The sequence below is a fragment of the Apteryx mantelli genome, unplaced genomic scaffold (assembly GCF_036417845.1).
Source record: "Apteryx mantelli isolate bAptMan1 unplaced genomic scaffold, bAptMan1.hap1 HAP1_SCAFFOLD_105, whole genome shotgun sequence".
Classification (NCBI taxonomy): Eukaryota; Metazoa; Chordata; class Aves; order Apterygiformes; family Apterygidae; genus Apteryx; species Apteryx mantelli.
Genome location: NW_027118463.1, coordinates 263150 through 398544, shown reverse-complemented (window position 1 = coordinate 398544; position 135395 = coordinate 263150).

Sequence of the window (135395 nt, the reverse complement as noted above, 5' to 3'; positions counted from 1 at the left end):
AAGGTGCTGCATCTCTTCGCTGCCTCGCACAATGAGCAACCACTGTGCATGTTGGCTGTGTCACAAACAAGGAGACTGCTGAATCTCTTCGCTGCCTCGCCAACAAGCAAACCACTCGATCTGCTCGCCGCCTCGCCACCATGCAAAGCGCCGCGTCTCTTGGCCGCCTCGCAAACTAGACGCTGCATCTGTTCACTGCCTCGCCAAAAAGCAGAGCGCTGCGTGTATTCGCTGAGTGGCAGAAAGCAAAGCACAGCGCCTGTTCGCTGCCTGGCCAACAAGCAAAGCGCTCCATCTCTTCGCTGCCTCGCAAACGAAGGAAGCGCTGCGTGCCTTCGGCGCCTAGCAAAGCAGCGCGTGCCTTCGCTGCCTCGCCGCCTAAGAGAGCGCTGCGTGCCTTCTCGCCCTCGCCGCCTAGCAAAGCGCCGTGTGCCTTCGCCGCCTCCCCAATCGCTTCGTGCCTTCGCCGCCTAGCAAAGCGCCTAGCAAAGCGTCCTCAGCCTTCGCTGCCTAGCAAAGCTGCACGTCCGCTCGCCGCCTAGCAAAGCACTGTGTGCCCTCGCCGCCTCCTAGAGCGCTGCGTGCCTTGGGCGCCTGGCAAAGCGCTGCGTGCCTTGGGCGCCTGGCAAAGCACTGCGTGCCCTCGCCGCCTCGCACAGCGCTGCGTCCTTGGGCGCCTGGCAAAGCGCTGCGTGCCTTCGCCGCCTCGCCGCCTAGCAAGGCGCCCGAGCCCGTCCACCACGATCAGATCGCTGCGTGCCTTCGCTGCCTCGGTGCTTAGCAAAGCGCCACGTGCCTTGGGCGCCTACAAAAGCGCCGTGTGCCTTCGGCGCTACTACGGCGTTTGCTAAGCGGCGAGGCGGCGAAGGGACGCAGCGGTGTGTGAGGCGGCGAAGGCAAGCAGCGCTTTGCTGGGCGGCGAAGGGCCGAAGCGATTGGGGAGGCGGTGAAGGGACACGGCGCTTTGTTGGGCGGCGAGGGCGAAAGGCACGCAGCGCTTTCTGAGGCGGCGAAGGCACGCGCTGCTTTGCTAGGCGCCGAAGGAACACGGCGCTTTGCTAGGCGGCGACGGCACGCGGAGCTTTGCTAGGCGGCGAGGCGGTGAAGGGACACGGCGCTTTGCTAGGCGGCGAGGGCGAGAAGGCACGCAGCGCTTTCTCAGGCGGCGAGGCGGCGAAGGCACGCGCTGCTCTGCCAGGCGGCGAAGGCACGCCGCGCTGTGTGAGGCGGCGAAGGCACGCAGCGCTTTGCTAGGCTGCGATGCGGCGAGGCGCCGAACGCAGGCAGTTCCTTGCTAGGCGCCCAAGGAACACGGCGCTTTGCTTGACGGCGACGGCACGCGCAGCTTTGCTAGGCGCCCAAGGGAGACGACGCTTTGCTAGGCAGCGAGGCGGCGAACGCACAAAGCGATTTGCTCGGCGGTCATTCGCTGCCTCGCACAAGAGCTAACCACTGTGCATGTTGGCTGTCTCACAAACAAGCAGACTGCTGCGTCTCTGCGCTGCCTCGCCAACTAGCAAAGTGCTGCCTCGCTTCGCCTCCACGCCAAAAAGCCATCCGCGATGCCACTGCACCACCTGGTGCACAAGCAAGGTGCTGCATCTCTTCGCTGCCTCGCACAATGAGCAACCACTGTGCATGTTGGCTGTGTCACAAACAAGGAGACTGCTGAATCTCTTCGCTGCCTCGCCAACAAGCAAACCACTCGATCTGCTCGCCGCCTCGCCACCATGCAAAGCGCCGCGTCTCTTGGCCGCCTCGCAAACTAGACGCTGCATCTGTTCACTGCCTCGCCAAAAAGCAGAGCGCTGCGTGTATTCGCTGAGTGGCAGAAAGCAAAGCACAGCGCCTGTTCGCTGCCTGGCCAACAAGCAAAGCGCTCCATCTCTTCGCTGCCTCGCAAACGAAGGAAGCGCTGCGTGCCTTCGGCGCCTAGCAAAGCAGCGCGTGCCTTCGCTGCCTCGCCGCCTAAGAGAGCGCTGCGTGCCTTCTCGCCCTCGCCGCCTAGCAAAGCGCCGTGTGCCTTCGCCGCCTCCCCAATCGCTTCGTGCCTTCGCCGCCTAGCAAAGCGCCTAGCAAAGCGTCCTCAGCCTTCGCTGCCTAGCAAAGCTGCACGTCCGCTCGCCGCCTAGCAAAGCACTGTGTGCCCTCGCCGCCTCCTAGAGCGCTGCGTGCCTTGGGCGCCTGGCAAAGCGCTGCGTGCCTTGGGCGCCTGGCAAAGCACTGCGTGCCCTCGCCGCCTCGCACAGCGCTGCGTCCTTGGGCGCCTGGCAAAGCGCTGCGTGCCTTCGCCGCCTCGCCGCCTAGCAAGGCGCCCGAGCCCGTCCACCACGATCAGATCGCTGCGTGCCTTCGCTGCCTCGGTGCTTAGCAAAGCGCCACGTGCCTTGGGCGCCTACAAAAGCGCCGTGTGCCTTCGGCGCTACTACGGCGTTTGCTAAGCGGCGAGGCGGCGAAGGGACGCAGCGGTGTGTGAGGCGGCGAAGGCAAGCAGCGCTTTGCTGGGCGGCGAAGGGCCGAAGCGATTGGGGAGGCGGTGAAGGGACACGGCGCTTTGTTGGGCGGCGAGGGCGAAAGGCACGCAGCGCTTTCTGAGGCGGCGAAGGCACGCGCTGCTTTGCTAGGCGCCGAAGGAACACGGCGCTTTGCTAGGCGGCGACGGCACGCGGAGCTTTGCTAGGCGGCGAGGCGGTGAAGGGACACGGCGCTTTGCTAGGCGGCGAGGGCGAGAAGGCACGCAGCGCTTTCTCAGGCGGCGAGGCGGCGAAGGCACGCGCTGCTCTGCCAGGCGGCGAAGGCACGCCGCGCTGTGTGAGGCGGCGAAGGCACGCAGCGCTTTGCTAGGCTGCGAAGCGGCGAGGCGCCGAACGCAGGCAGTTCCTTGCTAGGCGCCCAAGGAACACGGCGCTTTGCTTGACGGCGACGGCACGCGCAGCTTTGCTAGGCGCCCAAGGGAGACGACGCTTTGCTAGGCAGCGAGGCGGCGAACGCACAAAGCGATTTGCTCGGCGGTCATTCGCTGCCTCGCACAAGAGCTAACCACTGTGCATGTTGGCTGTCTCACAAACAAGCAGACTGCTGCGTCTCTGCGCTGCCTCGCCAACTAGCAAAGTGCTGCCTCGCTTCGCCTCCACGCCAAAAAGCCATCCGCGATGCCACTGCACCACCTGGTGCACAAGCAAGGTGCTGCATCTCTTCGCTGCCTCGCACAATGAGCAACCACTGTGCATGTTGGCTGTGTCACAAACAAGGAGACTGCTGAATCTCTTCGCTGCCTCGCCAACAAGCAAACCGCTGCATCTCTTCGCTGCCTCACCAACAAGCAAACCACTCGATCTGCTCGCCGCCTCGCCACCATGCAAAGCGCCGCGTCTCTTGGCCGCCTCGCAAACTAGACGCTGCATCTGTTCACTGCCTCGCCAAAAAGCAGAGCGCTGCGTGTATTCGCTGAGTGGCAGAAAGCAAAGCACAGCGCCTGTTCGCTGCCTGGCCAACAAGCAAAGCGCTCCATCTCTTCGCTGCCTCGCAAACGAAGGAAGCGCTGCGTGCCTTCGGCGCCTAGCAAAGCAGCGCGTGCCTTCGCTGCCTCGCCGCCTAAGAAAGCGCTGCGTGCCTTCTCGCCCTCGCCGCCTAGCAAAGCGCCGTGTGCCTTCGCCGCCTCCCCAATCGCTTCGTGCCTTCGCCGCCTAGCAAAGCGCCTAGCAAAGCGTCCTCAGCCTTCGCTGCCTAGCAAAGCTCCACGTCCGCTCGCCGCCTAGCAAAGCACTGTGTGCCCTCGCCGCCTCCTAGAGCGCTGCGTGCCTTGGGCGCCTGGCAAAGCACTGCGTGCCCTCGCCGCCTCGCACAGCGCTGCGTCCTTGGGCGCCTGGCAAAGCGCTGCGTGCCTTCGCCGCCTCGCCGCCTAGCAAGGCGCCCGAGCCCGTCCACCACGATCAGATCGCTGCGTGCCTTCGCTGCCTCGGTGCTTAGCAAAGCGCCACGTGCCTTGGGCGCCTACAAAAGCGCCGTGTGCCTTCGGCGCTACTACGGCGTTTGCTAAGCGGCGAGGCGGCGAAGGGACGCAGCGGTGTGTGAGGCGGCGAAGGCAAGCAGCGCTTTGCTGGGCGGCGAAGGGCCGAAGCGATTGGGGAGGCGGTGAAGGGACACGGCGCTTTGTTGGGCGGCGAGGGCGAAAGGCACGCAGCGCTTTCTGAGGCGGCGAGGCGGCGAAGGCACGCGCTGCTTTGCTAGGCGCCGAAGGAACACGGCGCTTTGCTAGGCGGCGACGGCACGCGGAGCTTTGCTAGGCGGCGAGGCGGTGAAGGGACACGGCGCTTTGCTAGGCGGCGAGGGCGAGAAGGCACGCAGCGCTTTCTCAGGCGGCGAGGCGGCGAAGGCACGCGCTGCTCTGCCAGGCGGCGAAGGCACGCCGCGCTGTGTGAGGCGGCGAAGGCACGCAGCGCTTTGCTAGGCTGCGATGCGGCGAGGCGCCGAACGCAGGCAGTTCCTTGCTAGGCGCCCAAGGAACACGGCGCTTTGCTTGACGGCGACGGCACGCGCAGCTTTGCTAGGCGCCCAAGGGAGACGACGCTTTGCTAGGCAGCGAGGCGGCGAACGCACAAAGCGATTTGCTCGGCGGTCATTCGCTGCCTCGCACAAGAGCTAACCACTGTGCATGTTGGCTGTCTCACAAACAAGCAGACTGCTGCGTCTCTGCGCTGCCTCGCCAACTAGCAAAGTGCTGCCTCGCTTCGCCTCCACGCCAAAAAGCCATCCGCGATGCCACTGCACCACCTGGTGCACAAGCAAGGTGCTGCATCTCTTCGCTGCCTCGCACAATGAGCAACCACTGTGCATGTTGGCTGTGTCACAAACAAGGAGACTGCTGAATCTCTTCGCTGCCTCGCCAACAAGCAAACCGCTGCATCTCTTCGCTGCCTCACCAACAAGCAAACCACTCGATCTGCTCGCCGCCTCGCCACCATGCAAAGCGCCGCGTCTCTTGGCCGCCTCGCAAACTAGACGCTGCATCTGTTCACTGCCTCGCCAAAAAGCAGAGCGCTGCGTGTATTCGCTGAGTGGCAGAAAGCAAAGCACAGCGCCTGTTCGCTGCCTGGCCAACAAGCAAAGCGCTCCATCTCTTCGCTGCCTCGCAAACGAAGGAAGCGCTGCGTGCCTTCGGCGCCTAGCAAAGCAGCGCGTGCCTTCGCTGCCTCGCCGCCTAAGAGAGCGCTGCGTGCCTTCTCGCCCTCGCCGCCTAGCAAAGCGCCGTGTGCCTTCGCCGCCTCCCCAATCGCTTCGTGCCTTCGCCGCCTAGCAAAGCGCCTAGCAAAGCGTCCTCAGCCTTCGCTGCCTAGCAAAGCTCCACGTCCGCTCGCCGCCTAGCAAAGCACTGTGTGCCCTCGCCGCCTCCTAGAGCGCTGCGTGCCTTGGGCGCCTGGCAAAGCACTGCGTGCCCTCGCCGCCTCGCACAGCGCTGCGTCCTTGGGCGCCTGGCAAAGCGCTGCGTGCCTTCGCCGCCTCGCCGCCTAGCAAGGCGCCCGAGCCCGTCCACCACGATCAGATCGCTGCGTGCCTTCGCTGCCTCGGTGCTTAGCAAAGCGCCACGTGCCTTGGGCGCCTACAAAAGCGCCGTGTCCCTTCGGCGCTACTACGGCGTTTGCTAAGCGGCGAGGCGGCGAAGGGACGCAGCGGTGTGTGAGGCGGCGAAGGCAAGCAGCGCTTTGCTGGGCGGCGAAGGGCCGAAGCGATTGGGGAGGCGGTGAAGGGACACGGCGCTTTGTTGGGCGGCGAGGGCGAAAGGCACGCAGCGCTTTCTGAGGCGGCGAGGCGGCGAAGGCACGCGCTGCTTTGCTAGGCGCCGAAGGAACACGGCGCTTTGCTAGGCGGCGACGGCACGCGGAGCTTTGCTAGGCGGCGAGGCGGTGAAGGGACACGGCGCTTTGCTAGGCGGCGACGGCACGCGCAGCTTTGCTAGGCGGCGTGGCGGCGAAGGCACGCGCTGCTTTGCTAGGCGGCGAGGGCGAGAAGGCACGCAGCGCTTTCTCAGGCGGCGAGGCGGCGAAGGCACGCGCTGCTCTGCCAGGCGGCGAAGGCACGCCGCGCTGTGTGAGGCGGCGAAGGCACGCAGCGCTTTGCTAGGCTGCGATGCGGCGAGGCGCCGAACGCAGGCAGTTCCTTGCTAGGCGCCCAAGGAACACGGCGCTTTGCTTGACGGCGACGGCACGCGCAGCTTTGCTAGGCGCCCAAGGGAGACGACGCTTTGCTAGGCAGCGAGGCGGCGAACGCACAAAGCGATTTGCTCGGCGGTCATTCGCTGCCTCGCACAAGAGCTAACCACTGTGCATGTTGGCTGTCTCACAAACAAGCAGACTGCTGCGTCTCTGCGCTGCCTCGCCAACTAGCAAAGTGCTGCCTCGCTTCGCCTCCACGCCAAAAAGCCATCCGCGATGCCACTGCACCACCTGGTGCACAAGCAAGGTGCTGCATCTCTTCGCTGCCTCGCACAATGAGCAACCACTGTGCATGTTGGCTGTGTCACAAACAAGGAGACTGCTGAATCTCTTCGCTGCCTCGCCAACAAGCAAACCGCTGCATCTCTTCGCTGCCTCACCAACAAGCAAACCACTCGATCTGCTCGCCGCCTCGCCAGCATGCAAAGCGCCGCGTCTCTTGGCCGCCTCGCAAACTAGACGCTGCATCTGTTCACTGCCTCGCCAAAAAGCAGAGCGCTGCGTGTATTCGCTGCCTGGCAGAAAGCAAAGCACGGCGCCTGTTCGCTGCCTGGCCAACAAGCAAAGCGCTCCATCTCTTCGCTGCCTCGCAAACGAAGGAAGCGCTGCGTGCCTTCGGCGCCTAGCAAAGCAGCGCGTGCCTTCGCTGCCTCGCCGCCTAGGAAAGCGCTGCGTGCCTTCTCGCCCTCGCCGCCTAGCAAAGCGCCGTGTGCCTTCGCCGCCTCCCCAATCGCTTCGTGCCTTCGCCGCCTAGCAAAGCGCCTAGCAAAGCGTCCTCAGCCTTCGCTGCCTAGCAAAGCTCCACGTCTGCTCGCCGCCTAGCAAAGCACTGTGTGCCCTCGCCGCCTCCTAGAGCGCTGCGTGCCTTGGGCGCCTGGCAAAGCGCTGCGTGCCTTGGGCGCCTGGCAAAGCACTGCGTGCCCTCGCCGCCTCGCACAGCGCTGCGTCCTTGGGCGCCTGGCAAAGCGCTGCGTGCCTTCGCCGCCTCGCCGCCTAGCAAGGCGCCCGAGCCCGTCCACCACGATCAGATCGCTGCGTGCCTTCGCTGCCTCGGTGCTTAGCAAAGCGCCACGTGCCTTGGGCGCCTACAAAAGCGCCGTGTGCCTTCGGCGCTACTACGGCGTTTGCTAAGCGGCGAGGCGGCGAAGGGACGCAGCGGTGTGTGAGGCGGCGAAGGCAAGCAGCGCTTTGCTAGGCGCCGAAGGCACGAAGCGATTGGGGAGGCGGTGAAGGGACACGGCGCTTTGTTGGGCGGCGAGGGCGAAAGGCACGCAGCGCTTTCTTAGGCGGCGAGGCGGCGAAGGCACGCGCTGCTTTGCTAGGCGCCGAAGGAACACGGCGCTTTGCTAGGCGGCGACGGCACGCGGAGCTTTGCTAGGCGGCGAGGCGGCGAAGGCACGCAGCGCTTTCTGAGGCGGCGAGGCGGCGAAGGCACGCGCTGCTCTGCCAGGCGGCGAAGGCACGCCGCGCTGTGTGAGGCGGCGAAGGCACGCAGCGCTTTGCTAGGCTGCGATGCGGCGAGGCGCCGAACGCAGGCAGTTCCTTGCTAGGCGCCCAAGGAACACGGCGCTTTGCTTGACGGCGACGGCACGCGCAGCTTTGCTAGGCGCCCAAGGCAGACGACGCTTTGCTAGGCAGCGAGGCGGCGAACGCACAAAGCGATTTGCTCGGCGGTCATTCGCTGCCTCGCACAAGAGCTAACCACTGTGCATGTTGGCTGTCTCACAAACAAGCAGACTGCTGCGTCTCTGCGCTGCCTCGCCAACTAGCAAAGTGCTGCCTCGCTTCGCCTCCACGCCAAAAAGCCATCCGCGATGCCACTGCACCACCTGGTGCACAAGCAAGGTGCTGCATCTCTTCGCTGCCTCGCACAATGAGCAACCACTGTGCATGTTGGCTGTGTCACAAACAAGGAGACTGCTGAATCTCTTCGCTGCCTCGCCAACAAGCAAACCGCTGCATCTCTTCGCTGCCTCACCAACAAGCAAACCACTCGATCTGCTCGCCGCCTCGCCACCATGCAAAGCGCCGCGTCTCTTGGCCGCCTCGCAAACTAGACGCTGCATCTGTTCACTGCCTCGCCAAAAAGCAGAGCGCTGCGTGTATTCGCTGAGTGGCAGAAAGCAAAGCACAGCGCCTGTTCGCTGCCTGGCCAACAAGCAAAGCGCTCCATCTCTTCGCTGCCTCGCAAACGAAGGAAGCGCTGCGTGCCTTCGGCGCCTAGCAAAGCAGCGCGTGCCTTCGCTGCCTCGCCGCCTAAGAAAGCGCTGCGTGCCTTCTCGCCCTCGCCGCCTAGCAAAGCGCCGTGTGCCTTCGCCGCCTCCCCAATCGCTTCGTGCCTTCGCCGCCTAGCAAAGCGCCTAGCAAAGCGTCCTCAGCCTTCGCTGCCTAGCAAAGCTGCACGTCCGCTCGCCGCCTAGCAAAGCACTGTGTGCCCTCGCCGCCTCCTAGAGCGCTGCGTGCCTTGGGCGCCTGGCAAAGCGCTGCGTGCCTTGGGCGCCTGGCAAAGCACTGCGTGCCCTCGCCGCCTCGCACAGCGCTGCGTCCTTGGGCGCCTGGCAAAGCGCTGCGTGCCTTCGCCGCCTCGCCGCCTAGCAAGGCGCCCGAGCCCGTCCACCACGATCAGATCGCTGCGTGCCTTCGCTGCCTCGGTGCTTAGCAAAGCGCCACGTGCCTTGGGCGCCTACAAAAGCGCCGTGTGCCTTCGGCGCTACTACGGCGTTTGCTAAGCGGCGAGGCGGCGAAGGCAAGCAGCGCTTTGCTGGGCGGCGAAGGCAAGCAGCGCTTTGCTGGGCGGCGAAGGGCCGAAGCGATTGGGGAGGCGGTGAAGGGACACGGCGCTTTGTTGGGCGGCGAGGGCGAAAGGCACGCAGCGCTTTCTGAGGCGGCGAAGGCACGCGCTGCTTTGCTAGGCGCCGAAGGAACACGGCGCTTTGCTAGGCGGCGACGGCACGCGCAGCTTTGCTAGGCGGCGTGGCGGCGAAGGCACGCGCTGCTTTGCTAGGCGGCGAGGGCGAGAAGGCACGCAGCGCTTTCTCAGGCGGCGAGGCGGCGAAGGCACGCGCTGCTCTGCCAGGCGGCGAAGGCACGCCGCGCTGTGTGAGGCGGCGAAGGCACGCAGCGCTTTGCTAGGCTGCGATGCGGCGAGGCGCCGAACGCAGGCAGTTCCTTGCTAGGCGCCCAAGGAACACGGCGCTTTGCTTGACGGCGACGGCACGCGCAGCTTTGCTAGGCGCCCAAGGGAGACGACGCTTTGCTAGGCAGCGAGGCGGCGAACGCACAAAGCGATTTGCTCGGCGGTCATTCGCTGCCTCGCACAATAGCTAACCACTGTGCATGTTGGCTGTCTCACAAACAAGCAGACTGCTGCGTCTCTGCGCTGCCTCGCCAACTAGCAAAGTGCTGCCTCGCTTCGCCTCCACGCCAAAAAGCCATCCGCGATGCCACTGCACCACCTGGTGCACAAGCAAGGTGCTGCATCTCTTCGCTGCCTCGCACAATGAGCAACCACTGTGCATGTTGGCTGTGTCACAAACAAGGAGACTGCTGAATCTCTTCGCTGCCTCGCCAACAAGCAAACCACTCGATCTGCTCGCCGCCTCGCCACCATGCAAAGCGCCGCGTCTCTTGGCCGCCTCGCAAACTAGACGCTGCATCTGTTCACTGCCTCGCCAAAAAGCAGAGCGCTGCGTGTATTCGCTGAGTGGCAGAAAGCAAAGCACAGCGCCTGTTCGCTGCCTGGCCAACAAGCAAAGCGCTCCATCTCTTCGCTGCCTCGCAAACGAAGGAAGCGCTGCGTGCCTTCGGCGCCTAGCAAAGCAGCGCGTGCCTTCGCTGCCTCGCCGCCTAAGAGAGCGCTGCGTGCCTTCTCGCCCTCGCCGCCTAGCAAAGCGCCGTGTGCCTTCGCCGCCTCCCCAATCGCTTCGTGCCTTCGCCGCCTAGCAAAGCGCCTAGCAAAGCGTCCTCAGCCTTCGCTGCCTAGCAAAGCTGCACGTCCGCTCGCCGCCTAGCAAAGCACTGTGTGCCCTCGCCGCCTCCTAGAGCGCTGCGTGCCTTGGGCGCCTGGCAAAGCGCTGCGTGCCTTGGGCGCCTGGCAAAGCACTGCGTGCCCTCGCCGCCTCGCACAGCGCTGCGTCCTTGGGCGCCTGGCAAAGCGCTGCGTGCCTTCGCCGCCTCGCCGCCTAGCAAGGCGCCCGAGCCCGTCCACCACGATCAGATCGCTGCGTGCCTTCGCTGCCTCGGTGCTTAGCAAAGCGCCACGTGCCTTGGGCGCCTACAAAAGCGCCGTGTGCCTTCGGCGCTACTACGGCGTTTGCTAAGCGGCGAGGCGGCGAAGGGACGCAGCGGTGTGTGAGGCGGCGAAGGCAAGCAGCGCTTTGCTGGGCGGCGAAGGGCCGAAGCGATTGGGGAGGCGGTGAAGGGACACGGCGCTTTGTTGGGCGGCGAGGGCGAAAGGCACGCAGCGCTTTCTGAGGCGGCGAAGGCACGCGCTGCTTTGCTAGGCGCCGAAGGAACACGGCGCTTTGCTAGGCGGCGACGGCACGCGCAGCTTTGCTAGGCGGCGAGGCGGTGAAGGGACACGGCGCTTTGCTAGGCGGCGAGGGCGAGAAGGCACGCAGCGCTTTCTCAGGCGGCGAGGCGGCGAAGGCACGCGCTGCTCTGCCAGGCGGCGAAGGCACGCCGCGCTGTGTGAGGCGGCGAAGGCACGCAGCGCTTTGCTAGGCTGCGAAGCGGCGAGGCGCCGAACGCAGGCAGTTCCTTGCTAGGCGCCCAAGGAACACGGCGCTTTGCTTGACGGCGACGGCACGCGCAGCTTTGCTAGGCGCCCAAGGGAGACGACGCTTTGCTAGGCAGCGAGGCGGCGAACGCACAAAGCGATTTGCTCGGCGGTCATTCGCTGCCTCGCACAAGAGCTAACCACTGTGCATGTTGGCTGTCTCACAAACAAGCAGACTGCTGCGTCTCTGCGCTGCCTCGCCAACTAGCAAAGTGCTGCCTCGCTTCGCCTCCACGCCAAAAAGCCATCCGCGATGCCACTGCACCACCTGGTGCACAAGCAAGGTGCTGCATCTCTTCGCTGCCTCGCACAATGAGCAACCACTGTGCATGTTGGCTGTGTCACAAACAAGGAGACTGCTGAATCTCTTCGCTGCCTCGCCAACAAGCAAACCGCTGCATCTCTTCGCTGCCTCACCAACAAGCAAACCACTCGATCTGCTCGCCGCCTCGCCACCATGCAAAGCGCCGCGTCTCTTGGCCGCCTCGCAAACTAGACGCTGCATCTGTTCACTGCCTCGCCAAAAAGCAGAGCGCTGCGTGTATTCGCTGAGTGGCAGAAAGCAAAGCACAGCGCCTGTTCGCTGCCTGGCCAACAAGCAAAGCGCTCCATCTCTTCGCTGCCTCGCAAACGAAGGAAGCGCTGCGTGCCTTCGGCGCCTAGCAAAGCAGCGCGTGCCTTCGCTGCCTCGCCGCCTAAGAAAGCGCTGCGTGCCTTCTCGCCCTCGCCGCCTAGCAAAGCGCCGTGTGCCTTCGCCGCCTCCCCAATCGCTTCGTGCCTTCGCCGCCTAGCAAAGCGCCTAGCAAAGCGTCCTCAGCCTTCGCTGCCTAGCAAAGCTCCACGTCCGCTCGCCGCCTAGCAAAGCACTGTGTGCCCTCGCCGCCTCCTAGAGCGCTGCGTGCCTTGGGCGCCTGGCAAAGCACTGCGTGCCCTCGCCGCCTCGCACAGCGCTGCGTCCTTGGGCGCCTGGCAAAGCGCTGCGTGCCTTCGCCGCCTCGCCGCCTAGCAAGGCGCCCGAGCCCGTCCACCACGATCAGATCGCTGCGTGCCTTCGCTGCCTCGGTGCTTAGCAAAGCGCCACGTGCCTTGGGCGCCTACAAAAGCGCCGTGTGCCTTCGGCGCTACTACGGCGTTTGCTAAGCGGCGAGGCGGCGAAGGGACGCAGCGGTGTGTGAGGCGGCGAAGGCAAGCAGCGCTTTGCTGGGCGGCGAAGGGCCGAAGCGATTGGGGAGGCGGTGAAGGGACACGGCGCTTTGTTGGGCGGCGAGGGCGAAAGGCACGCAGCGCTTTCTGAGGCGGCGAGGCGGCGAAGGCACGCGCTGCTTTGCTAGGCGCCGAAGGAACACGGCGCTTTGCTAGGCGGCGACGGCACGCGGAGCTTTGCTAGGCGGCGAGGCGGTGAAGGGACACGGCGCTTTGCTAGGCGGCGAGGGCGAGAAGGCACGCAGCGCTTTCTCAGGCGGCGAGGCGGCGAAGGCACGCGCTGCTCTGCCAGGCGGCGAAGGCACGCCGCGCTGTGTGAGGCGGCGAAGGCACGCAGCGCTTTGCTAGGCTGCGATGCGGCGAGGCGCCGAACGCAGGCAGTTCCTTGCTAGGCGCCCAAGGAACACGGCGCTTTGCTTGACGGCGACGGCACGCGCAGCTTTGCTAGGCGCCCAAGGGAGACGACGCTTTGCTAGGCAGCGAGGCGGCGAACGCACAAAGCGATTTGCTCGGCGGTCATTCGCTGCCTCGCACAAGAGCTAACCACTGTGCATGTTGGCTGTCTCACAAACAAGCAGACTGCTGCGTCTCTGCGCTGCCTCGCCAACTAGCAAAGTGCTGCCTCGCTTCGCCTCCACGCCAAAAAGCCATCCGCGATGCCACTGCACCACCTGGTGCACAAGCAAGGTGCTGCATCTCTTCGCTGCCTCGCACAATGAGCAACCACTGTGCATGTTGGCTGTGTCACAAACAAGGAGACTGCTGAATCTCTTCGCTGCCTCGCCAACAAGCAAACCGCTGCATCTCTTCGCTGCCTCACCAACAAGCAAACCACTCGATCTGCTCGCCGCCTCGCCACCATGCAAAGCGCCGCGTCTCTTGGCCGCCTCGCAAACTAGACGCTGCATCTGTTCACTGCCTCGCCAAAAAGCAGAGCGCTGCGTGTATTCGCTGAGTGGCAGAAAGCAAAGCACAGCGCCTGTTCGCTGCCTGGCCAACAAGCAAAGCGCTCCATCTCTTCGCTGCCTCGCAAACGAAGGAAGCGCTGCGTGCCTTCGGCGCCTAGCAAAGCAGCGCGTGCCTTCGCTGCCTCGCCGCCTAAGAGAGCGCTGCGTGCCTTCTCGCCCTCGCCGCCTAGCAAAGCGCCGTGTGCCTTCGCCGCCTCCCCAATCGCTTCGTGCCTTCGCCGCCTAGCAAAGCGCCTAGCAAAGCGTCCTCAGCCTTCGCTGCCTAGCAAAGCTCCACGTCTGCTCGCCGCCTAGCAAAGCACTGTGTGCCCTCGCCGCCTCCTAGAGCGCTGCGTGCCTTGGGCGCCTGGCAAAGCACTGCGTGCCCTCGCCGCCTCGCACAGCGCTGCGTCCTTGGGCGCCTGGCAAAGCGCTGCGTGCCTTCGCCGCCTCGCCGCCTAGCAAGGCGCCCGAGCCCGTCCACCACGATCAGATCGCTGCGTGCCTTCGCTGCCTCGGTGCTTAGCAAAGCGCCACGTGCCTTGGGCGCCTACAAAAGCGCCGTGTGCCTTCGGCGCTACTACGGCGTTTGCTAAGCGGCGAGGCGGCGAAGGGACGCAGCGGTGTGTGAGGCGGCGAAGGCAAGCAGCGCTTTGCTAGGCGCCGAAGGCACGAAGCGATTGGGGAGGCGGTGAAGGGACACGGCGCTTTGTTGGGCGGCGAGGGCGAAAGGCACGCAGCGCTTTCTTAGGCGGCGAGGCGGCGAAGGCACGCGCTGCTTTGCTAGGCGCCGAAGGAACACGGCGCTTTGCTAGGCGGCGACGGCACGCGGAGCTTTGCTAGGCGGCGAGGCGGCGAAGGCACGCAGCGCTTTCTCAGGCGGCGAGGCGGCGAAGGCACGCGCTGCTCTGCCAGGCGGCGAAGGCACGCCGCGCTGTGTGAGGCGGCGAAGGCACGCAGCGCTTTGCTAGGCTGCGATGCGGCGAGGCGCCGAACGCAGGCAGTTCCTTGCTAGGCGCCCAAGGAACACGGCGCTTTGCTTGACGGCGACGGCACGCGCAGCTTTGCTAGGCGCCCAAGGGAGACGACGCTTTGCTAGGCAGCGAGGCGGCGAACGCACAAAGCGATTTGCTCGGCGGTCATTCGCTGCCTCGCACAAGAGCTAACCACTGTGCATGTTGGCTGTCTCACAAACAAGCAGACTGCTGCGTCTCTGCGCTGCCTCGCCAACTAGCAAAGTGCTGCCTCGCTTCGCCTCCACGCCAAAAAGCCATCCGCGATGCCACTGCACCACCTGGTGCACAAGCAAGGTGCTGCATCTCTTCGCTGCCTCGCACAATGAGCAACCACTGTGCATGTTGGCTGTGTCACAAACAAGGAGACTGCTGAATCTCTTCGCTGCCTCGCCAACAAGCAAACCGCTGCATCTCTTCGCTGCCTCACCAACAAGCAAACCACTCGATCTGCTCGCCGCCTCGCCACCATGCAAAGCGCCGCGTCTCTTGGCCGCCTCGCAAACTAGACGCTGCATCTGTTCACTGCCTCGCCAAAAAGCAGAGCGCTGCGTGTATTCGCTGAGTGGCAGAAAGCAAAGCACAGCGCCTGTTCGCTGCCTGGCCAACAAGCAAAGCGCTCCATCTCTTCGCTGCCTCGCAAACGAAGGAAGCGCTGCGTGCCTTCGGCGCCTAGCAAAGCAGCGCGTGCCTTCGCTGCCTCGCCGCCTAAGAAAGCGCTGCGTGCCTTCTCGCCCTCGCCGCCTAGCAAAGCGCCGTGTGCCTTCGCCGCCTCCCCAATCGCTTCGTGCCTTCGCCGCCTAGCAAAGCGCCTAGCAAAGCGTCCTCAGCCTTCGCTGCCTAGCAAAGCTCCACGTCCGCTCGCCGCCTAGCAAAGCACTGTGTGCCCTCGCCGCCTCCTAGAGCGCTGCGTGCCTTGGGCGCCTGGCAAAGCACTGCGTGCCCTCGCCGCCTCGCACAGCGCTGCGTCCTTGGGCGCCTGGCAAAGCGCTGCGTGCCTTCGCCGCCTCGCCGCCTAGCAAGGCGCCCGAGCCCGTCCACCACGATCAGATCGCTGCGTGCCTTCGCTGCCTCGGTGCTTAGCAAAGCGCCACGTGCCTTGGGCGCCTACAAAAGCGCCGTGTGCCTTCGGCGCTACTACGGCGTTTGCTAAGCGGCGAGGCGGCGAAGGGACGCAGCGGTGTGTGAGGCGGCGAAGGCAAGCAGCGCTTTGCTGGGCGGCGAAGGGCCGAAGCGATTGGGGAGGCGGTGAAGGGACACGGCGCTTTGTTGGGCGGCGAGGGCGAAAGGCACGCAGCGCTTTCTCAGGCGGCGAGGCGGCGAAGGCACGCGCTGCTTTGCTAGGCGCCGAAGGAACACGGCGCTTTGCTAGGCGGCGACGGCACGCGGAGCTTTGCTAGGCGGCGAGGCGGTGAAGGGACACGGCGCTTTGCTAGGCGGCGAGGGCGAGAAGGCACGCAGCGCTTTCTCAGGCGGCGAGGCGGCGAAGGCACGCGCTGCTCTGCCAGGCGGCGAAGGCACGCCGCGCTGTGTGAGGCGGCGAAGGCACGCAGCGCTTTGCTAGGCTGCGATGCGGCGAGGCGCCGAACGCAGGCAGTTCCTTGCTAGGCGCCCAAGGAACACGGCGCTTTGCTTGACGGCGACGGCACGCGCAGCTTTGCTAGGCGCCCAAGGGAGACGACGCTTTGCTAGGCAGCGAGGCGGCGAACGCACAAAGCGATTTGCTCGGCGGTCATTCGCTGCCTCGCACAAGAGCTAACCACTGTGCATGTTGGCTGTCTCACAAACAAGCAGACTGCTGCGTCTCTGCGCTGCCTCGCCAACTAGCAAAGTGCTGCCTCGCTTCGCCTCCACGCCAAAAAGCCATCCGCGATGCCACTGCACCACCTGGTGCACAAGCAAGGTGCTGCATCTCTTCGCTGCCTCGCACAATGAGCAACCACTGTGCATGTTGGCTGTGTCACAAACAAGGAGACTGCTGAATCTCTTCGCTGCCTCGCCAACAAGCAAACCGCTGCATCTCTTCGCTGCCTCACCAACAAGCAAACCACTCGATCTGCTCGCCGCCTCGCCACCATGCAAAGCGCCGCGTCTCTTGGCCGCCTCGCAAACTAGACGCTGCATCTGTTCACTGCCTCGCCAAAAAGCAGAGCGCTGCGTGTATTCGCTGAGTGGCAGAAAGCAAAGCACAGCGCCTGTTCGCTGCCTGGCCAACAAGCAAAGCGCTCCATCTCTTCGCTGCCTCGCAAACGAAGGAAGCGCTGCGTGCCTTCGGCGCCTAGCAAAGCAGCGCGTGCCTTCGCTGCCTCGCCGCCTAAGAAAGCGCTGCGTGCCTTCTCGCCCTCGCCGCCTAGCAAAGCGCCGTGTGCCTTCGCCGCCTCCCCAATCGCTTCGTGCCTTCGCCGCCTAGCAAAGCGCCTAGCAAAGCGTCCTCAGCCTTCGCTGCCTAGCAAAGCTCCACGTCCGCTCGCCGCCTAGCAAAGCACTGTGTGCCCTCGCCGCCTCCTAGAGCGCTGCGTGCCTTGGGCGCCTGGCAAAGCACTGCGTGCCCTCGCCGCCTCGCACAGCGCTGCGTCCTTGGGCGCCTGGCAAAGCGCTGCGTGCCTTCGCCGCCTCGCCGCCTAGCAAGGCGCCCGAGCCCGTCCACCACGATCAGATCGCTGCGTGCCTTCGCTGCCTCGGTGCTTAGCAAAGCGCCACGTGCCTTGGGCGCCTACAAAAGCGCCGTGTGCCTTCGGCGCTACTACGGCGTTTGCTAAGCGGCGAGGCGGCGAAGGGACGCAGCGGTGTGTGAGGCGGCGAAGGCAAGCAGCGCTTTGCTGGGCGGCGAAGGGCCGAAGCGATTGGGGAGGCGGTGAAGGGACACGGCGCTTTGTTGGGCGGCGAGGGCGAAAGGCACGCAGCGCTTTCTGAGGCGGCGAGGCGGCGAAGGCACGCGCTGCTTTGCTAGGCGCCGAAGGAACACGGCGCTTTGCTAGGCGGCGACGGCACGCGGAGCTTTGCTAGGCGGCGAGGCGGTGAAGGGACACGGCGCTTTGCTAGGCGGCGAGGGCGAGAAGGCACGCAGCGCTTTCTCAGGCGGCGAGGCGGCGAAGGCACGCGCTGCTCTGCCAGGCGGCGAAGGCACGCCGCGCTGTGTGAGGCGGCGAAGGCACGCAGCGCTTTGCTAGGCTGCGATGCGGCGAGGCGCCGAACGCAGGCAGTTCCTTGCTAGGCGCCCAAGGAACACGGCGCTTTGCTTGACGGCGACGGCACGCGCAGCTTTGCTAGGCGCCCAAGGGAGACGACGCTTTGCTAGGCAGCGAGGCGGCGAACGCACAAAGCGATTTGCTCGGCGGTCATTCGCTGCCTCGCACAAGAGCTAACCACTGTGCATGTTGGCTGTCTCACAAACAAGCAGACTGCTGCGTCTCTGCGCTGCCTCGCCAACTAGCAAAGTGCTGCCTCGCTTCGCCTCCACGCCAAAAAGCCATCCGCGATGCCACTGCACCACCTGGTGCACAAGCAAGGTGCTGCATCTCTTCGCTGCCTCGCACAATGAGCAACCACTGTGCATGTTGGCTGTGTCACAAACAAGGAGACTGCTGAATCTCTTCGCTGCCTCGCCAACAAGCAAACCGCTGCATCTCTTCGCTGCCTCACCAACAAGCAAACCACTCGATCTGCTCGCCGCCTCGCCACCATGCAAAGCGCCGCGTCTCTTGGCCGCCTCGCAAACTAGACGCTGCATCTGTTCACTGCCTCGCCAAAAAGCAGAGCGCTGCGTGTATTCGCTGAGTGGCAGAAAGCAAAGCACAGCGCCTGTTCGCTGCCTGGCCAACAAGCAAAGCGCTCCATCTCTTCGCTGCCTCGCAAACGAAGGAAGCGCTGCGTGCCTTCGGCGCCTAGCAAAGCAGCGCGTGCCTTCGCTGCCTCGCCGCCTAAGAAAGCGCTGCGTGCCTTCTCGCCCTCGCCGCCTAGCAAAGCGCCGTGTGCCTTCGCCGCCTCCCCAATCGCTTCGTGCCTTCGCCGCCTAGCAAAGCGCCTAGCAAAGCGTCCTCAGCCTTCGCTGCCTAGCAAAGCTCCACGTCCGCTCGCCGCCTAGCAAAGCACTGTGTGCCCTCGCCGCCTCCTAGAGCGCTGCGTGCCTTGGGCGCCTGGCAAAGCACTGCGTGCCCTCGCCGCCTCGCACAGCGCTGCGTCCTTGGGCGCCTGGCAAAGCGCTGCGTGCCTTCGCCGCCTCGCCGCCTAGCAAGGCGCCCGAGCCCGTCCACCACGATCAGATCGCTGCGTGCCTTCGCTGCCTCGGTGCTTAGCAAAGCGCCACGTGCCTTGGGCGCCTACAAAAGCGCCGTGTGCCTTCGGCGCTACTACGGCGTTTGCTAAGCGGCGAGGCGGCGAAGGGACGCAGCGGTGTGTGAGGCGGCGAAGGCAAGCAGCGCTTTGCTGGGCGGCGAAGGGCCGAAGCGATTGGGGAGGCGGTGAAGGGACACGGCGCTTTGTTGGGCGGCGAGGGCGAAAGGCACGCAGCGCTTTCTGAGGCGGCGAAGGCACGCGCTGCTTTGCTAGGCGCCGAAGGAACACGGCGCTTTGCTAGGCGGCGACGGCACGCGGAGCTTTGCTAGGCGGCGAGGCGGTGAAGGGACACGGCGCTTTGCTAGGCGGCGAGGGCGAGAAGGCACGCAGCGCTTTCTCAGGCGGCGAGGCGGCGAAGGCACGCGCTGCTCTGCCAGGCGGCGAAGGCACGCCGCGCTGTGTGAGGCGGCGAAGGCACGCAGCGCTTTGCTAGGCTGCGATGCGGTGAGGCGCCGAACGCAGGCAATTCCTTGCTAGGCGCCCAAGGAACACGGCGCTTTGCTTGACGGCGACGGCACGCGCAGCTTTGCTAGGCGCCCAAGGGAGACGACGCTTTGCTAGGCAGCGAGGCGGCGAACGCACAAAGCGATTTGCTCGGCGGTCATTCGCTGCCTCGCACAAGAGCTAACCACTGTGCATGTTGGCTGTCTCACAAACAAGCAGACTGCTGCGTCTCTGCGCTGCCTCGCCAACTAGCAAAGTGCTGCCTCGCTTCGCCTCCACGCCAAAAAGCCATCCGCGATGCCACTGCACCACCTGGTGCACAAGCAAGGTGCTGCATCTCTTCGCTGCCTCGCACAATGAGCAACCACTGTGCATGTTGGCTGTGTCACAAACAAGGAGACTGCTGAATCTCTTCGCTGCCTCGCCAACAAGCAAACCGCTGCATCTCTTCGCTGCCTCACCAACAAGCAAACCACTCGATCTGCTCGCCGCCTCGCCACCATGCAAAGCGCCGCGTCTCTTGGCCGCCTCGCAAACTAGACGCTGCATCTGTTCACTGCCTCGCCAAAAAGCAGAGCGCTGCGTGTATTCGCTGAGTGGCAGAAAGCAAAGCACAGCGCCTGTTCGCTGCCTGGCCAACAAGCAAAGCGCTCCATCTCTTCGCTGCCTCGCAAACGAAGGAAGCGCTGCGTGCCTTCGGCGCCTAGCAAAGCAGCGCGTGCCTTCGCTGCCTCGCCGCCTAAGAAAGCGCTGCGTGCCTTCTCGCCCTCGCCGCCTAGCAAAGCGCCGTGTGCCTTCGCCGCCTCCCCAATCGCTTCGTGCCTTCGCCGCCTAGCAAAGCGCCTAGCAAAGCGTCCTCAGCCTTCGCTGCCTAGCAAAGCTGCACGTCCGCTCGCCGCCTAGCAAAGCACTGTGTGCCCTCGCCGCCTCCTAGAGCGCTGCGTGCCTTGGGCGCCTGGCAAAGCACTGCGTGCCCTCGCCGCCTCGCACAGCGCTGCGTCCTTGGGCGCCTGGCAAAGCGCTGCGTGCCTTCGCCGCCTCGCCGCCTAGCAAGGCGCCCGAGCCCGTCCACCACGATCAGATCGCTGCGTGCCTTCGCTGCCTCGGTGCTTAGCAAAGCGCCACGTGCCTTGGGCGCCTACAAAAGCGCCGTGTGCCTTCGGCGCTACTACGGCGTTTGCTAAGCGGCGAGGCGGCGAAGGGACGCAGCGGTGTGTGAGGCGGCGAAGGCAAGCAGCGCTTTGCTGGGCGGCGAAGGGCCGAAGCGATTGGGGAGGCGGTGAAGGGACACGGCGCTTTGTTGGGCGGCGAGGGCGAAAGGCACGCAGCGCTTTCTGAGGCGGCGAAGGCACGCGCTGCTTTGCTAGGCGCCGAAGGAACACGGCGCTTTGCTAGGCGGCGACGGCACGCGGAGCTTTGCTAGGCGGCGAGGCGGTGAAGGGACACGGCGCTTTGCTAGGCGGCGAGGGCGAGAAGGCACGCAGCGCTTTCTCAGGCGGCGAGGCGGCGAAGGCACGCGCTGCTCTGCCAGGCGGCGAAGGCACGCCGCGCTGTGTGAGGCGGCGAAGGCACGCAGCGCTTTGCTAGGCTGCGATGCGGTGAGGCACCGAACGCAGGCAATTCCTTGCTAGGCGCCCAAGGAACACGGCGCTTTGCTTGACGGCGACGGCATGCGCAGCTTTGCTAGGCGCCCAAGGGAGACGACGCTTTGCTAGGCAGCGAGGCGGCGAACGCACAAAGCGATTTGCTCGGCGGTCATTCGCTGCCTCGCACAAGAGCTAACCACTGTGCATGTTGGCTGTCTCACAAACAAGCAGACTGCTGCGTCTCTGCGCTGCCTCGCCAACTAGCAAAGTGCTGCCTCGCTTCGCCTCCACGCCAAAAAGCCATCCGCGATGCCACTGCACCACCTGGTGCACAAGCAAGGTGCTGCATCTCTTCGCTGCCTCGCACAATGAGCAACCACTGTGCATGTTGGCTGTGTCACAAACAAGGAGACTGCTGAATCTCTTCGCTGCCTCGCCAACAAGCAAACCGCTGCATCTCTTCGCTGCCTCACCAACAAGCAAACCACTCGATCTGCTCGCCGCCTCGCCACCATGCAAAGCGCCGCGTCTCTTGGCCGCCTCGCAAACTAGACGCTGCATCTGTTCACTGCCTCGCCAAAAAGCAGAGCGCTGCGTGTATTCGCTGAGTGGCAGAAAGCAAAGCACAGCGCCTGTTCGCTGCCTGGCCAACAAGCAAAGCGCTCCATCTCTTCGCTGCCTCGCAAACGAAGGAAGCGCTGCGTGCCTTCGGCGCCTAGCAAAGCAGCGCGTGCCTTCGCTGCCTCGCCGCCTAAGAAAGCGCTGCGTGCCTTCTCGCCCTCGCCGCCTAGCAAAGCGCCGTGTGCCTTCGCCGCCTCCCCAATCGCTTCGTGCCTTCGCCGCCTAGCAAAGCGCCTAGCAAAGCGTCCTCAGCCTTCGCTGCCTAGCAAAGCTCCACGTCCGCTCGCCGCCTAGCAAAGCACTGTGTGCCCTCGCCGCCTCCTAGAGCGCTGCGTGCCTTGGGCGCCTGGCAAAGCACTGCGTGCCCTCGCCGCCTCGCACAGCGCTGCGTCCTTGGGCGCCTGGCAAAGCGCTGCGTGCCTTCGCCGCCTCGCCGCCTAGCAAGGCGCCCGAGCCCGTCCACCACGATCAGATCGCTGCGTGCCTTCGCTGCCTCGGTGCTTAGCAAAGCGCCACGTGCCTTGGGCGCCTACAAAAGCGCCGTGTCCCTTCGGCGCTACTACGGCGTTTGCTAAGCGGCGAGGCGGCGAAGGGACGCAGCGGTGTGTGAGGCGGCGAAGGCAAGCAGCGCTTTGCTGGGCGGCGAAGGGCCGAAGCGATTGGGGAGGCGGTGAAGGGACACGGCGCTTTGTTGGGCGGCGAGGGCGAAAGGCACGCAGCGCTTTCTGAGGCGGCGAAGGCACGCGCTGCTTTGCTAGGCGCCGAAGGAACACGGCGCTTTGCTAGGCGGCGACGGCACGCGGAGCTTTGCTAGGCGGCGAGGCGGTGAAGGGACACGGCGCTTTGCTAGGCGGCGAGGGCGAGAAGGCACGCAGCGCTTTCTCAGGCGGCGAGGCGGCGAAGGCACGCGCTGCTCTGCCAGGCGGCGAAGGCACGCCGCGCTGTGTGAGGCGGCGAAGGCACGCACGGCTTTGCCAGCCGCCGAAGGCACGCAGCGCTTTGCTAGGCTGCGATGCGGCGAGGCGCCGAACGCAGGCAGTTCCTTGCTAGGCGCCCAAGGAACACGGCGCTTTGCTTGACGGCGACGGCACGCGCAGCTTTGCTAGGCGCCCAAGGCAGACGACGCTTTGCTAGGCAGCGAGGCGGCGAACGCACAAAGCGATTTGCTCGGCGGTCATTCGCTGCCTCGCACAAGAGCTAACCACTGTGCATGTTGGCTGTCTCACAAGCAAGCAGGCTGCTGCGTCTCTGCGCTGCCTCGCCAACTAGCAAAGTGCTGCCTCGCTTCGCCTCCACGCCAAAAAGCCATCCGCGATGCCACTGCACCACCTGGTGCACAAGCAAGGTGCTGCATCTCTTCGCTGCCTCGCACAATGAGCAACCACTGTGCATGTTGGCTGTGTCACAAACAAGGAGACTGCTGAATCTCTTCGCTGCCTCGCCAACAAGCAAACCGCTGCATCTCTTCGCTGCCTCACCAACAAGCAAACCACTCGATCTGCTCGCCGCCTCGCCACCATGCAAAGCGCCGCGTCTCTTGGCCGCCTCGCAAACTAGACGCTGCATCTGTTCACTGCCTCGCCAAAAAGCAGAGCGCTGCGTGTATTCGCTGAGTGGCAGAAAGCAAAGCACAGCGCCTGTTCGCTGCCTGGCCAACAAGCAAAGCGCTCCATCTCTTCGCTGCCTCGCAAACGAAGGAAGCGCTGCGTGCCTTCGGCGCCTAGCAAAGCAGCGCGTGCCTTCGCTGCCTCGCCGCCTAAGAGAGCGCTGCGTGCCTTCTCGCCCTCGCCGCCTAGCAAAGCGCCGTGTGCCTTCGCCGCCTCCCCAATCGCTTCGTGCCTTCGCCGCCTAGCAAAGCGCCTAGCAAAGCGTCCTCAGCCTTCGCTGCCTAGCAAAGCTGCACGTCCGCTCGCCGCCTAGCAAAGCACTGTGTGCCCTCGCCGCCTCCTAGAGCGCTGCGTGCCTTGGGCGCCTGGCAAAGCACTGCGTGCCCTCGCCGCCTCGCACAGCGCTGCGTCCTTGGGCGCCTGGCAAAGCGCTGCGTGCCTTCGCCGCCTCGCCGCCTAGCAAGGCGCCCGAGCCCGTCCACCACGATCAGATCGCTGCGTGCCTTCGCTGCCTCGGTGCTTAGCAAAGCGCCACGTGCCTTGGGCGCCTACAAAAGCGCCGTGTGCCTTCGGCGCTACTACGGCGTTTGCTAAGCGGCGAGGCGGCGAAGGGACGCAGCGGTGTGTGAGGCGGCGAAGGCAAGCAGCGCTTTGCTGGGCGGCGAAGGGCCGAAGCGATTGGGGAGGCGGTGAAGGGACACGGCGCTTTGTTGGGCGGCGAGGGCGAAAGGCACGCAGCGCTTTCTGAGGCGGCGAAGGCACGCGCTGCTTTGCTAGGCGCCGAAGGAACACGGCGCTTTGCTAGGCGGCGACGGCACGCGGAGCTTTGCTAGGCGGCGAGGCGGTGAAGGGACACGGCGCTTTGCTAGGCGGCGAGGGCGAGAAGGCACGCAGCGCTTTCTCAGGCGGCGAGGCGGCGAAGGCACGCGCTGCTCTGCCAGGCGGCGAAGGCACGCCGCGCTGTGTGAGGCGGCGAAGGCACGCAGCGCTTTGCTAGGCTGCGAAGCGGCGAGGCGCCGAACGCAGGCAGTTCCTTGCTAGGCGCCCAAGGAACACGGCGCTTTGCTTGACGGCGACGGCACGCGCAGCTTTGCTAGGCGCCCAAGGGAGACGACGCTTTGCTAGGCAGCGAGGCGGCGAACGCACAAAGCGATTTGCTCGGCGGTCATTCGCTGCCTCGCACAAGAGCTAACCACTGTGCATGTTGGCTGTCTCACAAACAAGCAGACTGCTGCGTCTCTGCGCTGCCTCGCCAACTAGCAAAGTGCTGCCTCGCTTCGCCTCCACGCCAAAAAGCCATCCGCGATGCCACTGCACCACCTGGTGCACAAGCAAGGTGCTGCATCTCTTCGCTGCCTCGCACAATGAGCAACCACTGTGCATGTTGGCTGTGTCACAAACAAGGAGACTGCTGAATCTCTTCGCTGCCTCGCCAACAAGCAAACCGCTGCATCTCTTCGCTGCCTCACCAACAAGCAAACCACTCGATCTGCTCGCCGCCTCGCCACCATGCAAAGCGCCGCGTCTCTTGGCCGCCTCGCAAACTAGACGCTGCATCTGTTCACTGCCTCGCCAAAAAGCAGAGCGCTGCGTGTATTCGCTGAGTGGCAGAAAGCAAAGCACAGCGCCTGTTCGCTGCCTGGCCAACAAGCAAAGCGCTCCATCTCTTCGCTGCCTCGCAAACGAAGGAAGCGCTGCGTGCCTTCGGCGCCTAGCAAAGCAGCGCGTGCCTTCGCTGCCTCGCCGCCTAAGAGAGCGCTGCGTGCCTTCTCGCCCTCGCCGCCTAGCAAAGCGCCGTGTGCCTTCGCCGCCTCCCCAATCGCTTCGTGCCTTCGCCGCCTAGCAAAGCGCCTAGCAAAGCGTCCTCAGCCTTCGCTGCCTAGCAAAGCTGCACGTCCGCTCGCCGCCTAGCAAAGCACTGTGTGCCCTCGCCGCCTCCTAGAGCGCTGCGTGCCTTGGGCGCCTGGCAAAGCACTGCGTGCCCTCGCCGCCTCGCACAGCGCTGCGTCCTTGGGCGCCTGGCAAAGCGCTGCGTGCCTTCGCCGCCTCGCCGCCTAGCAAGGCGCCCGAGCCCGTCCACCACGATCAGATCGCTGCGTGCCTTCGCTGCCTCGGTGCTTAGCAAAGCGCCACGTGCCTTGGGCGCCTACAAAAGCGCCGTGTGCCTTCGGCGCTACTACGGCGTTTGCTAAGCGGCGAGGCGGCGAAGGGACGCAGCGGTGTGTGAGGCGGCGAAGGCAAGCAGCGCTTTGCTGGGCGGCGAAGGGCCGAAGCGATTGGGGAGGCGGTGAAGGGACACGGCGCTTTGTTGGGCGGCGAGGGCGAAAGGCACGCAGCGCTTTCTCAGGCGGCGAAGGCACGCGCTGCTTTGCTAGGCGCCGAAGGAACACGGCGCTTTGCTAGGCGGCGACGGCACGCGGAGCTTTGCTAGGCGGCGAGGCGGTGAAGGGACACGGCGCTTTGCTAGGCGGCGAGGGCGAGAAGGCACGCAGCGCTTTCTCAGGCGGCGAGGCGGCGAAGGCACGCGCTGCTCTGCCAGGCGGCGAAGGCACGCCGCGCTGTGTGAGGCGGCGAAGGCACGCAGCGCTTTGCTAGGCTGCGATGCGGTGAGGCACCGAACGCAGGCAATTCCTTGCTAGGCGCCCAAGGAACACGGCGCTTTGCTTGACGGCGACGGCATGCGCAGCTTTGCTAGGCGCCCAAGGGAGACGACGCTTTGCTAGGCAGCGAGGCGGCGAACGCACAAAGCGATTTGCTCGGCGGTCATTCGCTGCCTCGCACAAGAGCTAACCACTGTGCATGTTGGCTGTCTCACAAACAAGCAGACTGCTGCGTCTCTGCGCTGCCTCGCCAACTAGCAAAGTGCTGCCTCGCTTCGCCTCCACGCCAAAAAGCCATCCGCGATGCCACTGCACCACCTGGTGCACAAGCAAGGTGCTGCATCTCTTCGCTGCCTCGCACAATGAGCAACCACTGTGCATGTTGGCTGTGTCACAAACAAGGAGACTGCTGAATCTCTTCGCTGCCTCGCCAACAAGCAAACCGCTGCATCTCTTCGCTGCCTCACCAACAAGCAAACCACTCGATCTGCTCGCCGCCTCGCCACCATGCAAAGCGCCGCGTCTCTTGGCCGCCTCGCAAACTAGACGCTGCATCTGTTCACTGCCTCGCCAAAAAGCAGAGCGCTGCGTGTATTCGCTGAGTGGCAGAAAGCAAAGCACAGCGCCTGTTCGCTGCCTGGCCAACAAGCAAAGCGCTCCATCTCTTCGCTGCCTCGCAAACGAAGGAAGCGCTGCGTGCCTTCGGCGCCTAGCAAAGCAGCGCGTGCCTTCGCTGCCTCGCCGCCTAAGAGAGCGCTGCGTGCCTTCTCGCCCTCGCCGCCTAGCAAAGCGCCGTGTGCCTTCGCCGCCTCCCCAATCGCTTCGTGCCTTCGCCGCCTAGCAAAGCGCCTAGCAAAGCGTCCTCAGCCTTCGCTGCCTAGCAAAGCTGCACGTCCGCTCGCCGCCTAGCAAAGCACTGTGTGCCCTCGCCGCCTCCTAGAGCGCTGCGTGCCTTGGGCGCCTGGCAAAGCACTGCGTGCCCTCGCCGCCTCGCACAGCGCTGCGTCCTTGGGCGCCTGGCAAAGCGCTGCGTGCCTTCGCCGCCTCGCCGCCTAGCAAGGCGCCCGAGCCCGTCCACCACGATCAGATCGCTGCGTGCCTTCGCTGCCTCGGTGCTTAGCAAAGCGCCACGTGCCTTGGGCGCCTACAAAAGCGCCGTGTGCCTTCGGCGCTACTACGGCGTTTGCTAAGCGGCGAGGCGGCGAAGGGACGCAGCGGTGTGTGAGGCGGCGAAGGCAAGCAGCGCTTTGCTGGGCGGCGAAGGGCCGAAGCGATTGGGGAGGCGGTGAAGGGACACGGCGCTTTGTTGGGCGGCGAGGGCGAAAGGCACGCAGCGCTTTCTGAGGCGGCGAAGGCACGCGCTGCTTTGCTAGGCGCCGAAGGAACACGGCGCTTTGCTAGGCGGCGACGGCACGCGGAGCTTTGCTAGGCGGCGAGGCGGTGAAGGGACACGGCGCTTTGCTAGGCGGCGAGGGCGAGAAGGCACGCAGCGCTTTCTCAGGCGGCGAGGCGGCGAAGGCACGCGCTGCTCTGCCAGGCGGCGAAGGCACGCCGCGCTGTGTGAGGCGGCGAAGGCACGCACGGCTTTGCCAGCCGCCGAAGGCACGCAGCGCTTTGCTAGGCTGCGATGCGGCGAGGCGCCGAACGCAGGCAGTTCCTTGCTAGGCGCACAAGGAACACGGCGCTTTGCTTGACGGCGACGGCACGCGCAGCTTTGCTAGGCGCCCAAGGCAGACGACGCTTTGCTAGGCAGCGAGGCGGCGAACGCACAAAGCGATTTGCTCGGCGGTCATTCGCTGCCTCGCACAAGAGCTAACCACTGTGCATGTTGGCTGTCTCACAAGCAAGCAGACTGCTGCGTCTCTGCGCTGCCTCGCCAACTAGCAAAGTGCTGCCTCGCTTCGCCTCCACGCCAAAAAGCCATCCGCGATGCCACTGCACCACCTGGTGCACAAGCAAGGTGCTGCATCTCTTCGCTGCCTCGCACAATGAGCAACCACTGTGCATGTTGGCTGTGTCACAAACAAGGAGACTGCTGAATCTCTTCGCTGCCTCGCCAACAAGCAAACCGCTGCATCTCTTCGCTGCCTCACCAACAAGCAAACCACTCGATCTGCTCGCCGCCTCGCCACCATGCAAAGCGCCGCGTCTCTTGGCCGCCTCGCAAACTAAACGCTGCATCTGTTCACTGCCTCGCCAAAAAGCAGAGCGCTGCGTGTATTCGCTGAGTGGCAGAAAGCAAAGCACAGCGCCTGTTCGCTGCCTGGCCAACAAGCAAAGCGCTCCATCTCTTCGCTGCCTCGCAAACGAAGGAAGCGCTGCGTGCCTTCGGCGCCTAGCAAAGCAGCGCGTGCCTTCGCTGCCTCGCCGCCTAAGAAAGCGCTGCGTGCCTTCTCGCCCTCGCCGCCTAGCAAAGCGCCGTGTGCCTTCGCCGCCTCCCCAATCGCTTCGTGCCTTCGCCGCCTAGCAAAGCGCCTAGCAAAGCGTCCTCAGCCTTCGCTGCCTAGCAAAGCTGCACGTCCGCTCGCCGCCTAGCAAAGCACTGTGTGCCCTCGCCGCCTCCTAGAGCGCTGCGTGCCTTGGGCGCCTGGCAAAGCACTGCGTGCCCTCGCCGCCTCGCACAGCGCTGCGTCCTTGGGCGCCTGGCAAAGCGCTGCGTGCCTTCGCCGCCTCGCCGCCTAGCAAGGCGCCCGAGCCCGTCCACCACGATCAGATCGCTGCGTGCCTTCGCTGCCTCGGTGCTTAGCAAAGCGCCACGTGCCTTGGGCGCCTACAAAAGCGCCGTGTGCCTTCGGCGCTACTACGGCGTTTGCTAAGCGGCGAGGCGGCGAAGGGACGCAGCGGTGTGTGAGGCGGCGAAGGCAAGCAGCGCTTTGCTGGGCGGCGAAGGGCCGAAGCGATTGGGGAGGCGGTGAAGGGACACGGCGCTTTGTTGGGCGGCGAGGGCGAAAGGCACGCAGCGCTTTCTCAGGCGGCGAAGGCACGCACTGCTTTGCTAGGCGCCGAAGGAACACGGCGCTTTGCTAGGCGGCGACGGCACGCGCAGCTTTGCTAGGCGGCGAGGCGGCGAAGGCACGCGCTGCTTTGCTAGGCGGCGAGGGCGAGAAGGCACGCAGCGCTTTCTCAGGCGGCGAGGCGGCGAAGGCACGCGCTGCTCTGCCAGGCGGCGAAGGCACGCCGCGCTGTGTGAGGCGGCGAAGGCACGCACGGCTTTGCCAGCCGCCGAAGGCACGCAGCGCTTTGCTAGGCTGCGATGCGGCGAGGCGCCGAACGCAGGCAGTTCCTTGCTAGGCGCACAAGGAACACGGCGCTTTGCTTGACGGCGACGGCACGCGCAGCTTTGCTAGGCGCCCAAGGCAGACGACGCTTTGCTAGGCAGCGAGGCGGCGAACGCACAAAGCGATTTGCTCGGCGGTCATTCGCTGCCTCGCACAAGAGCTAACCACTGGGCATGTTGGCTGTCTCACAAACAAGCAGACTGCTGCGTCTCTGCGCTGCCTCGCCAACTAGCAAAGTGCTGCCTCGCTTCGCCTCCACGCCAAAAAGCCATCCGCGATGCCACTGCACCACCTGGTGCACAAGCAAGGTGCTGCATCTCTTCGCTGCCTCGCACAATGAGCAACCACTGTGCATGTTGGCTGTGTCACAAACAAGGAGACTGCTGAATCTCTTCGCTGCCTCGCCAACAAGCAAACCGCTGCATCTCTTCGCTGCCTCACCAACAAGCAAAGCACTCGATCTGCTCGCCGCCTCGCCACCATGCAAAGCGCCGCGTCTCTTGGCCGCCTCGCAAACTAGACGCTGCATCTGTTCACTGCCTCGCCAAAAAGCAGAGCGCTGCGTGTATTCGCTGCCTGGCAGAAAGCAAAGCACGGCGCCTGTTCGCTGCCTGGCCAACAAGCAAAGCGCTCCATCTCTTCGCTGCCTCGCAAACGAAGGAAGCGCTGCGTGCCTTCGGCGCCTAGCAAAGCAGCGCGTGCCTTCGCTGCCTCGCCGCCTAAGAAAGCGCTGCGTGCCTTCTCGCCCTCGCCGCCTAGCAAAGCGCCGTGTGCCTTCGCCGCCTCCCCAATCGCTTCGTGCCTTCGCCGCCTAGCAAAGCGCCTAGCAAAGCGTCCTCAGCCTTCGCTGCCTAGCAAAGCTGCACGTCCGCTCGCCGCCTAGCAAAGCACTGTGTGCCCTCGCCGCCTCCTAGAGCGCTGCGTGCCTTGGGCGCCTGGCAAAGCGCTGCGTGCCTTGGGCGCCTGGCAAAGCACTGCGTGCCCTCGCCGCCTCGCACAGCGCTGCGTCCTTGGGCGCCTGGCAAAGCGCTGCGTGCCTTCGCCGCCTCGCCGCCTAACAAGGCGCCCGAGCCCGTCGACCACGATCAAATGGCTGCGTGCCTTCGCTGCCTCGCTGCTTAGCAAGGCGCCACGTGCCTTGGGCGCCTACAAAAGCGCCGTGTGCCTTCGGCGCTACTACGGCGTTTGCTAAGCGGCGAGGCGGCGAAGGGACGCAGCGGTGTGTGAGGCGGCGAAGGCAAGCAGCGCTTTGCTGGGCGGCGAAGGGCCGAAGAGATTGGGGAGGCGGTGAAGGGTCACGGCGCTTTGTTGGGCGGCGAGGGCGAAAGGCACGCAGCGCTTTCTTAGGCGGCGAGGCGGCGAAGGCACGCGCTGCTTTGCTAGGCGCCGAAGGAACACGGCGCTTTGCTAGGCGGCGACGGCACGCGGAGCTTTGCTAGGCGGCGAGGCGGTGAAGGGACACGGCGCTTTGCTAGGCGGCGAGGGCGAAAGGCACGCAGCGCTTTCTCAGGCGGCGAAGGCACGCGCTGCTTTGCTAGGCGCCGAAGGAACACGGCGCTTTGCTAGGCGGCGACGGCACGCGCAGCTTTGCTAGGCGGCGAGGCGGCGAAGGCACGCGCTGCTTTGCTAGGCGGCGAGGGCGAGAAGGCACGCAGCGCTTTCTCAGGCGGCGAGGCGGCGAAGGCACGCGCTGCTCTGCCAGGCGGCGAAGGCACGCCGCGCTGTGTGAGGCGGCGAAGGCACGCACGGCTTTGCCAGCCGCCGAAGGCACGCAGCGCTTTGCTAGGCTGCGATGCGGCGAGGCGCCGAACGCAGGCAGTTCCTTGCTAGGCGCCCAAGGAACACGGCGCTTTGCTTGACGGCGACGGCACGCGCAGCTTTGCTAGGCGCCCAAGGGAGACGACGCTTTGCTAGGCAGCGAGGCGGCGAACGCACAAAGCGATTTGCTCGGCGGTCATTCGCTGCCTCGCACAAGAGCTAACCACTGTGCATGTTGGCTGTCTCACAAACAAGCAGACTGCTGCGTCTCTGCGCTGCCTCGCCAACTAGCAAAGTGCTGCCTCGCTTCGCCTCCACGCCAAAAAGCCATCCGCGATGCCACTGCACCACCTGGTGCACAAGCAAGGTGCTGCATCTCTTCGCTGCCTCGCACAATGAGCAACCACTGTGCATGTTGGCTGTGTCACAAACAAGGAGACTGCTGAATCTCTTCGCTGCCTCGCCAACAAGCAAACCGCTGCATCTCTTCGCTGCCTCACCAACAAGCAAAGCACTCGATCTGCTCGCCGCCTCGCCACCATGCAAAGCGCCGCGTCTCTTGGCCGCCTCGCAAACTAGACGCTGCATCTGTTCACTGCCTCGCCAAAAAGCAGAGCGCTGCGTGTATTCGCTGAGTGGCAGAAAGCAAAGCACAGCGCCTGTTCGCTGCCTGGCCAACAAGCAAAGCGCTCCATCTCTTCGCTGCCTCGCAAACGAAGGAAGCGCTGCGTGCCTTCGGCGCCTAGCAAAGCAGCGCGTGCCTTCGCTGCCTCGCCGCCTAAGAAAGCGCTGCGTGCCTTCTCGCCCTCGCCGCCTAGCAAAGCGCCGTGTGCCTTCGCCGCCTCCCCAATCGCTTCGTGCCTTCGCCGCCTAGCAAAGCGCCTAGCAAAGCGTCCTCAGCCTTCGCTGCCTAGCAAAGCTGCACGTCCGCTCGCCGCCTAGCAAAGCACTGTGTGCCCTCGCCGCCTCCTAGAGCGCTGCGTGCCTTGGGCGCCTGGCAAAGCGCTGCGTGCCTTGGGCGCCTGGCAAAGCACTGCGTGCCCTCGCCGCCTCGCACAGCGCTGCGTCCTTGGGCGCCTGGCAAAGCGCTGCGTGCCTTCGCCGCCTCGCCGCCTAGCAAGGCGCCCGAGCCCGTCCACCACGATCAGATCGCTGCGTGCCTTCGCTGCCTCGGTGCTTAGCAAAGCGCCACGTGCCTTGGGCGCCTACAAAAGCGCCGTGTGCCTTCGGCGCTACTACGGCGTTTGCTAAGCGGCGAGGCGGCGAAGGGACGCAGCGGTGTGTGAGGCGGCGAAGGCAAGCAGCGCTTTGCTGGGCGGCGAAGGGCCGAAGCGATTGGGGAGGCGGTGAAGGGACACGGCGCTTTGTTGGGCGGCGAGGGCGAAAGGCACGCAGCGCTTTCTCAGGCGGCGAGGCGGCGAAGGCACGCGCTGCTTTGCTAGGCGCCGAAGGAACACGGCGCTTTGCTAGGCGGCGACGGCACGCGCAGCTTTGCTAGGCGGCGAGGCGGCGAAGGCACGCGCTGCTTTGCTAGGCGGCGAGGGCGAGAAGGCACGCAGCGCTTTCTGAGGCGGCGAGGCGGCGAAGGCACGCGCTGCTCTGCCAGGCGGCGAAGGCACGCCGCGCTGTGTGAGGCGGCGAAGGCACGCAGCGCTTTGCTAGGCTGCGATGCGGCGAGGCGCCGAACGCAGGCAGTTCCTTGCTAGGCGCCCAAGGAACACGGCGCTTTGCTTGACGGCGACGGCACGCGCAGCTTTGCTAGGCGCCCAAGGGAGACGACGCTTTGCTAGGCAGCGAGGCGGCGAACGCACAAAGCGATTTGCTCGGCGGTCATTCGCTGCCTCGCACAAGAGCTAACCACTGTGCATGTTGGCTGTCTCACAAACAAGCAGACTGCTGCGTCTCTGCGCTGCCTCGCCAACTAGCAAAGTGCTGCCTCGCTTCGCCTCCACGCCAAAAAGCCATCCGCGATGCCACTGCACCACCTGGTGCACAAGCAAGGTGCTGCATCTCTTCGCTGCCTCGCACAATGAGCAACCACTGTGCATGTTGGCTGTGTCACAAACAAGGAGACTGCTGAATCTCTTCGCTGCCTCGCCAACAAGCAAACCGCTGCATCTCTTCGCTGCCTCACCAACAAGCAAACCACTCGATCTGCTCGCCGCCTCGCCACCATGCAAAGCGCCGCGTCTCTTGGCCGCCTCGCAAACTAGACGCTGCATCTGTTCACTGCCTCGCCAAAAAGCAGAGCGCTGCGTGTATTCGCTGAGTGGCAGAAAGCAAAGCACAGCGCCTGTTCGCTGCCTGGCCAACAAGCAAAGCGCTCCATCTCTTCGCTGCCTCGCAAACGAAGGAAGCGCTGCGTGCCTTCGGCGCCTAGCAAAGCAGCGCGTGCCTTCGCTGCCTCGCCGCCTAAGAAAGCGCTGCGTGCCTTCTCGCCCTCGCCGCCTAGCAAAGCGCCGTGTGCCTTCGCCGCCTCCCCAATCGCTTCGTGCCTTCGCCGCCTAGCAAAGCGCCTAGCAAAGCGTCCTCAGCCTTCGCTGCCTAGCAAAGCTGCACGTCCGCTCGCCGCCTAGCAAAGCACTGTGTGCCCTCGCCGCCTCCTAGAGCGCTGCGTGCCTTGGGCGCCTGGCAAAGCGCTGCGTGCCTTGGGCGCCTGGCAAAGCACTGCGTGCCCTCGCCGCCTCGCACAGCGCTGCGTCCTTGGGCGCCTGGCAAAGCGCTGCGTGCCTTCGCCGCCTCGCCGCCTAGCAAGGCGCCCGAGCCCGTCCACCACGATCAGATCGCTGCGTGCCTTCGCTGCCTCGGTGCTTAGCAAAGCGCCACGTGCCTTGGGCGCCTACAAAAGCGCCGTGTGCCTTCGGCGCTACTACGGCGTTTGCTAAGCGGCGAGGCGGCGAAGGGACGCAGCGGTGTGTGAGGCGGCGAAGGCAAGCAGCGCTTTGCTGGGCGGCGAAGGGCCGAAGCGATTGGGGAGGCGGTGAAGGGACACGGCGCTTTGTTGGGCGGCGAGGGCGAAAGGCACGCAGCGCTTTCTCAGGCGGCGAGGCGGCGAAGGCACGCGCTGCTTTGCTAGGCGCCGAAGGAACACGGCGCTTTGCTAGGCGGCGACGGCACGCGGAGCTTTGCTAGGCGGCGAGGCGGTGAAGGGACACGGCGCTTTGCTAGGCGGCGAGGGCGAAAGGCACGCAGCGCTTTCTCAGGCGGCGAAGGCACGCGCTGCTTTGCTAGGCGCCGAAGGAACACGGCGCTTTGCTAGGCGGCGACGGCACGCGGAGCTTTGCTAGGCGGCGAGGCGCCGAAGGAACACGGCGCTTTGCTAGGCGGCGAGGGCGAGAAGGCACGCAGCGCTTTCTCAGGCGGCGAGGCGGCGAAGGCACGCGCTGCTCTGCCAGGCGGCGAAGGCACGCCGCGCTGTGTGAGGCGGCGAAGGCACGCACGGCTTTGCCAGCCGCCGAAGGCACGCAGCGCTTTGCTAGGCTGCGATGCGGCGAGGCGCCGAACGCAGGCAGTTCCTTGCTAGGCGCCCAAGGAACACGGCGCTTTGCTTGACGGCGACGGCACGCGCAGCTTTGCTAGGCGCCCAAGGGAGACGACGCTTTGCTAGGCAGCGAGGCGGCGAACGCACAAAGCGATTTGCTCGGCGGTCATTCGCTGCCTCGCACAAGAGCTAACCACTGTGCATGTTGGCTGTCTCACAAACAAGCAGACTGCTGCGTCTCTGCGCTGCCTCGCCAACTAGCAAAGTGCTGCCTCGCTTCGCCTCCACGCCAAAAAGCCATCCGCGATGCCACTGCACCACCTGGTGCACAAGCAAGGTGCTGCATCTCTTCGCTGCCTCGCACAAGGAGCAACCACTGTGCATGTTGGCTGTGTCACAAACAAGGAGACTGCTGAATCTCTTCGCTGCCTCGCCAACAAGCAAACCGCTGCATCTCTTCGCTGCCTCACCAACAAGCAAAGCACTCGATCTGCTCGCCGCCTCGCCACCATGCAAAGCGCCGCGTCTCTTGGCCGCCTCGCAAACTAGACGCTGCATCTGTTCACTGCCTCGCCAAAAAGCAGAGCGCTGCGTGTATTCGCTGAGTGGCAGAAAGCAAAGCACAGCGCCTGTTCGCTGCCTGGCCAACAAGCAAAGCGCTCCATCTCTTCGCTGCCTCGCAAACGAAGGAAGCGCTGCGTGCCTTCGGCGCCTAGCAAAGCAGCGCGTGCCTTCGCTGCCTCGCCGCCTAAGAAAGCGCTGCGTGCCTTCTCGCCCTCGCCGCCTAGCAAAGCGCCGTGTGCCTTCGCCGCCTCCCCAATCGCTTCGTGCCTTCGCCGCCTAGCAAAGCGCCTAGCAAAGCGTCCTCAGCCTTCGCTGCCTAGCAAAGCTGCACGTCCGCTCGCCGCCTAGCAAAGCACTGTGTGCCCTCGCCGCCTCCTAGAGCGCTGCGTGCCTTGGGCGCCTGGCAAAGCGCTGCGTGCCTTGGGCGCCTGGCAAAGCACTGCGTGCCCTCGCCGCCTCGCACAGCGCTGCGTCCTTGGGCGCCTGGCAAAGCGCTGCGTGCCTTCGCCGCCTCGCCGCCTAGCAAGGCGCCCGAGCCCGTCCACCACGATCAGATCGCTGCGTGCCTTCGCTGCCTCGGTGCTTAGCAAAGCGCCACGTGCCTTGGGCGCCTACAAAAGCGCCGTGTGCCTTCGGCGCTACTACGGCGTTTGCTAAGCGGCGAGGCGGCGAAGGGACGCAGCGGTGTGTGAGGCGGCGAAGGCAAGCAGCGCTTTGCTGGGCGGCGAAGGGCCGAAGCGATTGGGGAGGCGGTGAAGGGACACGGCGCTTTGTTGGGCGGCGAGGGCGAAAGGCACGCAGCGCTTTCTCAGGCGGCGAAGGCACGCGCTGCTTTGCTAGGCGCCGAAGGAACACGGCGCTTTGCTAGGCGGCGACGGCACGCGGAGCTTTGCTAGGCGGCGAGGCGGTGAAGGGACACGGCGCTTTGCTAGGCGGCGAGGGCGAAAGGCACGCAGCGCTTTCTCAGGCGGCGAAGGCACGCGCTGCTTTGCTAGGCGCCGAAGGAACACGGCGCTTTGCTAGGCGGCGACGGCACGCGGAGCTTTGCTAGGCGGCGAGGCGCCGAAGGAACACGGCGCTTTGCTAGGCGGCGAGGGCGAGAAGGCACGCAGCGCTTTCTCAGGCGGCGAGGCGGCGAAGGCACGCGCTGCTCTGCCAGGCGGCGAAGGCACGCCGCGCTGTGTGAGGCGGCGAAGGCACGCACGGCTTTGCCAGCCGCCGAAGGCACGCAGCGCTTTGCTAGGCTGCGATGCGGCGAGGCGCCGAACGCAGGCAGTTCCTTGCTAGGCGCCCAAGGAACACGGCGCTTTGCTTGACGGCGACGGCACGCGCAGCTTTGCTAGGCGCCCAAGGGAGACGACGCTTTGCTAGGCAGCGAGGCGGCGAACGCACAAAGCGATTTGCTCGGCGGTCATTCGCTGCCTCGCACAAGAGCTAACCACTGTGCATGTTGGCTGTCTCACAAACAAGCAGACTGCTGCGTCTCTGCGCTGCCTCGCCAACTAGCAAAGTGCTGCCTCGCTTCGCCTCCACGCCAAAAAGCCATCCGCGATGCCACTGCACCACCTGGTGCACAAGCAAGGTGCTGCATCTCTTCGCTGCCTCGCACAAGGAGCAACCACTGTGCATGTTGGCTGTGTCACAAACAAGGAGACTGCTGAATCTCTTCGCTGCCTCGCCAACAAGCAAACCGCTGCATCTCTTCGCTGCCTCACCAACAAGCAAAGCACTCGATCTGCTCGCCGCCTCGCCACCATGCAAAGCGCCGCGTCTCTTGGCCGCCTCGCAAACTAGACGCTGCATCTGTTCACTGCCTCGCCAAAAAGCAGAGCGCTGCGTGTATTCGCTGAGTGGCAGAAAGCAAAGCACAGCGCCTGTTCGCTGCCTGGCCAACAAGCAAAGCGCTCCATCTCTTCGCTGCCTCGCAAACGAAGGAAGCGCTGCGTGCCTTCGGCGCCTAGCAAAGCAGCGCGTGCCTTCGCTGCCTCGCCGCCTAAGAAAGCGCTGCGTGCCTTCTCGCCCTCGCCGCCTAGCAAAGCGCCGTGTGCCTTCGCCGCCTCCCCAATCGCTTCGTGCCTTCGCCGCCTAGCAAAGCGCCTAGCAAAGCGTCCTCAGCCTTCGCTGCCTAGCAAAGCTGCACGTCCGCTCGCCGCCTAGCAAAGCACTGTGTGCCCTCGCCGCCTCCTAGAGCGCTGCGTGCCTTGGGCGCCTGGCAAAGCGCTGCGTGCCTTGGGCGCCTGGCAAAGCACTGCGTGCCCTCGCCGCCTCGCACAGCGCTGCGTCCTTGGGCGCCTGGCAAAGCGCTGCGTGCCTTCGCCGCCTCGCCGCCTAGCAAGGCGCCCGAGCCCGTCCACCACGATCAGATCGCTGCGTGCCTTCGCTGCCTCGGTGCTTAGCAAAGCGCCACGTGCCTTGGGCGCCTACAAAAGCGCCGTGTGCCTTCGGCGCTACTACGGCGTTTGCTAAGCGGCGAGGCGGCGAAGGGACGCAGCGGTGTGTGAGGCGGCGAAGGCAAGCAGCGCTTTGCTGGGCGGCGAAGGGCCGAAGCGATTGGGGAGGCGGTGAAGGGACACGGCGCTTTGTTGGGCGGCGAGGGCGAAAGGCACGCAGCGCTTTCTCAGGCGGCGAGGCGGCGAAGGCACGCGCTGCTTTGCTAGGCGCCGAAGGAACACGGCGCTTTGCTAGGCGGCGACGGCACGCGGAGCTTTGCTAGGCGGCGAGGCGGTGAAGGGACACGGCGCTTTGCTAGGCGGCGAGGGCGAGAAGGCACGCAGCGCTTTCTCAGGCGGCGAGGCGGCGAAGGCACGCGCTGCTCTGCCAGGCGGCGAAGGCACGCCGCGCTGTGTGAGGCGGCGAAGGCACGCAGCGCTTTGCTAGGCTGCGAAGCGGCGAGGCGCCGAACGCAGGCAGTTCCTTGCTAGGCGCCCAAGGAACACGGCGCTTTGCTTGACGGCGACGGCACGCGCAGCTTTGCTAGGCGCCCAAGGGAGACGACGCTTTGCTAGGCAGCGAGGCGGCGAACGCACAAAGCGATTTGCTCGGCGGTCATTCGCTGCCTCGCACAAGAGCTAACCACTGTGCATGTTGGCTGTCTCACAAACAAGCAGACTGCTGCGTCTCTGCGCTGCCTCGCCAACTAGCAAAGTGCTGCCTCGCTTCGCCTCCACGCCAAAAAGCCATCCGCGATGCCACTGCACCACCTGGTGCACAAGCAAGGTGCTGCATCTCTTCGCTGCCTCGCACAATGAGCAACCACTGTGCATGTTGGCTGTGTCACAAACAAGGAGACTGCTGAATCTCTTCGCTGCCTCGCCAACAAGCAAACCGCTGCATCTCTTCGCTGCCTCACCAACAAGCAAAGCACTCGATCTGCTCGCCGCCTCGCCACCATGCAAAGCGCCGCGTCTCTTGGCCGCCTCGCAAACTAGACGCTGCATCTGTTCACTGCCTCGCCAAAAAGCAGAGCGCTGCGTGTATTCGCTGAGTGGCAGAAAGCAAAGCACAGCGCCTGTTCGCTGCCTGGCCAACAAGCAAAGCGCTCCATCTCTTCGCTGCCTCGCAAACGAAGGAAGCGCTGCGTGCCTTCGGCGCCTAGCAAAGCAGCGCGTGCCTTCGCTGCCTCGCCGCCTAAGAAAGCGCTGCGTGCCTTCTCGCCCTCGCCGCCTAGCAAAGCGCCGTGTGCCTTCGCCGCCTCCCCAATCGCTTCGTGCCTTCGCCGCCTAGCAAAGCGCCTAGCAAAGCGTCCTCAGCCTTCGCTGCCTAGCAAAGCTGCACGTCCGCTCGCCGCCTAGCAAAGCACTGTGTGCCCTCGCCGCCTCCTAGAGCGCTGCGTGCCTTGGGCGCCTGGCAAAGCGCTGCGTGCCTTGGGCGCCTGGCAAAGCACTGCGTGCCCTCGCCGCCTCGCACAGCGCTGCGTCCTTGGGCGCCTGGCAAAGCGCTGCGTGCCTTCGCCGCCTCGCCGCCTAGCAAGGCGCCCGAGCCCGTCCACCACGATCAGATCGCTGCGTGCCTTCGCTGCCTCGGTGCTTAGCAAAGCGCCACGTGCCTTGGGCGCCTACAAAAGCGCCGTGTGCCTTCGGCGCTACTACGGCGTTTGCTAAGCGGCGAGGCGGCGAAGGGACGCAGCGGTGTGTGAGGCGGCGAAGGCAAGCAGCGCTTTGCTGGGCGGCGAAGGGCCGAAGCGATTGGGGAGGCGGTGAAGGGACACGGCGCTTTGTTGGGCGGCGAGGGCGAAAGGCACGCAGCGCTTTCTGAGGCGGCGAAGGCACGCGCTGCTTTGCTAGGCGCCGAAGGAACACGGCGCTTTGCTAGGCGGCGACGGCACGCGGAGCTTTGCTAGGCGGCGAGGCGGTGAAGGGACACGGCGCTTTGCTAGGCGGCGAGGGCGAAAGGCACGCAGCGCTTTCTCAGGCGGCGAAGGCACGCGCTGCTTTGCTAGGCGCCGAAGGAACACGGCGCTTTGCTAGGCGGCGACGGCACGCGGAGCTTTGCTAGGCGGCGAGGCGCCGAAGGAACACGGCGCTTTGCTAGGCGGCGAGGGCGAGAAGGCACGCAGCGCTTTCTCAGGCGGCGAGGCGGCGAAGGCACGCGCTGCTCTGCCAGGCGGCGAAGGCACGCCGCGCTGTGTGAGGCGGCGAAGGCACGCACGGCTTTGCCAGCCGCCGAAGGCACGCAGCGCTTTGCTAGGCTGCGATGCGGCGAGGCGCCGAACGCAGGCAGTTCCTTGCTAGGCGCCCAAGGAACACGGCGCTTTGCTTGACGGCGACGGCACGCGCAGCTTTGCTAGGCGCCCAAGGGAGACGACGCTTTGCTAGGCAGCGAGGCGGCGAACGCACAAAGCGATTTGCTCGGCGGTCATTCGCTGCCTCGCACAAGAGCTAACCACTGTGCATGTTGGCTGTCTCACAAACAAGCAGACTGCTGCGTCTCTGCGCTGCCTCGCCAACTAGCAAAGTGCTGCCTCGCTTCGCCTCCACGCCAAAAAGCCATCCGCGATGCCACTGCACCACCTGGTGCACAAGCAAGGTGCTGCATCTCTTCGCTGCCTCGCACAAGGAGCAACCACTGTGCATGTTGGCTGTGTCACAAACAAGGAGACTGCTGAATCTCTTCGCTGCCTCGCCAACAAGCAAACCGCTGCATCTCTTCGCTGCCTCACCAACAAGCAAAGCACTCGATCTGCTCGCCGCCTCGCCACCATGCAAAGCGCCGCGTCTCTTGGCCGCCTCGCAAACTAGACGCTGCATCTGTTCACTGCCTCGCCAAAAAGCAGAGCGCTGCGTGTATTCGCTGAGTGGCAGAAAGCAAAGCACAGCGCCTGTTCGCTGCCTGGCCAACAAGCAAAGCGCTCCATCTCTTCGCTGCCTCGCAAACGAAGGAAGCGCTGCGTGCCTTCGGCGCCTAGCAAAGCAGCGCGTGCCTTCGCTGCCTCGCCGCCTAAGAAAGCGCTGCGTGCCTTCTCGCCCTCGCCGCCTAGCAAAGCGCCGTGTGCCTTCGCCGCCTCCCCAATCGCTTCGTGCCTTCGCCGCCTAGCAAAGCGCCTAGCAAAGCGTCCTCAGCCTTCGCTGCCTAGCAAAGCTGCACGTCCGCTCGCCGCCTAGCAAAGCACTGTGTGCCCTCGCCGCCTCCTAGAGCGCTGCGTGCCTTGGGCGCCTGGCAAAGCGCTGCGTGCCTTGGGCGCCTGGCAAAGCACTGCGTGCCCTCGCCGCCTCGCACAGCGCTGCGTCCTTGGGCGCCTGGCAAAGCGCTGCGTGCCTTCGCCGCCTCGCCGCCTAGCAAGGCGCCCGAGCCCGTCCACCACGATCAGATCGCTGCGTGCCTTCGCTGCCTCGGTGCTTAGCAAAGCGCCACGTGCCTTGGGCGCCTACAAAAGCGCCGTGTGCCTTCGGCGCTACTACGGCGTTTGCTAAGCGGCGAGGCGGCGAAGGGACGCAGCGGTGTGTGAGGCGGCGAAGGCAAGCAGCGCTTTGCTGGGCGGCGAAGGGCCGAAGCGATTGGGGAGGCGGTGAAGGGACACGGCGCTTTGTTGGGCGGCGAGGGCGAAAGGCACGCAGCGCTTTCTGAGGCGGCGAAGGCACGCGCTGCTTTGCTAGGCGCCGAAGGAACACGGCGCTTTGCTAGGCGGCGACGGCACGCGGAGCTTTGCTAGGCGGCGAGGCGGTGAAGGGACACGGCGCTTTGCTAGGCGGCGAGGGCGAAAGGCACGCAGCGCTTTCTCAGGCGGCGAAGGCACGCGCTGCTTTGCTAGGCGCCGAAGGAACACGGCGCTTTGCTAGGCGGCGACGGCACGCGGAGCTTTGCTAGGCGGCGAGGCGCCGAAGGAACACGGCGCTTTGCTAGGCGGCGAGGGCGAGAAGGCACGCAGCGCTTTCTCAGGCGGCGAGGCGGCGAAGGCACGCGCTGCTCTGCCAGGCGGCGAAGGCACGCCGCGCTGTGTGAGGCGGCGAAGGCACGCACGGCTTTGCCAGCCGCCGAAGGCACGCAGCGCTTTGCTAGGCTGCGATGCGGCGAGGCGCCGAACGCAGGCAGTTCCTTGCTAGGCGCCCAAGGAACACGGCGCTTTGCTTGACGGCGACGGCACGCGCAGCTTTGCTAGGCGCCCAAGGGAGACGACGCTTTGCTAGGCAGCGAGGCGGCGAACGCACAAAGCGATTTGCTCGGCGGTCATTCGCTGCCTCGCACAAGAGCTAACCACTGTGCATGTTGGCTGTCTCACAAACAAGCAGACTGCTGCGTCTCTGCGCTGCCTCGCCAACTAGCAAAGTGCTGCCTCGCTTCGCCTCCACGCCAAAAAGCCATCCGCGATGCCACTGCACCACCTGGTGCACAAGCAAGGTGCTGCATCTCTTCGCTGCCTCGCACAAGGAGCAACCACTGTGCATGTTGGCTGTGTCACAAACAAGGAGACTGCTGAATCTCTTCGCTGCCTCGCCAACAAGCAAACCGCTGCATCTCTTCGCTGCCTCACCAACAAGCAAACCACTCGATCTGCTCGCCGCCTCGCCACCATGCAAAGCGCCGCGTCTCTTGGCCGCCTCGCAAACTAGACGCTGCATCTGTTCACTGCCTCGCCAAAAAGCAGAGCGCTGCGTGTATTCGCTGAGTGGCAGAAAGCAAAGCACAGCGCCTGTTCGCTGCCTGGCCAACAAGCAAAGCGCTCCATCTCTTCGCTGCCTCGCAAACGAAGGAAGCGCTGCGTGCCTTCGGCGCCTAGCAAAGCAGCGCGTGCCTTCGCTGCCTCGCCGCCTAAGAAAGCGCTGCGTGCCTTCTCGCCCTCGCCGCCTAGCAAAGCGCCGTGTGCCTTCGCCGCCTCCCCAATCGCTTCGTGCCTTCGCCGCCTAGCAAAGCGCCTAGCAAAGCGTCCTCAGCCTTCGCTGCCTAGCAAAGCTGCACGTCCGCTCGCCGCCTAGCAAAGCACTGTGTGCCCTCGCCGCCTCCTAGAGCGCTGCGTGCCTTGGGCGCCTGGCAAAGCGCTGCGTGCCTTGGGCGCCTGGCAAAGCACTGCGTGCCCTCGCCGCCTCGCACAGCGCTGCGTCCTTGGGCGCCTGGCAAAGCGCTGCGTGCCTTCGCCGCCTCGCCGCCTAGCAAGGCGCCCGAGCCCGTCCACCACGATCAGATCGCTGCGTGCCTTCGCTGCCTCGGTGCTTAGCAAAGCGCCACGTGCCTTGGGCGCCTACAAAAGCGCCGTGTGCCTTCGGCGCTACTACGGCGTTTGCTAAGCGGCGAGGCGGCGAAGGGACGCAGCGGTGTGTGAGGCGGCGAAGGCAAGCAGCGCTTTGCTAGGCGCCGAAGGCACGAAGCGATTGGGGAGGCGGTGAAGGGACACGGCGCTTTGTTGGGCGGCGAGGGCGAAAGGCACGCAGCGCTTTCTCAGGCGGCGAAGGCACGCGCTGCTTTGCTAGGCGCCGAAGGAACACGGCGCTTTGCTAGGCGGCGACGGCACGCGCAGCTTTGCTAGGCGGCGAGGCGGCGAAGGCACGCAGCGCTTTCTCAGGCGGCCAGGCGGCGAAGGCACGCGCTGCTCTGCCAGGCGGCGAAGGCACGCAGCGCTTTGCTAGGCGGCGAGGGCGAGAAGGCACGCAGCGCTTTCTTAGGCGGCGAGGCGCCGAAGGCACGCCGCGCTGTGTGAGGCGGCGAAGGCACACACGGCTTTGCCAGCCACCGAAGGCACGCAGCGCTTTGCTAGGCTGCGATGCGGCGAGGCGCCGAAGGCAGGCACTTCTTTGCTAGGCGCCCAAGGAACACGGCGCTTTGCTAGGCGGCGAGGCGGCGAAGGGACACGGAGCTTTGCTAGGCAGCGAGGCGGCGAACGCACAAAGCGATTTGCTCGGCGGTCATTCGCTGCCTCGCACAATAGCTAACCACTGTGCATGTTGGCTGTCTCACAAACAAGCAGCCTGCTGCGTCTCTTCGCTGCCTCGCCAACTAGAAAACCGCTGCATCTCTTCGCTGCCTCACACAATGAGCAAGCACTGGGCATGTTGGCTGTCTCACAAACAAGGAGACTGCTGCGTCTCTTCGCTGCCTGGCCAACAAGCAAAGCGCTCCATCTCTTCGCTGCCTCGCAAACGAAGGAAGCGCTGCGTGCCTTCGGCGCCTAGCAAAGCAGCGCGTGCCTTCGCCGCCTCGCTGCCTAGGAAAGCGCTGCGTGCCTTCTCGCCCTCGCCGCCTAGCAAAGCGCCGTGTGCCTTCGCCGCCTCCCAAATTGCTTCGCGCCTTCGCCGCCTAGCAAAGCGCCTAGCAAAGCGTCCTCAGCCTTGGCTGCCTAGCAAAGCTGCACGTCCGCTCGCCGCCTAGCAAAGCACTGTGTGCCCTCGCCGCCTCCTAGAGCGCTGCGTCCTTGGGCGCCTGGCAAAGCGCTGAGTGCCTTCGGCGCCTACAAAAGCGCCGTGTCCCTTCGGCGCTACTACGGCGTTTGCTAAGCGGCGAGGCGGCGAAGGGACGCAGCGCTGTGTGAGGCGGCGAAGGCAAGCAGCGCTTTGCTAGGCGCCGAAGGCACGAAGCGATTGGGGAGGCGGTGAAGGGTCACGGCGCTTTGTTGGGCGGCGAGGGCGAAAAGGGTCGCAGCGCTTTCTTAGGCGGCGAGGCAGCGAAGGAACACGGCGCTTTGCTAGGCGGCGAGGCGGCGAAGGGACGCGGAGCTTTGCTAGGCAGCGAGGCGGCGAAGGGACACGGAGCTTTGCTAGGCAGCGAGGCGGCGAACGCACAAAGCGATTTGCTCGGCGGTCATTTGCTGCCTCACACAATAGCTAACCACTGTGCATGTTGGCTGTCTCACCAACAAGCAGACTGCTGCGTCTCTTCGCTGCCTCGACAACTAGAAAACCGCTGCATCTCTTCGCTGCCTCGCCAACAAGCAAAGCACTCGATCTGCTCGCCGCCTCGCCAGCATGCAAAGCGCCGCGTCTCTTCGCCGCCTCGCAAACTAAACGCTGCATCTGTTCAGTGCCTCGCCAAAAAGCAGAGCGCTGCGTGTATTCGCTGCCTGGCAGAAAGCAAAGCACGGCGCCTGTTCGCTGCCTGGCCAACAAGCAAAGCGCTCCACCTCTTCGCTGCCTCGCAAACGAAGGAAGTGCTGCGTGCCTTCGGCGCCTAGCAAAGCGCCGTGTGCCTTCGCCGCCTCCCCAATCGCTCCGTCCCTTCGCCGCCTAGCAAAGCGTCCTCAGCCTTGGCTGCCTAGCAAAGCTGCACGTCCGCTCGCCGCCTAGCAAAGCACTGCGTGCCCTCGCCGCCTCGCACAGCGCTGCGTCCTTGGGCGCCTGGCAAAGCGCTGTGTGCCTTCGGCGCCTACAAAAGCGCCGTGTCCCTTCGGCGCTACTACGGCGTTTGCTAAGCGGCGAGGCGGCGAAGGGACGCAGCGCTGTGTGAGGCGGCGAAGGCAAGCAGCGCTTTGCTAGGCGCCGAAGGCACGAAGCGATTGGGGAGGCGGTGAAGGGACAGGGCGCTTTGTTGGGCGGCGAGGGCGAAAAGGGTCGCAGCGCTTTCTTAGGCGGCGAGGCAGCGAAGGAACACGGCGCATTGCTAGGCGCCGAAGGAACACGCCGCTTTGCTAGGCGGCGAGGCGGCGAAGGGACGCGGAGCTTTGCTAGGCGGCGAGGCGGCGAAGGGACACGGCGCTTTGCTAGGCGGCGAGGGCGAGAAGGCACGCAGCGCTTTCTTAGGCGGCGAGGCGCCGAAGGCACGCCGCGCTGTGTGAGGCGGCGAAGGCACGCACTGCTTTGCCAGCCGCCGAAGGCACGCAGCGCTTTGCTAGGCTGCGATGCGGCGAGGCGCCGAAGGCAGGCACTTCTTTGCTAGGCGCCCAAGGAACACGGCGCTTTGCTAGGCGGCGAGGCGGCGAAGGGACACGGAGCTTTGCTAGGCAGCGAGGCGGCGAACGCACAAAGCGATTTGCTCGGCGGTCATTCGCTGCCTCGCACAATACCGAACCACTGTGCATGTTGGCTGTCTCACAAACAAGCAGCCTGCTGCGTCTCTTCGCTGCCTCGCCAACTAGCAAAGTGCTGCCTCGCTTCGCCTCCAGGAGAAAAAGCCATCCGCGATGCGACTGCGCCACCTGGTGCACAAGCAAAGTGCTGCATCTCTTCGCTGCCTCGCACAATGAGCAAGCACTGGGCATGTTGGCTGTCTCACAAACAAGGAGACTGCTGCATCTCTTCGCTGCCTCGCCAACAAGCAAACCGCTGCATCTCTTCGCTGCCTCGCAAACGAAGGAAGCACTGCGTGCCTTCGGCGCCTAGCAAAGCAGCGCGTGCCTTCGCCGCCTCGCCGCCTAGGAAAGCGCTGCGTGCCTTCTCGCCCTCGCCGCCTAGCAAAGCGCCGTGTGCCTTCGCTGCCTCCCAAATTGCTTCGCGCCTTCGCCGCCTAGCCTCCTAGCAAAGCGTCCTCAGCCTTGGCTGCCCAGCAAAGCTGCACGTCCGCTCGCCGCCTAGCAAAGCACTGCGTGCCCTCGCCGCCTCGCACAGCGCTGCGTCCTTGGGCGCCTGGCAAAGCGCTGCGTGCCTTCGCCGCCTCGCCGCCTAGCAAGGCGCCCGAGCCCGTCGACCACGATCAAATGGCTGCGTGCCTTCGCTGCCTCGCTGCTTAGCAAGGCGCCACGTGCCTTCGGCGCCTACAAAAGCGCCGTGTGCCTTCGGCGCTACTACGGCGTTTGCTAAGCGGCGAGGCGGCGAAGGGACGCAGCGCTGTGTGAGGCGGCGAAGGCAAGCAGCGCTTTGCTAGGCGCCGAAGGCACGAAGCGATTGGGGAGGCGGTGAAGGGTCACGGCGCTTTGTTGGGCGGCGAGGGCGAAAAGGGTCGCAGCGCTTTCTTAGGCGGCGAGGCAGCGAAGGAACACGGCGCTTTGCTAGGCGGCGAGGCGGCGAAGGGACGCGGAGCTTTGCTAGGCGGCGAGGCGGCGAAGGGACACGGCGCTTTGCTAGGCGGCGAGGGCGAGAAGGCACGCAGCGCTTTCTTAGGCGGCGAGGCGCCGAAGGCACGCCGCGCTGTGTGAGGCGGCGAAGGCACGCACGGCTTTGCCAGCCGCCGAAGGCACGCAGTGCTTTGCTAGGCTGCGATGCGGCGAGGCGCCCAACGCAGGCACTTCTTTGCTAGGCGCCCAAGGAACACGGCGCTTTGCTAGGCGGCGAGGCGGCGAAGGGACACGGAGCTTTGCTAGGCGGCGAGGCGGCGAAGGGACACGGAGCTTTGCTAGGCAGCGAGGCGGCGAACGCACAAAGCGATTTGCTCGGCGGTCATTCGCTGCCTCGCACAAGAGCTAACCACTGTGCATGTTGGCTGTCTCACAAACAAGCAGCCTGCTGCGTCTCTTCGCTGCCTCGCCAACTAGAAAACCGCTGCATCTCTTCGCTGCCTCACACAATGAGCAAGCACTGGGCATGTTGGCTGTCTCACAAACAAGGAGACTGCTGCGTCTCTTCGCTGCCTGGCCAACAAGCAAAGCGCTCCACCTCTTCGCTGCCTCGCAAACGAAGGAAGCGCTGCGTGCCTTCGGCGCCTAGCAAAGCAGCGCGTGCCTTCGCCACCTCGCCGCCTAGGAAAGCGCTGCGTGCCTTCTCGCCCTCGCCACCTAGCAAAGCGCCGTGTCCCTTCGGCGCTACTACGGCGTTTGCTAAGCGGCGAGGCGGCGAAGGGACGCAGCGCTGTGTGAGGCGGCGAAGGCAAGCAGCGCTTTGCTAGGCGCCGAAGGCACGAAGCGATTGGGGAGGCGGTGAAGGGACAGGGCGCTTTGTTGGGCGGCGAGGGCGAAAAGGGTCGCAGCGCTTTCTTAGGCGGCGAGGCAGCGAAGGAACACGGCGCTTTGCTAGGCGGCGAGGCGGCGAAGGGACGCGGAGCTTTGCTAGGCAGCGAGGCGGCGAACGCACAAAGCGATTTGCTCGGCGGTCATTTGCTGCCTCGCACAATAGCTAACCACTGTGCATGTTGGCTGTCTCACCAACAAGCAGACTGCTGCGTCTCTTCGCTGCCTCGACAACTAGAAAACCGCTGCATCTCTTCGCTGCCTCGCCAACAAGCAAAGCACTCGATCTGCTCGCCGCCTCGCCAGCATGCAAAGCGCCGCGTCTCTTCGCCGCCTCGCAAACTAAACGCTGCATCTGTTCAGTGCCTCGCCAAAAAGCAGAGCGCTGCGTGTATTCGCTGCCTGGCAGAAAGCAAAGCACGGCGCCTGTTCGCTGCCTGGCCAACAAGCAAAGCGCTCCACCTCTTCGCTGCCTCGCAAACGAAGGAAGTGCTGCGTGCCTTCGGCGCCTAGCAAAGCGCCGTGTGCCTTCGCCGCCTCCCCAATCGCTCCGTCCCTTCGCCGCCTAGCAAAGCGTTCTCAGCCTTGGCTGCCTAGCAAAGCTGCACGTCCGCTCGCCGCCTAGCAAAGCACTGCGTGCCCTCGCCGCCTCGCACAGCGCTGCGTCCTTGGGCGCCTGGCAAAGCGCTGAGTGCCTTCGGCGCCTACAAAAGCGCCGTGTGCCTTCGGCGCTACTACGGCGTTTGCTAAGCGGCGAGGCGGCGAAGGGACGCAGCGCTGTGTGAGGCGGCGAAGGCAAGCAGCGCTTTGCTAGGCGCCGAAGGCACGAAGCGATTGGGGAGGCGGTGAAGGGTCACGGCGCTTTGTTGGGCGGCGAGGGCGAAAAGGGTCGCAGCGCTTTCTTAGGCGGCGAGGCAGCGAAGGAACACGGCGCTTTGCTAGGCGGCGAGGCGGCGAAGGGACGCGGAGCTTTGCTAGGCGGCGAGGCGGCGAAGGGACACGGCGCTTTGCTAGGCGGCGAGGGCGAGAAGGCACGCAGCGCTTTCTTAGGCGGCGAGGCGCCGAAGGCACGCCGCGCTGTGTGAGGCGGCGAAGGCACGCACTGCTTTGCCAGCCGCCGAAGGCACGCAGCGCTTTGCTAGGCTGCGATGCGGCGAGGCGCCGAAGGCAGGCACTTCTTTGCTAGGCGCCCAAGGAACACGGCGCTTTGCTAGGCGGCGAGGCGGCGAAGGGACACGGAGCTTTGCTAGGCAGCGAGGCGGCGAACGCACAAAGCGATTTGCTCGGCGGTCATTCGCTGCCTCGCACAATACCGAACCACTGTGCATGTTGGCTGTCTCACAAACAAGCAGCCTGCTGCGTCTCTTCGCTGCCTCGCCAACTAGCAAAGTGCTGCCTCGCTTCGCCTCCAGGAGAAAAAGCCATCCGCGATGCGACTGCGCCACCTGGTGCACAAGCAAAGTGCTGCATCTCTTCGCTGCCTCACACAATGAGCAAGCACTGGGCATGTTGGCTGTCTCACAAACAAGGAGACTGCTGCATCTCTTCGCTGCCTCGCCAACAAGCAAACCGCTGCATCTCTTCGCTGCCTCGCAAACGAAGGAAGCACTGCGTGCCTTCGGCGCCTAGCAAAGCAGCGCGTGCCTTCGCCGCCTCGCCGCCTAGGAAAGCGCTGCGTGCCTTCTCGCCCTCGCCGCCTAGCAAAGCGCCGTGTGCCTTCGCTGCCTCCCAAATTGCTTCGCGCCTTCGCCGCCTAGCCTCCTAGCAAAGCGTCCTCAGCCTTGGCTGCCCAGCAAAGCTGCACGTCCGCTCGCCGCCTAGCAAAGCACTGCGTGCCCTCGCCGCCTCGCACAGCGCTGCGTCCTTGGGCGCCTGGCAAAGCGCTGCGTGCCTTCGCCGCCTCGCCGCCTAGCAAGGCGCCCGAGCCCGTCGACCACGATCAAATGGCTGCGTGCCTTCGCTGCCTCGCTGCTTAGCAAGGCGCCACGTGCCTTCGGCGCCTACAAAAGCGCCGTGTCCCTTCGGCGCTACTACGGCGTTTGCTAAGCGGCGAGGCGGCGAAGGGACGCAGCGCTGTGTGAGGCGGCGAAGGCAAGCAGCGCTTTGCTAGGCGCCGAAGGCACGAAGCGATTGGGGAGGCGGTGAAGGGTCACGGCGCTTTGTTGGGCGGCGAGGGCGAAAAGGGTCGCAGCGCTTTCTTAGGCGGCGAGGCAGCGAAGGAACACGGCGCTTTGCTAGGCGGCGAGGCGGCGAAGGGACGCGGAGCTTTGCTAGGCGGCGAGGCGGCGAAGGGACACGGCGCTTTGCTAGGCGGCGAGGGCGAGAAGGCACGCAGCGCTTTCTTAGGCGGCGAGGCGCCGAAGGCACGCCGCGCTGTGTGAGGCGGCGAAGGCACGCACGGCTTTGCCAGCCGCCGAAGGCACGCAGTGCTTTGCTAGGCTGCGATGCGGCGAGGCGCCCAACGCAGGCACTTCTTTGCTAGGCGCCCAAGGAACACGGCGCTTTGCTAGGCGGCGAGGCGGCGAAGGGACACGGAGCTTTGCTAGGCGGCGAGGCGGCGAAGGGACACGGAGCTTTGCTAGGCAGCGAGGCGGCGAACGCACAAAGCGATTTGCTCGGCGGTCATTCGCTGCCTCGCACAATAGCTAACCACTGTGCATGTTGGCTGTCTCACAAACAAGCAGCCTGCTGCGTCTCTTCGCTGCCTCGCCAACTAGAAAACCGCTGCATCTCTTCGCTGCCTCACACAATGAGCAAGCACTGGGCATGTTGGCTGTCTCACAAACAAGGAGACTGCTGCGTCTCTTCGCTGCCTGGCCAACAAGCAAAGCGCTCCACCTCTTCGCTGCCTCGCAAACGAAGGAAGCGCTGCGTGCCTTCGGCGCCTAGCAAAGCAGCGCGTGCCTTCGCCACCTCGCCGCCTAGGAAAGCGCTGCGTGCCTTCTCGCCCTCGCCGCCTAGCAAAGCGCCGTGTGCCTTCGCCGCCTCCCAAATCGCTTCGTGCCTTCGCCGCCTAGCAAAGCGCCTAGCAAAGCGTCCTCAGCCTTGGCTGCCTAGCAAAGCTGCACATCCGCTCGCCGCCTAGCAAAGCACTGCGTGCCCTCGCCGCCTCCTAGAGCGCTGCGTCCTTGGGCGCCTGGCAAAGCGCTGCCTGCCTTCGCCACCTCGCCGCTTAGCAAGGCGCCCGAGCCCGTCGACCACCACCAAATGGCTGCGTGCCTTCGCTGCCTCGCTGCTTAGCAAGGCGCCACGTGCCTTCGGCGCCTACAAAAGCGCCGTGTGCCTTCGGCGCTACTACGGCGTTTGCTAAGCGGCGAGGCGGCGAAGGCAAGCAGCGCTTTGCTAGGCGCCGAAGGCACGAAGCGATTGGGGAGGCGGTGAAGGGTCACGGCGCTTTGTTGGGCGGCGAGGGCGAAAAGGGTCGCAGCGCTTTCTTAGGCGGCGAGGCAGCGAAGGAACACGGCGCTTTGCTAGGCGGCGAGGCGGCGAAGGGACGCGGAGCTTTGCTAGGCGGCGAGGCGGCGAAGGGACACGGCGCTTTGCTAGGCGGCGAGGGCGAGAAGGCACGCAGCGCTTTCTTAGGCGGCGAGGCGCCGAAGGCACGCCGCGCTGTGTGAGGCGGCGAAGGCACGCACGGCTTTGCCAGCCGCCGAAGGCACGCAGTGCTTTGCTAGGCTGCGATGCGGCGAGGCGCCCAACGCAGGCACTTCTTTGCTAGGCGCCCAAGGAACACGGCGCTTTGCTAGGCGGCGAGGCGGCGAAGGGACACGGAGCTTTGCTAGGCGGCGAGGCGGCGAAGGGACACGGAGCTTTGCTAGGCAGCGAGGCGGCGAACGCACAAAGCGATTTGCTCGGCGGTCATTCGCTGCCTCGCACAATAGCTAACCACTGTGCATGTTGGCTGTCTCACAAACAAGCAGCCTGCTGCGTCTCTTCGCTGCCTCGCCAACTAGAAAACCGCTGCATCTCTTCGCTGCCTCACACAATGAGCAAGCACTGGGCATGTTGGCTGTCTCACAAACAAGGAGACTGCTGCGTCTCTTCGCTGCCTGGCCAACAAGCAAAGCGCTCCACCTCTTCGCTGCCTCGCAAACGAAGGAAGCGCTGCGTGCCTTCGGCGCCTAGCAAAGCAGCGCGTGCCTTCGCCACCTCGCCGCCTAGGAAAGCGCTGCGTGCCTTCTCGCCCTCGCCACCTAGCAAAGCGCCGTGTCCCTTCGGCGCTACTACGGCGTTTGCTAAGCGGCGAGGCGGCGAAGGGACGCAGCGCTGTGTGAGGCGGCGAAGGCAAGCAGCGCTTTGCTAGGCGCCGAAGGCACGAAGCGATTGGGGAGGCGGTGAAGGGACAGGGCGCTTTGTTGGGCGGCGAGGGCGAAAAGGGTCGCAGCGCTTTCTTAGGCGGCGAGGCAGCGAAGGAACACGGCGCTTTGCTAGGCGGCGAGGCGGCGAAGGGACGCGGAGCTTTGCTAGGCAGCGAGGCGGCGAACGCACAAAGCGATTTGCTCGGCGGTCATTTGCTGCCTCGCACAATAGCTAACCACTGTGCATGTTGGCTGTCTCACCAACAAGCAGACTGCTGCGTCTCTTCGCTGCCTCGACAACTAGAAAACCGCTGCATCTCTTCGCTGCCTCGCCAACAAGCAAAGCACTCGATCTGCTCGCCGCCTCGCCAGCATGCAAAGCGCCGCGTCTCTTCGCCGCCTCGCAAACTAAACGCTGCATCTGTTCAGTGCCTCGCCAAAAAGCAGAGCGCTGCGTGTATTCGCTGCCTGGCAGAAAGCAAAGCACGGCGCCTGTTCGCTGCCTGGCCAACAAGCAAAGCGCTCCACCTCTTCGCTGCCTCGCAAACGAAGGAAGCGCTGCGTGCCTTCGGCGCCTAGCAAAGCGCCGTGTGCCTTCGCCGCCTCCCCAATCGCTCCGTCCCTTCGCCGCCTAGCAAAGCGTTCTCAGCCTTGGCTGCCTAGCAAAGCTGCACGTCCGCTCGCCGCCTAGCAAAGCACTGCGTGCCCTCGCCGCCTCGCACAGCGCTGCGTCCTTGGGCGCCTGGCAAAGCGCTGAGTGCCTTCGGCGCCTACAAAAGCGCCGTGTGCCTTCGGCGCTACTACGGCGTTTGCTAAGCGGCGAGGCGGCGAAGGGACGCAGCGCTGTGTGAGGCGGCGAAGGCACGCAGCGCTTTGCTAGGCTGCGATGCGGCGAGGCGCCGAAGGCAGGCACTTCTTTGCTAGGCGCCCAAGGAACACGGCGCTTTGCTAGGCGGCGAGGCGGCGAAGGGACACGGAGCTTTGCTAGGCAGCGAGGCGGCGAACGCACAAAGCGATTTGCTCGGCGGTCATTCGCTGCCTCGCACAATAGCTAACCACTGTGCATGTTGGCTGTCTCACAAACAAGCAGCCTGCTGCGTCTCTTCGCTGCCTCGCCAACTAGAAAACCGCTGCATCTCTTCGCTGCCTCACACAATGAGCAAGCACTGGGCATGTTGGCTGTCTCACAAACAAGGAGACTGCTGCGTCTCTTCGCTGCCTGGCCAACAAGCAAAGCGCTCCACCTCTTCGCTGCCTCACAAACGAAGGAAGCGCTGCGTGCCTTCGGCGCCTAGCAAAGCAGCGCGTGCCTTCGCCACCTCGCCGCCTAGGAAAGCGCTGCGTGCCTTCTCGCCCTCGCCGCCTAGCAAAGCGCCGTGTGCCTTCGCCGCCTCCCAAATCGCTTCGTGCCTTCGCCGCCTAGCAAAGCGCCTAGCAAAGCGTCCTCAGCCTTGGCTGCCTAGCAAAGCTGCACGTCCGCTCGCCGCCTAGCAAAGCACTGCGTGCCCTCGCCGCCTCCTAGAGCGCTGCGTCCTTGGGCGCCTGGCAAAGCGCTGAGTGCCTTCGGCGCCTACAAAAGCGCCGTGTCCCTTCGGCGCTACTACGGCGTTTGCTAAGCGGCGAGGCGGCGAAGGGACGCAGCGCTGTGTGAGGCGGCGAAGGCAAGCAGCGCTTTGCTAGGCGCCGAAGGCACGAAGCGATTGGGGAGGCGGTGAAGGGTCACGGCGCTTTGTTGGGCGGCGAGGGCGAAAAGGGTCGCAGCGCTTTCTTAGGCGGCGAGGCAGCGAAGGAACACGGCGCTTTGCTAGGCGGCGAGGCGGCGAAGGGACGCGGAGCTTTGCTAGGCGGCGAGGCGGCGAAGGGACACGGCGCTTTGCTAGGCGGCGAGGGCGAGAAGGCACGCAGCGCTTTCTTAGGCGGCGAGGCGCCGAAGGCACGCCGCGCTGTGTGAGGCGGCGAAGGCACGCACGGCTTTGCCAGCCGCCGAAGGCACGCAGCGCTTTGCTAGGCTGCGATGCGGCGAGGCGCCGAAGGCAGGCACTTCTTTGCTAGGCGCCCAAGGAACACGGCGCTTTGCTAGGCGGCGAGGCGGCGAAGGGACACCGAGCTTTGCTAGGCAGCGAGGCGGCGAACGCACAAAGCAATTTGCTCGGCGGTCATTCGCTGCCTCGCACAATAGCTAACCACTGTGCATGTTGGCTGTCTCACAAACAAGCAGCCTGCTGCGTCTCTTCGCTGCCTCGCCAACTAGCAAAGTGCTGCCTCGCTTCGCCTCCAGGAGAAAAAGCCATCCGCGATGCCACTGCGCCACCTGGTGCACAAGCAAAGTGCTGCATCTCTTCGCTGCCTCACACAATGAGCAAGCACTGGGCATGTTGGCTGTCTCACAAACAAGGAGACTGCTGCGTCTCTTCGCTGCCTGGCCAACAAGCAAAGCGCTCCACCTCTTCGCTGCCTCGCAAATGATGGAAGCGCTGCGTGCCTTCGGCGCCTAGCAAAGCAGCGCGTGCCTTCTCGCCCTCGCCGCCTAGCAAAGCGCCGTGTGCCTTCGCCGCCTCCCAAATCGCTTCGTGCCTTCGCCGCCTAGCAAAGCGCCTAGCAAAGCGTCCTCAGCCTTGGCTGCCTAGCAAAGCTGCACGTCCGCTTGCCGCCTAGCAAAGCACTGCGTGCCCTCGCCGCCTCCTAGAGCGCTGTGTCCTTGGGCGCCTGGCAAAGCGCTGAGTGCCTTCGGCGCCTACAAAAGCGCCGTGTGCCTTCGGCGCTACTACGGCGTTTGCTAAGCGGCGAGGCGGCGAAGGGACGCAGCGCTGTGTGAGGCGGCGAAGGCAAGCAGCGCTTTGCTAGGCGCCGAAGGCACGAAGCGATTGGGGAGGCGGTGAAGGGTCACGGCGCTTTGTTGGGCGGCGAGGGCGAAAAGGGTCGCAGCGCTTTCTTAGGCGGCGAGGCAGCGAAGGAACACGGCGCTTTGCTAGGTGCCGAAGGAACACGCCGCTTTGCTAGGCGGCGAGGCGGCGAAGGGACGCGGAGCTTTGCTAGGCGGCGAGGCGGCGAAGGGACACGGCGCTTTGCTAGGCGGCGAGGCGGTGAAGGGACACGGAGCTTTGCTAGGCAGCGAGGCGGCGAACGCACAAAGCGATTTGCTCGGCGGTCATTCGCTGCCTCGCACAATAGCTAACCACTGTGCATGTTGGCTGTCTCACAAACAAGCAGCCTGCTGCGTCTCTTCGCTGCCTCGCCAACTAGCAAAGTGCTGCCTCGCTTCGCTGCCTCACACAATGAGCAAGCACTGGGCATGTTGGCTGTCTCACAAACAAGGAGACTGCTGCGTCTCTTCGCTGCCTGGCCAACTAGCAAAGCGCTCCACCTCTTCGCTGCCTCGCAAACGAAGGAAGCGCTGCGTGCCTTCGGCGCCTAGCAAAGCAGCGCGTGCCTTCGCCGCCTCGCCGCCTAGGAAAGCGCTGCGTGCCTTCTCGCCCTCGCCGCCTAGCAAAGCGCCGTGTGCCTTCGCCGCCTCCCCAATCGCTTCGTGCCTTCGCCGCCTAGCAAAGCGCCTAGCAAAGCGTCCTCAGCCTTGGCTGCCTAGCAAAGCTGCACGTCCGCTCGCCGCCTAGCAAAGCACTAGGTGCCCTCGCCGCCTCCTAGAGCGCTGCGTCCTTGGGCGCCTGGCAAAGCGCTGTGTGCCTTCGGCGCCTGGCAAAGCGCTGAGTGCCTTCGGCGCCTGGCAAAGCGCTGCGTGCCTTCGCCGCCTCGCCGCCTAGCAAGGCGCCCGAGCCCGTCGACCACGATCAAATGGCTGCGTGCCTTCGCTGCCTCGCTGCTTAGCAAGGCGCCACGTGCCTTCGGCGCCTACAAAAGCGCCGTGTGCCTTCGGCGCTACTACGGCGTTTGCTAAGCGGCGAGGCGGCGAAGGGACGCAGCGCTGTGTGAGGCGGCGAAGGCAAGCAGCGCTTTGCTAGGCGCCGAAGGCACGAAGCGATTGGGGAGGCGGTGAAGGGACAGGGCGCTTTGTTGGGCGGCGAGGGCGAAAAGGGTCGCAGCGCTTTCTTAGGCGGCGAGGCAGCGAAGGAACACGGCGCATTGCTAGGCGCCGAAGGAACACGCCGCTTTGCTAGGCGGCGAGGCGGCGAAGGGACGCGGAGCTTTGCTAGGCGGCGAGGCGGCGAAGGGACACGGCGCTTTGCTAGGCGGCGAGGGCGAGAAGGCACGCAGTTCTTTCTTAGGCGGCGAGGCGCCGAAGGCACGCCGCGCTGTGTGAGGCGGCGAAGGCACGCACTGCTTTGCCAGCCGCCGAAGGCACGCAGCGCTTTGCTAGGCTGCGATGCGGTGAGGCGCCGAAGGCAGGCACTTCTTTGCTAGGCGCCCAAGGAACACGGCGCTTTGCTAGGCGGCGAGGCGGCGAAGGGACGCGGAGCTTTGCTAGGCGGCGAGGCGGCGAAGGGACACGGAGCTTTGCTAGGCAGCGAGGCGGCGAACGCACAAAGCGATTTGCTCGGCGGTCATTCGCTGCCTCGCACAATACCGAACCACTGTGCATGTTGGCTGTCTCACAAACAAGCAGCCTGCTGCGTCTCTTCGCTGCCTCGCCAACTAGCAAAGTGCTGCCTCGCTTCGCCTCCAGGAGAAAAAGCCATCCGCGATGCCACTGCGCCACCTGGTGCACAAGCAAAGTGCTGCATCTCTTCGCTGCCTCGCACAATGAGCAAGCACTGGGCATGTTGGCTGTCTCACAAACAAGGAGACTGCTGCATCTCTTCGCTGCCTCGCCAACAAGCAAACCGCTGCATCTCTTCGCTGCCTCGCAAACGAAGGAAGCACTGCGTGCCTTCGGCGCCTAGCAAAGCAGCGCGTGCCTTCGCCGCCTCGCCGCCTAGGAAAGCGCTGCGTGCCTTCTCGCCCTCGCCGCCTAGCAAAGCGCCGTGTGCCTTCGCCGCCTCCCAAATTGCTTCGCGCCTTCGCCGCCTAGCCTCCTAGCAAAGCGTCCTCAGCCTTGGCTGCCTAGCAAAGCTGCACGTCCGCTCGCCGCCTAGCAAAGCACTGCGTGCCTTCGCCGCCTCCTAGAGCGCTGCGTCCTTGGGCGCCTGGCAAAGCGCTGCGTGCCTTCGCCGCCTCGCCGCCTAGCAAGGCGCCCGAGCCCGTCGACCACGATCAAATGGCTGCGTGCCTTCGCTGCCTCGCTGCTTAGCAAGGCGCCACGTGCCTTGGGCGCCTACAAAAGCGCCGTGTGCCTTCGGCGCTACTACGGCGTTTGCTAAGCGGCGAGGCGGCGAAGGGACGCAGCGCTGTGTGAGGCGGCGAAGGCAAGCAGCGCTTTGCTAGGCGCCGAAGGCACGAAGCGATTGGGGAGGCGGTGAAGGGTCACGGCGCTTTGTTGGGCGGCGAGGGCGAAAAGGGTCGCAGCGCTTTCTTAGGCGGCGAGGCAGCGAAGGAACACGGCGCTTTGCTAGGCGGCGAGGCGGCGAAGGGACGCGGAGCTTTGCTAGGCGGCGAGGCGGCGAAGGGACACGGCGCTTTGCTAGGCGGCGAGGGCGAGAAGGCACGCAGCGCTTTCTTAGGCGGCGAGGCGCCGAAGGCACGCCGCGCTGTGTGAGGCGGCGAAGGCACGCACGGCTTTGCCAGCCGCCGAAGGCACGCAGTGCTTTGCTAGGCTGCGATGCGGCGAGGCGCCCAACGCAGGCACTTCTTTGCTAGGCGCCCAAGGAACACGGCGCTTTGCTAGGCGGCGAGGCGGCGAAGGGACACGGAGCTTTGCTAGGCGGCGAGGCGGCGAAGGGACACGGAGCTTTGCTAGGCAGCGAGGCGGCGAACGCACAAAGCGATTTGCTCGGCGGTCATTCGCTGCCTCGCACAAGAGCTAACCACTGTGCATGTTGGCTGTCTCACAAACAAGCAGCCTGCTGCGTCTCTTCGCTGCCTCGCCAACTAGAAAACCGCTGCATCTCTTCGCTGCCTCACACAATGAGCAAGCACTGGGCATGTTGGCTGTCTCACAAACAAGGAGACTGCTGCGTCTCTTCGCTGCCTGGCCAACAAGCAAAGCGCTCCACCTCTTCGCTGCCTCGCAAACGAAGGAAGCGCTGCGTGCCTTCGGCGCCTAGCAAAGCAGCGCGTGCCTTCGCCACCTCGCCGCCTAGGAAAGCGCTGCGTGCCTTCTCGCCCTCGCCACCTAGCAAAGCGCCGTGTCCCTTCGGCGCTACTACGGCGTTTGCTAAGCGGCGAGGCGGCGAAGGGACGCAGCGCTGTGTGAGGCGGCGAAGGCAAGCAGCGCTTTGCTAGGCGCCGAAGGCACGAAGCGATTGGGGAGGCGGTGAAGGGACAGGGCGCTTTGTTGGGCGGCGAGGGCGAAAAGGGTCGCAGCGCTTTCTTAGGCGGCGAGGCAGCGAAGGAACACGGCGCTTTGCTAGGCGGCGAGGCGGCGAAGGGACGCGGAGCTTTGCTAGGCAGCGAGGCGGCGAACGCACAAAGCGATTTGCTCGGCGGTCATTTGCTGCCTCGCACAATAGCTAACCACTGTGCATGTTGGCTGTCTCACCAACAAGCAGACTGCTGCGTCTCTTCGCTGCCTCGACAACTAGAAAACCGCTGCATCTCTTCGCTGCCTCGCCAACAAGCAAAGCACTCGATCTGCTCGCCGCCTCGCCAGCATGCAAAGCGCCGCGTCTCTTCGCCGCCTCGCAAACTAAACGCTGCATCTGTTCAGTGCCTCGCCAAAAAGCAGAGCGCTGCGTGTATTCGCTGCCTGGCAGAAAGCAAAGCACGGCGCCTGTTCGCTGCCTGGCCAACAAGCAAAGCGCTCCACCTCTTCGCTGCCTCGCAAACGAAGGAAGTGCTGCGTGCCTTCGGCGCCTAGCAAAGCGCCGTGTGCCTTCGCCGCCTCCCCAATCGCTCCGTCCCTTCGCCGCCTAGCAAAGCGTTCTCAGCCTTGGCTGCCTAGCAAAGCTGCACGTCCGCTCGCCGCCTAGCAAAGCACTGCGTGCCCTCGCCGCCTCGCACAGCGCTGCGTCCTTGGGCGCCTGGCAAAGCGCTGAGTGCCTTCGGCGCCTACAAAAGCGCCGTGTGCCTTCGGCGCTACTACGGCGTTTGCTAAGCGGCGAGGCGGCGAAGGGACGCAGCGCTGTGTGAGGCGGCGAAGGCAAGCAGCGCTTTGCTAGGCGCCGAAGGCACGAAGCGATTGGGGAGGCGGTGAAGGGTCACGGCGCTTTGTTGGGCGGCGAGGGCGAAAAGGGTCGCAGCGCTTTCTTAGGCGGCGAGGCAGCGAAGGAACACGGCGCTTTGCTAGGCGGCGAGGCGGCGAAGGGACGCGGAGCTTTGCTAGGCGGCGAGGCGGCGAAGGGACACGGCGCTTTGCTAGGCGGCGAGGGCGAGAAGGCACGCAGCGCTTTCTTAGGCGGCGAGGCGCCGAAGGCACGCCGCGCTGTGTGAGGCGGCGAAGGCACGCACTGCTTTGCCAGCCGCCGAAGGCACGCAGCGCTTTGCTAGGCTGCGATGCGGCGAGGCGCCGAAGGCAGGCACTTCTTTGCTAGGCGCCCAAGGAACACGGCGCTTTGCTAGGCGGCGAGGCGGCGAAGGGACACGGAGCTTTGCTAGGCAGCGAGGCGGCGAACGCACAAAGCGATTTGCTCGGCGGTCATTCGCTGCCTCGCACAATACCGAACCACTGTGCATGTTGGCTGTCTCACAAACAAGCAGCCTGCTGCGTCTCTTCGCTGCCTCGCCAACTAGCAAAGTGCTGCCTCGCTTCGCCTCCAGGAGAAAAAGCCATCCGCGATGCGACTGCGCCACCTGGTGCACAAGCAAAGTGCTGCATCTCTTCGCTGCCTCGCACAATGAGCAAGCACTGGGCATGTTGGCTGTCTCACAAACAAGGAGACTGCTGCATCTCTTCGCTGCCTCGCCAACAAGCAAACCGCTGCATCTCTTCGCTGCCTCGCAAACGAAGGAAGCACTGCGTGCCTTCGGCGCCTAGCAAAGCAGCGCGTGCCTTCGCCGCCTCGCCGCCTAGGAAAGCGCTGCGTGCCTTCTCGCCCTCGCCGCCTAGCAAAGCGCCGTGTGCCTTCGCTGCCTCCCAAATTGCTTCGCGCCTTCGCCGCCTAGCCTCCTAGCAAAGCGTCCTCAGCCTTGGCTGCCCAGCAAAGCTGCACGTCCGCTCGCCGCCTAGCAAAGCACTGCGTGCCCTCGCCGCCTCGCACAGCGCTGCGTCCTTGGGCGCCTGGCAAAGCGCTGCGTGCCTTCGCCGCCTCGCCGCCTAGCAAGGCGCCCGAGCCCGTCGACCACGATCAAATGGCTGCGTGCCTTCGCTGCCTCGCTGCTTAGCAAGGCGCCACGTGCCTTCGGCGCCTACAAAAGCGCCGTGTGCCTTCGGCGCTACTACGGCGTTTGCTAAGCGGCGAGGCGGCGAAGGGACGCAGCGCTGTGTGAGGCGGCGAAGGCAAGCAGCGCTTTGCTAGGCGCCGAAGGCACGAAGCGATTGGGGAGGCGGTGAAGGGTCACGGCGCTTTGTTGGGCGGCGAGGGCGAAAAGGGTCGCAGCGCTTTCTTAGGCGGCGAGGCAGCGAAGGAACACGGCGCTTTGCTAGGCGGCGAGGCGGCGAAGGGACGCGGAGCTTTGCTAGGCGGCGAGGCGGCGAAGGGACACGGCGCTTTGCTAGGCGGCGAGGGCGAGAAGGCACGCAGCGCTTTCTTAGGCGGCGAGGCGCCGAAGGCACGCCGCGCTGTGTGAGGCGGCGAAGGCACGCACGGCTTTGCCAGCCGCCGAAGGCACGCAGTGCTTTGCTAGGCTGCGATGCGGCGAGGCGCCCAACGCAGGCACTTCTTTGCTAGGCGCCCAAGGAACACGGCGCTTTGCTAGGCGGCGAGGCGGCGAAGGGACACGGAGCTTTGCTAGGCGGCGAGGCGGCGAAGGGACACGGAGCTTTGCTAGGCAGCGAGGCGGCGAACGCACAAAGCGATTTGCTCGGCGGTCATTCGCTGCCTCGCACAATAGCTAACCACTGTGCATGTTGGCTGTCTCACAAACAAGCAGCCTGCTGCGTCTCTTCGCTGCCTCGCCAACTAGAAAACCGCTGCATCTCTTCGCTGCCTCACACAATGAGCAAGCACTGGGCATGTTGGCTGTCTCACAAACAAGGAGACTGCTGCGTCTCTTCGCTGCCTGGCCAACAAGCAAAGCGCTCCACCTCTTCGCTGCCTCGCAAACGAAGGAAGCGCTGCGTGCCTTCGGCGCCTAGCAAAGCAGCGCGTGCCTTCGCCACCTCGCCGCCTAGGAAAGCGCTGCGTGCCTTCTCGCCCTCGCCGCCTAGCAAAGCGCCGTGTGCCTTCGCCGCCTCCCAAATCGCTTCGTGCCTTCGCCGCCTAGCAAAGCGCCTAGCAAAGCGTCCTCAGCCTTGGCTGCCTAGCAAAGCTGCACATCCGCTCGCCGCCTAGCAAAGCACTGCGTGCCCTCGCCGCCTCCTAGAGCGCTGCGTCCTTGGGCGCCTGGCAAAGCGCTGCCTGCCTTCGCCACCTCGCCGCTTAGCAAGGCGCCCGAGCCCGTCGACCACCACCAAATGGCTGCGTGCCTTCGCTGCCTCGCTGCTTAGCAAGGCGCCACGTGCCTTCGGCGCCTACAAAAGCGCCGTGTGCCTTCGGCGCTACTACGGCGTTTGCTAAGCGGCGAGGCGGCGAAGGCAAGCAGCGCTTTGCTAGGCGCCGAAGGCACGAAGCGATTGGGGAGGCGGTGAAGGGTCACGGCGCTTTGTTGGGCGGCGAGGGCGAAAAGGGTCGCAGCGCTTTCTTAGGCGGCGAGGCAGCGAAGGAACACGGCGCTTTGCTAGGCGGCGAGGCGGCGAAGGGACGCGGAGCTTTGCTAGGCGGCGAGGCGGCGAAGGGACACGGCGCTTTGCTAGGCGGCGAGGGCGAGAAGGCACGCAGCGCTTTCTTAGGCGGCGAGGCGCCGAAGGCACGCCGCGCTGTGTGAGGCGGCGAAGGCACGCACGGCTTTGCCAGCCGCCGAAGGCACGCAGTGCTTTGCTAGGCTGCGATGCGGCGAGGCGCCCAACGCAGGCACTTCTTTGCTAGGCGCCCAAGGAACACGGCGCTTTGCTAGGCGGCGAGGCGGCGAAGGGACACGGAGCTTTGCTAGGCGGCGAGGCGGCGAAGGGACACGGAGCTTTGCTAGGCAGCGAGGCGGCGAACGCACAAAGCGATTTGCTCGGCGGTCATTCGCTGCCTCGCACAATAGCTAACCACTGTGCATGTTGGCTGTCTCACAAACAAGCAGCCTGCTGCGTCTCTTCGCTGCCTCGCCAACTAGAAAACCGCTGCATCTCTTCGCTGCCTCACACAATGAGCAAGCACTGGGCATGTTGGCTGTCTCACAAACAAGGAGACTGCTGCGTCTCTTCGCTGCCTGGCCAACAAGCAAAGCGCTCCACCTCTTCGCTGCCTCGCAAACGAAGGAAGCGCTGCGTGCCTTCGGCGCCTAGCAAAGCAGCGCGTGCCTTCGCCACCTCGCCGCCTAGGAAAGCGCTGCGTGCCTTCTCGCCCTCGCCACCTAGCAAAGCGCCGTGTCCCTTCGGCGCTACTACGGCGTTTGCTAAGCGGCGAGGCGGCGAAGGGACGCAGCGCTGTGTGAGGCGGCGAAGGCAAGCAGCGCTTTGCTAGGCGCCGAAGGCACGAAGCGATTGGGGAGGCGGTGAAGGGACAGGGCGCTTTGTTGGGCGGCGAGGGCGAAAAGGGTCGCAGCGCTTTCTTAGGCGGCGAGGCAGCGAAGGAACACGGCGCTTTGCTAGGCGGCGAGGCGGCGAAGGGACGCGGAGCTTTGCTAGGCAGCGAGGCGGCGAACGCACAAAGCGATTTGCTCGGCGGTCATTTGCTGCCTCGCACAATAGCTAACCACTGTGCATGTTGGCTGTCTCACCAACAAGCAGACTGCTGCGTCTCTTCGCTGCCTCGACAACTAGAAAACCGCTGCATCTCTTCGCTGCCTCGCCAACAAGCAAAGCACTCGATCTGCTCGCCGCCTCGCCAGCATGCAAAGCGCCGCGTCTCTTCGCCGCCTCGCAAACTAAACGCTGCATCTGTTCAGTGCCTCGCCAAAAAGCAGAGCGCTGCGTGTATTCGCTGCCTGGCAGAAAGCAAAGCACGGCGCCTGTTCGCTGCCTGGCCAACAAGCAAAGCGCTCCACCTCTTCGCTGCCTCGCAAACGAAGGAAGCGCTGCGTGCCTTCGGCGCCTAGCAAAGCGCCGTGTGCCTTCGCCGCCTCCCCAATCGCTCCGTCCCTTCGCCGCCTAGCAAAGCGTTCTCAGCCTTGGCTGCCTAGCAAAGCTGCACGTCCGCTCGCCGCCTAGCAAAGCACTGCGTGCCCTCGCCGCCTCGCACAGCGCTGCGTCCTTGGGCGCCTGGCAAAGCGCTGAGTGCCTTCGGCGCCTACAAAAGCGCCGTGTGCCTTCGGCGCTACTACGGCGTTTGCTAAGCGGCGAGGCGGCGAAGGGACGCAGCGCTGTGTGAGGCGGCGAAGGCAAGCAGCGCTTTGCTAGGCGCCGAAGGCACGAAGCGATTGGGGAGGCGGTGAAGGGTCACGGCGCTTTGTTGGGCGGCGAGGGCGAAAAGGGTCGCAGCGCTTTCTTAGGCGGCGAGGCAGCGAAGGAACACGGCGCTTTGCTAGGCGGCGAGGCGGCGAAGGGACGCGGAGCTTTGCTAGGCGGCGAGGCGGCGAAGGGACACGGAGCTTTGCTAGGCAGCGAGGCGGCGAACGCACAAAGCGATTTGCTCGGCGGTCATTCGCTGCCTCGCACAATAGCTAACCACTGTGCATGTTGGCTGTCTCACAAACAAGCAGCCTGCTGCGTCTCTTCGCTGCCTCGCCAACTAGAAAACCGCTGCATCTCTTCGCTGCCTCACACAATGAGCAAGCACTGGGCATGTTGGCTGTCTCACAAACAAGGAGACTGCTGCGTCTCTTCGCTGCCTGGCCAACAAGCAAAGCGCTCCACCTCTTCGCTGCCTCACAAACGAAGGAAGCGCTGCGTGCCTTCGGCGCCTAGCAAAGCAGCGCGTGCCTTCGCCACCTCGCCGCCTAGGAAAGCGCTGCGTGCCTTCTCGCCCTCGCCGCCTAGCAAAGCGCCGTGTGCCTTCGCCGCCTCCCAAATCGCTTCGTGCCTTCGCCGCCTAGCAAAGCGCCTAGCAAAGCGTCCTCAGCCTTGGCTGCCTAGCAAAGCTGCACGTCCGCTCGCCGCCTAGCAAAGCACTGCGTGCCCTCGCCGCCTCCTAGAGCGCTGCGTCCTTGGGCGCCTGGCAAAGCGCTGAGTGCCTTCGGCGCCTACAAAAGCGCCGTGTCCCTTCGGCGCTACTACGGCGTTTGCTAAGCGGCGAGGCGGCGAAGGGACGCAGCGCTGTGTGAGGCGGCGAAGGCAAGCAGCGCTTTGCTAGGCGCCGAAGGCACGAAGCGATTGGGGAGGCGGTGAAGGGTCACGGCGCTTTGTTGGGCGGCGAGGGCGAAAAGGGTCGCAGCGCTTTCTTAGGCGGCGAGGCAGCGAAGGAACACGGCGCTTTGCTAGGCGGCGAGGCGGCGAAGGGACGCGGAGCTTTGCTAGGCGGCGAGGCGGCGAAGGGACACGGCGCTTTGCTAGGCGGCGAGGGCGAGAAGGCACGCAGCGCTTTCTTAGGCGGCGAGGCGCCGAAGGCACGCCGCGCTGTGTGAGGCGGCGAAGGCACGCACGGCTTTGCCAGCCGCCGAAGGCACGCAGCGCTTTGCTAGGCTGCGATGCGGCGAGGCGCCGAAGGCAGGCACTTCTTTGCTAGGCGCCCAAGGAACACGGCGCTTTGCTAGGCGGCGAGGCGGCGAAGGGACACCGAGCTTTGCTAGGCAGCGAGGCGGCGAACGCACAAAGCAATTTGCTCGGCGGTCATTCGCTGCCTCGCACAATAGCTAACCACTGTGCATGTTGGCTGTCTCACAAACAAGCAGCCTGCTGCGTCTCTTCGCTGCCTCGCCAACTAGCAAAGTGCTGCCTCGCTTCGCCTCCAGGAGAAAAAGCCATCCGCGATGCCACTGCGCCACCTGGTGCACAAGCAAAGTGCTGCATCTCTTCGCTGCCTCACACAATGAGCAAGCACTGGGCATGTTGGCTGTCTCACAAACAAGGAGACTGCTGCGTCTCTTCGCTGCCTGGCCAACAAGCAAAGCGCTCCACCTCTTCGCTGCCTCGCAAATGATGGAAGCGCTGCGTGCCTTCGGCGCCTAGCAAAGCAGCGCGTGCCTTCTCGCCCTCGCCGCCTAGCAAAGCGCCGTGTGCCTTCGCCGCCTCCCAAATCGCTTCGTGCCTTCGCCGCCTAGCAAAGCGCCTAGCAAAGCGTCCTCAGCCTTGGCTGCCTAGCAAAGCTGCACGTCCGCTTGCCGCCTAGCAAAGCACTGCGTGCCCTCGCCGCCTCCTAGAGCGCTGTGTCCTTGGGCGCCTGGCAAAGCGCTGAGTGCCTTCGGCGCCTACAAAAGCGCCGTGTGCCTTCGGCGCTACTACGGCGTTTGCTAAGCGGCGAGGCGGCGAAGGGACGCAGCGCTGTGTGAGGCGGCGAAGGCAAGCAGCGCTTTGCTAGGCGCCGAAGGCACGAAGCGATTGGGGAGGCGGTGAAGGGTCACGGCGCTTTGTTGGGCGGCGAGGGCGAAAAGGGTCGCAGCGCTTTCTTAGGCGGCGAGGCAGCGAAGGAACACGGCGCTTTGCTAGGTGCCGAAGGAACACGCCGCTTTGCTAGGCGGCGAGGCGGCGAAGGGACGCGGAGCTTTGCTAGGCGGCGAGGCGGCGAAGGGACACGGCGCTTTGCTAGGCGGCGAGGCGGTGAAGGGACACGGAGCTTTGCTAGGCAGCGAGGCGGCGAACGCACAAAGCGATTTGCTCGGCGGTCATTCGCTGCCTCGCACAATAGCTAACCACTGTGCATGTTGGCTGTCTCACAAACAAGCAGCCTGCTGCGTCTCTTCGCTGCCTCGCCAACTAGCAAAGTGCTGCCTCGCTTCGCTGCCTCACACAATGAGCAAGCACTGGGCATGTTGGCTGTCTCACAAACAAGGAGACTGCTGCGTCTCTTCGCTGCCTGGCCAACTAGCAAAGCGCTCCACCTCTTCGCTGCCTCGCAAACGAGGGAAGCGCTGCGTGCCTTCGGCGCCTAGCAAAGCAGCGCGTGCCTTCGCCGCCTCGCCGCCTAGGAAAGCGCTGCGTGCCTTCTCGCCCTCGCCGCCTAGCAAAGCGCCGTGTGCCTTCGCCGCCTCCCCAATCGCTTCGTGCCTTCGCCGCCTAGCAAAGCGCCTAGCAAAGCGTCCTCAGCCTTGGCTGCCTAGCAAAGCTGCACGTCCGCTCGCCGCCTAGCAAAGCACTAGGTGCCCTCGCCGCCTCCTAGAGCGCTGCGTCCTTGGGCGCCTGGCAAAGCGCTGTGTGCCTTCGGCGCCTGGCAAAGCGCTGAGTGCCTTCGGCGCCTGGCAAAGCGCTGCGTGCCTTCGCCGCCTCGCCGCCTAGCAAGGCGCCCGAGCCCGTCGACCACGATCAAATGGCTGCGTGCCTTCGCTGCCTCGGTGCTTAGCAAGGCGCCACGTGCCTTCGGCGCCTACAAAAGCGCCGTGTGCCTTCGGCGCTACTACGGCGTTTGCTAAGCGGCGAGGCGGCGAAGGGACGCAGCGCTGTGTGAGGCGGCGAAGGCAAGCAGCGCTTTGCTAGGCGCCGAAGGCACGAAGCGATTGGGGAGGCGGTGAAGGGTCACGGCGCTTTGTTGGGCGGCGAGGGCGAAAAGGGTCGCAGCGCTTTCTTAGGCGGCGAGGCAGCGAAGGAACACGGCGCATTGCTAGGCGCCGAAGGAACACGCCGCTTTGCTAGGCGGCGAGGCGGCGAAGGGACGCGGAGCTTTGCTAGGCGGCGAGGCGGCGAAGGGACACGGCGCTTTGCTAGGCGGCGAGGGCGAGAAGGCACGCAGTTCTTTCTTAGGCGGCGAGGCGCCGAAGGCACGCCGCGCTGTGTGAGGCGGCGAAGGCACGCACTGCTTTGCCAGCCGCCGAAGGCACGCAGCGCTTTGCTAGGCTGCGATGCGGTGAGGCGCCGAAGGCAGGCACTTCTTTGCTAGGCGCCCAAGGAACACGGCGCTTTGCTAGGCGGCGAGGCGGCGAAGGGACGCGGAGCTTTGCTAGGCGGCGAGGCGGCGAAGGGACACGGAGCTTTGCTAGGCAGCGAGGCGGCGAACGCACAAAGCGATTTGCTCGGCGGTCATTCGCTGCCTCGCACAATACCGAACCACTGTGCATGTTGGCTGTCTCACAAACAAGCAGCCTGCTGCGTCTCTTCGCTGCCTCGCCAACTAGCAAAGTGCTGCCTCGCTTCGCCTCCAGGAGAAAAAGCCATCCGCGATGCCACTGCGCCACCTGGTGCACAAGCAAAGTGCTGCATCTCTTCGCTGCCTCGCACAATGAGCAAGCACTGGGCATGTTGGCTGTCTCACAAACAAGGAGACTGCTGCATCTCTTCGCTGCCTCGCCAACAAGCAAACCGCTGCATCTCTTCGCTGCCTCGCAAACGAAGGAAGCACTGCGTGCCTTCGGCGCCTAGCAAAGCAGCGCGTGCCTTCGCCGCCTCGCCGCCTAGGAAAGCGCTGCGTGCCTTCTCGCCCTCGCCGCCTAGCAAAGCGCCGTGTGCCTTCGCCGCCTCCCAAATTGCTTCGCGCCTTCGCCGCCTAGCCTCCTAGCAAAGCGTCCTCAGCCTTGGCTGCCTAGCAAAGCTCCACGTCCGCTCGCCGCCTAGCAAAGCACTGCGTGCCTTCGCCGCCTCCTAGAGCGCTGCGTCCTTGGGCGCCTGGCAAAGCGCTGCGTGCCTTCGCCGCCTCGCCGCCTAGCAAGGCGCCCGAGCCCGTCCACCACGATCAAATGGCTGCGTGCCTTCGCTGCCTCGCTGCTTAGCAAGGCGCCACGTGCCTTCGGCGCCTACAAAAGCGCCGTGTGCCTTCGGCGCTACTACGGCGTTTGCTAAGCGGCGAGGCGGCGAAGGCAAGCAGCGCTTTGCTAGGCGCCGAAGGCACGAAGCGATTGGGGAGGCGGTGAAGGGTCACGGCGCTTTGTTGGGCGGCGAGGGCGAAAAGGGTCGCAGCGCTTTCTTAGGCGGCGAGGCAGCGAAGGAACACGGCGCTTTGCTAGGCGGCGAGGCGGCGAAGGGACGCGGAGCTTTGCTAGGCGGCGAGGCGGCGAAGGGACACGGCGCTTTGCTAGGCGGCGAGGGCGAGAAGGCACGCAGCGCTTTCTTAGGCGGCGAGGCGCCGAAGGCACGCCGCGCTGTGTGAGGCGGCGAAGGCACGCACGGCTTTGCCAGCCGCCGAAGGCACGCAGTGCTTTGCTAGGCTGCGATGCGGCGAGGCGCCCAACGCAGGCACTTCTTTGCTAGGCGCCCAAGGAACACGGCGCTTTGCTAGGCGGCGAGGCGGCGAAGGGACACGGAGCTTTGCTAGGCGGCGAGGCGGCGAAGGGACACGGAGCTTTGCTAGGCAGCGAGGCGGCGAACGCACAAAGCGATTTGCTCGGCGGTCATTCGCTGCCTCGCACAATAGCTAACCACTGTGCATGTTGGCTGTCTCACAAACAAGCAGCCTGCTGCGTCTCTTCGCTGCCTCGCCAACTAGAAAACCGCTGCATCTCTTCGCTGCCTCACACAATGAGCAAGCACTGGGCATGTTGGCTGTCTCACAAACAAGGAGACTGCTGCGTCTCTTCGCTGCCTGGCCAACAAGCAAAGCGCTCCACCTCTTCGCTGCCTCGCAAACGAAGGAAGCGCTGCGTGCCTTCGGCGCCTAGCAAAGCAGCGCGTGCCTTCGCCACCTCGCCGCCTAGGAAAGCGCTGCGTGCCTTCTCGCCCTCGCCACCTAGCAAAGCGCCGTGTCCCTTCGGCGCTACTACGGCGTTTGCTAAGCGGCGAGGCGGCGAAGGGACGCAGCGCTGTGTGAGGCGGCGAAGGCAAGCAGCGCTTTGCTAGGCGCCGAAGGCACGAAGCGATTGGGGAGGCGGTGAAGGGACAGGGCGCTTTGTTGGGCGGCGAGGGCGAAAAGGGTCGCAGCGCTTTCTTAGGCGGCGAGGCAGCGAAGGAACACGGCGCTTTGCTAGGCGGCGAGGCGGCGAAGGGACGCGGAGCTTTGCTAGGCAGCGAGGCGGCGAACGCACAAAGCGATTTGCTCGGCGGTCATTTGCTGCCTCGCACAATAGCTAACCACTGTGCATGTTGGCTGTCTCACCAACAAGCAGACTGCTGCGTCTCTTCGCTGCCTCGACAACTAGAAAACCGCTGCATCTCTTCGCTGCCTCGCCAACAAGCAAAGCACTCGATCTGCTCGCCGCCTCGCCAGCATGCAAAGCGCCGCGTCTCTTCGCCGCCTCGCAAACTAAACGCTGCATCTGTTCAGTGCCTCGCCAAAAAGCAGAGCGCTGCGTGTATTCGCTGCCTGGCAGAAAGCAAAGCACGGCGCCTGTTCGCTGCCTGGCCAACAAGCAAAGCGCTCCACCTCTTCGCTGCCTCGCAAACGAAGGAAGTGCTGCGTGCCTTCGGCGCCTAGCAAAGCGCCGTGTGCCTTCGCCGCCTCCCCAATCGCTCCGTCCCTTCGCCGCCTAGCAAAGCGTTCTCAGCCTTGGCTGCCTAGCAAAGCTGCACGTCCGCTCGCCGCCTAGCAAAGCACTGCGTGCCCTCGCCGCCTCGCACAGCGCTGCGTCCTTGGGCGCCTGGCAAAGCGCTGAGTGCCTTCGGCGCCTACAAAAGCGCCGTGTGCCTTCGGCGCTACTACGGCGTTTGCTAAGCGGCGAGGCGGCGAAGGGACGCAGCGCTGTGTGAGGCGGCGAAGGCAAGCAGCGCTTTGCTAGGCGCCGAAGGCACGAAGCGATTGGGGAGGCGGTGAAGGGTCACGGCGCTTTGTTGGGCGGCGAGGGCGAAAAGGGTCGCAGCGCTTTCTTAGGCGGCGAGGCAGCGAAGGAACACGGCGCTTTGCTAGGCGGCGAGGCGGCGAAGGGACGCGGAGCTTTGCTAGGCGGCGAGGCGGCGAAGGGACACGGAGCTTTGCTAGGCAGCGAGGCGGCGAACGCACAAAGCGATTTGCTCGGCGGTCATTCGCTGCCTCGCACAATAGCTAACCACTGTGCATGTTGGCTGTCTCACAAACAAGCAGCCTGCTGCGTCTCTTCGCTGCCTCGCCAACTAGAAAACCGCTGCATCTCTTCGCTGCCTCACACAATGAGCAAGCACTGGGCATGTTGGCTGTCTCACAAACAAGGAGACTGCTGCGTCTCTTCGCTGCCTGGCCAACAAGCAAAGCGCTCCACCTCTTCGCTGCCTCACAAACGAAGGAAGCGCTGCGTGCCTTCGGCGCCTAGCAAAGCAGCGCGTGCCTTCGCCACCTCGCCGCCTAGGAAAGCGCTGCGTGCCTTCTCGCCCTCGCCGCCTAGCAAAGCGCCGTGTGCCTTCGCCGCCTCCCAAATCGCTTCGTGCCTTCGCCGCCTAGCAAAGCGCCTAGCAAAGCGTCCTCAGCCTTGGCTGCCTAGCAAAGCTGCACGTCCGCTCGCCGCCTAGCAAAGCACTGCGTGCCCTCGCCGCCTCCTAGAGCGCTGTGTCCTTGGGTGCCTGGCAAAGCGCTGAGTGCCTTCGGCGCCTACAAAAGCGCCGTGTCCCTTCGGCGCTACTACGGCGTTTGCTAAGCGGCGAGGCGGCGAAGGGACGCAGCGCTGTGTGAGGCGGCGAAGGCAAGCAGCGCTTTGCTAGGCGCCGAAGGCACGAAGCGATTGGGGAGGCGGTGAAGGGTCACGGCGCTTTGTTGGGCGGCGAGGGCGAAAAGGGTCGCAGCGCTTTCTTAGGCGGCGAGGCAGCGAAGGAACACGGCGCTTTGCTAGGCGGCGAGGCGGCGAAGGGACGCGGAGCTTTGCTAGGCGGCGAGGCGGCGAAGGGACACGGCGCTTTGCTAGGCGGCGAGGGCGAGAAGGCACGCAGCGCTTTCTTAGGCGGCGAGGCGCCGAAGGCACGCCGCGCTGTGTGAGGCGGCGAAGGCACGCACGGCTTTGCCAGCCGCCGAAGGCACGCAGCGCTTTGCTAGGCTGCGATGCGGCGAGGCGCCGAAGGCAGGCACTTCTTTGCTAGGCGCCCAAGGAACACGGCGCTTTGCTAGGCGGCGAGGCGGCGAAGGGACACCGAGCTTTGCTAGGCAGCGAGGCGGCGAACGCACAAAGCAATTTGCTCGGCGGTCATTCGCTGCCTCGCACAATAGCTAACCACTGTGCATGTTGGCTGTCTCACAAACAAGCAGCCTGCTGCGTCTCTTCGCTGCCTCGCCAACTAGCAAAGTGCTGCCTCGCTTCGCCTCCAGGAGAAAAAGCCATCCGCGATGCCACTGCGCCACCTGGTGCACAAGCAAAGTGCTGCATCTCTTCGCTGCCTCACACAATGAGCAAGCACTGGGCATGTTGGCTGTCTCACAAACAAGGAGACTGCTGCGTCTCTTCGCTGCCTGGCCAACAAGCAAAGCGCTCCACCTCTTCGCTGCCTCGCAAATGATGGAAGCGCTGCGTGCCTTCGGCGCCTAGCAAAGCAGCGCGTGCCTTCTCGCCCTCGCCGCCTAGCAAAGCGCCGTGTGCCTTCGCCGCCTCCCAAATCGCTTCGTGCCTTCGCCGCCTAGCAAAGCGCCTAGCAAAGCGTCCTCAGCCTTGGCTGCCTAGCAAAGCTGCACGTCCGCTTGCCGCCTAGCAAAGCACTGCGTGCCCTCGCCGCCTCCTAGAGCGCTGTGTCCTTGGGCGCCTGGCAAAGCGCTGAGTGCCTTCGGCGCCTACAAAAGCGCCGTGTGCCTTCGGCGCTACTACGGCGTTTGCTAAGCGGCGAGGCGGCGAAGGGACGCAGCGCTGTGTGAGGCGGCGAAGGCAAGCAGCGCTTTGCTAGGCGCCGAAGGCACGAAGCGATTGGGGAGGCGGTGAAGGGTCACGGCGCTTTGTTGGGCGGCGAGGGCGAAAAGGGTCGCAGCGCTTTCTTAGGCGGCGAGGCAGCGAAGGAACACGGCGCTTTGCTAGGTGCCGAAGGAACACGCCGCTTTGCTAGGCGGCGAGGCGGCGAAGGGACGCGGAGCTTTGCTAGGCGGCGAGGCGGCGAAGGGACACGGCGCTTTGCTAGGCGGCGAGGCGGTGAAGGGACACGGAGCTTTGCTAGGCAGCGAGGCGGCGAACGCACAAAGCGATTTGCTCGGCGGTCATTCGCTGCCTCGCACAATAGCTAACCACTGTGCATGTTGGCTGTCTCACAAACAAGCAGCCTGCTGCGTCTCTTCGCTGCCTCGCCAACTAGCAAAGTGCTGCCTCGCTTCGCTGCCTCACACAATGAGCAAGCACTGGGCATGTTGGCTGTCTCACAAACAAGGAGACTGCTGCGTCTCTTCGCTGCCTGGCCAACTAGCAAAGCGCTCCACCTCTTCGCTGCCTCGCAAACGAGGGAAGCGCTGCGTGCCTTCGGCGCCTAGCAAAGCAGCGCGTGCCTTCGCCGCCTCGCCGCCTAGGAAAGCGCTGCGTGCCTTCTCGCCCTCGCCGCCTAGCAAAGCGCCGTGTGCCTTCGCCGCCTCCCCAATCGCTTCGTGCCTTCGCCGCCTAGCAAAGCGCCTAGCAAAGCGTCCTCAGCCTTGGCTGCCTAGCAAAGCTGCACGTCCGCTCGCCGCCTAGCAAAGCACTAGGTGCCCTCGCCGCCTCCTAGAGCGCTGCGTCCTTGGGCGCCTGGCAAAGCGCTGTGTGCCTTCGGCGCCTGGCAAAGCGCTGCGTGCCTTCGCCGCCTCGCCGCCTAGCAAGGCGCCCGAGCCCGTCCACCACGATCAAATGGCTGCGTGCCTTCGCTGCCTCGCTGCTTAGCAAGGCGCCACGTGCCTTCGGCGCCTACAAAAGCGCCGTGTGCCTTCGGCGCTACTACGGCGTTTGCTAAGCGGCGAGGCGGCGAAGGGACGCAGCGCTTTGCTAGGCGCCGAAGGCACGAAGCGATTGGGGAGGCGGTGAAGGGTCACGGCGCTTTGTTGGGCGGCGAGGGCGAAAAGGGTCGCAGCGCTTTCTTAGGCGGCGAGGCAGCGAAGGAACACGGCGCTTTGCTAGGCGGCGAGGCGGCGAAGGGACGCGGAGCTTTGCTAGGCGGCGAGGCGGCGAAGGGACGCGGAGCTTTGCTAGGCGGCGAGGCGGCGAAGGGACACGGCGCTTTGCTAGGCGGCGAGGGCGAGAAGGCACGCAGTTCTTTCTTAGGCGGCGAGGCGCCGAAGGCACGCCGCGCTGTGTGAGGCGGCGAAGGCACGCACTGCTTTGCCAGCCGCCGAAGGCACGCAGCGCTTTGCTAGGCTGCGATGCGGTGAGGCGCCGAAGGCAGGCACTTCTTTGCTAGGCGCCCAAGGAACACGGCGCTTTGCTAGGCGGCGAGGCGGCGAAGGGACGCGGAGCTTTGCTAGGCGGCGAGGCGGCGAAGGGACACGGAGCTTTGCTAGGCAGCGAGGCGGCGAACGCACAAAGCGATTTGCTCGGCGGTCATTCGCTGCCTCGCACAATACCGAACCACTGTGCATGTTGGCTGTCTCACAAACAAGCAGCCTGCTGCGTCTCTTCGCTGCCTCGCCAACTAGCAAAGTGCTGCCTCGCTTCGCCTCCAGGAGAAAAAGCCATCCGCGATGCCACTGCGCCACCTGGTGCACAAGCAAAGTGCTGCATCTCTTCGCTGCCTCGCACAATGAGCAAGCACTGGGCATGTTGGCTGTCTCACAAACAAGGAGACTGCTGCATCTCTTCGCTGCCTCGCCAACAAGCAAACCGCTGCATCTCTTCGCTGCCTCGCAAACGAAGGAAGCACTGCGTGCCTTCGGCGCCTAGCAAAGCAGCGCGTGCCTTCGCCACCTCGCCGCCTAGGAAAGCGCTGCGTGCCTTCTCGCCCTCGCCGCCTAGCAAAGCGCCGTGTGCCTTCGCCGCCTCCCAAATTGCTTCGCGCCTTCGCCGCCTAGCCTCCTAGCAAAGCGTCCTCAGCCTTGGCTGCCTAGCAAAGCTCCACGTCCGCTCGCCGCCTAGCAAAGCACTGCGTGCCTTCGCCGCCTCCTAGAGCGCTGCGTCCTTGGGCGCCTGGCAAAGCGCTGCGTGCCTTCGCCGCCTCGCCGCCTAGCAAGGCGCCCGAGCCCGTCCACCACGATCAAATGGCTGCGTGCCTTCGCTGCCTCGCTGCTTAGCAAGGCGCCACGTGCCTTCGGCGCCTACAAAAGCGCCGTGTGCCTTCGGCGCTACTACGGCGTTTGCTAAGCGGCGAGGCGGCGAAGGGACGCAGCGCTGTGTGAGGCGGCGAAGGCAAGCAGCGCTTTGCTAGGCGCCGAAGGCACGAAGCGATTGGGGAGGCGGTGAAGGGTCATGGCGCTTTGTTGGGCGGCGAGGGCGAAAAGGGTCGCAGCGCTTTCTTAGGCGGCGAGGCAGCGAAGGAACACGGCGCTTTGCTAGGCGGCGAGGCGGCGAAGGGACGCGGAGCTTTGCTAGGCGGCGAGGCGGCGAAGGGACACGGCGCTTTGCTAGGCGGCGAGGGCGAGAAGGCACGCAGCGCTTTCTTAGGCGGCGAGGCGCCGAAGGCACGCCGCGCTGTGTGAGGCGGCGAAGGCACGCACGGCTTTGCCAGCCGCCGAAGGCACGCAGCGCTTTGCTAGGCTGCGATGCGGCGAGGCGCCGAAGGCAGGCACTTCTTTGCTAGGCGCCCAAGGAACACGGCGCTTTGCTAGGCGGCGAGGCGGTGAAGGGACGCGGAGCTTTGCTAGGCGGCGAGGCGGCGAAGGGACACGGAGTTTTGCTAGGCAGCGAGGCGGCGAACGCACAAAGCGATTTGCTCGGCGGTCATTCGCTGCCTCGCACAATAGCTAACCACTGTGCATGTTGGCTGTCTCACAAACAAGCAGCCTGCTGCGTCTCTTCGCTGCCTCGCCAACTAGCAAAGTGCTGCCTCGCTTCGCTGCCTCACACAATGAGCAAGCACTGGGCATGTTGGCTGTCTCACAAACAAGGAGACTGCTGCGTCTCTTCGCTGCCTGGCCAACAAGCAAAGCGCTCCACCTCTTCGCTGCCTCGCAAACGAAGGAAGCGCTGCGTGCCTTCGGCGCCTAGCAAAGCAGCGCGTGCCTTCGCCGCCTCGCCGCCTAGGAAAGCGCTGCGTGCCTTCTCGCCCTCGCCGCCTAGCAAAGCGCCGTGTGCCTTCGCCGCCTCCCAAATCGCTTCGTGCCTTCGCCGCCTAGCAAAGTGCCTAGCAAAGCGTCCTCAGCCTTGGCTGCCTAGCAAAGCTGCACGTCCGCTCGCCGCCTAGCAAAGCACTGCGTGCCTTCGCCGCCTCCTAGAGCGCTGCGTCCTTGGGCGCCTGGCAAAGCGCTGCGTGCCTTCGCCGCCTCGCCGCCTAGCAAGGCGCCCGAGCCCGTCGACCACGATCAAATGGCTGCGTGCCTTCGCTGCCTCGCTGCTTAGCAAGGCGCCACGTGCCTTCGGCGCCTACAAAAGCGCCGTGTGCCTTCGGCGCTACTACGGCGTTTGCTAAGCGGCGAGGCGGCGAAGGGACGCAGCGCTGTGTGAGGCGGCGAAGGCAAGCAGCGCTTTGCTAGGCGCCGAAGGCACGAAGCGATTGGGGAGGCGGTGAAGGGTCACGGCGCTTTGTTGGGCGGCGAGGGCGAAAAGGGTCGCAGCGCTTTCTTAGGCGGCGAGGCAGCGAAGGAACACGGCGCTTTGCTAGGTGGCGAGGCGGCGAAGGGACGCGGAGCTTTGCTAGGCGGCGAGGCGGCGAAGGGACACGGCGCTTTGCTAGGCGGCGAGGGCGAGAAGGCACGCAGTGCTTTCTTAGGCGGCGAGGCGCCGAAGGCACGCCGCGCTGTGTGAGGCGGCGAAGGCACGCACTGCTTTGCCAGCCGCCGAAGGCACGCAGCGCTTTGCTAGGCTGCGATGCGGTGAGGCGCCGAAGGCAGGCACTTCTTTGCTAGGCGCCCAAGGAACACGGCGCTTTGCTAGGCGGCGAGGCGGCGAAGGGACACCGAGCTTTGCTAGGCAGCGAGGCGGCGAACGCACAAAGCAATTTGCTCGGCGGTCATTCGCTGCCTCGCACAATAGCTAACCACTGTGCATGTTGGCTGTCTCACAAACAAGCAGCCTGCTGCGTCTCTTCGCTGCCTCGCCAACTAGCAAAGTGCTGCCTCGCTTCGCCTCCAGGAGAAAAAGCCATCCGCGATGCCACTGCGCCACCTGGTGCACAAGCAAAGTGCTGCATCTCTTCGCTGCCTCACACAATGAGCAAGCACTGGGCATGTTGGCTGTCTCACAAACAAGGAGACTGCTGCGTCTCTTCGCTGCCTGGCCAACAAGCAAAGCGCTCCACCTCTTCGCTGCCTCGCAAATGATGGAAGCGCTGCGTGCCTTCGGCGCCTAGCAAAGCAGCGCGTGCCTTCGCCACCTCGCCGCCTAGGAAAGCGCTGCGTGCCTTCTCGCCCTCGCCGCCTAGCAAAGCGCCGTGTGCCTTCGCCGCCTCCCAAATCGCTTCGTGCCTTCGCCGCCTAGCAAAGCGCCTAGCAAAGCGTCCTCAGCCTTGGCTGCCTAGCAAAGCTGCACGTCCGCTTGCCGCCTAGCAAAGCACTGCGTGCCCTCGCCGCCTCCTAGAGCGCTGTGTCCTTGGGCGCCTGGCAAAGCGCTGAGTGCCTTCGGCGCCTACAAAAGCGCCGTGTGCCTTCGGCGCTACTACGGCGTTTGCTAAGCGGCGAGGCGGCGAAGGGACGCAGCGCTGTGTGAGGCGGCGAAGGCAAGCAGCGCTTTGCTAGGCGCCGAAGGCACGAAGCGATTGGGGAGGCGGTGAAGGGTCACGGCGCTTTGTTGGGCGGCGAGGGCGAAAAGGGTCGCAGCGCTTTCTTAGGCGGCGAGGCAGCGAAGGAACACGGCGCTTTGCTAGGTGCCGAAGGAACACGCCGCTTTGCTAGGCGGCGAGGCGGCGAAGGGACGCGGAGCTTTGCTAGGCGGCGAGGCGGCGAAGGGACACGGCGCTTTGCTAGGCGGCGAGGCGGTGAAGGGACACGGAGCTTTGCTAGGCAGCGAGGCGGCGAACGCACAAAGCGATTTGCTCGGCGGTCATTCGCTGCCTCGCACAATAGCTAACCACTGTGCATGTTGGCTGTCTCACAAACAAGCAGCCTGCTGCGTCTCTTCGCTGCCTCGCCAACTAGCAAAGTGCTGCCTCGCTTCGCTGCCTCACACAATGAGCAAGCACTGGGCATGTTGGCTGTCTCACAAACAAGGAGACTGCTGCGTCTCTTCGCTGCCTGGCCAACTAGCAAAGCGCTCCACCTCTTCGCTGCCTCGCAAACGAGGGAAGCGCTGCGTGCCTTCGGCGCCTAGCAAAGCAGCGCGTGCCTTCGCCGCCTCGCCGCCTAGGAAAGCGCTGCGTGCCTTCTCGCCCTCGCCGCCTAGCAAAGCGCCGTGTGCCTTCGCCGCCTCCCCAATCGCTTCGTGCCTTCGCCGCCTAGCAAAGCGCCTAGCAAAGCGTCCTCAGCCTTGGCTGCCTAGCAAAGCTGCACGTCCGCTCGCCGCCTAGCAAAGCACTAGGTGCCCTCGCCGCCTCCTAGAGCGCTGCGTCCTTGGGCGCCTGGCAAAGCGCTGTGTGCCTTCGGCGCCTGGCAAAGCGCTGAGTGCCTTCGGCGCCTGGCAAAGCGCTGCGTGCCTTCGCCGCCTCGCCGCCTAGCAAGGCGCCCGAGCCCGTCCACCACGATCAAATGGCTGCGTGCCTTCGCTGCCTCGCTGCTTAGCAAGGCGCCACGTGCCTTCGGCGCCTACAAAAGCGCCGTGTGCCTTCGGCGCTACTACGGCGTTTGCTAAGCGGCGAGGCGGCGAAGGGACGCAGCGCTGTGTGAGGCGGCGAAGGCAAGCAGCGCTTTGCTAGGCGCCGAAGGCACGAAGCGATTGGGGAGGCGGTGAAGGGACAGGGCGCTTTGTTGGGCGGCGAGGGCGAAAAGGGTCGCAGCGCTTTCTTAGGCGGCGAGGCAGCGAAGGAACACGGCGCATTGCTAGGCGCCGAAGGAACACGCCGCTTTGCTAGGCGGCGAGGCGGCGAAGGGACGCGGAGCTTTGCTAGGCGGCGAGGCGGCGAAGGGACACGGCGCTTTGCTAGGCGGCGAGGGCGAGAAGGCACGCAGTTCTTTCTTAGGCGGCGAGGCGCCGAAGGCACGCCGCGCTGTGTGAGGCGGCGAAGGCACGCACTGCTTTGCCAGCCGCCGAAGGCACGCAGCGCTTTGCTAGGCTGCGATGCGGTGAGGCGCCGAAGGCAGGCACTTCTTTGCTAGGCGCCCAAGGAACACGGCGCTTTGCTAGGCGGCGAGGCGGCGAAGGGACGCGGAGCTTTGCTAGGCGGCGAGGCGGCGAAGGGACACGGAGCTTTGCTAGGCAGCGAGGCGGCGAACGCACAAAGCGATTTGCTCGGCGGTCATTCGCTGCCTCGCACAATACCGAACCACTGTGCATGTTGGCTGTCTCACAAACAAGCAGCCTGCTGCGTCTCTTCGCTGCCTCGCCAACTAGCAAAGTGCTGCCTCGCTTCGCCTCCAGGAGAAAAAGCCATCCGCGATGCCACTGCGCCACCTGGTGCACAAGCAAAGTGCTGCATCTCTTCGCTGCCTCGCACAATGAGCAAGCACTGGGCATGTTGGCTGTCTCACAAACAAGGAGACTGCTGCATCTCTTCGCTGCCTCGCCAACAAGCAAACCGCTGCATCTCTTCGCTGCCTCGCAAACGAAGGAAGCACTGCGTGCCTTCGGCGCCTAGCAAAGCAGCGCGTGCCTTCGCCGCCTCGCCGCCTAGGAAAGCGCTGCGTGCCTTCTCGCCCTCGCCGCCTAGCAAAGCGCCGTGTGCCTTCGCCGCCTCCCAAATTGCTTCGCGCCTTCGCCGCCTAGCCTCCTAGCAAAGCGTCCTCAGCCTTGGCTGCCTAGCAAAGCTGCACGTCCGCTCGCCGCCTAGCAAAGCACTGCGTGCCTTCGCCGCCTCCTAGAGCGCTGCGTCCTTGGGCGCCTGGCAAAGCGCTGCGTGCCTTCGCCGCCTCGCCGCCTAGCAAGGCGCCCGAGCCCGTCCACCACGATCAAATGGCTGCGTGCCTTCGCTGCCTCGCTGCTTAGCAAGGCGCCACGTGCCTTCGGCGCCTACAAAAGCGCCGTGTGCCTTCGGCGCTACTACGGCGTTTGCTAAGCGGCGAGGCGGCGAAGGGACGCAGCGCTGTGTGAGGCGGCGAAGGCAAGCAGCGCTTTGCTAGGCGCCGAAGGCACGAAGCGATTGGGGAGGCGGTGAAGGGTCACGGCGCTTTGTTGGGCGGCGAGGGCGAAAAGGGTCGCAGCGCTTTCTTAGGCGGCGAGGCAGCGAAGGAACACGCCGCTTTGCTAGGCGGCGAGGCGGCGAAGGGACGCGGAGCTTTGCTAGGCGGCGAGGCGGCGAAGGGACACGGCGCTTTGCTAGGCGGCGAGGGCGAGAAGGCACGCAGCGCTTTCTTAGGCGGCGAGGCGCCGAAGGCACGCCGCGCTGTGTGAGGCGGCGAAGGCACGCACGGCTTTGCCAGCCGCCGAAGGCACGCAGCGCTTTGCTAGGCTGCGATGCGGCGAGGCGCCGAAGGCAGGCACTTCTTTGCTAGGCGCCCAAGGAACACGGCGCTTTGCTAGGCGGCGAGGCGGTGAAGGGACGCGGAGCTTTGCTAGGCGGCGAGGCGGCGAAGGGACACGGAGTTTTGCTAGGCAGCGAGGCGGCGAACGCACAAAGCGATTTGCTCGGCGGTCATTCGCTGCCTCGCACAATAGCTAACCACTGTGCATGTTGGCTGTCTCACAAACAAGCAGCCTGCTGCGTCTCTTCGCTGCCTCGCCAACTAGCAAAGTGCTGCCTCGCTTCGCTGCCTCACACAATGAGCAAGCACTGGGCATGTTGGCTGTCTCACAAACAAGGAGACTGCTGCGTCTCTTCGCTGCCTGGCCAACAAGCAAAGCGCTCCACCTCTTCGCTGCCTCGCAAACGAGGGAAGCGCTGCGTGCCTTCGGCGCCTAGCAAAGCAGCGCGTGCCTTCGCCGCCTCGCCGCCTAGGAAAGCGCTGCGTGCCTTCTCGCCCTCGCCGCCTAGCAAAGCGCCGTGTGCCTTCGCCGCCTCCCAAATCGCTTCGTGCCTTCGCCGCCTAGCAAAGCGCCTAGCAAAGCGTCCTCAGCCTTGGCTGCCTAGCAAAGCTGCACGTCCGCTCGCCGCCTAGCAAAGCACTGCGTGCCTTCGCCGCCTCCTAGAGCGCTGCGTCCTTGGGCGCCTGGCAAAGCGCTGCGTGCCTTCGCCGCCTCGCCGCCTAGCAAGGCGCCCGAGCCCGTCGACCACGATCAAATGGCTGCGTGCCTTCGCTGCCTCGCTGCTTAGCAAGGCGCCACGTGCCTTCGGCGCCTACAAAAGCGCCGTGTGCCTTCGGCGCTACTACGGCGTTTGCTAAGCGGCGAGGCGGCGAAGGGACGCAGCGCTGTGTGAGGCGGCGAAGGCAAGCAGCGCTTTGCTAGGCGCCGAAGGCACGAAGCGATTGGGGAGGCGGTGAAGGGTCACGGCGCTTTGTTGGGCGGCGAGGGCGAAAAGGGTCGCAGCGCTTTCTTAGGCGGCGAGGCAGCGAAGGAACACGGCGCTTTGCTAGGTGGCGAGGCGGCGAAGGGACGCGGAGCTTTGCTAGGCGGCGAGGCGGCGAAGGGACACGGCGCTTTGCTAGGCGGCGAGGGCGAGAAGGCACGCAGTGCTTTCTTAGGCGGCGAGGCGCCGAAGGCACGCCGCGCTGTGTGAGGCGGCGAAGGCACGCACTGCTTTGCCAGCCGCCGAAGGCACGCAGCGCTTTGCTAGGCTGCGATGCGGTGAGGCGCCGAAGGCAGGCACTTCTTTGCTAGGCGCCCAAGGAACACGGCGCTTTGCTAGGCGGCGAGGCGGCGAAGGGACGCGGAGCTTTGCTAGGCGGCGAGGCGGCGAAGGGACACGGAGCTTTGCTAGGCAGCGAGGCGGCGAACGCACAAAGCGATTTGCTCGGCGGTCATTCGCTGCCTCGCACAATAGCTAACCACTGTGCATGTTGGCTGTCTCACAAACAAGCAGCCTGCTGCGTCTCTTCGCTGCCTCGCCAACTAGCAAAGTGCTGCCTCGCTTCGCCTCCAGGAGAAAAAGCCATCCGCGATGCCACTGCGCCACCTGGTGCACAAGCAAAGTGCTGCATCTCTTCGCTGCCTCGCACAATGAGCAAGCACTGGGCATGTTGGCTGTCTCACAAACAAGGAGACTGCTGCATCTCTTCGCTGCCTCGCCAACAAGCAAACCGCTGCATCTCTTCGCTGCCTCGCAAACGAAGGAAGCACTGCGTGCCTTCGGCGCCTAGCAAAGCAGCGCGTGCCTTCGCCGCCTCGCCGCCTAGGAAAGCGCTGCGTGCCTTCTCGCCCTCGCCGCCTAGCAAAGCGCCGTGTGCCTTCGCCGCCTCCCAAATTGCTTCGCGCCTTCGCCGCCTAGCCTCCTAGCAAAGCGTCCTCAGCCTTGGCTGCCTAGCAAAGCTGCACGTCCGCTCGCCGCCTAGCAAAGCACTGCGTGCCTTCGCCGCCTCCTAGAGCGCTGCGTCCTTGGGCGCCTGGCAAAGCGCTGCGTGCCTTCGCCGCCTCGCCGCCTAGCAAGGCGCCCGAGCCCGTCGACCACGATCAAATGGCTGCGTGCCTTCGCTGCCTCGCTGCTTAGCAAGGCGCCACGTGCCTTCGGCGCCTAGCAAAGCAGCGCGCGCCTTCGCCACCTCGCCGCCTAGGAAAGCGCTGCGTGCCTTCTCGCCCTCGCCGCCTAGCAAAGCGCCGTGTGCCTTCGCCGCCTCCCAAATCGCTTCGTGCCTTCGCCGCCTAGCAAAGCGCCTAGCAAAGCGTCCTCAGCCTTGGCTGCCTAGCAAAGCTGCACGTCCGCTCGCCGCCTAGCAAAGCACTGCGTGCCCTCGCCGCCTCCTAGAGCGCTGCGTCCTTGGGCGCCTGGCAAAGCGCTGAGTGCCTTCGGCGCCTACAAAAGCGCCGTGTGCCTTCGGCGCTACTACGGCGTTTGCTAAGCGGCGAGGCGGCGAAGGGACGCAGCGCTGTGTGAGGCGGCGAAGGCAAGCAGCGCTTTGCTAGGCGCCGAAGGCACGAAGCGATTGGGGAGGCGGTGAAGGGTCACGGCGCTTTGTTGGGCGGCGAGGGCGAAAAGGGTCGCAGCGCTTTCTTAGGCGGCGAGGCAGCGAAGGAACACGCCGCTTTGCTAGGCGGCGAGGCGGCGAAGGGACGCGGAGCTTTGCTAGGCGGCGAGGCGGCGAAGGGACACGGCGCTTTGCTAGGCGGCGAGGGCGAGAAGGCACGCAGCGCTTTCTTAGGCGGCGAGGCGCCGAAGGAACACGGCGCTTTGCTAGGTGGCGAGGCGGCGAAGGGACGCGGAGCTTTGCTAGGCGGCGAGGCGGCGAAGGGACACGGCGCTTTGCTAGGCGGCGAGGGCGAGAAGGCACGCAGTGCTTTCTTAGGCGGCGAGGCGCCGAAGGCACGCCGCGCTGTGTGAGGCGGCGAAGGCACGCACTGCTTTGCCAGCCGCCGAAGGCACGCAGCGCTTTGCTAGGCTGCGATGCGGTGAGGCGCCGAAGGCAGGCACTTCTTTGCTAGGCGCCCAAGGAACACGGCGCTTTGCTAGGCGGCGAGGCGGCGAAGGGACGCGGAGCTTTGCTAGGCGGCGAGGCGGCGAAGGGACACGGAGCTTAGCGAGGCGGCGAACGCACAAAGCGATTTGCTCGGCGGTCATTCGCTGCCTCGCACAATAGCTAACCACTGTGCATGTTGGCTGTCTCACAAACAAGCAGCCTGCTGCGTCTCTTCGCTGCCTCGCCAACTAGCAAAGTGCTGCCTCGCTTCGCTGCCTCACACAATGAGCAAGCACTGGGCATGTTGGCTGTCTCACAAACAAGGAGACTGCTGCATCTCTTCGCTGCCTGGCCAACTAGCAAAGCGCTCCACCTCTTCGCTGCCTCGCAAACGAGGGAAGCGCTGCGTGCCTTCGGCGCCTAGCAAAGCAGCGCGTGCCTTCGCCGCCTCGCCGCCTAGGAAAGCGCTGCGTGCCTTCTCGCCCTCGCCGCCTAGCAAAGCGCCGTGTGCCTTCGCCGCCTCCCCAATCGCTTCGTGCCTTCGCCGCCTAGCAAAGCGCCTAGCAAAGCGTCCTCAGCCTTGGCTGCCTAGCAAAGCTGCACGTCCGCTCGCCGCCTAGCAAAGCACTAGGTGCCCTCGCCGCCTCCTAGAGCGCTGCGTCCTTGGGCGCCTGGCAAAGCGCTGTGTGCCTTCGGCGCCTGGCAAAGCGCTGAGTGCCTTCGGCGCCTGGCAAAGCGCTGCGTGCCTTCGCCGCCTCGCCGCCTAGCAAGGCGCCCGAGCCCGTCGACCACGATCAAATGGCTGCGTGCCTTCGCTGCCTCGCTGCTTAGCAAGGCGCCACGTGCCTTCGGCGCCTACAAAAGCGCCGTGTGCCTTCGGCGCTACTACGGCGTTTGCTAAGCGGCGAGGCGGCGAAGGGACGCAGCGCTGTGTGAGGCGGCGAAGGCAAGCAGCGCTTTGCTAGGCGCCGAAGGCACGAAGCGATTGGGGAGGCGGTGAAGGGTCACGGCGCTTTGTTGGGCGGCGAGGGCGAAAAGGGTCGCAGCGCTTTCTTAGGCGGCGAGGCAGCGAAGGAACACGGCGCTTTGCTAGGCGGCGAGGCGGCGAAGGGACGCGGAGCTTTGCTAGGCGGCGAGGCGGCGAAGGGACGCGGAGCTTTGCTAGGCGGCGAGGCGGCGAAGGGACACGGCGCTTTGCTAGGCGGCGAGGGCGAGAAGGCACGCAGTGCTTTCTTAGGCGGCGAGGCGCCGAAGGCACGCCGCGCTGTGTGAGGCGGCGAAGGCACGCACTGCTTTGCCAGCCGCCGAAGGCACGCAGCGCTTTGCTAGGCTGCGATGCGGTGAGGCGCCGAAGGCAGGCACTTCTTTGCTAGGCGCCCAAGGAACACGGCGCTTTGCTAGGCGGCGAGGCGGCGAAGGGACGCGGAGCTTTGCTAGGCGGCGAGGCGGCGAAGGGACACGGAGCTTTGCTAGGCAGCGAGGCGGCGAACGCACAAAGCGATTTGCTCGGCGGTCATTCGCTGCCTCGCACAATACCGAACCACTGTGCATGTTGGCTGTCTCACAAACAAGCAGCCTGCTGCGTCTCTTCGCTGCCTCGCCAACTAGCAAAGTGCTGCCTCGCTTCGCCTCCAGGAGAAAAAGCCATCCGCGATGCCACTGCGCCACCTGGTGCACAAGCAAAGTGCTGCATCTCTTCGCTGCCTCGCACAATGAGCAAGCACTGGGCATGTTGGCTGTCTCACAAACAAGGAGACTGCTGCATCTCTTCGCTGCCTCGCCAACAAGCAAACCGCTGCATCTCTTCGCTGCCTCGCAAACGAAGGAAGCACTGCGTGCCTTCGGCGCCTAGCAAAGCAGCGCGTGCCTTCGCCGCCTCGCCGCCTAGGAAAGCGCTGCGTGCCTTCTCGCCCTCGCCGCCTAGCAAAGCGCCGTGTGCCTTCGCCGCCTCCCAAATTGCTTCGCGCCTTCGCCGCCTAGCCTCCTAGCAAAGCGTCCTCAGCCTTGGCTGCCTAGCAAAGCTGCACGTCCGCTCGCCGCCTAGCAAAGCACTGCGTGCCTTCGCCGCCTCCTAGAGCGCTGCGTCCTTGGGCGCCTGGCAAAGCGCTGCGTGCCTTCGCCGCCTCGCCGCCTAGCAAGGCGCCCGAGCCCGTCGACCACGATCAAATGGCTGCGTGCCTTCGCTGCCTCGCTGCTTAGCAAGGCGCCACGTGCCTTCGGCGCCTACAAAAGCGCCGTGTGCCTTCGGCGCTACTACGGCGTTTGCTAAGCGGCGAGGCGGCGAAGGGACGCAGCGCTGTGTGAGGCGGCGAAGGCAAGCAGCGCTTTGCTAGGCGCCGAAGGCACGAAGCGATTGGGGAGGCGGTGAAGGGTCACGGCGCTTTGTTGGGCGGCGAGGGCGAAAAGGGTCGCAGCGCTTTCTTAGGCGGCGAGGCAGCGAAGGAACACGGCGCTTTGCTAGGCGGCGAGGCGGCGAAGGGACGCGGAGCTTTGCTAGGCGGCGAGGCGGCGAAGGGACACGGCGCTTTGCTAGGCGGCGAGGGCGAGAAGGCACGCAGCGCTTTCTTAGGCGGCGAGGCGCCGAAGGCACGCCGCGCTGTGTGAGGCGGCGAAGGCACGCACGGCTTTGCCAGCCGCCGAAGGCACGCAGCGCTTTGCTAGGCTGCGATGCGGCGAGGCGCCGAAGGCAGGCACTTCTTTGCTAGGCGCCCAAGGAACACGGCGCTTTGCTAGGCGGCGAGGCGGTGAAGGGACGCGGAGCTTTGCTAGGCGGCGAGGCGGCGAAGGGACACGGAGTTTTGCTAGGCAGCGAGGCGGCGAACGCACAAAGCGATTTGCTCGGCGGTCATTCGCTGCCTCGCACAATAGCTAACCACTGTGCATGTTGGCTGTCTCACAAACAAGCAGCCTGCTGCGTCTCTTCGCTGCCTCGCCAACTAGCAAAGTGCTGCCTCGCTTCGCTGCCTCACACAATGAGCAAGCACTGGGCATGTTGGCTGTCTCACAAACAAGGAGACTGCTGCGTCTCTTCGCTGCCTGGCCAACAAGCAAAGCGCTCCACCTCTTCGCTGCCTCGCAAACGAAGGAAGCGCTGCGTGCCTTCGGCGCCTAGCAAAGCAGCGCGTGCCTTCGCCGCCTCGCCGCCTAGGAAAGCGCTGCGTGCCTTCTCGCCCTCGCCGCCTAGCAAAGCGCCGTGTGCCTTCGCCGCCTCCCAAATCGCTTCGTGCCTTCGCCGCCTAGCAAAGCGCCTAGCAAAGCGTCCTCAGCCTTGGCTGCCTAGCAAAGCTGCACGTCCGCTCGCCGCCTAGCAAAGCACTGCGTGCCTTCGCCGCCTCCTAGAGCGCTGCGTCCTTGGGCGCCTGGCAAAGCGCTGCGTGCCTTCGCCGCCTCGCCGCCTAGCAAGGCGCCCGAGCCCGTCGACCACGATCAAATGGCTGCGTGCCTTCGCTGCCTCGCTGCTTAGCAAGGCGCCACGTGCCTTCGGCGCCTACAAAAGCGCCGTGTGCCTTCGGCGCTACTACGGCGTTTGCTAAGCGGCGAGGCGGCGAAGGGACGCAGCGCTGTGTGAGGCGGCGAAGGCAAGCAGCGCTTTGCTAGGCGCCGAAGGCACGAAGCGATTGGGGAGGCGGTGAAGGGTCACGGCGCTTTGTTGGGCGGCGAGGGCGAAAAGGGTCGCAGCGCTTTCTTAGGCGGCGAGGCAGCGAAGGAACACGGCGCTTTGCTAGGTGGCGAGGCGGCGAAGGGACGCGGAGCTTTGCTAGGCGGCGAGGCGGCGAAGGGACACGGCGCTTTGCTAGGCGGCGAGGGCGAGAAGGCACGCAGTGCTTTCTTAGGCGGCGAGGCGCCGAAGGCACGCCGCGCTGTGTGAGGCGGCGAAGGCACGCACTGCTTTGCCAGCCGCCGAAGGCACGCAGCGCTTTGCTAGGCTGCGATGCGGTGAGGCGCCGAAGGCAGGCACTTCTTTGCTAGGCGCCCAAGGAACACGGCGCTTTGCTAGGCGGCGAGGCGGCGAAGGGACGCGGAGCTTTGCTAGGCGGCGAGGCGGCGAAGGGACACGGAGCTTTGCTAGGCAGCGAGGCGGCGAACGCACAAAGCGATTTGCTCGGCGGTCATTCGCTGCCTCGCACAATAGCTAACCACTGTGCATGTTGGCTGTCTCACAAACAAGCAGCCTGCTGCGTCTCTTCGCTGCCTCGCCAACTAGCAAAGTGCTGCCTCGCTTCGCCTCCAGGAGAAAAAGCCATCCGCGATGCCACTGCGCCACCTGGTGCACAAGCAAAGTGCTGCATCTCTTCGCTGCCTCGCACAATGAGCAAGCACTGGGCATGTTGGCTGTCTCACAAACAAGGAGACTGCTGCATCTCTTCGCTGCCTCGCCAACAAGCAAACCGCTGCATCTCTTCGCTGCCTCGCAAACGAAGGAAGCACTGCGTGCCTTCGGCGCCTAGCAAAGCAGCGCGTGCCTTCGCCGCCTCGCCGCCTAGGAAAGCGCTGCGTGCCTTCTCGCCCTCGCCGCCTAGCAAAGCGCCGTGTGCCTTCGCCGCCTCCCAAATTGCTTCGCGCCTTCGCCGCCTAGCCTCCTAGCAAAGCGTCCTCAGCCTTGGCTGCCTAGCAAAGCTGCACGTCCGCTCGCCGCCTAGCAAAGCACTGCGTGCCCTCGCCGCCTCGCACAGCGCTGCGTCCTTGGGCGCCTGGCAAAGCGCTGCGTGCCTTCGCCGCCTCGCCGCCTAGCAAGGCGCCCGAGCCCGTCGACCACGATCAAATGGCTGCGAGCCTTCGCTGCCTCGCTGCTTAGCAAGGCGCCACGTGCCTTCGGCGCCTAGCAAAGCAGCGCGCGCCTTCGCCACCTCGCCGCCTAGGAAAGCGCTGCGTGCCTTCTCGCCCTCGCCGCCTAGCAAAGCGCCGTGTGCCTTCGCCGCCTCCCAAATCGCTTCGTGCCTTCGCCGCCTAGCAAAGCGCCTAGCAAAGCGTCCTCAGCCTTGGCTGCCTAGCAAAGCTGCACGTCCGCTCGCCGCCTAGCAAAGCACTGCGTGCCCTCGCCGCCTCCTAGAGCGCTGCGTCCTTGGGCGCCTGGCAAAGCGCTGAGTGCCTTCGGCGCCTACAAAAGCGCCGTGTCCCTTCGGCGCTACTACGGCGTTTGCTAAGCGGCGAGGCGGCGAAGGGACGCAGCGCTGTGTGAGGCGGCGAAGGCAAGCAGCGCTTTGCTAGGCGCCGAAGGCACGAAGCGATTGGGGAGGCGGTGAAGGGTCACGGCGCTTTGTTGGGCGGCGAGGGCGAAAAGGGTCGCAGCGCTTTCTTAGGCGGCGAGGCAGCGAAGGAACACGGCGCTTTGCTAGGCGGCGAGGCGGCGAAGGGACGCGGAGCTTTGCTAGGCGGCGAGGCGGCGAAGGGACACGGCGCTTTGCTAGGCGGCGAGGGCGAGAAGGCACGCAGCGCTTTCTTAGGCGGCGAGGCGCCGAAGGAACACGGCGCTTTGCTAGGTGGCGAGGCGGCGAAGGGACGCGGAGCTTTGCTAGGCGGCGAGGCGGCGAAGGGACACGGCGCTTTGCTAGGCGGCGAGGGCGAGAAGGCACGCAGTGCTTTCTTAGGCGGCGAGGCGCCGAAGGCACGCCGCGCTGTGTGAGGCGGCGAAGGCACGCACTGCTTTGCCAGCCGCCGAAGGCACGCAGCGCTTTGCTAGGCTGCGATGCGGTGAGGCGCCGAAGGCAGGCACTTCTTTGCTAGGCGCCCAAGGAACACGGCGCTTTGCTAGGCGGCGAGGCGGCGAAGGGACGCGGAGCTTTGCTAGGCGGCGAGGCGGCGAAGGGACACGGAGCTTTGCTAGGCAGCGAGGCGGCGAACGCACAAAGCGATTTGCTCGGCGGTCATTCGCTGCCTCGCACAATAGCTAACCACTGTGCATGTTGGCTGTCTCACAAACAAGCAGCCTGCTGCGTCTCTTCGCTGCCTCGCCAACTAGCAAAGTGCTGCCTCGCTTCGCTGCCTCACACAATGAGCAAGCACTGGGCATGTTGGCTGTCTCACAAACAAGGAGACTGCTGCGTCTCTTCGCTGCCTGGCCAACTAGCAAAGCGCTCCACCTCTTCGCTGCCTCGCAAACGAGGGAAGCGCTGCGTGCCTTCGGCGCCTAGCAAAGCAGCGCGTGCCTTCGCCGCCTCGCCGCCTAGGAAAGCGCTGCGTGCCTTCTCGCCCTCGCCGCCTAGCAAAGCGCCGTGTGCCTTCGCCGCCTCCCCAATCGCTTCGTGCCTTCGCCGCCTAGCAAAGCGCCTAGCAAAGCGTCCTCAGCCTTGGCTGCCTAGCAAAGCTGCACGTCCGCTCGCCGCCTAGCAAAGCACTAGGTGCCCTCGCCGCCTCCTAGAGCGCTGCGTCCTTGGGCGCCTGGCAAAGCGCTGTGTGCCTTCGGCGCCTGGCAAAGCGCTGAGTGCCTTCGGCGCCTGGCAAAGCGCTGCGTGCCTTCGCCGCCTCGCCGCCTAGCAAGGCGCCCGAGCCCGTCGACCACGATCAAATGGCTGCGTGCCTTCGCTGCCTCGCTGCTTAGCAAGGCGCCACGTGCCTTCGGCGCCTACAAAAGCGCCGTGTGCCTTCGGCGCTACTACGGCGTTTGCTAAGCGGCGAGGCGGCGAAGGGACGCAGCGCTGTGTGAGGCGGCGAAGGCAAGCAGCGCTTTGCTAGGCGCCGAAGGCACGAAGCGATTGGGGAGGCGGTGAAGGGTCACGGCGCTTTGTTGGGCGGCGAGGGCGAAAAGGGTCGCAGCGCTTTCTTAGGCGGCGAGGCAGCGAAGGAACACGGCGCTTTGCTAGGTGGCGAGGCGGCGAAGGGACGCGGAGCTTTGCTAGGCGGCGAGGCGGCGAAGGGACACGGCGCTTTGCTAGGCGGCGAGGGCGAGAAGGCACGCAGTGCTTTCTTAGGCGGCGAGGCGCCGAAGGCACGCCGCGCTGTGTGAGGCGGCGAAGGCACGCACTGCTTTGCCAGCCGCCGAAGGCACGCAGCGCTTTGCTAGGCTGCGATGCGGTGAGGCGCCGAAGGCAGGCACTTCTTTGCTAGGCGCCCAAGGAACACGGCGCTTTGCTAGGCGGCGAGGCGGCGAAGGGACGCGGAGCTTTGCTAGGCGGCGAGGCGGCGAAGGGACACGGAGCTTTGCTAGGCAGCGAGGCGGCGAACGCACAAAGCGATTTGCTCGGCGGTCATTCGCTGCCTCGCACAATAGCTAACCACTGTGCATGTTGGCTGTCTCACAAACAAGCAGCCTGCTGCGTCTCTTCGCTGCCTCGCCAACTAGCAAAGTGCTGCCTCGCTTCGCCTCCAGGAGAAAAAGCCATCCGCGATGCCACTGCGCCACCTGGTGCACAAGCAAAGTGCTGCATCTCTTCGCTGCCTCGCACAATGAGCAAGCACTGGGCATGTTGGCTGTCTCACAAACAAGGAGACTGCTGCATCTCTTCGCTGCCTCGCCAACAAGCAAACCGCTGCATCTCTTCGCTGCCTCGCAAACGAAGGAAGCACTGCGTGCCTTCGGCGCCTAGCAAAGCAGCGCGTGCCTTCGCCGCCTCGCCGCCTAGGAAAGCGCTGCGTGCCTTCTCGCCCTCGCCGCCTAGCAAAGCGCCGTGTGCCTTCGCCGCCTCCCAAATTGCTTCGCGCCTTCGCCGCCTAGCCTCCTAGCAAAGCGTCCTCAGCCTTGGCTGCCTAGCAAAGCTGCACGTCCGCTCGCCGCCTAGCAAAGCACTGCGTGCCTTCGCCGCCTCCTAGAGCGCTGCGTCCTTGGGCGCCTGGCAAAGCGCTGCGTGCCTTCGCCGCCTCGCCGCCTAGCAAGGCGCCCGAGCCCGTCGACCACGATCAAATGGCTGCGTGCCTTCGCTGCCTCGCTGCTTAGCAAGGCGCCACGTGCCTTCGGCGCCTACAAAAGCGCCGTGTGCCTTCGGCGCTACTACGGCGTTTGCTAAGCGGCGAGGCGGCGAAGGGACGCAGCGCTGTGTGAGGCGGCGAAGGCAAGCAGCGCTTTGCTAGGCGCCGAAGGCACGAAGCGATTGGGGAGGCGGTGAAGGGTCACGGCGCTTTGTTGGGCGGCGAGGGCGAAAAGGGTCGCAGCGCTTTCTTAGGCGGCGAGGCAGCGAAGGAACACGGCGCTTTGCTAGGCGGCGAGGCGGCGAAGGGACGCGGAGCTTTGCTAGGCGGCGAGGCGGCGAAGGGACACGGCGCTTTGCTAGGCGGCGAGGGCGAGAAGGCACGCAGCGCTTTCTTAGGCGGCGAGGCGCCGAAGGCACGCCGCGCTGTGTGAGGCGGCGAAGGCACGCACGGCTTTGCCAGCCGCCGAAGGCACGCAGCGCTTTGCTAGGCTGCGATGCGGCGAGGCGCCGAAGGCAGGCACTTCTTTGCTAGGCGCCCAAGGAACACGGCGCTTTGCTAGGCGGCGAGGCGGTGAAGGGACGCGGAGCTTTGCTAGGCGGCGAGGCGGCGAAGGGACACGGAGTTTTGCTAGGCAGCGAGGCGGCGAACGCACAAAGCGATTTGCTCGGCGGTCATTCGCTGCCTCGCACAATAGCTAACCACTGTGCATGTTGGCTGTCTCACAAACAAGCAGCCTGCTGCGTCTCTTCGCTGCCTCGCCAACTAGCAAAGTGCTGCCTCGCTTCGCTGCCTCACACAATGAGCAAGCACTGGGCATGTTGGCTGTCTCACAAACAAGGAGACTGCTGCGTCTCTTCGCTGCCTGGCCAACAAGCAAAGCGCTCCACCTCTTCGCTGCCTCGCAAACGAAGGAAGCGCTGCGTGCCTTCGGCGCCTAGCAAAGCAGCGCGTGCCTTCGCCGCCTCGCCGCCTAGGAAAGCGCTGCGTGCCTTCTCGCCCTCGCCGCCTAGCAAAGCGCCGTGTGCCTTCGCCGCCTCCCAAATCGCTTCGTGCCTTCGCCGCCTAGCAAAGCGCCTAGCAAAGCGTCCTCAGCCTTGGCTGCCTAGCAAAGCTGCACGTCCGCTCGCCGCCTAGCAAAGCACTGCGTGCCTTCGCCGCCTCCTAGAGCGCTGCGTCCTTGGGCGCCTGGCAAAGCGCTGCGTGCCTTCGCCGCCTCGCCGCCTAGCAAGGCGCCCGAGCCCGTCGACCACGATCAAATGGCTGCGTGCCTTCGCTGCCTCGCTGCTTAGCAAGGCGCCACGTGCCTTCGGCGCCTACAAAAGCGCCGTGTGCCTTCGGCGCTACTACGGCGTTTGCTAAGCGGCGAGGCGGCGAAGGGACGCAGCGCTGTGTGAGGCGGCGAAGGCAAGCAGCGCTTTGCTAGGCGCCGAAGGCACGAAGCGATTGGGGAGGCGGTGAAGGGTCACGGCGCTTTGTTGGGCGGCGAGGGCGAAAAGGGTCGCAGCGCTTTCTTAGGCGGCGAGGCAGCGAAGGAACACGGCGCTTTGCTAGGTGGCGAGGCGGCGAAGGGACGCGGAGCTTTGCTAGGCGGCGAGGCGGCGAAGGGACACGGCGCTTTGCTAGGCGGCGAGGGCGAGAAGGCACGCAGTGCTTTCTTAGGCGGCGAGGCGCCGAAGGCACGCCGCGCTGTGTGAGGCGGCGAAGGCACGCACTGCTTTGCCAGCCGCCGAAGGCACGCAGCGCTTTGCTAGGCTGCGATGCGGTGAGGCGCCGAAGGCAGGCACTTCTTTGCTAGGCGCCCAAGGAACACGGCGCTTTGCTAGGCGGCGAGGCGGCGAAGGGACGCGGAGCTTTGCTAGGCGGCGAGGCGGCGAAGGGACACGGAGCTTTGCTAGGCAGCGAGGCGGCGAACGCACAAAGCGATTTGCTCGGCGGTCATTCGCTGCCTCGCACAATAGCTAACCACTGTGCATGTTGGCTGTCTCACAAACAAGCAGCCTGCTGCGTCTCTTCGCTGCCTCGCCAACTAGCAAAGTGCTGCCTCGCTTCGCCTCCAGGAGAAAAAGCCATCCGCGATGCCACTGCGCCACCTGGTGCACAAGCAAAGTGCTGCATCTCTTCGCTGCCTCGCACAATGAGCAAGCACTGGGCATGTTGGCTGTCTCACAAACAAGGAGACTGCTGCATCTCTTCGCTGCCTCGCCAACAAGCAAACCGCTGCATCTCTTCGCTGCCTCGCAAACGAAGGAAGCACTGCGTGCCTTCGGCGCCTAGCAAAGCAGCGCGTGCCTTCGCCGCCTCGCCGCCTAGGAAAGCGCTGCGTGCCTTCTCGCCCTCGCCGCCTAGCAAAGCGCCGTGTGCCTTCGCCGCCTCCCAAATTGCTTCGCGCCTTCGCCGCCTAGCCTCCTAGCAAAGCGTCCTCAGCCTTGGCTGCCTAGCAAAGCTGCACGTCCGCTCGCCGCCTAGCAAAGCACTGCGTGCCCTCGCCGCCTCGCACAGCGCTGCGTCCTTGGGCGCCTGGCAAAGCGCTGCGTGCCTTCGCCGCCTCGCCGCCTAGCAAGGCGCCCGAGCCCGTCGACCACGATCAAATGGCTGCGAGCCTTCGCTGCCTCGCTGCTTAGCAAGGCGCCACGTGCCTTCGGCGCCTAGCAAAGCAGCGCGCGCCTTCGCCACCTCGCCGCCTAGGAAAGCGCTGCGTGCCTTCTCGCCCTCGCCGCCTAGCAAAGCGCCGTGTGCCTTCGCCGCCTCCCAAATCGCTTCGTGCCTTCGCCGCCTAGCAAAGCGCCTAGCAAAGCGTCCTCAGCCTTGGCTGCCTAGCAAAGCTGCACGTCCGCTCGCCGCCTAGCAAAGCACTGCGTGCCCTCGCCGCCTCCTAGAGCGCTGCGTCCTTGGGCGCCTGGCAAAGCGCTGAGTGCCTTCGGCGCCTACAAAAGCGCCGTGTCCCTTCGGCGCTACTACGGCGTTTGCTAAGCGGCGAGGCGGCGAAGGGACGCAGCGCTGTGTGAGGCGGCGAAGGCAAGCAGCGCTTTGCTAGGCGCCGAAGGCACGAAGCGATTGGGGAGGCGGTGAAGGGTCACGGCGCTTTGTTGGGCGGCGAGGGCGAAAAGGGTCGCAGCGCTTTCTTAGGCGGCGAGGCAGCGAAGGAACACGGCGCTTTGCTAGGCGGCGAGGCGGCGAAGGGACGCGGAGCTTTGCTAGGCGGCGAGGCGGCGAAGGGACACGGCGCTTTGCTAGGCGGCGAGGGCGAGAAGGCACGCAGCGCTTTCTTAGGCGGCGAGGCGCCGAAGGAACACGGCGCTTTGCTAGGTGGCGAGGCGGCGAAGGGACGCGGAGCTTTGCTAGGCGGCGAGGCGGCGAAGGGACACGGCGCTTTGCTAGGCGGCGAGGGCGAGAAGGCACGCAGTGCTTTCTTAGGCGGCGAGGCGCCGAAGGCACGCCGCGCTGTGTGAGGCGGCGAAGGCACGCACTGCTTTGCCAGCCGCCGAAGGCACGCAGCGCTTTGCTAGGCTGCGATGCGGTGAGGCGCCGAAGGCAGGCACTTCTTTGCTAGGCGCCCAAGGAACACGGCGCTTTGCTAGGCGGCGAGGCGGCGAAGGGACGCGGAGCTTTGCTAGGCGGCGAGGCGGCGAAGGGACACGGAGCTTTGCTAGGCAGCGAGGCGGCGAACGCACAAAGCGATTTGCTCGGCGGTCATTCGCTGCCTCGCACAATAGCTAACCACTGTGCATGTTGGCTGTCTCACAAACAAGCAGCCTGCTGCGTCTCTTCGCTGCCTCGCCAACTAGCAAAGTGCTGCCTCGCTTCGCTGCCTCACACAATGAGCAAGCACTGGGCATGTTGGCTGTCTCACAAACAAGGAGACTGCTGCGTCTCTTCGCTGCCTGGCCAACTAGCAAAGCGCTCCACCTCTTCGCTGCCTCGCAAACGAGGGAAGCGCTGCGTGCCTTCGGCGCCTAGCAAAGCAGCGCGTGCCTTCGCCGCCTCGCCGCCTAGGAAAGCGCTGCGTGCCTTCTCGCCCTCGCCGCCTAGCAAAGCGCCGTGTGCCTTCGCCGCCTCCCCAATCGCTTCGTGCCTTCGCCGCCTAGCAAAGCGCCTAGCAAAGCGTCCTCAGCCTTGGCTGCCTAGCAAAGCTGCACGTCCGCTCGCCGCCTAGCAAAGCACTAGGTGCCCTCGCCGCCTCCTAGAGCGCTGCGTCCTTGGGCGCCTGGCAAAGCGCTGTGTGCCTTCGGCGCCTGGCAAAGCGCTGAGTGCCTTCGGCGCCTGGCAAAGCGCTGCGTGCCTTCGCCGCCTCGCCGCCTAGCAAGGCGCCCGAGCCCGTCGACCACGATCAAATGGCTGCGTGCCTTCGCTGCCTCGCTGCTTAGCAAGGCGCCACGTGCCTTCGGCGCCTACAAAAGCGCCGTGTGCCTTCGGCGCTACTACGGCGTTTGCTAAGCGGCGAGGCGGCGAAGGGACGCAGCGCTGTGTGAGGCGGCGAAGGCAAGCAGCGCTTTGCTAGGCGCCGAAGGCACGAAGCGATTGGGGAGGCGGTGAAGGGTCACGGCGCTTTGTTGGGCGGCGAGGGCGAAAAGGGTCGCAGCGCTTTCTTAGGCGGCGAGGCAGCGAAGGAACACGGCGCTTTGCTAGGTGGCGAGGCGGCGAAGGGACGCGGAGCTTTGCTAGGCGGCGAGGCGGCGAAGGGACACGGCGCTTTGCTAGGCGGCGAGGGCGAGAAGGCACGCAGTGCTTTCTTAGGCGGCGAGGCGCCGAAGGCACGCCGCGCTGTGTGAGGCGGCGAAGGCACGCACTGCTTTGCCAGCCGCCGAAGGCACGCAGCGCTTTGCTAGGCTGCGATGCGGTGAGGCGCCGAAGGCAGGCACTTCTTTGCTAGGCGCCCAAGGAACACGGCGCTTTGCTAGGCGGCGAGGCGGCGAAGGGACGCGGAGCTTTGCTAGGCGGCGAGGCGGCGAAGGGACACGGAGCTTTGCTAGGCAGCGAGGCGGCGAACGCACAAAGCGATTTGCTCGGCGGTCATTCGCTGCCTCGCACAATAGCTAACCACTGTGCATGTTGGCTGTCTCACAAACAAGCAGCCTGCTGCGTCTCTTCGCTGCCTCGCCAACTAGCAAAGTGCTGCCTCGCTTCGCCTCCAGGAGAAAAAGCCATCCGCGATGCCACTGCGCCACCTGGTGCACAAGCAAAGTGCTGCATCTCTTCGCTGCCTCGCACAATGAGCAAGCACTGGGCATGTTGGCTGTCTCACAAACAAGGAGACTGCTGCATCTCTTCGCTGCCTCGCCAACAAGCAAACCGCTGCATCTCTTCGCTGCCTCGCAAACGAAGGAAGCACTGCGTGCCTTCGGCGCCTAGCAAAGCAGCGCGTGCCTTCGCCGCCTCGCCGCCTAGGAAAGCGCTGCGTGCCTTCTCGCCCTCGCCGCCTAGCAAAGCGCCGTGTGCCTTCGCCGCCTCCCAAATTGCTTCGCGCCTTCGCCGCCTAGCCTCCTAGCAAAGCGTCCTCAGCCTTGGCTGCCTAGCAAAGCTGCACGTCCGCTCGCCGCCTAGCAAAGCACTGCGTGCCTTCGCCGCCTCCTAGAGCGCTGCGTCCTTGGGCGCCTGGCAAAGCGCTGCGTGCCTTCGCCGCCTCGCCGCCTAGCAAGGCGCCCGAGCCCGTCGACCACGATCAAATGGCTGCGTGCCTTCGCTGCCTCGCTGCTTAGCAAGGCGCCACGTGCCTTCGGCGCCTAGCAAAGCAGCGCGCGCCTTCGCCACCTCGCCGCCTAGGAAAGCGCTGCGTGCCTTCTCGCCCTCGCCGCCTAGCAAAGCGCCGTGTGCCTTCGCCGCCTCCCAAATCGCTTCGTGCCTTCGCCGCCTAGCAAAGCGCCTAGCAAAGCGTCCTCAGCCTTGGCTGCCTAGCAAAGCTGCACGTCCGCTCGCCGCCTAGCAAAGCACTGCGTGCCCTCGCCGCCTCCTAGAGCGCTGCGTCCTTGGGCGCCTGGCAAAGCGCTGAGTGCCTTCGGCGCCTACAAAAGCGCCGTGTGCCTTCGGCGCTACTACGGCGTTTGCTAAGCGGCGAGGCGGCGAAGGGACGCAGCGCTGTGTGAGGCGGCGAAGGCAAGCAGCGCTTTGCTAGGCGCCGAAGGCACGAAGCGATTGGGGAGGCGGTGAAGGGTCACGGCGCTTTGTTGGGCGGCGAGGGCGAAAAGGGTCGCAGCGCTTTCTTAGGCGGCGAGGCAGCGAAGGAACACGGCGCTTTGCTAGGTGGCGAGGCGGCGAAGGGACGCGGAGCTTTGCTAGGCGGCGAGGCGGCGAAGGGACACGGCGCTTTGCTAGGCGGCGAGGGCGAGAAGGCACGCAGCGCTTTCTTAGGCGGCGAGGCGCCGAAGGAACACGGCGCTTTGCTAGGTGGCGAGGCGGCGAAGGGACGCGGAGCTTTGCTAGGCGGCGAGGCGGCGAAGGGACACGGCGCTTTGCTAGGCGGCGAGGGCGAGAAGGCACGCAGTGCTTTCTTAGGCGGCGAGGCGCCGAAGGCACGCCGCGCTGTGTGAGGCGGCGAAGGCACGCACTGCTTTGCCAGCCGCCGAAGGCACGCAGCGCTTTGCTAGGCTGCGATGCGGTGAGGCGCCGAAGGCAGGCACTTCTTTGCTAGGCGCCCAAGGAACACGGCGCTTTGCTAGGCGGCGAGGCGGCGAAGGGACGCGGAGCTTTGCTAGGCGGCGAGGCGGCGAAGGGACACGGAGCTTAGCGAGGCGGCGAACGCACAAAGCGATTTGCTCGGCGGTCATTCGCTGCCTCGCACAATAGCTAACCACTGTGCATGTTGGCTGTCTCACAAACAAGCAGCCTGCTGCGTCTCTTCGCTGCCTCGCCAACTAGCAAAGTGCTGCCTCGCTTCGCTGCCTCACACAATGAGCAAGCACTGGGCATGTTGGCTGTCTCACAAACAAGGAGACTGCTGCATCTCTTCGCTGCCTGGCCAACTAGCAAAGCGCTCCACCTCTTCGCTGCCTCGCAAACGAGGGAAGCGCTGCGTGCCTTCGGCGCCTAGCAAAGCAGCGCGTGCCTTCGCCGCCTCGCCGCCTAGGAAAGCGCTGCGTGCCTTCTCGCCCTCGCCGCCTAGCAAAGCGCCGTGTGCCTTCGCCGCCTCCCCAATCGCTTCGTGCCTTCGCCGCCTAGCAAAGCGCCTAGCAAAGCGTCCTCAGCCTTGGCTGCCTAGCAAAGCTGCACGTCCGCTCGCCGCCTAGCAAAGCACTAGGTGCCCTCGCCGCCTCCTAGAGCGCTGCGTCCTTGGGCGCCTGGCAAAGCGCTGTGTGCCTTCGGCGCCTGGCAAAGCGCTGAGTGCCTTCGGCGCCTGGCAAAGCGCTGCGTGCCTTCGCCGCCTCGCCGCCTAGCAAGGCGCCCGAGCCCGTCGACCACGATCAAATGGCTGCGTGCCTTCGCTGCCTCGCTGCTTAGCAAGGCGCCACGTGCCTTCGGCGCCTACAAAAGCGCCGTGTGCCTTCGGCGCTACTACGGCGTTTGCTAAGCGGCGAGGCGGCGAAGGGACGCAGCGCTGTGTGAGGCGGCGAAGGCAAGCAGCGCTTTGCTAGGCGCCGAAGGCACGAAGCGATTGGGGAGGCGGTGAAGGGTCACGGCGCTTTGTTGGGCGGCGAGGGCGAAAAGGGTCGCAGCGCTTTCTTAGGCGGCGAGGCAGCGAAGGAACACGGCGCTTTGCTAGGCGGCGAGGCGGCGAAGGGACGCGGAGCTTTGCTAGGCGGCGAGGCGGCGAAGGGACGCGGAGCTTTGCTAGGCGGCGAGGCGGCGAAGGGACACGGCGCTTTGCTAGGCGGCGAGGGCGAGAAGGCACGCAGTGCTTTCTTAGGCGGCGAGGCGCCGAAGGCACGCCGCGCTGTGTGAGGCGGCGAAGGCACGCACTGCTTTGCCAGCCGCCGAAGGCACGCAGCGCTTTGCTAGGCTGCGATGCGGTGAGGCGCCGAAGGCAGGCACTTCTTTGCTAGGCGCCCAAGGAACACGGCGCTTTGCTAGGCGGCGAGGCGGCGAAGGGACGCGGAGCTTTGCTAGGCGGCGAGGCGGCGAAGGGACACGGAGCTTTGCTAGGCAGCGAGGCGGCGAACGCACAAAGCGATTTGCTCGGCGGTCATTCGCTGCCTCGCACAATACCGAACCACTGTGCATGTTGGCTGTCTCACAAACAAGCAGCCTGCTGCGTCTCTTCGCTGCCTCGCCAACTAGCAAAGTGCTGCCTCGCTTCGCCTCCAGGAGAAAAAGCCATCCGCGATGCCACTGCGCCACCTGGTGCACAAGCAAAGTGCTGCATCTCTTCGCTGCCTCGCACAATGAGCAAGCACTGGGCATGTTGGCTGTCTCACAAACAAGGAGACTGCTGCATCTCTTCGCTGCCTCGCCAACAAGCAAACCGCTGCATCTCTTCGCTGCCTCGCAAACGAAGGAAGCACTGCGTGCCTTCGGCGCCTAGCAAAGCAGCGCGTGCCTTCGCCGCCTCGCCGCCTAGGAAAGCGCTGCGTGCCTTCTCGCCCTCGCCGCCTAGCAAAGCGCCGTGTGCCTTCGCCGCCTCCCAAATTGCTTCGCGCCTTCGCCGCCTAGCCTCCTAGCAAAGCGTCCTCAGCCTTGGCTGCCTAGCAAAGCTGCACGTCCGCTCGCCGCCTAGCAAAGCACTGCGTGCCTTCGCCGCCTCCTAGAGCGCTGCGTCCTTGGGCGCCTGGCAAAGCGCTGCGTGCCTTCGCCGCCTCGCCGCCTAGCAAGGCGCCCGAGCCCGTCGACCACGATCAAATGGCTGCGTGCCTTCGCTGCCTCGCTGCTTAGCAAGGCGCCACGTGCCTTCGGCGCCTACAAAAGCGCCGTGTGCCTTCGGCGCTACTACGGCGTTTGCTAAGCGGCGAGGCGGCGAAGGGACGCAGCGCTGTGTGAGGCGGCGAAGGCAAGCAGCGCTTTGCTAGGCGCCGAAGGCACGAAGCGATTGGGGAGGCGGTGAAGGGTCACGGCGCTTTGTTGGGCGGCGAGGGCGAAAAGGGTCGCAGCGCTTTCTTAGGCGGCGAGGCAGCGAAGGAACACGGCGCTTTGCTAGGCGGCGAGGCGGCGAAGGGACGCGGAGCTTTGCTAGGCGGCGAGGCGGCGAAGGGACACGGCGCTTTGCTAGGCGGCGAGGGCGAGAAGGCACGCAGCGCTTTCTTAGGCGGCGAGGCGCCGAAGGCACGCCGCGCTGTGTGAGGCGGCGAAGGCACGCACGGCTTTGCCAGCCGCCGAAGGCACGCAGCGCTTTGCTAGGCTGCGATGCGGCGAGGCGCCGAAGGCAGGCACTTCTTTGCTAGGCGCCCAAGGAACACGGCGCTTTGCTAGGCGGCGAGGCGGTGAAGGGACGCGGAGCTTTGCTAGGCGGCGAGGCGGCGAAGGGACACGGAGTTTTGCTAGGCAGCGAGGCGGCGAACGCACAAAGCGATTTGCTCGGCGGTCATTCGCTGCCTCGCACAATAGCTAACCACTGTGCATGTTGGCTGTCTCACAAACAAGCAGCCTGCTGCGTCTCTTCGCTGCCTCGCCAACTAGCAAAGTGCTGCCTCGCTTCGCTGCCTCACACAATGAGCAAGCACTGGGCATGTTGGCTGTCTCACAAACAAGGAGACTGCTGCGTCTCTTCGCTGCCTGGCCAACAAGCAAAGCGCTCCACCTCTTCGCTGCCTCGCAAACGAAGGAAGCGCTGCGTGCCTTCGGCGCCTAGCAAAGCAGCGCGTGCCTTCGCCGCCTCGCCGCCTAGGAAAGCGCTGCGTGCCTTCTCGCCCTCGCCGCCTAGCAAAGCGCCGTGTGCCTTCGCCGCCTCCCAAATCGCTTCGTGCCTTCGCCGCCTAGCAAAGCGCCTAGCAAAGCGTCCTCAGCCTTGGCTGCCTAGCAAAGCTGCACGTCCGCTCGCCGCCTAGCAAAGCACTGCGTGCCTTCGCCGCCTCCTAGAGCGCTGCGTCCTTGGGCGCCTGGCAAAGCGCTGCGTGCCTTCGCCGCCTCGCCGCCTAGCAAGGCGCCCGAGCCCGTCGACCACGATCAAATGGCTGCGTGCCTTCGCTGCCTCGCTGCTTAGCAAGGCGCCACGTGCCTTCGGCGCCTACAAAAGCGCCGTGTGCCTTCGGCGCTACTACGGCGTTTGCTAAGCGGCGAGGCGGCGAAGGGACGCAGCGCTGTGTGAGGCGGCGAAGGCAAGCAGCGCTTTGCTAGGCGCCGAAGGCACGAAGCGATTGGGGAGGCGGTGAAGGGTCACGGCGCTTTGTTGGGCGGCGAGGGCGAAAAGGGTCGCAGCGCTTTCTTAGGCGGCGAGGCAGCGAAGGAACACGGCGCTTTGCTAGGTGGCGAGGCGGCGAAGGGACGCGGAGCTTTGCTAGGCGGCGAGGCGGCGAAGGGACACGGCGCTTTGCTAGGCGGCGAGGGCGAGAAGGCACGCAGTGCTTTCTTAGGCGGCGAGGCGCCGAAGGCACGCCGCGCTGTGTGAGGCGGCGAAGGCACGCACTGCTTTGCCAGCCGCCGAAGGCACGCAGCGCTTTGCTAGGCTGCGATGCGGTGAGGCGCCGAAGGCAGGCACTTCTTTGCTAGGCGCCCAAGGAACACGGCGCTTTGCTAGGCGGCGAGGCGGCGAAGGGACGCGGAGCTTTGCTAGGCGGCGAGGCGGCGAAGGGACACGGAGCTTTGCTAGGCAGCGAGGCGGCGAACGCACAAAGCGATTTGCTCGGCGGTCATTCGCTGCCTCGCACAATAGCTAACCACTGTGCATGTTGGCTGTCTCACAAACAAGCAGCCTGCTGCGTCTCTTCGCTGCCTCGCCAACTAGCAAAGTGCTGCCTCGCTTCGCCTCCAGGAGAAAAAGCCATCCGCGATGCCACTGCGCCACCTGGTGCACAAGCAAAGTGCTGCATCTCTTCGCTGCCTCGCACAATGAGCAAGCACTGGGCATGTTGGCTGTCTCACAAACAAGGAGACTGCTGCATCTCTTCGCTGCCTCGCCAACAAGCAAACCGCTGCATCTCTTCGCTGCCTCGCAAACGAAGGAAGCACTGCGTGCCTTCGGCGCCTAGCAAAGCAGCGCGTGCCTTCGCCGCCTCGCCGCCTAGGAAAGCGCTGCGTGCCTTCTCGCCCTCGCCGCCTAGCAAAGCGCCGTGTGCCTTCGCCGCCTCCCAAATTGCTTCGCGCCTTCGCCGCCTAGCCTCCTAGCAAAGCGTCCTCAGCCTTGGCTGCCTAGCAAAGCTGCACGTCCGCTCGCCGCCTAGCAAAGCACTGCGTGCCCTCGCCGCCTCGCACAGCGCTGCGTCCTTGGGCGCCTGGCAAAGCGCTGCGTGCCTTCGCCGCCTCGCCGCCTAGCAAGGCGCCCGAGCCCGTCGACCACGATCAAATGGCTGCGAGCCTTCGCTGCCTCGCTGCTTAGCAAGGCGCCACGTGCCTTCGGCGCCTAGCAAAGCAGCGCGCGCCTTCGCCACCTCGCCGCCTAGGAAAGCGCTGCGTGCCTTCTCGCCCTCGCCGCCTAGCAAAGCGCCGTGTGCCTTCGCCGCCTCCCAAATCGCTTCGTGCCTTCGCCGCCTAGCAAAGCGCCTAGCAAAGCGTCCTCAGCCTTGGCTGCCTAGCAAAGCTGCACGTCCGCTCGCCGCCTAGCAAAGCACTGCGTGCCCTCGCCGCCTCCTAGAGCGCTGCGTCCTTGGGCGCCTGGCAAAGCGCTGAGTGCCTTCGGCGCCTACAAAAGCGCCGTGTCCCTTCGGCGCTACTACGGCGTTTGCTAAGCGGCGAGGCGGCGAAGGGACGCAGCGCTGTGTGAGGCGGCGAAGGCAAGCAGCGCTTTGCTAGGCGCCGAAGGCACGAAGCGATTGGGGAGGCGGTGAAGGGTCACGGCGCTTTGTTGGGCGGCGAGGGCGAAAAGGGTCGCAGCGCTTTCTTAGGCGGCGAGGCAGCGAAGGAACACGGCGCTTTGCTAGGCGGCGAGGCGGCGAAGGGACGCGGAGCTTTGCTAGGCGGCGAGGCGGCGAAGGGACACGGCGCTTTGCTAGGCGGCGAGGGCGAGAAGGCACGCAGCGCTTTCTTAGGCGGCGAGGCGCCGAAGGAACACGGCGCTTTGCTAGGTGGCGAGGCGGCGAAGGGACGCGGAGCTTTGCTAGGCGGCGAGGCGGCGAAGGGACACGGCGCTTTGCTAGGCGGCGAGGGCGAGAAGGCACGCAGTGCTTTCTTAGGCGGCGAGGCGCCGAAGGCACGCCGCGCTGTGTGAGGCGGCGAAGGCACGCACTGCTTTGCCAGCCGCCGAAGGCACGCAGCGCTTTGCTAGGCTGCGATGCGGTGAGGCGCCGAAGGCAGGCACTTCTTTGCTAGGCGCCCAAGGAACACGGCGCTTTGCTAGGCGGCGAGGCGGCGAAGGGACGCGGAGCTTTGCTAGGCGGCGAGGCGGCGAAGGGACACGGAGCTTTGCTAGGCAGCGAGGCGGCGAACGCACAAAGCGATTTGCTCGGCGGTCATTCGCTGCCTCGCACAATAGCTAACCACTGTGCATGTTGGCTGTCTCACAAACAAGCAGCCTGCTGCGTCTCTTCGCTGCCTCGCCAACTAGCAAAGTGCTGCCTCGCTTCGCTGCCTCACACAATGAGCAAGCACTGGGCATGTTGGCTGTCTCACAAACAAGGAGACTGCTGCGTCTCTTCGCTGCCTGGCCAACTAGCAAAGCGCTCCACCTCTTCGCTGCCTCGCAAACGAGGGAAGCGCTGCGTGCCTTCGGCGCCTAGCAAAGCAGCGCGTGCCTTCGCCGCCTCGCCGCCTAGGAAAGCGCTGCGTGCCTTCTCGCCCTCGCCGCCTAGCAAAGCGCCGTGTGCCTTCGCCGCCTCCCCAATCGCTTCGTGCCTTCGCCGCCTAGCAAAGCGCCTAGCAAAGCGTCCTCAGCCTTGGCTGCCTAGCAAAGCTGCACGTCCGCTCGCCGCCTAGCAAAGCACTAGGTGCCCTCGCCGCCTCCTAGAGCGCTGCGTCCTTGGGCGCCTGGCAAAGCGCTGTGTGCCTTCGGCGCCTGGCAAAGCGCTGAGTGCCTTCGGCGCCTGGCAAAGCGCTGCGTGCCTTCGCCGCCTCGCCGCCTAGCAAGGCGCCCGAGCCCGTCGACCACGATCAAATGGCTGCGTGCCTTCGCTGCCTCGCTGCTTAGCAAGGCGCCACGTGCCTTCGGCGCCTACAAAAGCGCCGTGTGCCTTCGGCGCTACTACGGCGTTTGCTAAGCGGCGAGGCGGCGAAGGGACGCAGCGCTGTGTGAGGCGGCGAAGGCAAGCAGCGCTTTGCTAGGCGCCGAAGGCACGAAGCGATTGGGGAGGCGGTGAAGGGTCACGGCGCTTTGTTGGGCGGCGAGGGCGAAAAGGGTCGCAGTGCTTTCTTAGGCGGCGAGGCAGCGAAGGAACACGCCGCTTTGCTAGGCGGCGAGGCGGCGAAGGGACGCGGAGCTTTGCTAGGCGGCGAGGCGGCGAAGGGACACGGCGCTTTGCTAGGCGGCGAGGGCGAGAAGGCACGCAGCGCTTTCTTAGGCGGCGAGGCGCCGAAGGCACGCCGCGCTGTGTGAGGCGGCGAAGGCACGCACTGCTTTGCCAGCCGCCGAAGGCACGCAGCGCTTTGCTAGGCTGCGATGCGGTGAGGCGCCGAAGGCAGGCACTTCTTTGCTAGGCGCCCAAGGAACACGGCGCTTTGCTAGGCGGCGAGGCGGCGAAGGGACGCGGAGCTTTGCTAGGCGGCGAGGCGGCGAAGGGACACGGAGCTTTGCTAGGCAGCGAGGCGGCGAACGCACAAAGCGATTTGCTCGGCGGTCATTCGCTGCCTCGCACAATAGCTAACCACTGTGCATGTTGGCTGTCTCACAAACAAGCAGCCTGCTGCGTCTCTTCGCTGCCTCGCCAACTAGCAAAGTGCTGCCTCGCTTCGCCTCCAGGAGAAAAAGCCATCCGCGATGCCACTGCGCCACCTGGTGCACAAGCAAAGTGCTGCATCTCTTCGCTGCCTCGCACAATGAGCAAGCACTGGGCATGTTGGCTGTCTCACAAACAAGGAGACTGCTGCATCTCTTCGCTGCCTCGCCAACAAGCAAACCGCTGCATCTCTTCGCTGCCTCGCAAACGAAGGAAGCACTGCGTGCCTTCGGCGCCTAGCAAAGCAGCGCGTGCCTTCGCCGCCTCGCCGCCTAGGAAAGCGCTGCGTGCCTTCTCGCCCTCGCCGCCTAGCAAAGCGCCGTGTGCCTTCGCCGCCTCCCAAATTGCTTCGCGCCTTCGCCGCCTAGCCTCCTAGCAAAGCGTCCTCAGCCTTGGCTGCCTAGCAAAGCTCCACGTCCGCTCGCCGCCTAGCAAAGCACTGCGTGCCCTCGCCGCCTCGCACAGCGCTGCGTCCTTGGGCGCCTGGCAAAGCGCTGCGTGCCTTCGCCGCCTCGCCGCCTAGCAAGGCGCCCGAGCCCGTCGACCACGATCAAATGGCTGCGTGCCTTCGCTGCCTCGCTGCTTAGCAAGGCGCCACGTGCCTTCGGCGCCTACAAAAGCGCCGTGTCCCTTCGGCGCTACTACGGCGTTTGCTAAGCGGCGAGGCGGCGAAGGGACGCAGCGCTGTGTGAGGCGGCGAAGGCAAGCAGCGCTTTGCTAGGCGCCGAAGGCACGAAGCGATTGGGGAGGCGGTGAAGGGTCACGGCGCTTTGTTGGGCGGCGAGGGCGAAAAGGGTCGCAGCGCTTTCTTAGGCGGCGAGGCAGCGAAGGAACACGGCGCTTTGCTAGGCGGCGAGGCGGCGAAGGGACGCGGAGCTTTGCTAGGCGGCGAGGCGGCGAAGGGACACGGCGCTTTGCTAGGCGGCGAGGGCGAGAAGGCACGCAGCGCTTTCTTAGGCGGCGAGGCGCCGAAGGCACGCCGCGCTGTGTGAGGCGGCGAAGGCACGCACGGCTTTGCCAGCCGCCGAAGGCACGCAGCGCTTTGCTAGGCTGCGATGCGGCGAGGCGCCGAAGGCAGGCACTTCTTTGCTAGGCGCCCAAGGAACACGGCGCTTTGCTAGGCGGCGAGGCGGTGAAGGGACGCGGAGCTTTGCTAGGCGGCGAGGCGGCGAAGGGACACGGAGTTTTGCTAGGCAGCGAGGCGGCGAACGCACAAAGCGATTTGCTCGGCGGTCATTCGCTGCCTCGCACAATAGCTAACCACTGTGCATGTTGGCTGTCTCACAAACAAGCAGCCTGCTGCGTCTCTTCGCTGCCTCGCCAACTAGCAAAGTGCTGCCTCGCTTCGCTGCCTCACACAATGAGCAAGCACTGGGCATGTTGGCTGTCTCACAAACAAGGAGACTGCTGCGTCTCTTCGCTGCCTGGCCAACAAGCAAAGCGCTCCACCTCTTCGCTGCCTCGCAAACGAAGGAAGCGCTGCGTGCCTTCGGCGCCTAGCAAAGCAGCGCGTGCCTTCGCCGCCTCGCCGCCTAGGAAAGCGCTGCGTGCCTTCTCGCCCTCGCCGCCTAGCAAAGCGCCGTGTGCCTTCGCCGCCTCCCAAATCGCTTCGTGCCTTCGCCGCCTAGCAAAGCGCCTAGCAAAGCGTCCTCAGCCTTGGCTGCCTAGCAAAGCTGCACGTCCGCTCGCCGCCTAGCAAAGCACTGCGTGCCCTCGCCGCCTCCTAGAGCGCTGCGTCCTTGGGCGCCTGGCAAAGCGCTGAGTGCCTTCGGCGCCTACAAAAGCGCCGTGTCCCTTCGGCGCTACTACGGCGTTTGCTAAGCGGCGAGGCGGCGAAGGGACGCAGCGCTGTGTGAGGCGGCGAAGGCAAGCAGCGCTTTGCTAGGCGCCGAAGGCACGAAGCGATTGGGGAGGCGGTGAAGGGTCACGGCGCTTTGTTGGGCGGCGAGGGCGAAAAGGGTCGCAGCGCTTTCTTAGGCGGCGAGGCAGCGAAGGAACACGGCGCTTTGCTAGGCGGCGAGGCGGCGAAGGGACGCGGAGCTTTGCTAGGCGGCGAGGCGGCGAAGGGACACGGCGCTTTGCTAGGCGGCGAGGGCGAGAAGGCACGCAGCGCTTTCTTAGGCGGCGAGGCGCCGAAGGAACACGGCGCTTTGCTAGGTGGCGACGCGGCGAAGGGACGCGGAGCTTTGCTAGGCGGCGAGGCGGCGAAGGGACACGGCGCTTTGCTAGGCGGCGAGGGCGAGAAGGCACGCAGTGCTTTCTTAGGCGGCGAGGCGCCGAAGGCACGCCGCGCTGTGTGAGGCGGCGAAGGCACGCACTGCTTTGCCAGCCGCCGAAGGCACGCAGCGCTTTGCTAGGCTGCGATGCGGCGAGGCGCCGAAGGCAGGCACTTCTTTGCTAGGCGCCCAAGGAACACGGCGCTTTGCTAGGCGGCGAGGCGGCGAAGGGACGCGCAGCTTTGCTAGGCGGCGAGGCGGCGAAGGGACACGGAGCTTTGCTAGGCAGCGAGGCGGCGAACGCACAAAGCGATTTGCTCGGCGGTCATTCGCTGCCCCCCACAATAGCTAACCACTGTGCATGTTGGCTGTCTCACAAACAAGCAGCCTGCTGCGTCTCTTCGCTGCCTCGCCAACTAGCAAAGTGCTGCCTCGCTTCGCTGCCTCACACAATGAGCAAGCACTGGGCATGTTGGCTGTCTCACAAACAAGGAGACTGCTGCGTCTCTTCGCTGCCTGGCCAACTAGCAAAGCGCTCCACCTCTTCGCTGCCTCGCAAACGAGGGAAGCGCTGCGTGCCTTCGGCGCCTAGCAAAGCAGCGCGTGCCTTCGCCGCCTCGCCGCCTAGGAAAGCGCTGCGTGCCTTCTCGCCCTTGCCGCCTAGCAAAGCGCCGTGTGCCTTCGCCGCCTCCCCAATCGCTTCGTGCCTTCGCCGCCTAGCAAAGCGCCTAGCAAAGCGTCCTCAGCCTTGGCTGCCTAGCAAAGCTGCACGTCCGCTCGCCGCCTAGCAAAGCACTAGGTGCCCTCGCCGCCTCCTAGAGCGCTGCGTCCTTGGGCGCCTGGCAAAGCGCTGTGTGCCTTCGGCGCCTGGCAAAGCGCTGAGTGCCTTCGGAGCCTGGCAAAGCGCTGCGTGCCTTCGCCGCCTCGCCGCCTAGCAAGGCGCCCGAGCCCGTCGACCACGATCAAATGGCTGCGTGCCTTCGCTGCCTCGCTGCTTAGCAAGGCGCCACGTGCCTTCGGCGCCTACAAAAGCGCCGTGTGCCTTCGGCGCTACTACGGCGTTTGCTAAGCGGCGAGGCGGCGAAGGGACGCAGCGCTGTGTGAGGCGGCGAAGGCAAGCAGCGCTTTGCTAGGCGCCGAAGGCACGAAGCGATTGGGGAGGCGGTGAAGGGTCACGGCGCTTTGTTGGGCGGCGAGGGCGAAAAGGGTCGCAGCGCTTTCTTAGGCGGCGAGGCAGCGAAGGAACACGGCGCTTTGCTAGGCGCCGAAGGAACACGCCGCTTTGCTAGGCGGCGAGGCGGCGAAGGGACGCGGAGCTTTGCTAGGCGGCGAGGCGGCGAAGGGACACGGCGCTTTGCTAGGCGGCGACGGCATGCGCAGCTTTGCTAGGCGCCCAAGGGAGACGACGCTTTGCTAGGCAGCGAGGCGGCGAACGCACAAAGCGATTTGCTCGGCGGTCATTCGCTGCCTCGCACAAGAGCTAACCACTGTGCATGTTGGCTGTCTCACAAACAAGCAGACTGCTGCGTCTCTGCGCTGCCTCGCCAACTAGCAAAGTGCTGCCTCGCTTCGCCTCCACGCCAAAAAGCCATCCGCGATGCCACTGCACCACCTGGTGCACAAGCAAGGTGCTGCATCTCTTCGCTGCCTCGCACAATGAGCAACCACTGTGCATGTTGGCTGTGTCACAAACAAGGAGACTGCTGCATCTCTTCGCTGCCTCGCCAACAAGCAAACCGCTGCATCTCTTCGCTGCCTCGCAAACGAAGGAAGCACTGCGTGCCTTCGGCGCCTAGCAAAGCAGCGCGTGCCTTTGCCGCCTCGCCGCCTAGGAAAGCGCTGCGTGCCTTCTCGCCCTCGCCGCCTAGCAAAGCGCCGTGTGCCTTCGCCGCCTCCCAAATTGCTTCGCGCCTTCGCCGCCTAGCCTCCTAGCAAAGCGTCCTCAGCCTTGGCTGCCCAGCAAAGCTGCACGTCCGCTCGCCGCCTAGCAAAGCACTGCGTGCCCTCGCCGCCTCGCACAGCGCTGCGTCCTTGGGCGCCTGGCAAAGCGCTGCGTGCCTTCGCCGCCTCGCCGCCTAGCAAGGCGCCCGAGCCCGTCGACCACGATCAAATGGCTGCGTGCCTTCGCTGCCTCGCTGCTTAGCAAGGCGCCACGTGCCTTCGGCGCCTACAAAAGCGCCGTGTCCCTTCGGCGCTACTACGGCGTTTGCTAAGCGGCGAGGCGGCGAAGGGACGCAGCGCTGTGTGAGGCGGCGAAGGCAAGCAGCGCTTTGCTAGGCGCCGAAGGCACGAAGCGATTGGGGAGGCGGTGAAGGGTCACGGCGCTTTGTTGGGCGGCGAGGGCGAAAAGGGTCGCAGCGCTTTCTTAGGCGGCGAGGCAGCGAAGGAACACGGCGCTTTGCTAGGCGGCGAGGCGGTGAAGGGACGCGGAGCTTTGCTAGGCGGCGAGGCGGCGAAGGGACACGGCGCTTTGCTAGGCGGCGAGGGCGAGAAGGCACGCAGCGCTTTCTTAGGCGGCGAGGCGCCGAAGGCACGCCGCGCTGTGTGAGGCGGCGAAGGCACGCACGGCTTTGCCAGCCGCCGAAGGCACGCAGCGCTTTGCTAGGCTGCGATGCGGCGAGGCGCCGAAGGCAGGCACTTCTTTGCTAGGCGCCCAAGGAACACGGCGCTTTGCTAGGCGGCGAGGCGGCGAAGGGACACGGAGCTTTGCTAGGCAGCGAGGCGGCGAACGCACAAAGCGATTTGCTCGGCGGTCATTCGCTGCCTCGCACAATAGCTAACCACTGTGCATGTTGGCTGTCTCACAAACAAGCAGCCTGCTGCGTCTCTTCGCTGCCTCGCCAACTAGAAAACCGCTGCATCTCTTCGCTGCCTCACACAATGAGCAAGCACTGGGCATGTTGGCTGTCTCACAAACAAGGAGACTGCTGCGTCTCTTCGCTGCCTGGCCAACAAGCAAACCGCTGCATCTCTTCGCTGCCTCGCAAATGAAGGAAGCACTGCGTGCCTTCGGCGCCTAGCAAAGCAGCGCGTGCCTTCGCCGCCTCGCCGCCTAGGAAAGCGCTGCGTGCCTTCTCGCCCTCGCCGCCTAGCAAAGCGCCGTGTGCCTTCGCCGCCTCCCAAATCGCTTCGTGCCTTCGCCGCCTAGCAAAGCGCCTAGCAAAGTGTCCTCAGCCTTGGCTGCCTAGCAAAGCTGCACGTCCGCTCGCCGCCTAGCAAAGCACTGCGTGCCCTCGCCGCCTCCTAGAGCGCTGCGTCCTTGGGTGCCTGGCAAAGCGCTGAGTGCCTTCGGCGCCTACAAAAGCGCCGTGTCCCTTCGGCGCTACTACGGCGTTTGCTAAGCGGCGAGGCGGCGAAGGGACGCAGCGCTGTGTGAGGCGGCGAAGGCAAGCAGCGCTTTGCTAGGCGCCGAAGGCACGAAGCGATTGGGGAGGCGGTGAAGGGTCACGGCGCTTTGTTGGGCGGCGAGGGCGAAAAGGGTCGCAGCGCTTTCTTAGGCGGCGAGGCAGCGAAGGAACACGGCGCTTTGCTAGGCGCCGAAGGAACACGCCGCTTTGCTAGGCGGCGAGGCGGCGAAGGGACGCGGAGCTTTGCTAGGCAGCGAGGCGGCGAAGGGACACGGCGCTTTGCTAGGCGGCGAGGCGGCGAAGGGACACCGAGCTTTGCTAGGCAGCGAGGCGGCGAACGCACAAAGCAATTTGCTCGGCGGTCATTCGCTGCCTCGCACAATAGCTAACCACTGTGCATGTTGGCTGTCTCACAAACAAGCAGCCTGCTGCGTCTCTTCGCTGCCTCGCCAACTAGCAAAGTGCTGCCTCGCTTCGCCTCCAGGAGAAAAAGCCATCCGCGATGCCACTGCGCCACCTGGTGCACAAGCAAAGTGCTGCATCTCTTCGCTGCCTCACACAATGAGCAAGCACTGGGCATGTTGGCTGTCTCACAAACAAGGAGACTGCTGCGTCTCTTCCCTGCCTGGCCAACAAGCAAAGCGCTCCACCTCTTCGCTGCCTCGCAAATGATGGAAGCGCTGCGTGCCTTCGGCGCCTAGCAAAGCAGCGCGCGCCTTCGCCACCTCGCCGCCTAGGAAAGCGCTGCGTGCCTTCTCGCCCTCGCCGCCTAGCAAAGCGCCGTGTGCCTTCGCCGCCTCCCCAGTCGCTTCGTGCCTTCGCCGCCTAGCAAAGCGCCTAGCAAAGTGTCCTCAGCCTTGGCTGCCTAGCAAAGCTGCACGTCCGCTCGCCGCCTAGCAAAGCACTGCGTGCCCTCGCCGCCTCCTAGAGCGCTGCGTCCTTGGGTGCCTGGCAAAGCGCTGAGTGCCTTCGGCGCCTACAAAAGCGCCGTGTCCCTTCGGCGCTACTACGGCGTTTGCTAAGCGGCGAGGCGGCGAAGGGACGCAGCGCTGTGTGAGGCGGCGAAGGCAAGCAGCGCTTTGCTAGGCGCCGAAGGCACGAAGCGATTGGGGAGGCGGTGAAGGGTCACGGCGCTTTGTTGGGCGGCGAGGGCGAAAAGGGTCGCAGCGCTTTCTTAGGCGGCGAGGCAGCGAAGGAACACGGCGCTTTGCTAGGCGCCGAAGGAACACGCCGCTTTGCTAGGCGGCGAGGCGGCGAAGGGACGCGGAGCTTTGCTAGGCAGCGAGGCGGCGAAGGGACACGGCGCTTTGCTAGGCGGCGAGGCGGCGAAGGGACACCGAGCTTTGCTAGGCAGCGAGGCGGCGAACGCACAAAGCAATTTCCTCGGCGGTCATTCGCTGCCTCGCACAATAGCTAACCACTGTGCATGTTGGCTGTCTCACAAACAAGCAGCCTGCTGCGTCTCTTCGCTGCCTCGCCTACTAGCAAAGTGCTGCCTCGCTTCGCCTCCAGGAGAAAAAGCCATCCGCGATGCCACTGCGCCACCTGGTGCACAAGCAAAGTGCTGCATCTCTTCGCTGCCTCACACAATGAGCAAGCACTGGGCATGTTGGCTGTCTCACAAACAAGGAGACTGCTGCGTCTCTTCCCTGCCTGGCCAACAAGCAAAGCGCTCCACCTCTTCGCTGCCTCGCAAATGATGGAAGCGCTGCGTGCCTTCGGCGCCTAGCAAAGCAGCGCGCGCCTTCGCCACCTCGCCGCCTAGGAAAGCGCTGCGTGCCTTCTCGCCCTCGCCGCCTAGCAAAGCGCCGTGTGCCTTCGCCGCCTCCCAAATCGCTTCGTGCCTTCGCCGCCTAGCAAAGCGCCTAGCAAAGCGTCCTCAGCCTTGGCTGCCTAGCAAAGCTGCACGTCCGCTTGCCGCCTAGCAAAGCACTGCGTGCCCTCGCCGCCTCCTAGAGCGCTGTGTCCTTGGGCGCCTGGCAAAGCGCTGAGTGCCTTCGGCGCCTACAAAAGCGCCGTGTGCCTTCGGCGCTACTACGGCGTTTGCTAAGCGGCGAGGCGGCGAAGGGACGCAGCGCTGTGTGAGGCGGCGAAGGCAAGCAGCGCTTTGCTAGGCGCCGAAGGCACGAAGCGATTGGGGAGGCGGTGAAGGGTCACGGCGCTTTGCTGGGCGGCGAGGGCGAAAAGGGTCGCAGCGCTTTCTTAGGCGGCGAGGCAGCGAAGGAACACGGCGCTTTGCTAGGCGCCGAAGGAACACGCCGCTTTGCTAGGCGGCGAGGCGGCGAAGGGACGCGGAGCTTTGCTAGGCGGCGAGGCGGCGAAGGGACACGGCGCTTTGCTAGGCGGCGAGGGCGAGAAGGCACGCAGCGCTTTCTTAGGCGGCGAGGCGCCGAAGGCACGCCGCGCTGTGTGAGGCGGCGAAGGCACGCACGGCTTTGCCAGCCGCCGAAGGCACGCAGCGCTTTGCTAGGCTGCGATGCGGCGAGGCGCCGAAGGCAGGCACTTCTTTGCTAGGCGCCCAAGGAACACGGCGCTTTGCTAGGCGGCGAGGCGGTGAAGGGACGCGGAGCTTTGCTAGGCGGCGAGGCGGTGAAGGGACGCGGAGCTTTGCTAGGCGGCGAGGCGGCGAAGGGACACGGAGTTTTGCTAGGCAGCGAGGCGGCGAACGCACAAAGCGATTTGCTCGGCGGTCATTCGCTGCCTCGCACAATACCGAACCACTGTGCATGTTGGCTGTCTCACAAACAAGCAGCCTGCTGCGTCTCTTCGCTGCCTCGCCAACTAGCAAAGTGCTGCCTCGCTTCGCTGCCTCACACAATGAGCAAGCACTGGGCATGTTGGCTGTCTCACCAACAAGCAGCCTGCTGCGTCTCTTCCCTGCCTGGCCAACTAGCAAAGCGCTCCACCTCTTCGCTGCCTCGCAAACGAAGGAAGCGCTGCGTGCCTTCGGCGCCTAGCAAAGCAGCGCGTGCCTTCGCCGCCTCGCCGCCAAGGAAAGCGCTGCGTGCCTTCTCGCCCTCGCCACCTAGCAAAGCGCCGTGTGCCTTCGCCGCCTCCCAAATCGCTTCGTGCCTTTGCCGCCTAGCAAAGCGCCTAGCAAAGCGTCCTCAGCCTTGGCTGCCTAGCAAAGCTGCACGTCCGCTCGCCGCCTAGCAAAGCACTAGGTGCCCTCGCCGCCTCCTAGAGCGCTGCGTCCTTGGGCGCCTGGCAAAGCGCTGTGTGCCTTCGGCGCCTGGCAAAGCGCTGAGTGCCTTCGGCGCCTGGCAAAGCGCTGCGTGCCTTCGCCGCCTCGCCGCCTAGCAAGGCGCCCGAGCCCGTCGACCACGATCAAATGGCTGCGTGCCTTCGCTGCCTCGCTGCTTAGCAAGGCGCCACGTGCCTTCGGCGCCTACAAAAGCGCCGTGTGCCTTCGGCGCTACTACGGCATTTGCTAAGCGGCGAGGCGGCGAAGGGACGCAGCGCTGTGTGAGGCGGCGAAGGCAAGCAGCGCTTTGCTAGGCGCCGAAGGCACGAAGCGATTGGGGAGGCGGTGAAGGGTCACGGCGCTTTGTTGGGCGGCGAGGGCGAAAAGGGTCGCAGCGCTTTCTTAGGCGGCGAGGCAGCGAAGGAACACGGCGCTTTGCTAGGTGGCGAGGCGGCGAAGGGACGCGGAGCTTTGCTAGGCGGCGAGGCGGCGAAGGGACACGGCGCTTTGCTAGGCGGCGAGGGCGAGAAGGCACGCAGTGCTTTCTTAGGCGGCGAGGCGCCGAAGGCACGCCGCGCTGTGTGAGGCGGCGAAGGCACGCACTGCTTTGCCAGCCGCCGAAGGCACGCAGCGCTTTGCTAGGCTGCGATGCGGTGAGGTGCCGAAGGCAGGCACTTCTTTGCTAGGCGCCCAAGGAACACGGCGCTTTGCTAGGCGGCGAGGCGGCGAAGGGACGCGGAGCTTTGCTAGGCGGCGAGGCGGCGAAGGGACACGGAGCTTTGCTAGGCAGCGAGGCGGCGAACGCACAAAGCGATTTGCTCGGCGGTCATTCGCTGCCTCGCACAATACCGAACCACTGTGCATGTTGGCTGTCTCACAAACAAGCAGCCTGCTGCGTCTCTTCGCTGCCTCGCCATCTAGCAAAGTGCTGCCTCGCTTCGCCTCCAGGAGAAAAAGCCATCCGCGATGCCACTGCGCCACCTGGTGCACAAGCAAAGTGCTGCATCTCTTCGCTGCCTCGCACAATGAGCAAGCACTGGGCATGTTGGCTGTCTCACAAACAAGGAGACTGCTGCATCTCTTCGCTGCCTCGCCAACAAGCAAACCGCTGCATCTCTTCGCTGCCTCGCAAACGAAGGAAGCACTGCGTGCCTTCTGTTCCTAGCAAAGCAGCGTGTGCCTTCGCCGCCTCGCCGCCTAGGAAAGCGCTGCGTGCCTTCTCGCCCTCGACGCCTAGCAAAGCGCCGTGTGCCTTCGCCGCCTCCCAAATTGCTTCGCGCCTTCGCCGCCTAGCCTCCTAGCAAAGCGTCCTCAGCCTTGGCTGCCTAGCAAAGCTCCACGTCCGCTCGCCGCCTAGCAAAGCACTGCGTGCCCTCGCCGCCTCGCACAGCGCTGCGTCCTTGGGCGCCTGGCAAAGCGCTGTGTGCCTTCGGCGCCTGGCAAAGCGCTGAGTGCCTTCGGCGCCTGGCAAAGCGCTGCGTGCCTTCGCCGCCTCGCCGCCTAGCAAGGCGCCCGAGCCCGTCGACCACGATCAAATGGCTGCGTGCCTTCGCTGCCTCGCTGCTTAGCAAGGCGCCACGTGCCTTCGGCGCCTACAAAAGCGCCGTGTGCCTTCGGCGCTACTACGGCGTTTGCTAAGCGGCGAGGCGGCGAAGGGACGCCGCGCTGTGTGAGGCGGCGAATGCACGCACGGCTTTGCCAGCCGCCGAAGGCACGCAGCGCTTTGCTAGGCTGCGATGCGGCGAGGCGCCCAACGCAGGCACTTCTTTGCTAGGCGCCCAAGAAACACGGCGCTTTGCTAGGTGGCGAGGCGGCGAAGGGACGCGGAGCTTTGCTAGGCGGCGAGGCGGCGAAGGGACACGGAGCTTTGCTAGGCAGCGAGGCGGCGAACGCACAAAGCGATTTGCTCGGCGGTCATTCGCTGCCTCGCACAATAGCTAACCACTGTGCATGTTGGCTGTCTCACAAACAAGCAGCCTGCTGCGTCTCTTCGCTGCCTCGCCAACTAGAAAACCGCTGCATCTCTTCGCTGCCTCACACAATGAGCAAGCACTGGGCATGTTGGCTGTCTCACAAACAAGGAGACTGCTGCGTCTCTTCGCTGCCTGGCCAACAAGCAAACCGCTGCATCTCTTCGCTGCCTCGCAAATGAAGGAAGCACTGCGTGCCTTCGGCGCCTAGCAAAGCAGCGCGTGCCTTCGCCGCCTCGCCGCCTAGGAAAGCGCTGCGTGCCTTCTCGCCCTCGCCGCCTAGCAAAGCGCCGTGTGCCTTCGCCGCCTCCCAAATCGCTTCGTGCCTTCGCCGCCTAGCAAAGCGCCTAGCAAAGTGTCCTCAGCCTTGGCTGCCTAGCAAAGCTGCACGTCCGCTCGCCGCCTAGCAAAGCACTGCGTGCCCTCGCCGCCTCCTAGAGCGCTGCGTCCTTGGGTGCCTGGCAAAGCGCTGAGTGCCTTCGGCGCCTACAAAAGCGCCGTGTCCCTTCGGCGCTACTACGGCGTTTGCTAAGCGGCGAGGCGGCGAAGGGACGCAGCGCTGTGTGAGGCGGCGAAGGCAAGCAGCGCTGTGTGAGGCGGCAAAGGCACGAAGCGATTGGGGAGGCGGTGAAGGGACAGGGCGCTTTGTTGGGCGGCGAGGGCGAAAAGGGTCGCAGCGCTTTCTTAGGCGGCGAGGCAGCGAAGGAACACGGCGCTTTGCTAGGTGCCGAAGGAACACGCCGCTTTGCTAGGCGGCGAGGCGGCGAAGGGACGCGGAGCTTTGCTAGGCGGCGAGGCGGCGAAGGGACACGGCGCTTTGCTAGGCGGCGAGGGCGAGAAGGCACGCAGCGCTTTCTTAGGCGGCGAGGCGCCGAAGGCACGCCGCGCTGTGTGAGGCGGCGAAGGCACGCACTGCTTTGCCAGCCGCCGAAGGCACGCAGCGCTTTGCTAGTCTGCGATGCGGCGAGGCGCCCAACGCAGGCACTTCTTTGCTAGGCGCCCAAGGAACACGGCGCTTTGCTAGGCGGCGAGGCGGCGAAGGGACGCGGAGCTTTGCTAGGCGGCGAGGCGGCGAAGGGACACGGAGCTTTGCTAGGCAGCGAGGCGGCGAACGCACAAAGCGATTTGCTCGGCGGTCATTCGCTGCCTCGCACAATACCGAACCACTGTGCATGTTGGCTGTCTCACAAACAAGCAGCCTGCTGCGTCTCTTCGCTGCCTCGCCAACTAGCAAAGTGCTGCCTCGCTTCGCCTCCAGGAGAAAAAGCCATCCGCGATGCCACTGCGCCACCTGGTGCACAAGCAAAGTGCTGCATCTCTTCGCTGCCTCGCACAATGAGCAAGCACTGGGCATGTTGGCTGTCTCACAAACAAGGAGACTGCTGCATCTCTTCGCTGCCTCGCCAACAAGCAAACCGCTGCATCTCTTCGCTGCCTCGCAAACGAAGGAAGCACTGCGTGCCTTCGGCGCCTAGCAAAGCAGCGCGTGCCTTCGCCGCCTCGCCGCCTAGGAAAGCGCTGCGTGCCTTCTCGCCCTCGCCGCCTAGCAAAGCGCCGTGTGCCTTCGCCGCCTCCCAAATTGCTTCGCGCCTTCGCCGCCTAGCCTCCTAGCAAAGCGTCCTCAGCCTTGGCTGCCTAGCAAAGCTGCACGTCCGCTCGCCGCCTAGCAAAGCACTGCGTGCCCTCGCCGCCTCGCACAGCGCTGCGTCCTTGGGCGCCTGGCAAAGCGCTGCGTGCCTTCGTCGCCTCGCCGCCTAGCAAGGCGCCCGAGCCCGTCGACCACCATCAAATGGCTGCGTGCCTTCGCTGCCTCGCTGCTTAGCAAGGCGCCACGTGCCTTCGGCGCCTACAAAAGCGCCGTGTCCCTTCGGCGCTACTACGGCGTTTGCTAAGCGGCGAGGCGGCGAAGGGACGCAGCGCTGTGTGAGGTGGCGAAGGCAAGCAGCGCTTTGCTAGGCGCCGAAGGCACGAAGCGATTGGGGAGGCGGTGAAGGGTCACGGCGCTTTGTTGGGCGGCGAGGGCGAAAAGGGTCGCAGCGCTTTCTTAGGCGGCGAGGCAGCGAAGGAACACGGCGCTTTGCTAGGCGGCGAGGCGGCGAAGGGACGCGGAGCTTTGCTAGGCGGCGAGGCGGCGAAGGGACACGGCGCTTTGCTAGGCGGCGAGGGCGAGAAGGCACGCAGCGCTTTCTTAGGCGGCGAGGCGCCGAAGGCACGCCGCGCTGTGTGAGGCGGCGAAGGCACGCACGGCTTTGCCAGCCGCCGAAGGCACGCAGCGCTTTGCTAGGCTGCGATGCGGCGAGGCGCCGAAGGCAGGCACTTCTTTGCTAGGCGCCCAAGGAACACGGCGCTTTGCTAGGCGGCGAGGCGGCGAAGGGACACGGAGCTTTGCTAGGCAGCGAGGCGGCGAACGCACAAAGCGATTTGCTCGGCGGTCATTCGCTGCCTCGCACAATAGCTAACCACTGTGCATGTTGGCTGTCTCACAAACAAGCAGCCTGCTGCGTCTCTTCGCTGCCTCGCCAACTAGAAAACCGCTGCATCTCTTCGCTGCCTCACACAATGAGCAAGCACTGGGCATGTTGGCTGTCTCACAAACAAGGAGACTGCTGCGTCTCTTCGCTGCCTGGCCAACAAGCAAAGCGCTCCACCTCTTCGCTGCCTCGCAAACGAAGGAAGCGCTGCGTGCCTTCGGCGCCTAGCAAAGCAGCGCGTGCCTTCGCCACCTCGCCGCCTAGGAAAGCGCTGCGTGCCTTCTCGCCCTCGCCGCCTAGCAAAGCGCCGTGTGCCTTCGCCGCCTCCCAAATCGCTCCGTCCCTTCGGCACCTAGCAAAGCGCCTGGCAAAGCGTCCTCACCCTTGGCTGCCTAGCAAAGCTGCACGTCCGCTCGCCGCCTAGCAAAGCACTGCATGCCCTCGCCGCCTCCTAGAGCGCTGCGTCCTTGGGCGCCTGGCAAAGCGCTGAGTGCCTTCGGCGCCTACAAAAGCGCCGTGTCCCTTCGGCGCTACTACGGCGTTTGCTAAGCGGCGAGGCGGCGAAGGGACGCAGCGCTGTGTGAGGCGGCGAAGGCAAGCAGCGCTTTGCTAGGCGCCGAAGGCACGAAGCGATTGGGGAGGCGGTGAAGGGTCACGGCGCTTTGTTGGGCGGCGAGGGCGAAAAGGGTCGCAGCGCTTTCTTAGGCGGCGAGGCAGCGAAGGAACACGGCGCTTTGCTAGGCGCCGAAGGAACACGCCGCTTTGCTAGGCGGCGAGGCGGCGAAGGGACGCGGAGCTTTGCTAGGCGGCGAGGCGGCGAAGGGACACGGCGCTTTGCTAGGCGGCGAGGGCGAGAAGGCACGCAGCGCTTTCTTAGGCGGCGAGGCGCCGAAGGCATGCCGCGCTGTGTGAGGCGGCGAAGGCACGCACGGCTTTGCCAGCCGCCGAAGGCACGCAGCGCTTTGCTAGGCTGCGATGCGGCGAGGCGCCGAAGGCAGGCACTTCTTTGCTAGGCGCCCAAGGAACACGGCGCTTTGCTAGGCGGCGAGGCGGCGAAGGGACGCGGAGCTTTGCTAGGCAGCGAGGCGGCGAACGCACAAAGCGATTTGCTCGGCGGTCATTCGCTGCCTCGCACAATAGCTAACCACTGTGCATGTTGGCTGTCTCACAAACAAGCAGCCTGCTGCGTCTCTTCGCTGCCTCGCCAACTAGCAAAGTGCTGCCTCGCTTCGCCTCCAGGAGAAAAAGCCATCCGCGATGCCACTGCGCCACCTGGTGCACAAGCAAAGTGCTGCATCTCTTCGCTGCCTCGCACAATGAGCAAGCACTGGGCATGTTGGCTGTCTCACAAACAAGGAGACTGCTGCATCTCTTCGCTGCCTCGCCAACAAGCAAACCGCTGCATCTCTTCGCTGCCTCGCAAACGAAGGAAGCACTGCGTGCCTTCGGCGCCTAGCAAAGCAGCGCGTGCCTTCGCCGCCTCGCCGCCTAGGAAAGCGCTGCGTGCCTTCTCGCCCTCGCCGCCTAGCAAAGCGCCGTGTGCCTTCGCCGCCTCCCAAATTGCTTCGCGCCTTCGCTGCCTAGCCTCCTAGCAAAGCGTCCTCAGCCTTGGCTGCCTAGCAAAGCTCCACGTCCGCTCGCCGCCTAGCAAAGCACTGCGTGCCCTCGCCGCCTCGCACAGCGCTGCGTCCTTGGGCGCCTGGCAAAGCGCTGCGTGCCTTCGCCGCCTCGCCGCCTAGCAAGGCGCCCGAGCCCGTCGACCACGATCAAATGGCTGCGTGCCTTCGCTGCCTCGCTGCTTAGCAAGGCGCCACGTGCCTTCGGCGCCTACAAAAGCGCCGTGTCCCTTCGGCGCTACTACGGCGTTTGCTAAGCGGCGAGGCGGCGAAGGGACGCAGCGCTGTGTGAGGCGGCGAAGGCAAGCAGCGCTTTGCTAGGCGCCGAAGGCACGAAGCGATTGGGGAGGCGGTGAAGGGTCACGGCGCTCTGTTGGGCGGCGAGGGCGAAAAGGGTCGCAGCGCTTTCTTAGGCGGCGAGGCAGCGAAGGAACACGGCGCTTTGCTAGGCGCCGAAGGAACACGCCGCTTTGCTAGGCGGCGAGGCGGCGAAGGGACGCGGAGCTTTGCTAGGCGGCGAGGGCGAGAAGGCACGCAGCGCTTTCTTAGGCGGCGAGGCGCCGAAGGCATGCCGCGCTTTGCTAGGCGGCGAAGGCACGCACGGCTTTGCCAGCCGCCGAAGGCACGCAGCGCTTTGCTAGGCTGCGATGCGGCGAGGCGCCCAACGCAGGCACTTCTTTGCTAGGCGCCCAAGGAACACGGCACTTTGCTAGGCGGCGAGGCGGCGAAGGGACGCGGAGCTTTGCTAGGCAGCGAGGCGGCGAACGCACAAAGCGATTTGCTCGGCGGTCATTCGCTGCCTCGCACAATAGCTAACCACTGTGCATGTTGGCTGTCTCACAAACAAGCAGCCTGCTGCGTCTCTTCGCTGCCTCGCCAACTAGCAAAGTGCTGCCTCGCTTCGCCTCCAGGAGAAAAAGCCATCCGCGATGCCACTGCGCCACCTGGTGCACAAGCAAAGTGCTGCATCTCTTCGCTGCCTCGCACAATGAGCAAGCACTGGGCATGTTGGCTGTCTCACAAACAAGGAGACTGCTGCATCTCTTCGCTGCCTCGCCAACAAGCAAACCGCTGCCTCTCTTCGCTGCCTCGCAAACGAAGGAAGCACTGCGTGCCTTCGGCGCCTAGCAAAGCAGCGCGTGCCTTCGCCGCCTCGCCGCCTAGGAAAGCGCTGCGTGCCTTCTCGCCCTCGCCGCCTAGCAAAGCGCCGTGTGCCTTCGCCGCCTCCCAAATTGCTTCGCGCCTTCGCCGCCTAGCCTCCTAGCAAAGCGTCCTCAGCCTTGGCTGCCTAGCAAAGCTGCACGTCCGCTCGCCGCCTAGCAAAGCACTGCGTGCCCTCGCCGCCTCGCACAGCGCTGCGTCCTTGGGCGCCTGGCAAAGCGCTGCGTGCCTTCGCCGCCTCGCCGCCTAGCAAGGCGCCCGAGCCCGTCGACCACCATCAAATGGCTGCGTGCCTTCGCTGCCTCGGTGCTTAGCAAGGCGCCACGTGCCTTCGGCGCCTAGCAAAGCAGCGCGTGCCTTCGCCGCCTCGCCGCCTAGGAAAGCGCTGCGTGCCTTCTCGCCCTCGCCGCCTAGCAAAGCGCCGTGTGCCTTCGCCGCCTCCCAAATCGCTTCGTGCCTTCGCCGCCTAGCAAAGCGCCTAGCAAAGCGTCCTCAGCCTTGGCTGCCTAGCAAAGCTGCACGTCCGCTCGCCGCCTAGCAAAGCACTGCGTGCCCTCGCCGCCTCGCACAGCGCTGCGTCCTTGGGCGCCTGGCAAAGCGCTGCGTGCCTTCGCCGCCTCGCCGCCTAGCAAGGCGCCCGAGCCCGTCGACCACGATCAAATGGCTGCGTGCCTTCGCTGCCTCGCTGCTTAGCAAGGCGCCACGTGCCTTCGGCGCCTACAAAAGCGCCGTGTCCCTTCGGCGCTACTACGGCGTTTGCTAAGCGGCGAGGCGGCGAAGGGACGCAGCGCTGTGTGAGGCGGCGAAGGCAAGCAGCGCTTTGCTAGGCGCCGAAGGCACGAAGCGATTGGGGAGGCGGTGAAGGGTCACGGCGCTTTGTTGGGCGGCGAGGGCGAAAAGGGTCGCAGCGCTTTCTTAGGCGGCGAGGCAGCGAAGGAACACGGCGCTTTGCTAGGCGCCGAAGGAACACGCCGCTTTCCTAGGCGGCGAGGCGGCGAAGGGACGCGGAGCTTTGCTAGGCGGCGAGGCGGCGAAGGGACACGGCGCTTTGCTAGGCGGCGAGGGCGAGAAGGCACGCAGCGCTTTCTTAGGCGGCGAGGCGCCGAAGGCACGCCGCGCTGTGTGAGGCGGCGAAGGCACGCACTGCTTTGCCAGCCGCCGAAGGCACGCAGCGCTTTGCTAGGCTGCGATGCGGCGAGGCGCCGAAGGCAGGCACTTCTTTGCTAGGCGCCCAAGGAACACGGCGCTTTGCTAGGCGGCGAGGCGGCGAAGGGACACGGAGCTTTGCTAGGCAGCGAGGCGGCGAACGCACAAAGCGATTTGCTCGGCGGTCATTCGCTGCCTCGCACAATACCGAACCACTGTGCATGTTGGCTGTCTCACAAACAAGCAGCCTGCTGCGTCTCTTCGCTGCCTCGCCAACTAGCAAAGTGCTGCCTCGCTTCGCCTCCAGGAGAAAAAGCCATCCGCGATGCCACTGCGCCACCTGGTGCACAAGCAAAGTGCTGCATCTCTTCGCTGCCTCGCACAATGAGCAAGCACTGGGCATGTTGGCTGTCTCACAAACAAGGAGACTGCTGCATCTCTTCGCTGCCTCGCCAACAAGCAAACCGCTGCATCTCTTCGCTGCCTCGCAAACGAAGGAAGCACTGCGTGCCTTCGGCGCCTAGCAAAGCAGCGCGTGCCTTCGCCGCCTCGCCGCCTAGGAAAGCGCTGCGTGCCTTCTCGCCCTCGCCGCCTAGCAAAGCGCCGTGTGCCTTCGCCGCCTCCCAAATTGCTTCGCGCCTTCGCCGCCTAGCCTCCTAGCAAAGCGTCCTCAGCCTTGGCTGCCTAGCAAAGCTCCACGTCCGCTCGCCGCCTAGCAAAGCACTGCGTGCCCTCGCCGCCTCGCACAGCGCTGCGTCCTTGGGCGCCTGGCAAAGCGCTGCGTGCCTTCGCCGCCTCGCCGCCTAGCAAGGCGCCCGAGCCCGTCGACCACCATCAAATGGCTGCGTGCCTTCGCTGCCTCGCTGCTTAGCAAGGCGCCACGTGCCTTCGGCGCCTACAAAAGCGCCGTGTCCCTTCGGCGCTACTACGGCGTTTGCTAAGCGGCGAGGCGGCGAAGGGACGCAGCGCTGTGTGAGGCGGCGAAGGCAAGCAGCGCTTTGCTAGGCGCCGAAGGCACGAAGCGATTGGGGAGGCGGTGAAGGGTCACGGCGCTTTGTTGGGCGGCGAGGGCGAAAAGGGTCGCAGCGCTTTCTTAGGCGGCGAGGCAGCGAAGGAACACGGCGCTTTGCTAGGCGGCGAGGCGGCGAAGGGACGCGGAGCTTTGCTAGGCGGCGAGGCGGCGAAGGGACACGGCGCTTTGCTAGGCGGCGAGGGCGAGAAGGCACGCAGCGCTTTCTTAGGCGGCGAGGCGCCGAAGGCACGCCGCGCTGTGTGAGGCGGCGAAGGCACGCACGGCTTTGCCAGCCGCCGAAGGCACGCAGCGCTTTGCTAGGCTGCGATGCGGCGAGGCGCCCAACGCAGGCACTTCTTTGCTAGGCGCCCAAGGAACACGGCGCTTTGCTAGGCGGCGAGGCGGCGAAGGGACACGGAGCTTTGCTAGGCAGCGAGGCGGCGAACGCACAAAGCGATTTGCTCGGCCGTCATTCGCTGCCTCGCACAATAGCTAACCACTGTGCATGTTGGCTGTCTCACAAACAAGCAGACTGCTGCGTCTCTTCGCTGCCTCGCCAACTAGCAAAGTGCTGCATCTCTTCGCTGCCTCGCAAACGAAGGAAGCGCTGCGTGCCTTCGCCGCCTCGCCGCCTAGGAAAGCGCTGTGTGCCTTCTCGCCCTCGCCGCCTAGCAAAACGCCGTGTGCCTTCGCCGCCTCCCAAATCGCTTCGTGCCTTCGCCGCCTAGCAAAGCGCCTAGCAAAGCGTCCTCAGCCTTGGCTGCCTAGCAAAGCTGCACGTCCGCTCGCCGCCTAGCAAAGCACTGTGTGCCCTCGCCGCCTCCTAGAGCGCTGCGTCCTTGGGCGCCTGGCAAAGCGCTGCGTGCCTTCGGCGCCTACAAAAGCGCCGTGTCCCTTCGGCGCTACTACGGCGTTTGCTAAGCGGCGAGGCGGTGAAGGGACGCAGCGCTGTGTGAGGCGGCGAAGGCAAGCAGCGCTTTGCTAGGCGCCGAAGGCACGAAGCGATTGGGGAGGCGGTGAAGGGTCACGGCGCTTTGTTGGGCGGCGAGGGCGAAAAGGGTCGCAGCGCTTTCTTAGGCGGCGAGGCAGCGAAGGAACACGGCGCTTTGCTAGGCGGCGAAGGAACACGCCGCTTTGCTAGGCGGCGAGGGCGAGAAGGCACGCAGCGCTTTCTTAGGCGGCGAGGCGCCGAAGGCACGCCGCGCTGTGTGAGGCGGCGAAGGCACGCACTGCTTTGCCAGCCGCCGAAGGCACGCAGCGCTTTGCTAGGCTGCGATGCGGCGAGGCGCCCAACGCAGACACTTCTTTGCTAGGCGCCCAAGGAACACGGCGCTTTGCTAGGCGGCGAGGCGGCGAAGGGACACGGAGCTTTGCTAGGCAGCGAGGCGGCGAACGCACAAAGCGATTTGCTCGGCGGTCATTCGCTGCCTCGCACAATAGCTAACCACTGTGCATGTTGGCTGTCTCACAAACAAGCAGCCTGCTGCATCTCTTCGCTGCCTCGCCAACTAGCAAAGTGCTGCCTCGCTTCGCCTCCAGGAGAAAAAGCCATCCGCGATGCCACTGCGCCACCTGGTGCACAAGCAAAGTGCTGCATCTCTTCGCTGCCTCGCACAATGAGCAAGCACTGGGCATGTTGGCTGTCTCACAAACAAGGAGACTGCTGCATCTCTTCGCTGCCTCGCCAACAAGCAAACCGCTGCATCTCTTCGCTGCCTCACAAACGAAGGAAGCACTGCGTGCCTTCGGCGCCTAGCAAAGCAGCGCGTGCCTTCGCCGCCTCGCCGCCTAGGAAAGCGCTGCGTGCCTTCTCGCCCTCGCTGCCTAGCAAAGCGCCGTGTGCCTTCGCCGCCTCCCAAATTGCTTCGTGCCTTCGCCGCCTAGCCTCCTAGCAAAGCGTCCTCAGCCTTGGCTGCCTAGCAAAGCTGCACGTCCGCTCGCCGCCTAGCAAAGCACTGCGTGCCCTCGCCGCCTCGCACAGCGCTGCGTCCTTGGGCGCCTGGCAAAGCGCTGCGTGCCTTCGCCGCCTCGCCGCCTAGCAAGGCGCCCGAGCCCGTCGACCACGATCAAATGGCTGCGTGCCTTCGCTGCCTCGCTGCTTAGCAAGGCGCCACGTGCCTTCGGCGCCTACAAAAGCGCCGTGTCCCTTCGGCGCTACTACGGCGTTTGCTAAGCGGCGAGGCGGCGAAGGGACGCAGCGCTGTGTGAGGCGGCGAAGGCAAGCAGCGCTTTGCTAGGCGCCGAAGGCACGAAGCGATTGGGGAGGCGGTGAAGGGACAGGGCGCTTTGTTGGGCGGCGAGGGCGAAAAGGGTCGCAGCGCTTTCTTAGGCGGCGAGGCAGCGAAGGAACACGGCGCTTTGCTAGGCGCCGAAGGAACACGCCGCTTTGCTAGGCGGCGAGGGCGAGAAGGCACGCAGCGCTTTCTTAGGCGGCGAGGCGCCGAAGGCACGCCGCGCTGTGTGAGGCGGCGAAGGCACGCACTGCTTTGCCAGCCGCCGAAGGCACGCAGCGCTTTGCTAGGCTGCGATGCGGCGAGGCGCCGAAGGCAGGCACTTCTTTGCTAGGCGCCCAAGGAACACGGCGCTTTGCTAGGCGGCGAGGCGGCGAAGGGACGCGGAGCTTTGCTAGGCGGCGAGGCGGCGAAGGGACACGGAGCTTTGCTAGGCAGCGAGGCGGCAAAGGGACACGGCGCTTTGCTAGGCGGCGAGGGCGAGAAGGCACGCAGCGCTTTCTTAGGCGGCGAGGCGCCGAAGGCACGCCGCGCTGTGTGAGGCGGCGAAGGCACGCACTGCTTTGCCAGCCGCCGAAGGCACGCAGCGCTTTGCTAGGCTGCGATGTGGCGAGGCGCCCAACGCAGGCACTTCTTTGCTAGGCGCCCAAGGAACACGGCGCTTTGCTAGGCGGCGAGGCGGCGAAGGGACACGGAGCTTTGCTAGGCAGCGAGGCGGCGAACGCACAAAGCGATTTGCTCGGCGGTCATTCGCTGCCTCGCACAATAGCTAACCACTGTGCATGTTGGCTGTCTCACAAACAAGCAGCCTGCTGCGTCTCTTCGCTGCCTCGCCAACTAGCAAAGTGCTGCCTCGCTTCGCCTCCAGGAGAAAAAGCCATCCGCGATGCCACTGCGCCACCTGGTGCACAAGCAAAGTGCTGCATTTCTTCGCTGCCTCGCCAACAAGCAAACCGCTGCATCTCTTTGCTGCCTCGCAAACGAAGGAAGCACTGCGTGCCTTCGGCGCCTAGCAAAGCAGCGCGTGCCTTCGCCGCCTAGGAAAGCGCTGCGTGCTTTCTCGCCCTCGCCGCCTAGCAAAGCGCCGTGTGCCTTCGCCGCCTCCCAAATCGCTTCGTGCCTTCGCCGCCTAGCAAAGCGCCTAGCAAAGCGTCCTCAGCCTTGGCTGCCTAGCAAAGCTGCACGTCCGCTCGCCGCCTAGCAAAGCACTGTGTGCCCTCGCCGCCTCCTAGAGCGCTGCGTCCTTGGGCGCCTGGCAAAGCGCTGAGTGCCTTCGGCGCCTACAAAAGCGCCGTGTCCCTTCGGCGCTACTACGGCGTTTGCTAAGCGGCGAGGCGGCGAAGGGACGCAGCGCTGTGTGAGGCGGCGAAGGCAAGCAGCGCTTTGCTAGGCGCCGAAGGCACGAAGCGATTGGGGAGGCGGTGAAGGGTCACGGCGCTTTGTTGGGCGGCGAGGGCGAAAAGGGTCGCAGCGCTTTCTTAGGCGGCGAGGCAGCGAAGGAACACGGCGCTTTGCTAGGCGCCGAAGGAACACGCTGCTTTGCTAGGCGGCGAGGGCGAGAAGGGACGCAGCGCTTTCTTAGGCGGCGAGGCGCCGAAGGCACGCCGCGCTGTGTGAGGCGGCGAAGGCACGCACTGCTTTGCCAGCCGCCGAAGGCACGCAGCGCTTTGCTAGGCTGCGATGCGGCGAGGCGCCGAAGGCAGGCACTTCTTTGCTAGGCGCCCAAGGAACACGGCGCTTTGCTAGGCGGCGAGGCGGCGAAGGGACGCGGAGCTTTGCTAGGCGGCGAGGCGGCGAAGGGACACGGAGCTTTGCTAGGCGGCGAGGCGGCAAAGGGACACGGCGCTTTGCTAGGCGGTGAGGGCGAGAAGGCACGCAGCGCTTTCTTAGGCAGCGAGGCGCCGAAGGCACGCCGCGCTGTGTGAGGCGGCGAAGGCACGCACTGCTTTGCCAGCCGCCGAAGGCACGCAGCGCTTTGCTAGGCTGCGATGCGGCGAGGCGCCCAACGCAGGCACTTCTTTGCTAGGCGCCCAAGGAACACGGCGCTTTGCTAGGCGGCGAGGCGGCGAAGGGACGCGGAGCTTTGCAAGGCGGCGAGGCGGCGAAGGGACACGGAGCTTTGCTAGGCAGCGAGGTGGCGAACGCACAAAGCGATTTGCTCGGCGGTCATTCGCTGCCTCGCACAATAGCTAACCACTGTGCATGTTGGCTGTCTCACAAACAAGCAGCCTGCTGCGTCTCTTCGCTGCCTCGCCAACTAGCAAAGTGCTGCCTCGCTTCGCCTCCAGGAGAAAAAGCCATCCGCGATGCCACTGCGCCACCTGGTGCACAAGCAAAGTGCTGCATCTCTTCGCTGCCTCGCACAATGAGCAAGCACTGGGCATGTTGGCTGTCTCACAAACAAGGAGACTGCTGCATCTCTTCGCTGCCTCGCCAACAAGCAAACCGCTGCATCTCTTCGCTGCCTCGCAAACGAAGGAAGCACTGCGTGCCTTCGGCGCCTAGCAAAGCAGCGCGTGCCTTCGCCGCCTAGGAAAGCGCTGCGTGCCTTCTCGCCCTCGCCGCCTAGCAAAGCGCCGTGTGCCTTCGCCGCCTCCCAAATTGCTTCGTGCCTTCGCCGCCTAGCCTCCTAGCAAAGCGTCCTCAGCCTTGGCTGCCTAGCAAAGCTGCACGTCCGCTCGCCGCCTAGCAAAGCACTGCGTGCCCTCGCCGCCTCGCACAGCGCTGCGTCCTTGGGCGCCTGGCAAAGCGCTGCGTGCCTTCGCCGCCTCGCCGCCTAGCAAGGCGCCCGAGCCCGTCGACCACCATCAAATGGCTGCGTGCCTTCGCTGCCTCGCTGCTTAGCAAGGCGCCACGTGCCTTCGGCGCCTACAAAAGCGCCGTGTCCCTTCGGCGCTACTACGGCGTTTGCTAAGCGGCGAGGCGGCGAAGGGACGCAGCGCTGTGTGAGGCGGCGAAGGCAAGCAGCGCTTTGCTAGGCGCCGAAGGCACGAAGCGATTGGGGAGGCGGTGAAGGGTCACGGCGCTTTGTTGGGCGGCGAGGGCGAAAAGGGTCGCAGCGCTTTCTTAGGCGGCGAGGCAGCGAAGGAACACGGCGCTTTGCTAGGCGGCGAGGCGGCGAAGGGACGCGGAGCTTTGCTAGGCGGCGAGGCGGCGAAGGGACACGGAGCTTTGCTAGGCAGTGAGGCGGTGAAGGGACACGGAGCTTTGCTAGGCAGCGAGGCGGCGAACGCACAAAGCGATTTGCTCGGCGGTCATTCGCTGCCTCGCACAATAGCTAACCACTGTGCATGTTGGCTGTCTCACAAACAAGCAGCCTGCTGCGTCTCTTCGCTGCCTGGCCAACAAGCAAAGCGCTCCACCTCTTCGCTGCCTCGCAAACGAAGGAAGCGCTGCGTGCCTTCGGCGCCTACCAAAGCAGCGCGTGCCTTCGCCGCCTCGCCGCCTAGGAAAGCGCTGCGTGCCTTCTCGCCCTCGCCGCCTAGCAAAACGCCGTGTGCCTTCGCCGCCTCCCAAATCGCTTCGTGCCTTCGCCGCCTAGCAAAGCGCCTAGCAAAGCGTCCTCAGCCTTGGCTGCCTAGCAAAGCTGCACGTCCGCTCGCCGCCTAGCAAAGCACTGTGTGCCCTCGCCGCCTCCTAGAGCGCTGCGTCCTTGGGCGCCTGGCAAAGCGCTGAGTGCCTTCGGCGCCTGGCAAAGCGCTGAGTGCCTTCGGAGCCTGGCAAAGCGCTGCGTGCCTTCGCCGCCTCGCCGCCTAGCAAGGCGCCCGAGCCCGTCGACCACGATCAAATGGCTGCGTGCCTTCGCTGCCTCGCTGCTTAGCAAGGCGCCACGTGCCTTCGGCGCCTACAAAAGCGCCGTGTGCCTTCGGCGCTACTACGGCGTTTGCTAAGCGGCGAGGCGGCGAAGGGACGCAGCGCTGTGTGAGGCGGCGAAGGCAAGCAGCGCTTTGCTAGGCGCCGAAGGCACGAAGCGATTGGGGAGGCGGTGAAGGGTCACGGCGCTTTGTTGGGCGGCGAGGGCGAAAAGGGTCGCAGCGCTTTCTTAGGCGGCGAGGCAGCGAAGGAACACGGCGCTTTGCTAGGCGGCGAGGCGGCGAAGGGACGCGGAGCTTTGCTAGGCGGCGAGGCGGCGAAGGGACACGGCGCTTTGCTAGGCGGCGAGGGCGAGAAGGCACGCAGCGCTTTCTTAGGCGGCGAGGCGCCGAAGGCACGCCGCGCTGTGTGAGGCGGCGAAGGCACGCACTGCTTTGCCAGCCGCCGAAGGCACGCAGCGCTTTGCTAGGCTGCGATGCGGCGAGGCGCCCAACGCAGGCACTTCTTTGCTAGGCGCCCAAGGAACACGGCGCTTTGCTAGGCGGCGAGGCGGCGAAGGGACGCGGAGCTTTGCTAGGCGGCGAGGCGGCGAAGGGACACCGAGCTTTGCTAGGCAGCGAGGCGGCGAACGCACAAAGCGATTTGCTCAGCGGTCATTCGCTGCCTCGCACAATAGCTAACCACTGTGCATGTTGGCTGTCTCACAAACAAGCAGCCTGCTGCGTCTCTTCGCTGCCTCGCCAACTAGCAAAGTGCTGCCTCGCTTCGCCTCCAGGAGAAAAAGCCATCCGCGATGCCACTGCGCCACCTGGTGCACAAGCAAAGTGCTGCATCTCTTCGCTGCCTCGCCAACAAGCAAACCGCTGCATCTCTTCGCTGCCTCGCAAGCGAAGGAAGCACTGCGTGCCTTCGGCGCCTAGCAAAGCACTGCGTGCCTTCGCCGCCTAGGAAAGCGCTGCGTGCCTTCTCGCCCTCGCCGCCTAGCAAAGCGCCGTGTGCCTTCGCCGCCTCCCAAATTGCTTCGTGCCTTCGCCGCCTAGCCTCCTAGCAAAGCGTCCTCAGCCTTGGCTGCCTAGCAAAGCTGCACGTCCGCTCGCCGCCTAGCAAAGCACTGCGTGCCCTCACCGCCTCGCACAGCGCTGCGTCCTTGGGCGCCTGGCAAAGCGCTGCGTGCCTTCGCCGCCTCGCCGCCTAGCAAGGCGCCCGAGCCCGTCGACCACGATCAAATGGCTGCGTGCCTTCGCTGCCTCGCTGCTTAGCAAGGCGCCACGTGCCTTCGGCGCCTACAAAAGCGCCGTGTCCTTCGGCGCTACTAAGGCGTTTGCTAAGCGGCGAGGCGGCGAAGGGACGCAGCGCTGTGTGAGGCGGCGAAGGCAAGCAGCGCTTTGCTAGGCGCCGAAGGCACGAAGCGATTGGGGAGGCGGTGAAGGGTCACGGCGCTTTGTTGGGCGGCGAGGGCGAAAAGGGTCGCAGCGCTTTCTTAGGCGGCGAGGCAGCGAAGGAACACGGCGCTTTGCTAGGCGGCGAGGCGGCGAAGGGACGCGGAGCTTTGCTAGGCGGCGAGGCGGCGAAGGGACACGGCGCTTTGCTAGGCGGCGAGGGCGAGAAGGCACGCAGCGCTTTCTTAGGCGGCGAGGCGCCGAAGGCACGCCGCGCTGTGTGAGGCGGCGAAGGCACGCACTGCTTTGCCAGCCGCCGAAGGCACGCAGCGCTTTGCTAGGCTGCGATGCGGCGAGGCGCCCAACGCAGGCACTTCTTTGCTAGGCGCCCAAGGAACACGGCGCTTTGCTAGGCGGCGAGGCGGCGAAGGGACGCGGAGCTTTGCAAGCCGTGAGGCGGCGAAGGGACACGGAGCTTTGCTAGGCAGCGAGGTGGCGAACGCACAAAGCGATTTGCTCGGCGGTCATTCGCTGCCTCGCACAATAGCTAACCACTGTGCATGTTGGCTGTCTCACAAACAAGCAGACTGCTGCGTCTCTTCGCTGCCTCGCCAACTAGCAAAGTGCTGCATCTCTTCGCTGCCTCGCAAACGAAGGAAGCGCTGCGTGCCTTCGCCGCCTCGCCGCCTAGGAAAGCGCTGCGTGCCTTCTCGCCCTCGCCGCCTAGCAAAGCGCCGTGTCCCTTCGCCGCCTCCCAAATCGCTTCGTGCCTTCGGCGCCTACCAAAGCGCCTAGCAAAGCGTCCTCAGCCTTGGCTGCCTAGCAAAGCTCCACGTCCGCTCGCCGCCTAGCAAAGCACTGTGTGCCCTCGCCGCCTCGCACAGCGCTGCGTCCTTGGGCGCCTGGCAAAGCGCTGCGTGCCTTCGCCGCCTCGCCGCCTAGCAAGGCGCCCGAGCCCGTCGACCACGATCAAATGGCTGCGTGCCTTCGCTGCCTCGCTGCTTAGCAAGGCGCCACGTGCCTTCGGCGCCTACAAAAGCGCCGTGTCCTTCGGCGCTACTACGGCGTTTGCTAAGCGGCGAGGCGGCGAAGGGACGCAGCGCTGTGTGAGGCGGCGAAGGCAAGCAGCGCTTTGCTAGGCGCCGAAGGCACGAAGCGATTGGGGAGGCGGTGAAGGGTCACGGCGCTTTGTTGGGCGGCGAGGGCGAAAAGGGTCGCAGCGCTTTCTTAGGCGGCGAGGCAGCGAAGGAACACGGCGCTTTGCTAGGCGGCGAGGCGGCGAAGGGACGCGGAGCTTTGCTAGGCGGCGAGGCGGCGAAGGGACACGGCGCTTTGCTAGGCGGCGAGGGCGAAAAGGGTCGCAGAGCTTTCTTAGGCGGCGAGGCAGCGAAGGAACACGGCGCTTTGCTAGGCGGCGAGGCGGCGAAGGGACACGGCGCTTTGCTAGGCAGCGAGGCGGCGAACACACAAAGCGATTTGCTCGGCGGTCATTCGCTGCCTCGCACAATAGCTAACCACTGTGCATGTTGGCTGTCTCACAAACAAGCAGCCTGCTGCGTCTCTTCGCTGCCTGGCCAACAAGCAAAGCGCTCCACCTCTTCGCTGCCTCACACAATGAGCAAGCACTGGGCATGTTGGCTGTCTCACAAACAAGGAGACTGCTGCATCTCTTCGCTGCCTGGCCAACAAGCAAAGCGCTCCACCTCTTCGCTGCCTCGCAAACGAAGGAAGCGCTGCGTGCCTTCGGCGCCTAGCAAGCAGCGCGTGCCTTCGCCGCCTCGCCGCCTAGGAAAGCGCTGCGTGCCTTCTCGCCCTCGCCGCCTAGCAAAGCGCCGTGTGCCTTCGCCGCCTCCCAAATCGCTTCGTGCCTTCGCCGCCTAGCAAAGCGCCTAGCAAAGCGTCCTCAGCCTTGGCTGCCTAGCAAAGCTGCACGTCCGCTCGCCGCCTAGCAAAGCACTGCGTGCCCTCGCCGCCTCCTAGAGCGCTGCGTCCTTGGGCGCCTGGCAAAGCGCTGAGTGCCTTCGGCGCCTACAAAAGCGCCGTGTCCCTTCGGCGCTACTACGGCGTTTGCTAAGCGGCGAGGCGGCGAAGGGACGCAGCGCTGTGTGAGGCGGCGAAGGCAAGCAGCGCTTTGCTAGGCGCCGAAGGCACGAAGCGATTGGGGAGGCGGTGAAGGGACATGGCGCTTTGCTGGGCGGCGAGGGCGAAAAGGGACGCAGCGCTTTCTTAGGCGGCGAGGCAGCGAAGGAACACGGCGCTTTGCTAGGTGGCGAGGCGGCAAAGGGACACGGAGCTTTGCTAGGCAGCGAGGCGGCGAACGCGCAAAGCGATTTGCTTGGCGGTCATTCGCTGCCTCGCACAATACCGAACCACTGTGCATGTTGGCTGTCTCACAAACAAGCAGCCTGCTGCGTCTCTTCGCTGCCTCGCCAACTAGCAAAGTGCTGCCTCGCTTCGCCTCCAGGAGAAAAAGACATCCGCGATGCCACTGCGCCACCTGGTGCACAAGCAAAGTGCTGCATCTCTTCGCTGCCTCGCCAACAAGCAAACCGCTGCATCTCTTCGCTGCCTCGCAAACGAAGGAAGCACTGCGTGCCTTCGGCGCCTAGCAAAGCAGCGCGTGCCTTCGCCGCCTCGCCGCCTAGGAAAGCGCTGCGTGCCTTCTCGCCCTCGCCGCCTAGCAAAGCGCCGTGTGCCTTCGCCGCCTCCCAAATCGCTTCGTGCCTTCGCCACCTAGCAAAGCGCCTAGCAAAGCGTCCTCAGCCTTCGCTGCCTAGCAAAGCTCCACGTCCGCTCGCCGCCTAGCAAAGCACTGTGTGCCCTCGCCGCCTCCTAGAGCGCTGCGTGCCTTGGGCGCCTGGCAAAGCGCTGCGTGCCTTGGGCGCCTGGCAAAGCACTGCGTGCCCTCGCCGCCTCGCACAGCGCTGCGTCCTTGGGCGCCTGGCAAAGCGCTGAGTGCCTTCGTCGCCTCGCCGCCTAGCAAGGCGCCCGAGCCCGTCGACCACGATCAAATGGCTTCGTGCCTTCGCTGCCTCGGTGCTTAGCAAGGCGCCACGTGCCTTCGGCGCCTACAAAAGCGCCGTGTCCCTTCGGCGCTACTACGGCGTTTGCTAAGCGGCGAGGCGGCGAAGGGACGCAGCGCTGTGTGAGGCGGCGAAGGCAAGCAGCGCTTTGCTAGGCGCCGAAGGCACGAAGCGATTGGGGAGGCGGTGAAGGGACACGGCGCTTTGTTGGGCGGCGAGGGCGAAAAGGGACGCAGCGCTTTCTTAGGCGGCGAGGCAGCGAAGGAACACGGCGCTTTGCTAGGCGGCGAGGCGGCGAAGGGACGCGGAGCTTTGCTAGGCAGCGAGGCGGCGAAGGGACACGGAGCTTTGCTAGGCAGCGAGGCGGCGAACGCACAAAGCGATTTGCTCGGCCGTCATTCGCTGCCTCGCACAATAGCTAACCACTGTGCATGTTGGCTGTCTCACCAACAAGCAGCCTGCTGCGTCTCTTCGCTGCCTGGCCAACAAGCAAAGCGCTCCACCTCTTCGCTGCCTCGCAAACGAAGGAAGCGCTGCGTGCCTTCGGCGCCTAGCAAAGCTCCATGTCCCTTCGCCGCCTCGCTGCCTAGCAAAGCTCCGCGTCCCTTCGCCGCCTCGCCGCCTAGCAAAGCGCCGTGTTCCTTGGGCGCCTAGCAAAGAAGTGCCTGCATTCGGCGCCTCGCCGCATCGCAGCCTAGCAAAGCGCTGCGTGCCTTCGGCGGCTGGCAAAGCAGTGCGTGCCTTCGCCACCTCGCCGCCTAGGAAAGCGCTGCGTGCCTTCTCGCCCTCGCCGCCTAGCAAAGCGCCGTGTCCCTTCGCCGCCTCCCAAATCGCTTCGTGCCTTCGGCGCCTAGCAAAGCGCCTAGCAAAGCGTCCTCAGCCTTGGCTGCCTAGCAAAGCTGCACGTCCGCTCGCCGCCTAGCAAAGCACTGTGTGCCCTCGCCGCCTCCTAGAGCGCTGCGTCCTTGGGCGCCTGGCAAAGCGCTGAGTGCCTTCGGCGCCTACAAAAGCGCCGTGTCCCTTCGGCGCTACTACGGCGTTTGCTAAGCGGCGAGGCGGCGAAGGGACGCAGCGCTGTGTGAGGCGGCGAAGGCAAGCAGCGCTTTGCTAGGCGCCGAAGGCACGAAGCGATTGGGGAGGCGGTGAAGGGTCACGGCGCTTTGTTGGGCGGCGAGGGCGAAAAGGGTCGCAGCGCTTTCTTAGGCGGCGAGGCAGCGAAGGAACACGGCGCTTTGCTAGGCGCCGAAGGAACACGCCGCTTTGCTAGGCGGCGAGGGCGAGAAGGCACGCAGCGCTTTCTTAGGCGGCGAGGCGCCGAAGGCACGCCGCGCTGTGTGAGGCGGCAAAGGCACGCACTGCTTTGCTAGCCGCCGAAGGCACGCAGCGCTTTGCTAGGCTGCGATGCGGCGAGGCGCCGAAGGCAGGCACTTCTTTGCTAGGCGCCGAAGGAACACGGCGCTTTGCTAGGCGGCGAGGCGGCGAAGGGACGCGGAGCTTTGCTAGGCGGCGAGGCGGCGAAGGGACACGGAGCTTTGCTAGGCAGCGAGGCGGCAAAGGGGCACGGCGCTTTGCTAGGCGGCGAGGGCGAGAAGGCACGCAGCGCTTTCTTAGGCGGCGAGGCGCCGAAGGCACGCCGCGCTGTGTGAGGCGGCGAAGGCACGCACTGCTTTGCCAGCCGCCGAAGGCACGCAGCGCTTTGCTAGGCTGCGATGCGGCGAGGCGCCCAACGCAGGCACTTCTTTGCTAGGCGCCCAAGGAACACGGCGATTTGCTAGGCGGCGAGGCGGCGAAGGGACACGGAGCTTTGCTAGGCAGCGAGGCGGCGAACGCACAAAGCGATTTGCTCGGCGGTCATTCGCTGCCTCGCACAATAGCTAACCACTGTGCATGTTGGCTGTCTCACAAACAAGCAGCCTGCTGCGTCTCTTCGCTGCCTCGCCAACTAGCAAAGTGCTGCCTCGCTTCGCCTCCAGGAGAAAAAGCCATCCGCGATGCCACTGCGCCACCTGGTGCACAAGCAAAGTGCTGCATCTCTTCGCTGCCTCGCCAACAAGCAAACCGCTGCATCTCTTCGCTGCCTCGCAAGCGAAGGAAGCACTGCGTGCCTTCGGCGCCTAGCAAAGCACTGCGTGCCTTCGCCGCCTAGGAAAGCGCTGCGTGCCTTCTCGCCCTCGCTGCCTAGCAAAGCGCCGTGTGCCTTCGCCGCCTCCCAAATTGCTTCGTGCCTTCGCCGCCTAGCCTCCTAGCAAAGCGTCCTCAGCCTTGGCTGCCTAGCAAAGCTGCACGTCCGCTCGCCGCCTAGCAAAGCACTGCGTGCCCTCACCGCCTCGCACAGCGCTGCGTCCTTGGGCGCCTGGCAAAGCGCTGCGTGCCTTCGCCGCCTCGCCGCCTAGCAAGGTGCCCGAGCCCGTCGACCACGATCAAATGGCTGCGTGCCTTCGCTGCCTCGCTGCTTAGCAAGGCGCCATGTGCCTTCGGCGCCTACAAAAGCGCCGTGTCCTTCGGCGCTACTACGGCGTTTGCTAAGCGGCGAGGCGGCGAAGGGACGCAGCGCTGTGTGAGGCGGCGAAGGCAAGCAGCGCTTTGCTAGGCGCCGAAGGCACGAAGCGATTGGGGAGGCGGTGAAGGGTCACCGCGCTTTGTTGGGCGGCGAGGGCGAAAAGGGTCGCAGCGCTTTCTTAGGCGGCGAGGCAGCGAAGGAACACGGCGCTTTGCTAGGCGGCGAGGCGGCGAAGGGATGCGGAGCTTTGCTAGGCGGCGAGGCGGCGAAGGGACACGGCGCTTTGCTAGGCGGCGAGGGCGAGAAGGCACGCAGCGCTTTCTTAGGCGGCGAGGCGCCGAAGGCACGCCGCGCTGTGTGAGGCGGCGAAGGCACGCACTGCTTTGCCAGCCGCCGAAGGCACGCAGCGCTTTGCTAGGCTGCGATGCGGCGAGGCGCCCAACGCAGGCACTTCTTTGCTAGGCGCCCAAGGAACACGGCGCTTTGCTAGGCGGCGAGGCGGCGAAGGGACGCGGAGCTTTGCAAGGCGGCGAGGCGGCGAAGGGACACGGAGCTTTGCTAGGCAGCGAGGTGGCGAACGCACAAAGCGATTTGCTCGGCGGTCATTCGCTGCCTCGCACAATAGCTAACCACTGTGCATGTTGGCTGTCTCACAAACAAGCAGACTGCTGCGTCTCTTCGCTGCCTCGCCAACTAGCAAAGTGCTGCATCTCTTCGCTGCCTCGCAAACGAAGGAAGCGCTGCGTGCCTTCGCCGCCTCGCCGCCTAGGAAAGCGCTGCGTGCCTTCTCGCCCTCGCCGCCTAGCAAAGCGCCGTGTCCCTTCGCCGCCTCCCAAATCGCTTCGTGCCTTCGGCGCCTACCAAAGCGCCTAGCAAAGCGTCCTCAGCCTTGGCTGCCTAGCAAAGCTCCACGTCCGCTCGCCGCCTAGCAAAGCACTGTGTGCCCTCGCCGCCTCGCACAGCGCTGCGTCCTTGGGCGCCTGGCAAAGCGCTGCGTGCCTTCGCCGCCT